Here is a 141,219-nt window from a genome sequence, read left to right on the forward strand (position 1 = left end):
TGGCTGCCTTAAAGCAGCTCCACATTATGCACTCCAATGCAGAGCACTCTGTTGAGGATTCTATCTACATGCAAAGGTGATGTTTCAGCTGGCCTGCCCTGGGATTGCCAGCAGAATGACATCACCACTAATTAATCAGCCTCTGTACAGACATTTCTCAAATCCCCTGGATTCAAAGCACAGCAATTAGTCACACATTCCAGCAAGAATTGCCACCTTCCTTTCCACTTGCACTGCTCTCCCACCCCTCGCTGACATCCGAGCTCTGTGGCTGTGCTGCCGAGCCAACCCAGCATCGACCCACGAGGAAAAGGCTCACATGGCATTGCCTGAAGTCCATAGCATTAGCCCTGATAGAGTGTTGGCCAACATCGCTATTACCAGGAGCAGAAATGCCAGGGACAAAGGAACATCCACTTCCCATCCTGCTGCAGGGAGCTGGACTCCACTCAGCCCTGGAGCAACCCGAGTGCCCTCCAAAAAGCACTCGCTGAACACCCAGAGTGGGAGTAAATCTGGTTTGGGTGGAACACACTCAGGGTCCAGGTAGGTCCTGAGTGCAGAGCTCACTCTTCCTTTAGGATTTATCCTCCAGCACCTTTGTGCCAAGAGGCTGCTGCCATTTGGTGGCAGCTGTAAACTGAGCTCAGCTTCTCCAGCTGTGAGGAGAGCAGGGTCTCCTTGGAGGTGACACAGAAAGCTGAGGAAGGTATTTGGAGGGGTGGGAAGACCTGGAATAATTGAGAAGGACAAGAAGGAGTTCAGTGGCTGACAGCTCTACCTGTGAGGCAGGGATTTTGGGATTGGTGGGGGAGGTAGGAACAGCTCAGACAAGGCCACACTGGTCAAATGCTGGGCTGAAAACACAGAATTTTGGGTTATAAAGAGCAGCCAGGGCACGTGGAGAGGGGACCAGAGCCCATAAACACTGCGATGGCCACAAGTGTCTGCTGCCAACAGCCTGTGAAGCCTCTCCAGAAGCAATATCCACGGGGCCAGGGAGTCAAGCACTGCAATCAGGAGTGCCAGCCTTCAGAGCAGCCCCCGCACCCTCACCCACAGATAGAAGAGCAGCAAATTACCAGAGTGTTTAATTACAGAATCCCGTCACCTCCCCAGCACACCTCCAGCCCTTCCAGCCAGCCAGATGTATGTCCCAGATGGAATTAGCACAGCACAGGAGCAGCAGCTCCTGTTTACAGGGAGCTGCTGTGTGGAGCTGGTCATGAGGGACAAACAGCAGACAGCCATGAAGCTGCAGGAAGACAGGGGATGCTCCTCTTGGGAGGGCACATTGTGGGAGCAGCTGCTGCCTCGGGCTCTTACGGAAGGATTTGATCCCAAGTTTCCAGAGGGAGCCACTTGCTTTGATTCCCAGAGGTACAAGAGACATCCTGGGTCTCACTTACAGCTGTGCCAGGCACCCCTTACTCTTGCTCAGGGGCAGCTGCCCTGCAGAGAACCCTCTGGGGTTAAGCATTCCAAAATCACAACACCAGAGATCTCCAGCCTGACAGCCAAAAGCATCCAGTGCTCTCCTGCTTGAAGCTCTGCATGTCAATTCTCACAAATTTAAAGTGAGGCTAAAAATAACCTGTCTTCCAGTAGTGGTGGTGTGAAATTAAATTCATTACCATGTGTGAAGCACTCTAATACAATGGTGATGAGTACTACCGAGCAAAGGAGCAGATTGTACAATAGGGAAGAGAAAAAACCCTAAAAGCCACATTGAATGCAAGTGCTCGGGGAGGCAGAGGTGCTGGAGAGAGGAGCAGTGGGGGTCACATAATTGGGCTGTATTGATGCATATGCACAGCGAGGGGTGGGGTAAGGTAAGAGAGGCAGATTCAATTTTCATCTCCCTGAACTTCAGGCTTCACTGCTAAAACGTTTCAGTAAGATCAGGATGCATAGCAGAGAAAAGCTTGGCAAACAGCAGAAGGTTAAAAATTAAGGTAGGAAAAAAAAAAAACACCCAACCAAATTAAAAAAAGCACAAACAAGAACACCACATGAAAACAAAAGCAAAAAAAACCTAACAAGAACCCAAGCACCACAAAAGAAAACTTTTAAGCCAAAAATACTAATGAAAATAAGGTAGAGAATACCAGGTTTGCAAAAAAGCTCAGCTGCTGACGAGGAAGTACAACCTCCTGAAAAGGCTGATCAAAGAGCCGGTACTTCATTACTCTAAACCCCTTGGCTGTAACAGAAAAGATATCCAGAGCGTAGGGGTCAGGGGAGAGGAACAGTGAGCAAATAAAAAGGTGGAAAGGCACACGTATGAAAGCAGGGCTGGCATCCTAAAAGTTCTGTGAAAGCAGAACTCCAGACATCCTAAAAACCATTAAAAGCACACCCAGCAAGCTCTGCTAACCTCTCCTACGGCTGCCACGCCAGCGAGGTCTCACCACAGGCTCTGGGGAGGAATTTTCAGCCATCTGATGCCTTTGCCTGGCTTGGATTCCGCAGCTGCGGCTTGAGCCTGGCAGAGCAGCAGCCAGCTGTCCTTGGCCTCCAGCCCACAGCAAACACATCTGGAACAGCTGGGGATGGCCAACTGCTGCTGGCCAGGAGAGGATTCCTCATGTGGATCCAATATTCTGCATTCCACGTGACGTTTTTGATGGGGAGTGTGGAGCAGCCACACGTGTGGTCACCGAGCAGCATTTGGGTGGCCTCTGCTCTGGACATGGCACTCGGTGCCTGGCAGCCCAGGGAGCACAGCAAAGGCTCCCTGGGCCACTTGGTTTCCTCAGGGAATTTGGTCCTTCCCACCTGAGGCTCCTGCAGGCAGATTGCTTTCCAGCCCAATCACCCTCGGGTAGTTTGGTTTGGTTATGTTTGGTTATGTTTGGTTATGCCCCATCTTCAGAGCACTTTGCCCCAGACACTTTTGTTTTCCAGTATTTTGTCTCCTGTTCCACTGGATTTTTACCTTTCCTCTAAAAAAAAACCCAACAATTTTTACTTTAAAAATGTAACATGAAACTTTCGAAAAAACTGCATTTTTTCTGTGAGGCCTTATGTATCCACTTTAAGCTCTCTACAAGCCAGACCAGCAATCTAAAAGATAAATTTTTCAGAGGAAACAGAACAATCTCTTTGAGCTCTTTTCTCCTTTTTATCCTTCTATTTTCACCTGAGTGACAAAGAAGTCAGAATATTTGAGCAAGTAGTTACTGCCTTAGTCCCTTTCTTCACTCCCATTTTACCAGCCTGAAAAGCAATGAGGGGTTTTCATCACTTTGAGGGAGGTGGAAAGGCCTGGTAAGTCTTCGCATCTGAAGGTTAAAAAAAATAAACCAGAACAAAAAAAGCTTTGTCATGTGAAAATGGATGAGAAACCACCCATTTGGACCAGGTTCAACTCTTCTGCTAAGACATTACTCATGGGGAAAAAAAATAAGAAGAAGAAGAAGAGGGTTTAATTTGCTGTTAAAGATACTTTTTTGAACCTGGGCTGATAATAGCAACCAGTTTGCAAAGTGAAGAAACTGCAAAGGCAAACCTCAGAGCTCTGGGAGCTGAGCACTAATTGAACAAGGACCAGCCCCAGCCCTGGCTGCGAGCATGGCTCTAATGAACACCCTAAATCCATGTGTCATGGTTGGACACTGGCGCAATGCCAGCATCCCCATGAAAATGCACCTTTTCTAAATAAATGCTGTGAGATGTTATCAGGAACAGAGCAGAGCAGGCCCAAGCTTAATAACAAAGGAAAAAAAACTTTATTAAACTACTACTAATACAGAAAACACATAAACTAAATCCAGGATGAAGACCTTTTAAACCACCCCTCCTCTTCCTAATTCCAAAAACACCCAGCTATGAAACATCACCCGGGATTCTTGATCAAATCACCACCCTTCAGGTAATCTATACTCAAACTATCAAGGGAGAGAGAAGTCTCTCTTGTACCACAGACCCCCAGGAAACACAGCTGCCCCCCTGTGTTTCCCTGTCACACATGGCAACCGCCCGGAAAGAATCTGCCAGTGTGACACTCTCCATTCCATGTCACAGTGCTCTCACCACCGTGCATGGACAGACTGCTCATAGGGCTCCTTTAAGGATGCTTTGCCACGGACCCAAAGATATAACAGTTCAGTTTCTCATCCTGGGACTACAGTCCCCCCCATTTTCCCCTGGGGCCGAGGGGTCCAAAAACAGGACTCATCTTCTTCCCGAAGACAGAGGGTATCACCATTCCCTCTTCAGCTTTCTTTGTTTCTCGCCATTCTTGTGCTGCTCGAAGCTGAAACAGGTCTCCTTGGGTCACCACTGCATCCCCCTAAAATGCAGTCTCTATTGCAGGAGAGTTTGGTTCAGTCCATGGCTAACAAGAAAAGTCCAGCCAAAGCTACTTCATCATCTCTTCCTACCTAAATATTTCTTCTTCTAACATCTTAGTTCCCGGACTATCTCTCTTCCACTACAAATCAAGGAGGAGTAATACTTTTAAAAAGCCCTCATTTCCTGGAAAGGGTTAAAAGTTCAGACTCCCTGGACGGCTGATATCTCAGTCCAGTGTTCCACTTCCCACGCTGGGCATTCCCCCCCCTTCTCTTTCTCCTCTGCCGGCAGATTTCCAGGTGCCGCCAGGCTCTCTGTCTCTTTCCCTCTTGGTGGGGGGGGGCAAAGGCATCTCCGCTTCTCTCCACCCTTCCGTCCACAGGAGCTGGCTCGGTTCCAGACCCTCAGCCCCCCTCGGCCTACCTGGACAAGGCCGCGTGGCTTCCCCTCCCCCACCCAGCCTAAGGCTGGGCAGGGGGAGAGCCTGCACTCTCTGAGGACCGGAACCCAAAGAGACAGTTCCCCTGGGAGTTCTTGCTTTTAACCCCCTGTGTTCTCAGAGGCGTGTCCATACTTTCAGTGGTCACTCCAGGTGCCAATATCCAAACCTGACCACTGATTGGTTTGACCCGACTTCCTGGAAAAAATTCACTTCCATGTCAAACCACGACACTCCACCCTTCGCCTCTGAGAACACACATTTCTAAAATTATTATCAAAATTACATTCAACACACTTCTACATAAAACAATAACCTACACTAACCTTCCACCTCTATATTGGCACCATAACCTAATACATGCTTTGCTCTTATTCCTTTTGATCCCATCTCACAGCTCTCATCTTATCTTCATCTCATCCTGCCCAGAATTCGATTCCCGGTCAGGGAACCAAAAATGTCATGGTTGGACACTGGCGCAATGCCAGCATCCCCATGAAAATGCACCTTTTCTAAATAAATGCTGTGAGATGTTATCAGGAACAGAGCAGAGCAGGCCCAAGCTTAATAACAAAGGAAAAAAAACTTTATTAAACTACTACTAATACAGAAAACACATAAACTAAATCCAGGATGAAGACCTTTTAAACCACCCCTCCTCTTCCTAATTCCAAAAACACCCAGCTATGAAACATCACCCGGGATTCTTGATCAAATCACCACCCTTCAGGTAATCTATACTCAAACTATCAAGGGAGAGAGAAGTCTCTCTTGTACCACAGACCCCCAGGAAACACAGCTGCCCCCCTGTGTTTCCCTGTCACACATGGCAACCGCCCGGAAAGAATCTGCCAGTGTGACACTCTCCATTCCATGTCACAGTGCTCTCACCACCGTGCATGGACAGACTGCTCATAGGGCTCCTTTAAGGATGCTTTGCCACGGACCCAAAGATATAACAGTTCAGTTTCTCATCCTGGGACTACAGTCCCCCCCATTTTCCCCTGGGGCCGAGGGGTCCAAAAACAGGACTCATCTTCTTCCCGAAGACAGAGGGTATCACCATTCCCTCTTCAGCTTTCTTTGTTTCTCGCCATTCTTGTGCTGCTCGAAGCTGAAACAGGTCTCCTTGGGTCACCACTGCATCCCCCTAAAATGCAGTCTCTATTGCAGGAGAGTTTGGTTCAGTCCATGGCTAACAAGAAAAGTCCAGCCAAAGCTACTTCATCATCTCTTCCTACCTAAATATTTCTTCTTCTAACATCTTAGTTCCCGGACTATCTCTCTTCCACTACAAATCAAGGAGGAGTAATACTTTTAAAAAGCCCTCATTTCCTGGAAAGGGTTAAAAGTTCAGACTCCCTGGACGGCTGATATCTCAGTCCAGTGTTCCACTTCCCACGCTGGGCATTCCCCCCCCTTCTCTTTCTCCTCTGCCGGCAGATTTCCAGGTGCCGCCAGGCTCTCTGTCTCTTTCCCTCTTGGTGGGGGGGGGCAAAGGCATCTCCGCTTCTCTCCACCCTTCCGTCCACAGGAGCTGGCTCGGTTCCAGACCCTCAGCCCCCCTCGGCCTACCTGGACAAGGCCGCGTGGCTTCCCCTCCCCCACCCAGCCTAAGGCTGGGCAGGGGGAGAGCCTGCACTCTCTGAGGACCGGAACCCAAAGAGACAGTTCCCCTGGGAGTTCTTGCTTTTAACCCCCTGTGTTCTCAGAAGCGTGTCCATACTTTCAGTGGTCACTCCAGGTGCCAATATCCAAACCTGACCACTGATTAGTTTGACCCGACTTCCTGGAAAAAATTCACTTCCATGTCAAACCACGACACCATGAGAGGTGCTTTACAGTGGGAGTGCACACCTGGGAAGGTGCTCAGCTGCTGGGAGGTGACAGTCCCTGCTGCTGTAACATCTTTTGGTCAGACCTCACCTGCAGAGCTGCCCTCAGCTCTGCCATCCCAGCACAGGGAGGAGCTGGAGCTGCTGGAACCAGTCCAGAGGAGGCACCAGGCTGATCAGAGGGATGGAGCAGCTCTGCTGGGAGGAAAGGCTGGGAGAGCTGGGATTGTTCAGCTGGGAGAGGAGAAGCTTTGGGGTGACCTCATTGTGACTGAAGGAGCCACAGGAAATATGGAGAGAGACAATTTCCAAGGGGTGGAGTGACAGGACAAGGGGGAATGGATTCAAACTGACAGAGAGCAGGTTTAGATTGGATATTAGGAAAGTATTCTTTATTGTGAGGGTGGCAAGGCACCAGAACAGGTTGTCCAGAGAAGCTGTGGCTGCTCCATCCCTGCAAGTGTTGAAGGTTGCACAAGGCTGGGAGCAACCTGGGATGGTGGGAGGTGCCCCTGCCCATGGCAGGGGGTGGAATGAGATGATCTTTAAAGTCCCTGCCAAACCAAGCCATTCCATGGCTCTGTGATGAGAACAGTTACACATTTTCCTGCATTGCCACGGGAAGTGAAACCACACCTGGGAAGGTGTTGGGCTGTGCAGGGCAGGACCTCTTTGCTCTGGCACTGATTATCAGTAGAACACCCTGTGTCAGGAGACCTAGAAAGGCATCCCTGAGAGGGAGCTTGCAGAGGGATTCCCTCAGCTATTCACACCCTGAGAGCCTTGGCAAGGCTCACTCTGGAAGCTGCAGCAATACAGATGCTGTGCAAGCTCCCTCTGGGCCTTTTAGGCAGTGCCTGACTCAAATGGAAATCAATGTGAGCCTGGAGTCAACAGCTCCGGCGAGAGAAATCCTTGTGCAGTGCCCAGCCCAGGCCAGCCCCGAGCCCGGGGTGCTGTCCCTGGCACAAAGGTGCTGTCCCAGGGGGGGTCCAGTGGAGGAGCCACATCCAGACTGGGCTGGCCCCAACAGGCACTGCCACCACCTGGCTCTGACCAGCCCCGGCACCCCGAGTGTCTCACAGAACATCCTGAGTTGGAAGGGACACACAAGGAGCAAAGTCCAGCTCCGGGCCCTGCCCGGGACAGCCCAAGCGTGCCACCCTGTGCCCCAGAGCTTTGGCCAAAGGCTCCGTGAGCTCTGTCCGGCTGCTGCTGTGACCTCTGCCCTGGGAGCCTGTTCCAGTGCCCGACCACCCTCTGGGGGAAGAACCTGTCCCTAAAATGCAACGAAACCTCCCCTGACACAACTTCAGCCGTTCCCTGGGGTCCTGTGATGGGTCACAGAGAGCAGAGGTTGGTGCTGTCCCTGTGAGGAAGGGGGACAGGAGAAGCCTGTAAGCTTCTGAGGGCTGGCCCTCTCTGGGCTGAACAGACCAGGGCCCTTCAGCAGCTCCAGAGCCTTCACAGCCCTGGGTGCTAACAGCTTTAGATCCCTCTTACACTGTGGCACCCAAAACTGCCCCAGCATGCGAGGTGAGAGCAGAGCGGGACAATCCCATCCGTGTCCCGGCCGGCGCTGCTGTGCCCGGTGCCCCCAGGACAGGACAGGGCTGGGCAGGGCTCGCTGTCCCCTGTGTCCCCCAGGACAGGACAGGGCTGGGCAGGGCTCGCTGTCCCCGGTGTCCCCCAGGGCAGGGCAGTCCGTGCGGGGCTCGCTGTCCCCGGTGTCCCCCAGGGCAGGGCAGTCCGTGCCGGGCTCGCTGTCCCCGGTGTCCCCCAGGGCAGGGCAGGGCAGTCCGTGCCGGGCTCGCTGTCCCCGTGTCCCCGGTGTCCCCCAGGGCAGGGCAGTCCGTGCCGGGCTCGCTGTCCCCCGTGTCCCCGGTGTCCCCCAGGGCGGGGCAGTCCGTGCGGGGCTCGCTGTCCCCGGTGTCCCCCAGGGCAGGGCAGTCCGTGCCGAGCTCGCTGTCCCCCGTGTCCCCGGTGTCCCCCAGGGCAGGGCAGGGCAGTCCGTGCCGGGCTCACTGTCCCCGTGTCCCCGGTGTCCCCCAGGGCAGGGCAGTCCGTGCAGGGCTCGCTGTCCCCCGTGTCCCCGGTGTCCCCCAGGGCAGGGCAGTCCGTGCAGGGCTCGCTGTCCCCCGTGTCCCCGGTGTACCCCAGGGCAGGGCAGTCCGTGCAGGGCTCGCTGTCCCCCGTGTCCCCGGTGTACCCCAGGGCAGGGCAGTCCGTGCGGGGCTCGCTGTCCCCGGTGTCCCCCAGGGCAGGGCAGGGCAGTCCCTGCCGGGCTCGCTGTCCCCGTGTCCCCCAGGGCGGGGCAGTCCGTGCCGGGCTCGCTGTCCCCGGTGTCCCCGGTGTCCCCCAGGGCGGGGCAGTCCGTGCCGGGCTCGCTGTCCCCCGTGTCCCCGGTGTCCCCCAGGGCAGGGCAGTCCGTGCCGGGCTCGCTGTCCCCTGTGTCCCCGGTGTCCCCCGGGCTCCCCGCGCGTTCCGCGGGGTCTGGCGCCCCCTGCCCGCCGCGGGGCGAGCGGCAGCGGCCCCGGTGTTGCCGGCGCGGGTCGCACCGAGTCCGTCACTGGGTCGGAAGAAACCTCTGAGAGCAGCGAGGCCAGCTCGGAGGGATCACCACCCTGTCAACCGCACCGCGGCACCGAGCGCCACGTCCAGCCTTTGCTCAAACACCTCCAGGGGTGGTGACTCCAGCAGCTCATTCCAATCACCCTAATTGGTCTAATCACCCTTTCTGTGAAGAAATTTCTCCTGGTATGCAGCCTGAACCTCCCCTGGCACAGTTTGAGATTCTGTCCTGTGCTCCCGTCCCTGTTCCCGGGAGCAAAGCCTGGCCCCAGCGGCTCCACCCTGCCGTCAGGGAGTTGTGGCGAGGGATAAGGACACCCCTGAGCCTCCTTTTCTGCAGGCTGAGCCCTCACACCTCCCTCAGCCTCATGGGATTTGTGCTCCAGACCCTTCCCCAGCTTTATTGCTTCAGCAGCTCCATGTCCTTCCTGAGCTGAGGGCCCAGAACTGGGCACGGGCGTGGCCTCAGCAGTGCCCGGCACAGGGGGACAGCCACTGCCCTGTCACACTATTTGTGACGCCAGCCAGGTGCCACAGGTCTTCTGGGCGCTGCTGGCTCATGTTCAGCCCCTGGCAACCAGCAAGCCCAGGCCCTTTTCTGCTGGGCCACTTCCCAGGCACTCTGCCCCGAGCCTGTAGCACTGCACCAGGGTTTTGTTTTTGGGACAGGCCCCTCCCAGCCCAGCCCACTGACAACAGGTTGCTGGGCAGCAGCAGTGACCGGGGTGTGCAAAACCACACATTTCCACCCGCAGAGAAATGATGGAACAGCAGGCAGGGAACTCCCTGGTTCCCGAGGAAGGAGACTGCTCTCAGAGCCACCCTCCGGACTCCAGTAGAGACAAAGCTCTCCAAGGAGACGGACACAGAGCAGCTTCCCTCACTCCCTTCCTTTCACACAGGACTTCTGGCAGCCCAGGGCTCCCAGGGTATCTTTGCAAGCGTCACTTGCTCATGTGAAAAGCTGTAAAACAATAGCAGTGTCACCTGCAGACACGTGCCACAGCTGTTGAGGTCACCCAGCGCGTTCCTGGTGAGTGGGAATGCCCACAGGAGACCTCTGCCTTCCCTTCCCGGATGAACTCCCACTTAAACTGAAGCTTATTCAAGCATTTGCATCCCAGTGATGCATGAAAGTGTCCCTCTGCAGGTAAAGTGACTGTAAGATGGCATTTTCGTGTATCTGGGATGTTTTTTCAGGCTGAGCTACAGATAGTTCCTTCTTCAAGCTGTTGTTTTTCAGTAGATTTAGAGTTACAAGCTCTGCTGCTCCAGCCTGTCAAGCTCCCCAGCAAGGTAAGGAGGCTAAACTCCACCTGCAGGTCTGCCCAAGTTCTCTGCCTTCACAACTGCCCCAGCTGGACACCTGAGGAGCCTCTGGCTTGGTTTTGGAGGGATGGAGAAGCTCCATTTCCCTGCACCTGTGCTAATACCCCACAGGAGCTGGCAGCCCCTCCAACCCTGACACTGCTGAAGAAAAGGCTCCCTCACAGAAAAGCTTTATCCTTGCAGCTCCCAGCCAGAACCAGGCAGCAACTCTGCACCGAGCTTGGGCTACCACAGACACACCACAGGCTCGCTGCCAGAGGCTCCCTGCTCTCCTCAGAGCCACCCTGCCCCACAGGCAGCAGGGCTCATGGAATGGGGTCAGTCCCCACACCCTCCCTGCTCCTATCCCTTTGTTTGCATCTATTTTAAGCCACAGAGGCACAGGCCCTGCACCAGCCATACCCTGCTGAAAGCTCTGGGGAGGCCCCATAAAACTGTGGGGTTTGCTTTTCTTCCCTGCTAGAACTGCTTGGCTACTCACAGCTTTTGGGTTGAAAAGCCTTGGTTTCATCTCCAAAAGGAAGATCATTTTTTAAGAACTGTTCAGACAAAGTGTGACATAACAGGGTATCTATTTCTTGAACAGAGCTGTTTCCCTGCATTTGTTTGAAGTCTGACCTGATTATTCTTGCAATTGTATTTTTAATGCTCATCAGGTATCCTTGGAGAAAATGGAGAGTCACTTTTTCTAGATCATGCATATGTAATCAGACAAACAAAATATAGCTCACCTGCCCTGTTCCTCCCCTCTACAGCAAAAAGCACATCCCTCACCATTGCTCCAGAGAAAGCAACAGCTATTCAGATGGGACAGAGCACCAGTTTCTGACCTGCCTTGGGCACTTCTGGTGCCATCTGTCCTCACTGTAGGGACAAATGCTGCCCTCATACAGGAATAAACAAGAGGAAGCTGTTCCCCTACTCACAAGTGCTTCCTCCACTATTGCTCCCACATATTTCTACACGTTTAATCTAGCTTTTTAAGGTGGCAAGTTCAGCTCCATGGGTACTTTCAGTCCTGTTTTACACAGTTTAATAATCGCTGCCTGGAGCAGACAGAGGCAGGGAGCACCACTCGTGGTTGGCACTTTGCAGCTGTGACCTTGGCACGCCCGTGCTGCTGAGAGGAGAGGGGCACTCACTGAGCAGATGTTGCAGCAGCAGGTCAGCACTTTGTGCCGGGGTCAGCCCCTCCCTCAGCCACTCGCTGACAGCAGCTGGGTCAGCCCAGCCCAGTATGACCCTGGGACATTCAGGTTCCAGAACAACCTGTGCTCCCACCTGTGAGCACCCCCCAAACCCCTCTGGTCCGAGGCTCAGCGTGTGTCACAGCTCCAGGGCACACAGCAGGGGACACAGAGAGCCCCTGAGGTCAGGAAATGCCCCCTCCTGCAGCTCAGCCCAGCCCTCCTGAGCACTGGGTGAGGTTCCACTGCCCAGCTTGGCTCTGGAGCTGCTCCACCACAGAGCAACATCCTCACCCCATTCCTGCCATGAAACCTCCCAGGCAGGCAGGGCTGGGGTCAGGCTCAGCAAAAGGGCAGCTCCACACTCCTGTCACCAGATGACGCAAGGAAAAACGACGCACCACAGCTTTGGTCACGATGAAGAGACTCATTTATTTTCTCTGACTCCAATCTTTTATAGTTCTCAAAAGGTGCCAGTGGATTGGAGGGTGAACGTGCCACCTCTCCAACGACACTGGACAAACTACCTGTACATCAAATTTCTCCGCCTCTATGAAAGAATGCAAAACAATAGGTTGTTTACAGAAAGTTGTGTGGGAAAGTTCTCTACAAGAGTGTAAACTCAGAAGGCTTTAGAAAACTCTTGATAATCAGGGCGACACACTCCCATCTCAGCAGCAAGAGCCACAGAAACTCCTCCAGACCCAGGTTAGAGGCAGAAAGTTTGAGCTGCTGCAGAGTGCTGCCACAAGCAGAAACCGTGGACACAGGCAGCCTCCTCAGCTCATCAATCATCAGGAGGGGGCAGAGAACTAGTCACCATTTCATCAGTTAATTACAACTGTTAATCATATTTTCATTAACCTGAAATGAAGCTGCCAGCATTGCCCCTCTTCTCACCCCATGCCCCAAGCGCCATTTCTCAGAGAGCAATTCTCCTGCAGGCAGGACACGCTCTGTCCTTCACAACACACATCTGGCCAGCCAGCTCCAGACCCTGTTACCTTGCCTCCTTTCCACATCTCCACCCCTTCCTAGGCCTCAGCAGCCACCCATTCTGGCTTTGCCCTGCAGGAAAAGGGTTTAGCCCCCTCACAGTCTCCCAAACCTGCTCAGGATGGGTTCCTAAGGTCCTGCAAGGTCTGTGCTCTTGGCTGTCAGATTGCTGCCACACTGAGCACGTTGCTACAATAACATGCCTCATTTCCCCCTGTTTTTGAAGTCCACCTGGTCTATAAGCCTGCTCCTGTAAAGCATTTTTAGTTCTCCATGTATACCTGCAAGCAGAGCTGTTGGTGCCAGATGTTCCATGGGACAGATGGGAGGGGCAGGAAAACCTTGACCTGCAGGGCAGAAGGTCACACAGCTCAGTGCCCCAGGGGCAGCTCTGCACCCTCCAGCTCTGCTCCTGCTCCCCATCAGCTTCCACTCCTGGCTCTCCGTGAGGAGAAAGGGTGTTGATTAGTGTTAATTGAAGACTTTGGATGCTACAACTTCCCCCAGGGTACAGAGAACTAATGAGCAGTGTGACATTTGAGGTCCCCTTTGCCTGCGCTGTCACAGCGCTGCGCCTCAGCCCTGCCTGAGGGGACAGCTCACCTCTGGGGTGAGGCAGGGAATCAGCATTCCCAGGCATCATCTGCTCTCCTCCCTGCTCCAGCCCTCAGCTCCAGGCCTAGAGACTCCCTTTTCCAGGCTGAGGCATCACACCCCTCATGTCTGTGTGCTCTTGGAAAGCAGACAGAGCCGTCCCCAAGGCTGCCAAGCTCTGGGCACCACCAGCTCCATGGAGCAGCTTTTACCAGAGGCTGGGGAGAGGAGGGACAGGAGAGCAATCACAGATCTTGGTCCTTCCTGCCCATCTCGCTCTGCTTCAGCCTTGGCCAGTTACGGTGGCTCCCATTCTGAATGTGGTAGATGAGTACGGTGATGGTTGACTCTCACAATTAAAAGGCAAATATTATGTAAATATTGTGTTAATATACAACAAATGTCATGTTAAGAGAAGTTTTATAGATTTATAGTTATGTTTTACCCCCCCCCCCCCCGCGCTGTTATCAGGGGTGCCCTGGGTTTGGGACATTTGGGGGTGGGGGTTGGTTCATCGCTATGGCAGCACCTGACCCCCAGTCAAGGTGTCAGGAAGTGATCTCCAGCACTGGACAGCGAAGGAGGAGTCCATGGACAGAACTTTGGGAGGGGCTAAAGGGTTAAAAGGCAAAACCTCCTTTGGGTGGGTGAGCACATGGTGGGAAAAATCCTCTGCCCCCGGCGCCGTAATATTTTCTCTCTTCAGTCTTCTGTTGTATTTTTGATAAGGTTTCAATAAACCTTTTAGATGTTTTAAAAGTGAGGAGCATTTCTCACATGAACTAGGTGGCCTGAGAGGGAGTGGTGACCACCCTGGTCCAAGCCAAGCCCTGCAAGGGGCAGGACAGCACCTGATCAGCCTCCAGAGCTGTCACAGCCGAGACAGCCACCCTACACAGAGTGTCAGCACACAACTTCAGAAGGCTTCAACCCATACACAGCAACACCAGAGCACTTCAGAAGGCTGCAAGCACCCACCCTTCTTGTTCTTCAGCCCAGCCTTTTATACCCTCATGGTCAGGCATGGCTCTGTGTGCCCTCTGCTCCCTTTGGTGGTTGCTCAGTGCCCCTGGGCACTCCATGGCTCATTGCTGCCAATGCTGCTCACCTGCTCCTCACAGCTGTGCCCACTGGGGATGAGGCTGGGCCACAGCCCCATCCCAGTGACCCAAACTGTGCCACACACAGCCCCATCCCAGTGACACAAACTGTGCCACACACAGCCCCATCCCAGTGACCCAAACTGTGCCACACACAGCCCCATCCCAGTGACACAAACTGTGTGCCACACACAGCCCCATCCCAGTGACACAAACTGTGCCACACACAGCCCCATCCCAGTGACACAAACTGTGCCACACACAGCCCCAGTGACACAAACTGTGTGCCACACACAGCCCCAGTGCCAGTGACACAAACTGTGCCACACACAGCCCCAGTGACACAAACTGTGTGCCACACACAGCCCCATCCCAGTGACACAAACTGTGCCACACACAGCCCCATCCCAGTGACACAAACTGTGCCACACACAGCCCCATCCCAGTGACACAAACTGTGTGCCACACACAGCCCCATCACAGTGACACAAACTGTGCCACACACAGCCCCAGTGCCAGTGACACAAACTGTGCCACACACAGCCCCATCCCAGTGACACAAACTGTGTGCCACACACAGCCCCATCCCAGTGACACAGACTGTGCCACACACAGCCCCATCCCAGTGACACAAACTGTGCCACACACAGCCCCATCCCAGTGACAAACTGTGTGCCACTCACAGCCCCATCCCAGTGACCCAAACTGTGCCACACACAGCCCCAGTGCCAGTGACACAAACTGTGTGCCACACACAGCCCCAGTGACACAGACTGTGTGCCACACACAGCCCCATCCCAGTGACCCAAACTGTGCCACACACAGCCCCACCCCAGTGACCCAAACTGTGCCACACACAGCCCCATCCCAGTGACACAAACTGTGCCACACACAGCCCCATCCCAGTGACACAAACTGTGTGCCACACACAGCCCCATCCCAGTGACACAAACTGTGCCACACACAGCCCCATCCCAGTGACCCAAACTGTGCCACACACAGCCCCATCCCAGTGACCCAAACTGTGCCACACACAGCCCCATCCCAGTGACACAAACTGTGCCACACACAGCCCCAGTGCCAGTGACACAGACTGTGCCACACACAGCCCCATCCCAGTGACCCAAACTGTGTGCCACACACAGCCCCATCCCAGTGACACAAACTGTGCCACACACAGCCCCATCCCAGTGACACAGACTGTGTGCCACACACAGCCCCATCCCAGTGACAAACTGTGTGCCACACACAGCCCCATCCCAGTGACAAACTGTGTGCCACACACAGCCCCATCCCAGTGACAAACTGTGTGCCACACACAGCCCCATCCCAGTGACACAGACTGTGTGCCACACACAGCCCCATCCCAGTGACACAAACTGTGCCACACACAGCCCCATCCCAGTGACACAGACTGTGTGCCTACACAGAGCTGTCCCAGACTCCTCAGGTGGGGAGCTTGCACCTCTTCCTCCATTTGCTTCACCACTTCATCCACTCCTAACGTTCCAGAGTGAGTTCAGCTCTGCTTGCACCACTCCCTGCAGGTCTGGGAGGACGTCAGGAAGCCAGCCAGGGGAGGGAGGCAAGCCAGGACCAGAGGCTTCAGGCTCTGCAGGTGCTTTTGCCTCCCTCTCCTCTCTCCCCCACCCTCCAGGAGCCTCAGATGTGCTAAGCAGCCTGTAGAGGTGTTAATGGGGAATGGCTCACCCCTGCCACAATTGTGATGCACCATGGCACCCAGGACAGAAATGAGATATAAAGTGTGTACTTACTCTCCCAGTGTGAAAACTGCTGGGTTAAATATAACCCAGGCTGGCTGGCTCCAGGAAGCGTAGCTGATCTCTTCATTTGATGGCAGAGTGCTTGCTTTGCCAAACAGCCCTCAATCCCCACGGAGCCAGCAATTCCCCCTGTGCTAAATGTGGATTTACATTACCACGTATGCTAGAGGTGCATAAATTGCCTTCTTTTTATATATATATATATATATATATATTTCCTTGTAAAGTGTCACAACCCAGCCTGTCACCAGCCAAGCCTGGCTGTTGTTTTTTGTTTTTGATGAGGCAAAAGTCACCCTGGTTTCTGCAGGTGCAGAATTGAATGAAGGAGGTGCAACGAGGGATCAAGAAACCTTCGCCACCTCCCAGGCAGCCTCAGGGCAGCACAAAACAAACAAGACACAAGATTGTTACTGGTTAGGGCCTGTGGCAGCCTTGAGAATCAGCATCTGCCTTCCAGTAAGACTGTTAGCCAGATTTCTCTCCCTTTTGTGACCTGTTGGGCCCCAGACACAGTCGCAGAGTGACAGTGAGCTGCATTTTTAATACACCATCCCCCTGACAGCACGGACTGCTTGGCATTCACCCCAGGCCTTCCACGGGATCATTTGTAATCCCCTGGACTGGAGGGACAACTCTGGACATCCCCACTAGCTCCCAGTGAGGGCTTAAATGCCAAATGAATGCTCCCAGGAGCTACAGACCTGCTCTCCCAGCTAAGCAGCTCCACACCTTGTGCCCACGGTAGGACACTGCAGGTGCTCACACCATCAAAAATGAAGCTGCAGGTGCAAAGCCCTCTAAATTCAGCATAAAGCTGGGTTAGTCTGACCGTGGGGGAGGAGAGGGGAAGAAGGTGAGAAACAAGGCTTGTTTGGAGGATGGAGAAACACTTTTCCGCCAGAAGTGACCGCCAGAGCTTGAAGTTAGCCAGAGGGAAAAAGTCACAAACCACACATTTTAGTGGCAGTACTGCATTGCATGCCACTGCATTCCATGCCACTGCATTCCATGCCTGTTTGCATAGGATCTCCTGTGTACAAGAGATCTACAAATCAAAATACAGCCCTTCTAATAAGCTGACCTCCTCTGCCTTCATCGAGCTGAAGTTATTGGGCTCATCAACTGAGAAGTGTCAACCAGCTGAAACTTCAGGATGGAAAAAAACCTTATTCAAATTATCCCTTCTGGCCTTGAACTCCAAGGGCTCAAACCTTCTTTGAACCCTTATCAAAAGTGAAGCCATTTCTTGTAGCAGCCAAGCTAGCTGCCAGCAACACAGGAGCACACCACTCACCTTAAAAAAGTCAGCATTAATATTTCCTGACTGAATGCAGGCTGCAGAACAGCTCTTATCTGTGCTGCTTAATTGTGCCAGCTTTAAGAGCAGCCCAATAAAGGCATGTCAGCAAGGCTTCTTTCTTTAAAGAGTGTGCCAAGGGATCTTGTTGTAAGTGAAGATCTTGGAGAAAAGCGAGGAGATTCATTGCATTAAGTGCACGGTGTAAAAGTGGGTTAGACAGAACTGCTCTCCCTGAGGGGCTGCCTCTGCCAGTCACCTGGGGAGAAGTAACTTTTAGAGAAAAGCCAAACAATCCTCAGCACTATCCAATGAACTTGGGACGGTGGCCCTTTGCCAGCCCGGTTTTCCTCCTCAGCAGGGAGCACTGGGTGGGTGTGTGGCACCCTCAGCCCCCTCTGTCCATTGGCACAGCTGAGGGAGGACATTCCACAACAAAAGGCAAGCTTTCCCATCTGACCCTTCAGATGCCACTCCTGGGGTCACACCTGCACCACCACTGTCACTGCTGGGACCAAGGTCCCGTCACTGGTTCCCCATTTGCTTCCCTACACCCCACACTCTCAATGCCAGACAAAATTTTCCTACTGGCCCCACTTCAGGTTTCCCAAGGCAGAGTCTTGCCTTTTATTCTTTCATTTGAGTTGTTTTTTTAATTGAATTGTTCTTTTATTTGAATTGTGGCACAGCAACACAACAGCTCAAGGCAGGGAGGGACCCAACAAAGCAACCCCTGCCCTTGCAGTGCACCCATTCCTCACACACCCTTCATGTTTCTCTTGGTCCCATGGGGGTATTTGTTCTGGGGTCTTCTCTGGGTTCTCCAGAGTCTCTGGGTGACTGCCACCCTCCCCACCTCCATGGCACTACAGCTCCAGCATCACCTGCCCTCCAGCTAATCCAGGTCATGGTCTGGAGAGACCCCGAGGAGCAGCTTTCAATCACGCCAGCCCACTGGGAGGCAAGGCCACGCGGGGCATTTCCCACCTTTCTTATGCCCACGGTGTTTTTCTATCCCTTCATTTTATGGCCAGCACTGAGGCACAGAGCAGGGCAGGCTGCACCCCCTGGCCGTGCTGGCAGCAGCAGCCCAGAGCCTGCAGCCTCGCTGCTGGGAGAACTGGGAGCGACAGAGGCTGATGAGCCTTGTTTCTCCAGGCTGGAAGGAGAGCTTTGAAGATGCAGGCAACAAAGGGGAAAGTTTCAACTCACCTGAAGCGCTTTGCTAAAAATAGCTGCTCTTCCCCGTCACAAGCTCGCATTAGGCTGCTGTAGTATTTTAAAGGGAGGTTATAACATACAGCTTCCTCCTCTTACCTCACTGAATCTCTGAGCAGCAGCTGCAGCACATGCACACACACATTACAGCATGCACAGCACCCTGGCAACCGGGCTGCTCTCAAGGCTCGTCGAGTATCAGGTCCAGCTCAAAAAGCAAAACCCAACCCATTTGCTATGGAGCGGTAATTGCTCATGTCCCCTCGACCCTTTGCAGAGGAATCACCAAACTCAGCAGCTCACTGCAGGAGGAAGGAAGCTAAAACAAGAGGCAGAAGCAAGAAACAATCCCTAATTACAGCAAAGAATGAAAAAGCCAGGCTCTGCAGTGCCTTAGACCCATCTCTGAGGGCACCTGGTTGCACTGCTGACACTCAGCCCTTCATCACAGCACAGAGACCTCTGCCCCACAGTTCTGCTGCCAGGATTAACCCAGCCCAACCTGTGAGACCTCCCACAGAAGCACAGCACCCATCAATCAATCAATCAATCAATCAATCAATATGCTGATTGGGATCTGCAGGTGATTAATTGCAGATGATTTTACTGCAGTCTGTGGGGGGGTACAGAGCCTCCCTCCAGTATCACCGGAGGCTGGAGGGGAGATGGATGCTGGCAGCAGTGCCAAGGTTGCTGCTCCCAGGCCCAGATTTTGTTCCTTGTCAGGCCCTAGGTGAACACAGCTCTTCACCAAGATATTCAGTGCTTAGAATGATTCCCCAGCAAACACCCCACCTGGAGAGCAAAGCCTTCTTCTTTCATGCTCTGGTTTTGAAACAAGATGTTTTTGCAGGAGGGTTTTAAAGTCATCCATTCTGCTACAGATCACCAGTGGGAGATGATGTTTGGGCTAATGCTCAACTACATCTCCTAGGGCAAAGGCCAGCGAGAAATACTGCAGGAGAGCAGAGAGGGAGGGAGAGGAATTCCCTGAGCAGAAATTATTTTGAGCACAGAAAGCTGCAGAGCAGTGTGGAACGAGGCAGAAGAAATTCAGGAGAGAGAGGTGGTTGTGCTGGGGGGACACCAAAGAACAGAAAGAACAGAGGGGAGAGGAAGCTCTGAGGATTCCTCTGGTGGGGGGAGGAGGTGGGATGCTGCTCGGAGGGGTTGTGTGTGTGGAGGATCCCTGTCAGGAGCTGGCTGGGCTCAGCAGAGCTGCTCCCTGCAAAGGGATTCCCTGTGCTGCCTGCGATTGGCGCTGGCACAGTGACGAGCTGCTGGAGAGGATTCCTCTTCCCTGCACATCAAGCAGAGCTGCAAAACAGCAGCCCCATCCCCCTCTGTTCCCCTCCAGAGATGGGGGATTCCTGCCTCTGCCAGCAGCAGCACCAGGGCTGAGCACTCACACAAAACCACACAACCTCTCCCCAAGGAAGTCCAGGGGGGTTTGTGCCTCTCTGCAAAGTTCAGGGGGAAGGGGGCTGTACCAGCAGAGCACTGAGGAAGGGATTCAAAAATTCGGTTCCTAATGAGAGGCAAGACATCAGCTGCTGTGACTGAGACCCCCTGAGCCATGGCAGGGTCCTGTCTGTCCCCACAGATGGAGACACCTGGACACCAGCCAGTCCTGCAGAGCAGTCGAGCTCCTTCCTGCAGGTGAGGCAGTCCAGGAGATGAGACTTGGGCTCTGCTGATGCCTTAAGGAGCTGGAGCAGAGGCTCGATGGGGTTAAGGGGAATAAAGAGGAGATTTATTGAAGAGCCTTCAAAGGCCACACCCTGCAGTAGCGGAGCCACAGCCGCGGCTCTGCCCCGATGGCTCCAAGGTGGAAGCAGAGAGGGCTTGGTCACGAGAGCTCTCATTTTTATAAGTTCTGCTTCATTTGCACATTGGAGTTCATTGTCCCATTCCAGCTTTAGCCCATGCAGTCCCATCCTGCTTGTTTTTCTCTCTCCAGCCCACGGTGTTTGTGCTCTTGGGCCTGAGGTTTGGATCATTTGTCCTTGGTCCCCAGCTGGAGAAGGAATTGTTTTGTCTCCCTGCTCTGTGCAGAGAGCTCAGCATCCCCTGAAATGAAGCTCAGACCCACACACTAAAGCAGCTCAGAATCTGAAAAACATAAAAGCTAAAACCTGAGGCATCACTTCCTACTGACCAACCCCTTCTGCCTTTTCACCTTCGGGAGGAAAGGACACAGATGTCTCCTCACCTGTTCAGGTGATGCTCAACCACATCTGAGTGCAAAATATTAGAGCCTAAAGCCTGTGTGGAGTTCAAGGTGTGTTTTAGTAACAAAACACTGCTCTCTGACATAGACCTCCTGGTGACCTTAGAACATTGCCCTTTTCTTGTCCCTCCTGCCAAGGGAAAGGTCACCTTCACTCTTACCTTGAGGAGGGATTAGGAGCAGGAGCTGCCTCGTGCTCTGCCCAGCTGGGAGGTATCACAGTAGAAATTGCACTGTAGGGACTCAAGTGGGACCTTCTTTCCAGAAGTACCTCGGCTGTCTGCCTTCCTCCTTGGATATGAGCTGCAGGAGGATCCCCTCTCTGAGCTGGGGACGACAGAGGTGGGCATCCCATCCCCCAGGCGGGGCTGGGTGGGGCAGGTAGGGCCTGGTGATGCACTCAGGGCTGTTCCACAGCTGTAACCTCCTAGGGGAAAACTCTCTGGGGTGGGTGTCCTGCTGGCTGAGCGTTTCCAGATGTCACAGGTGACTCTTCCCATGATCACCTGTCACTCTAGGCTGGTGGTTTGGGGAGGAGCAGCACACAAAGCCCTGGTGTGAAGCATGAGGCTCCCAGAGCCATTGCAGAGCTGGATGCTGCTGGAGGGGAACCTCAGTGAGCCCCTGCAGGAGACCTGGGCCATTCTGTAGCCCTGGCCAGGGAGAAGGCAGAACCACATTGGAACGTCCCCTTGGCATCATACCCAGACAAAAGCAGCAGGGTGTTTATTTGGTGTTAGCCAGAGCCGTGTGGCACTGTGTGCTTGTCACGCTGTCCCAAATTTTGTGCAGAAGGGTAACGTGTGCCTGCCTGCTGCGCTGGGGGACAAACTCCTTTGGGTTGGGAGGTCAGCCCTGGAGTGGGAACAGGGACTTCTGCAGCTGCCATTGGCGCAGGGAGTCCTGATCTCATCTCCAACATCCCAGAGATCCCCTGTGGAAGCAGTGAAGGTTTTGGCTATGCAGAAAAATCTGCTTTTTTCTCTGCCTCTTCACTCCTCTCAGCTCCCTAAGGAATACTCTGCATGAGTTTTAACGGTGAACAAGAACTACTTAATGCTTGAAATGCCCTGGGTCTTAAACCATTTTAAACATAAAAAAGGTAAGTCAGAGTTGCCCTCTTCATCCTGCAATGGGGAGGATAAAGCAGTCCAGAGTGTTGATGAGAAATGTGGGAAATCACGGCACAAACAGAGCCTGAGCCTCCTGCTGGAACCCCAATCCCTCTGCGCCGCCTGCCTTTGCCTCCACAGGGAGAGATACTGGCAGGAAATGGGGGACTGCCAGGAAAAAAAGTGGTTCAAGCCTCTCTGTCCCTCTCCCTGACAGCCGGGGTACAGATGATGCCGTTTTTCTCCCACCACAATAACGTCGTTATTCAACTTGGCAGCACAAGGTGGAGCGAGAGAGTGCGGGAGGAGGGAGGCAAGGAGAGAACGGCAGTGTGCGAGGTTGGCATTTTAAAAATCTATCAAGCATTTCTCCGTGTTGCCGATTGCAAACTCCCGCCCGCCGTCCCTGCTCCAGCATCCCGCGTTGCCATGCCAACAGAGCCTGCCAGCCCCTGTGTCGTGAGGGACCACTCCGCTTTCCCGGGAGCCACGGGCTCCTGGCGGAGGGATGTGCATGTGCCTGGCCGATTCTGACTCCTAACAAGTGCATTCTTGGGTAATTGCCCCCCAGAACTTCCGATGCTGGGAGATGATTTACCCCTCTTCAGCGCTTTTAAGATGCCATCACCAGTGCTTGACTTAATCAGGACATCCTGGCACGAAAAGCAGCCTCCTCCTGACCCCTACACTTCCACTGTGAATGAGACATAATAAAGCAAAGAGCTTTTCCAGTTCCCTTAAAGCCTCGAGAGTTGTGGCTGTAAATGTGAGTGGCACCACCAGACCCCCTCAGGGTGCTGGCTGACTCCGAGGACAGGGGAACAGTGGATTTGCTGCCTGGTCCTGAGGTCACACCAGTGGGACAAGGTGGGGATGTGGCACAGAGTTTGTGCTGGGAGAGAAAGCAGGAAGACATCAGCCAGCACCTACCTGAGCCTGGGAAATCAGGAATCCCCTTGGATCAGCACTGTCCTGGGCTGTGGGGGTGGCTCACAGCGTGAGGGGAGGTTGGGCTGATCTCCAGAGCTCTCTTGCCACCAGTGTTTCTGTGATGGATGTCTGGGCATCACTGATTTGTTGGTTCAGTTTTCTCTGCAGAGCTGGGCCGTCCTTGCTGGAAGAATTATGTTGGTGGTCTGGGAAACAACTTCACATCCAGGAGCTGGAATGGTGGCCTGGGAAGCAGCTCAGAAGCTCTTCCTTCTGCTGGGTGGGTGCTGGCTGTTACAGATGAGTAATGAGATGGTTGGCTCTCACAGTTAAGGGGTGAACATAATATGTATGTTCAGAGAAGTTTTGTTACTGTAATATGTCCTCCCCCCAGTGTCGTTATCGGGGCTGGCCTTGGTAGTCAGGGCATTTGGGAGGGTTGGCTTGTTACTGTAGTAGTACTTGACCTCCAACCAAGGTGTAAGAAAGTGATCTCCACCCCTGGATGGCAAGGAAAGAGTCACTGACAAGACTTGAAGAGGATCTAGAGGTATAAAAAGCAGAGCATCCATTTTGAAGATGAGCACGTGGCTGATAGTCATGGGGGCTCCCAGTGCTGTAGTTTTTCCTAATTTAGTCCTTTTGTTGTATTTTTTTGGTTAAAGTTTAATAAACCTTTAACATTTTAAAAAGTGAACAGTTGTTTACCACGTGGCTTAGGCACCTTAGGTGCAGGTTCCCCAGGGACACAGGCCTCCAGCTCTGGCTTTGCCCCTGGCCTTGCCTCTGCAGCCTGGACCTCATGGTTTTGGCTACAAAGTCCTTTGTCCTCTCCAACCGTGGAGGAAAAGATTCCCCTGCCCTGGGGAACAGAGACTGGAGCAAGGGAAGAGCAGAAATACAGGTCAGCTCTCTTCATTCAGCATGGTGGTGTGCTGTGTCCTCCTTTACAGAGGACCCAAGACGTGAAGCCCTGAACTGAGCTTGTGCTGTGGGGCTTTTAGGCTTGGCAGTTCACTTCCCTTGGGACCCCGGGGAGGGCAGCGGGGGCATTTGCTTTTATTCAGCTAAAGAAACAAGCAAAAATGCACCACTGGTGTCTGCAAGCCCACTGTGAGCAGCTGCTGGCTGTGGGAAACCATGCCCAGCCAAACGTGTAACTCAGATTGTGCCTGGCCACACCATGCCTGTGTTTAACCTGGCCCCTGCTCATCTCCTACAGCCTTTTGGGCTGCAGGTGAGGGCCAGAAACACCAAAACAAGCAAAGGAAAAGGTGGTGTTTCCATGAACTGGGAGTTCCGTGTTGCTGGGTCCCAGCACAGTCCAGCCCAGAGGTCTCAGCTCCCACGTGCAAGCCCTGCCTGTGCATCCCCAGCCAAGCTGAGCACTGTGGCCATTCCTGTCACTCACAGGGACGCTGCCTTTCCCCCCTGGAGGAGCTGGCACCGAGCAGCTTTGCAGGATGCTTTACTCTTCTCCTTCAGTTGCTTTGTTCTCTCGCTTCCCTGCTGTTTCCTTGGAAAAGTTAATTTCCCCTATGGACTTTCTTTAGATGGAAACATTCCCCCTCAGTGGATTTGGAGAGCACAGAAAACAACGGTTTCCAGCCTGAATGGAAATAATTAGAGACACCTTTTGGAGAGGAAGAAATGGGCATGAACTGAGAAATCTTGTACCCCTATATCCATGCCTGGGGTCACTCTGTGGGTGAGATTTCTTATATTGTTTTCTTTCTCTCTCTGTGTTTCCCTCTCTTTCTCTTTCTGTATCCAAACAGCGAAAGGTGAAGGAAATTAAGATTAGATGTGGCCTGGATTTATGGCAACAGCTTCCCAAAATCTCCTGTTCCAGCTCCAAGTCACTCCCTATCACCTTCTGCAGCAGCTGGCACCAGCAAAAAGCAAATGTAACATGTTACTGAAGTGTTATGTCTCTTTATGCACTCACCTGAGGCTGGTGCTAGCTGCAGCAGGAGGTGTTGGGTGGTGGAAAATCAGATGTTTCAGCTATTGCTTCAGATTGCTCTGCCTGGAAAAAGGCAGTGGGGTGAGAGGGACAGCAGCCTGCTGCGGGGATGGCTGGGGGAGGATTCACGCTGTAAGCCTCCTCTGAACAGACTTTGGAGTATTACTCTTGGAAAAAAAAAGTGATTTTCCTTGGGAAGCTGAGGCAAGGGCAGCCGTGGTCAGCAGTGCAGCTGGCACAGTCAGTGTGACCAGTGCCTGTCCTGGGCTCCAGCTGCTTCCCCCTGCAAGGAGCACCAGCTCCCAGGAATGCTGCCTCCCCTGCTGCTCTCAGGTGCTCTGCTGAGCCTTAATTTTTGAAGACAGAGCAAGAGGATTAATTTTCTCAGAAAACACGGTACAAAGTGGAGATGTTCTGTGGAGAGAGAATGATTTTTTCCCCTCCATGCTCATGATAGAAAATTGTAATAGGCTTTCTTCTGATGAGTGTTGCAGTACTTATCAGGGTAAATTTAGTATTGCCTCCTATTATGAATGACAAGAAAGGTACGGCTAAAAACAAAATTTTATCCTGGCATTTCAGAAGCAGCTGTACTTAGATAAAGTATTTTTGCTCATCTTTTCAAATTGGGATAAATTAACTGCTGGGTTTGGAATTTCCTGCCAGGTCAAAGTCCTGTTACAGCACTGCTTATAGTCAGACTGGGTAAAAACCACCAAAATGGAAAGTACTGAGGTAAAAGTTTTAATTATTAAGAGTCTAGAGCTGAGAAGAGGGAAATCACAACCCATCAACAACCCTACTGCTCCCTCACCATGTGAGTGTGAGCAAAATACCTTGTTTTATGTGTCCCAGAGGAAACATGGATGGATTCCTCCTCCTGAGCACACTGGGATGGTGTGGGTAGGCTAAAACAGCAAAAGGGGAAGCCAGAGGGTGGCCAAAGGGATGGGGGTGTCATTTTTTGCAATGTGCTCTGTGCAGGGGCACTGTTGGTGTCAGGGGAGTGGTGTGGGGGGCTGAGCTCAGCCTCCATCCTGACCCAGTGGTGCAAATGGGCTGAAATGAGCAGGGAGAGCTGGGCAAACCTCACATGTGGGACAGAACACCACTGCAACACATTGCTTGGGAGTGTCTGGCAGGGGGTCCCCTCGGCTCTGGATGCAAATGCAAGGACAGATGTACAGGGAGAACTGTGGTTTTGAGAAGGATTTTGGAGACCAAAAGCATTTGGTATGGATGGAAACCACTTGCTTTCCTCATCATTTTCCTCATCCTTTTCCTTTTCCTTTTCCTCATCCTTTCCCTTTCCCTTTCCCTTTCCCTTTCCCTTTCCCTTTCCCTTTCCCTTTCCCTTTCCCTTTCCCTTTCCCTTTCCCTTTCCCTTTCCCTTTCCCTTTCCCTTTCCCTTTCCCTTTCCCTTTCCCTTTCCCTTTCCCTTTCCCTTTCCCTTTCCCTTTCCCTTTCCCTTTCCCTTTCCCTTTCCCTTTCCCTTTCCCTTTCCCTTTCCTTTCCTTTCCTTTCCTTTCCTTTCCTTTCCTTTCCTTTCCTTTCCTTTCCTTTCCTTTCCTTTCCTCCCCTTCCCCTTCCCCTTCCCCTTCCCCTTCCCCTTCCCCTTCCCCTTCCCCTTCCCCTTCCCCTTCCCCTTCCCCTTCCCCTTCCCCTTCCCCTTCCCCTTCCCCTTCCCCTTCCCCTTCCCCTTCCCCTTCCCCTTTCCTCTCCTTTTGCCATGAGCCCCCTGGGAACAGTTTATCTGGCCGTGGAACCCTCCTGGGGATTTCTCTGAGAGCTGGTGCCATCCCCAGTGTCACCTGGAGTGGATGATCACTGCTCAGAACAGCTCCCTCAGCCCAAACCAGTGTAATCAGCTTCAAAACTTGTCTGAGGCTGTGAGGCCAGCAGCACTCTGGATGTCCCTCAGAGGTGAAGAATCACTACAGGTGCTCAAAGGAAAACTGCATTTTCCTGCAGTTCTTCGTCAAAGCTGGGACACAGCTGAGCAGAGCAGCTGTCCCTGGGAGGTGACAGCCAGGAGCCTTTGCGGCTCCTTGAGTGGCCAGATGTCTTCTCTGGGTTCTCCTCTCCCTTTCCCCTGACTTCTCTCTTTCTCCTTACCCTCAGTTAGACTTTTATCTCCCTCTTGGTTCTTCACAGGTTTTTGTGACTGTGTTTTCACTCCGAGGGCCTCTCTCCCTGCCCTCTGCTCCCTGCACAGGCACGGCAGCCCCGTGGCTGGAGCTGCTGCTCCCCAGCCTGGAGAGGACCTGCCCTGTGCTCCATCACTCTCGGCCTGTTGCCAGGCAACGCAGCATCACATGGCTTTCACTCCCAAACAAACTGCAGACACAGGGCATTCTTCTCCTGCTCTTCCAGAGAGGGACCTCACCTGTCGCCCTGGCAGCCCTGAGGGGTCTCCAGTGGTCACTGCTGGCCGCTGGCTTTGCTGCAGCTCCTCGCTTTGCCTCCCCATCTGCCACCTTGGCACCTGGCAAGGTGCACATTGAGTTTTGTTGGAAGGTTTGTTTGTTGGTTTGTGGGGCTCCCTCTGGGCAAAGCCCCACTTGGAGTGGTGGGAAACCCTGCTGTGATCCTTGTCTCCCTCAGGGACTTGTTTAACAGCTGTCCCACCCTCAGACTGCCCAGGCCTACCCAGGAATTACCCAGGAGTTTTGTTTTCACAAGTCCAAAGGCTGAAATGGCTCCAGAAGTTGAGGCACGGCCCGAGGTTGCTTGCTGTCAGCGGGCTGATGGACTGTCAGATCCATCTCAGGGGCAGGACACATGTCTCACTGTCTCCCAACCCATAATGTACAAATTGTGTTTCCTGACAGCCATATAACACTCCTGAGAGCTAATTTTGGCACAATTATCACCCTTTTCAGGTCATAAAAGTCACTCAGCACTCAGCCACCTGATTAGAGCTGTCAGCCAAAGCCTGCTGCAACCACTGCAGGGGTTGAGCAGCATGGAAAAGCACACATGGCTTATCCCACATGAAATGCTGAGCCAGAGAGGAGCACACATCCTGTTCCCAGGGGGAATGTGTTGCAAATGCCCTGTCACAGGCAGGAGGAGTGCTAGAGGAAGGAAGCACATCTCTCCCAAAGCAGGATGTGCCTTCAGAAAGCACATTTTGCATGTGTCCTCCTGCATTTCCACACTGGCAGCTGGACTTGGCAGTGTCCAGCTTCCATCACAGAAAAAGTTCCAGTCCTTCCATCACAGAAAGAGTTCCAGTCCTTCCATCACAGAAAGAGTTCCAGTCCTTCCATCACAGAAAGAGTTCCAGTCCTTTCATCACAGGAAGAGTGTCCAGTCCTTCCATCACAGAAAGAGTTCCAGTCCTTCCATCACAGGAAGAGTTCCAGTCCTTCCATCACAGAAAGAGTGTCCAGTCCTTCCATCACAGAAAGAGTTCCAGTCCTTCCATCACAGAAAGAGTTCCAGTCCTTCCATCACAGGAAGAGTGTCCAGTCCTTCCATCACAGGAAGAGTTCCAGTCCTTCCATCACAGGAAGAAGCCTGCTAGCTGCTTTAGGTGTCTGGTCAAAACTGAGAGAGACTAAATGTGGGAAGTCAGAAACCTCCCAGCTGGGAATGGAGCACTACAGTGGAGACCAGGACATGGTTAAGGGGGTCCTGATCTGCTCTGAGCAGAGCAGCTCCCTGGCACGGTGTGACACTGGAAAGGTGTAGGCTGACAGCTAAGGGGATCCTCTTGCACCCTTTGTTGGGAACTTTCAGGCTCCATTAGCTCTCTGAAATGCCTGTGCAGCAATGCACACGGCATGGGGCATAAACAAGAAGATTTAGAGATCTCTGTGTGGTCACAGAGCCATAATCTCATCACAGTTACAGGTCATGGGGAACAGGAGAGCTACTTGAGGCCTGGAGAAAAGCCAAGTCACTCCAGAGCTCAAAAAGGGCACGAAGGAGGAGCCAGGGAAGTGCAGGCCAGTCAGCCTCAGCTCCATCCCTGGAAAGGTCATGGAACAGCTCATCCTGAGTGTCATCTCCACACATGGGGAGGAGAAGGTCTCCAGGTGCAGTCAGCATGGGTTCAGCAAGGGGAAATCATGCTCCACCAGTGTGATAGGCTTTGGGGATGCAATGACTGTGTGGGTAGGTGAGGGGAGAGCAGTGGTTCCTGTCAGCCTTGGCTTCAGCAGAGTCCTTGGCACTGTCCCACAACATCCTCGTAGTGCGGGTGGGAGGCTGAGAGATTGGACAGTGGCTGGAGAACTGGCAGAGCTCAGGGCGTTCTGGTGGTGGCCCAGAGTCCAGCTGGAGGCCTGTAACTGGTGCTGCTCCCCAGGAGTCACTGCTGGGCCCAGTCCTGTTCAGCGGAATTCAGCCATGACCTGAGGAAGGGACATTGCCTGTGGAGGACACGCCACGAGCTTTGTCACGGGATAAACGCAGAGGAGGACTCTAGGAGATCTGGGCCTGAGCCCCTGGGGCTGAATGGAGTGCAGGTGTCCCCGGGGACCCTCTCTTGTCACCTTTGCTGTGTCCCCTCAGCGCAGGTGCTGGAGGCTGCACGGTTTTAGGCGGAGGCAGGTGGCACCTGCTCTTGGAACACATTGTCCCTGCAGCCAGCAGGGACCAGCAGCTGGGCTTCCCAGCTCCCCCTTCCTCCTGGGCACCGGTGCTGAGCCCTAGAACAGGAGAGCTGCGGGGCCAGAGGGGGAAAAAGGAGATGGAACCATCCACACCTCCATGTGGTGGTCAGTAGTGGAATTTTCTGCTTAGATCACTGCTGCTTCCAGATGTTTTTGCCGTAGCTCCATGACTCAGACCAGGAGCTTTGACTCAGAAGGGGACTCCTCTGCTGGCACAGGTGGGAAGGAGTATCCCTGGGAGTGAGAAGTGTGACACCCTCTGAAATGGGAAGGCCTAAGGGGGACATGGGCCCAGCCCTCAGAACAGATTCCATCACTAACAATAATGAGCAGGGAGGTATGGATATTCTCAGCTCAGTCAGAGAGAAAAGCAGAGATTTCTGCCAGGCTAAGCCTGGGAAAAAGTCCGGGAGGAATGTAAACAATTTATTATCTCTCTTTCTGTTCATATTGTTTATAGATACATTCTGCCACCGTGTGCTATTCATAGTGCACCACTGGTGTGAGATGTGTTTACTCTAGGACCAATGAAGTTCTCTATAAAAGAGCAATGTACTTGTTAATAAACTTCTTCTTCATTGCCTTCTGAACTTGGAGTCATTTTCATTCCCATCCTGCCTCAACAGCGACAGGGAGGCATTTTGGGACACTTCTTAACTCTCTGCAGGAGCTGAAGGGCCTTTTCCTTGCCTAGTGCCCTTCACACTGCCAGTCCCAACACGATCAGAAATGCCAGTCCCAAGGGGCATCACTTCTCCTCCTGAGCACCATCATGGAAATGCAAAGAGGAAATCAGCCAGGGAACCTACAGACAGACACAGATCCACAGGACTGGGGCTCTGCATCCCTCAACACGTGAGGAGGGATGGATTCACACCTCTCCTGGCAGCACAGCTCTGCTGGGGATGTGTGTCAGCCCTGAGGCTGCACACCTGACTCACCTGCCTTCCCCATCACCCACCTTGGCTGTGGCTGGAGCAGGTTGTCCTTGTGCCACAGGCTCAGGACAATGTCACTGTCACCCTGCAGGCTGTCTGTGCATGGCAGGAGGAGGCTGTGGTGTTGGGAGCAGTGTTCTTTTGTTGTAGACACGAGAGCTAAACCTCAACAAGCACAGCTATCAACAAGCACAGCCAGCACAGCACTTCTGCACTCTCCTAACCAAAGGACCTTTGCTCGGCCAGACCATTTCCTGAGTGAAGGAAAGCCCAAACTAAACGTTGTCTGCAGCCTCCTAAGTTCAAAGACAGGCTGGAATGGGAGGTGGTGCATGAACCCACCTCCAAGGACAATCCTTTCTCCCTTCCCAGCACTTTCCAAGCTCTACTTGGAGACATTTGAGCATACAGGACATAGAGGACTGCAGGCAAGCTCTGCTCATCAATCCCTCCACTCGCAGTGCCTAAGAATGGTCAACATTTCCACGTACTCTGGACCACCTTGCAAAGTGGTGAAGGGTCTTTAACCCAGCAAAGCAGGGGAACCCCGTGGATGCACTCTGAGGCATTTCCTCAGGAGTATATAACATCTAGCACATGGTGTGTCCAAGCAGAGAGGCTGCTGGGCTAACACATGAGGAGGCACTTGTGAATCAGAGGATGCAGGGTCACTAAAACAGGAGTCACAGCTGCCCGAGCAGTTGCTGGTAGCTGTCAGCCCCACCAGTCCAAGGGGGCTGTGACTTGTGGTCTTTCCTTGCCAGCACCTGAGGATGTTTAGATGGCACTGGGGGGGCTGATGGAGCCTTTGTCCTGTAGGATAGCTTGAGGGAAGCCTTTCCTGCAGGAACCTGGAACAGGAATTGCAAAGGCTCTTTGGTTTAGTGAGCTCAGTCCTGGATGCAGCTGCAGCAGGAGACAGAGGCTGTGTTCTACACAGGGTAGGAAAACTCTCCTCTGCCTCTGCTTGTCTCTAGTTCCACCTCATGAGGTGCACTTCATTTACTTTCAGGTTGTTTTCTACCTTCTGCACAGAAATGCCAGCTGTAAGACTGACTGTATTTTCTCCTTTTCTGCAGGACTTCCATGAAATTTCTGGTTTTATAAAAGTTCTTTTGCTTTCTCAGCTCTTGTCCTCGTTCTGCTTTAGGAGAATAACCATCTTCTTCTGGGAATTGTTGGCTGGACAGAAGAGCCAGCTCTCCAGCTGGCTGGGAGAGGGGATGAGGGAGATTTTTCACCTTGATGGCAAGCCCTTGGGAAAAGCAGCACTTGGGGCTTGGAGTTGGCTGTGGCCTCTGGGGAAGAAGAGGGGCCAGGGTGTGGAGATTTCAGCAGGGCAGCAAATAAGAGAAGAGTGGAAATGAGTGATTTAATAGTGGAGGACAGCACAAACACGATGCTCTGTGGCCTCTGCAGGGTGGTTACAGCCACAGCATGGCATCTCCAGCAGCCTCTCACAGACACTGGCAGGATCAGAATGTGAACCTCAGAAACACCCATCACTGGGCCCCCGCTGGAGAGCAGAGAGCCCAGCAGAGGAGGGAGACACAGCATTTGGGGCTCTGGGAGAGGCTCGAGGATGCCCATCTTCTGGAGGGCAAGGAGCAAACTGCTCAGTGAGCGCGGGCTCGTTGTACTCTGCATCCGCCTTCAGGAGAGCCAGCAGAGATGGGCACTAACTCCAGAGCAGTGCTTTATCCCGGAACGTGGCTCCAGGTGGGTTGCTCAGGAGCACACAGCACCTCCTTTGGAGGCATTCCCTGCCAAGCAGGGCTTTCCAAAGTTTCCCGTTGTGGCTGAGTGGTCAGATAATTCATGTGACACGGTTTCTGCTCCCGACTGGGTGAACTTGCAAGCACAAATGTCACCATTTGTGAGCATAATTTTTCCTCTTCATGTATGCCTCTGACATTTGCTTTTCACTTACCTTTCCTGCCAGTAACTTGCAATCATGGCTGATGGGAGGGAGCAGAGCAAAGGGGGCAGAAGAGGAAGGGACCAGGCAGGGCTTAATGGGGCCTCTGGTGCCAGGAGGCAAATGCTTCTCATCTCCCCAGGAGCTCCTCCCTGGTGCCCAGCAGCTTAAATCAGAATAAATGCTTCTGAAAGTCACTGCTGTCAGGAGCTCTGTGTGCTGGCAGCAGCAGAGGAGGTAAATGCTGTACCTGTACAGCAGCCAGCACCTGACGGCACCAGGCAGCTCATCCTGGGCACGTGGGGACATCCTGCAGGACCAGATCTGCTGGGCTGGCTCCTCTTCTTCAACAGAGTTGTGGAGAAACCCTATAGGTTTGGCCATCTCCCGTGGACCCCTCAGCCACAGGAGCAGGGAGCCACGAGCTCCTGGGGGTGGTGACAAAGCATGAAGTGCTTCTGACACCGGGCGTGTGGGAGCCCAGGAGCATCCTGAGGGCACAGTGCTCGGCCAGCACGGGGAGCCCAGGCACACAGCCTTGCCCTGGGCTACCATGCAGTGAAATATCACCAGCTGGGCGTCCTGGTGAGGTCCCTGCAGCCTGTACTCCCTGTGGAGGCCACAGGGAGTGGCCTGCAGTGAAAGCCATGGGCAGCACAGCCCTGACAAGTGACACTTACCTGCCTTGGTCTTTGAGAAGGCAGTGGAGATCACTGATCCCAGCTTAATTTGCCTAAGTCTGGACAAGCAGGGGTGGTCTGGGCACTAAACCAAGCAGAGAACGTTTTCCACCAGCCTCAGCAGTAAGTGAGAAGAGCTTTTCCCCTCCCATTCTCACACAGCCTCACTGTAGATGTTAAACCTCCCCCGAGCCTTCCTTTTCCCCACAAACCCCACACATTCACTGCCCCCAGTGACACCAGGCCAGCACAGCACAGCACTCAGCTGTTCCTTGCTTTGGTGTCTGCATTGCAAGAGCCCAGTCTGGCCTGCCAGGGAAAGCTCTTCAGAAAGGTCACTCCCCACCACGCTTTTTGGGAGAAGGAGATTGGGAGCACAGGATCTGTGGCCTGTCTCTGATGAAGAAGCCATATAGAGCCAAGCCAAGCATGAGGGAAAGGAGCATTAGGAACCCCAGAGGCAAGGATGCTCCCAGATTCACACAGAATCACAGAATGACTGGGTCGGAAGAGACCCTAAAGATCATGGAGTCCAACCCAGCCCCAACACCTGAACTGAACCCTGGCACCCAGTGCCACATCCAGGCTTTGTTAAACACCCCAGGGATGGGGACTGCACCACCTCCCCGAGCAGCCATCCCAGAACTTTATCACTCTTTCCATGAAAAGCTTTTTCCTGATATCCAACCTGTATTTCCCTTGGTGCAGCTTGAGGCTGTGTCCTCTGGTTCTGTCAGTTCCTGGAGAAAGAGCCCAAGCCCAGCTGGCCACAGCCACCTCTCAGGAGCTGTGGAGAGTGCTGAGGTCACCCCTGAGTCTCCTTTCCCCCAGGCTGAGCACCCCCAGCTCCCTCAGTGGTTCCTCACAGGGTTTGTGTTCCCAGCCCCTCTCAGCCTCGTTGCCTCCTCTGGATGCCCTCGAGCATCTCAAAGTCCTTCCCAAGCTGAGGGGCCAGGGCTGGACACAGCACTTGAGCTGTGCCCTCACCAGTGCTGAGCACAGGGCAAGGATGAGCTCCCTGCTCCTGCTGGCCAGATCTTCCTGCAGGGAAGGGCAGGACACTGCCCAGTGGCCACTGGACATTGCCCCGTGCCCCTTCAGAGGCATTTTGGAGCTGGTCCTGCCAGCTGCAGTGACACATCTGCTCTGCCCCTTGTCCCAGAGGGCTTTGGAGACCATCTTCTACACACAGGTGCAAACCAGGACGTACCTGCACAGAAGGGCTGCTCTGAGCTGCCAGGCAGGTGCAGAGGAGATCCCATCCAGGGTGGTGAGAGCTCAGATGTTTCCTCCTCGAGCCATGGCTTCTGCTCTGCATTCAAAGTGCTGCTGGATCTCTTCTTTCTCCTAGGAAAAAAAAAAAAAATCCTTCCTGGTAGTACATTGCTGCATGCCTGATGTAGAGTTCCTTCATTATATTATTTTTTAAGACAAAGATCAGAGGCAGGTGCACAGGAGACCGTGATGATTTCAATGGCTTTACCAGCAGGCAAAGCCCCAGCACCAGGAGCTGATCCCCAGCAGCATTTCTGGAAGTTCAGGCTCCCTTTTCCCACAAACTCCATTGTATGCATAGCAACATTCTTCAGGAGAGCTGAGCATCCCTCCTGAACTGGGCTTCCCCAGCCTGGGGGGGTCTCCAGCCCCACCAGAGCCTCCAGATCTCCCCCAGTGCCCCTGGAGGAGGCCACCAGGCCACTGGGCTCTGTGGCATGGAGACATTCTGAGTAAATCACCTTCTTTTCCATCTCTGTGGCTGCAGGAGGAAGCTCAGCCTGTGCTGATGACAGTATTTCAGGCAACCACAGCACCCATCAGCGCTCGCAGCTGAGCCACTCTTGCCCAGGCACTGCCCCCCTCTTGCCAAAATGCCATCACCTTCCCCATCATCTTCCCTGTGCCCACCTCCCCGGGGAAAAAACCCCAAAATCCACCTCAGCAAAAATGCTCATCCATCCCCTCTGCAAGCCAGCAGGGGTTAATGCTGTCAGCCATGACGTCAGGATCCCAATTTGTCCGGAGAGTCCCCCTCCCCAACCACAAACTCCCTCTCTCCTCCCCTCCTCTTGTGACTTTGCAATGAGCAGCAAAACTCCACAGGAGCTGCGGCAACAGCACTAGGGAGACATCCACCCTCCCCGCGAGAGCAGCCCTTCTGCAGACAGGGATTTATCTATTTCTACACTTGCATATATGTATTTTTTTTATTTACCGGGCTGCATTTGCTTTTCCTTTTTTTTTTTTTTTAGCCTTTTCACAAAAGCCCCAAACCTCCCAAGTGACGAGCCTGAGATTTCCCTAAAATAAAATAACTGCACAGTGGGGCTGGGTGGCTTCCTCTTCCCCCCTCGGAAAATAAAGAGGAAAGGGGGAGCAAATAGGTAAAATCCAGAATAAAATCATATTGCTCAAAAACTCACACGTCCTCCCCTCTCTCTCTCTCTCTCTCTCACACACACACACACACACACACACGCTCTTTCTCCTCCTCCTCCTCTCTGAAGGTGGGTAGCAGGAGCCATGCAACATCTGCAGAACCGGATGGCAAAAGAGCAGGAGGAAAAATAATCCAAGTGGAGTGCTCAGGGGACACTGAGTTGGGTTTTTTTTTTCTTTTTCCCTTTTTAAAATTTTTTTTTCCCCTTCTTCTTCTTCTGCCGCGTACCTGTGAGATTCCATTTCACATTTTGCTGAGCCCATTTTGGGGCATTTTATTTTTCTTTCTCTTGGGATTTTCTCCATTGCCAGAGGATGTCTCTTGTTGAGAGGATGCTGAAAGGAAGAAGAAACGAATTCTTTGACTGGCACTGAAGGAGCGGGGGGGTATTTTTCCCCCTCATTTTTTAGGTTTTTTTCATTATTCTTTTTCTCTCGGAAATCATTAACTGGGGGGGGGGTTGGTTTCTTTTTTCCCTCCCCCCCTTTTTTTGGAGGGGGATTTCAGAAGATCCATCTTTCTTTCCCCTCCCCTCCAAAGATTTTTTTTTTCTCCTTCGTCTTTGTGGAAATGTGGACATTTCAGGCAGACAGATTGAGTGGAATTGTCTCTGCTTTAGCAGCTCTTTGTGTCGCCTGCTGTGCGCAAAGGTAAGGACTGCGATCCCAGGCTGCAGGGACAGGGGGGCTGGCACAGGGCTTGTTTGTCTTGCTTGGGGTTTTCTCCGTCGAGCTGGATGCGGGGAAGAGGAGGGGGTTCTTTCCCCAAATCGCTTCCCCTGCCGTCCGCTATTGTTATTCCCCAGCCCGCGCCGTTCTGGGGGAGGAGGGATGCTCGCACATGAGATGTGGAGCGGACTCTGCGGACGGAGCCCACCGCGCAGAGCGTGTGTGCGTGTCCCCCTCCCCAGCGCGGGGGAAAATGGCCAAACGAAGGGGTTTGCTGGGGAACATGGTGCCCGCAGGAGCCGCCGGAGCCCCGGAGCCTGCGCTACGCAGCCGGCACAGGCTGCCTTGGCCATGCCTGAGCTGCACACGCAGCCACGCTCGCATCCGTGCGAGCTGCGCTGTGCCACAGCCCCGGCTCTGCGGAGCTCCGGGGGCGATGCCCACGGCCGTGCCTCCGCGCGGATTCACGGCATGCAACACCTCCTCTGTGGGTGCCATCCATCCGGATCCGTCCCTGCGTGTGCGCAGCCATCCGTGCCACCCCACACCTCCCGCCCGCAGCTTCACCTGCCCTGCGGGGCACCGGGCAGAGCTGAGCATCCCCTGCCCGCTCAGGCTGCAGCTGTTCCCGGGCTATGCCCGCAGCACTCGCAGCGCTCCGGAGGGGCAGGCGCCCATCCAGCCTGGCCAAGGTGTGCGGAGCGCACCTGTTTGCTCGCTCATCCGCTGCCTTCCCGCACGGGGGTAGCGCTGCCTGCTGCTACTCCCCCTCCCTCCGTCCCTCCCTCGCACACCTGCGGGCAGGTGCGTTTGTCCCTGCGCGCTGCCGGGGGGGAGCTGTGGCATCTCCCTGCTCAGCCAGGCACGGGGAGCAGCGAGCTCCCGGCGCACACACAGGTCCTTGCGGGGCTCTGGGTGCCCAGATTTGTGTTCCTGTCATTATAAACACACACACACAGAGGTCCTTGCGGGGCTCTGGGTGCCCAGATTTGTGTTCCTGTCATTATAAACACACACACACAGAGGTCCTTGCAGGGCTGTGGGTGCCCAGATTTGTATTCCTGTTGTTATAGACATGCACACACAGGTCCTTGCAGGGCTCTGGGTGCCCAGATTTGCCCAGATTTGTGTTCCCATCATTATTAACACGCACACACACAGTCCTTGCGGGGCTGTGGGTGCCCAGATTTGTGTTCCCATCATTATTAACACGCACACACACAGTCCTTGCGGGGCTGTGGGTGCCCAGATTTGTGTTCCCGTCGTTATAAACACGCACAGGCGCAGGCGCGCGCCCACCTTGCCCGCACCATTCATGCGTGGTCCCGCTGTGTGGGGACACACACGCAGGCAGCACTGTCCAAGCAAATGTGTGACATCTAAAGCCCACAGCAAGCCCCTTTGCTCAGACGTGTGTCCTTGCATGTGTGTTTGTATGTCCAGCACCGATTCCCAGCCGTAGTCTGCGTGTGTGTCTGTGCACAGCTCGGAGACAAAACACTCTCCATGTGCACAAGCCTCCAGCTACTCCTACACACCCCAGGCAGCAGCACGGGGTGCTGGTATGGAGATGTTTGGCTGCAGGGGTACGTGGCTATGCAGAGCACATGCCCACTGACACAGAATCAGGGGCACAGCACTCCGGAATTCAGATCACAGGCTGGCTGTGTGAGCTCCCGAGCGGATGCAGACCCACATTCGCCAGGAATAGCACTGGCATGCAGCTGCTCGCCCACAGCTGGGCAAATGCACGACTTGCCTCCTCAGTGGGAGGGATGTGGCTTTTTGGATCAGAGGGAGCACTGGGAGGCAAAAGACCTTGTCCTTAATCATGATGGTTTATTCCCTCACTAGGCCACCTCACTAGGCTGGTGAGGAGGAAAGAGTCCCCATGGCCCTCTTCCCACTCTGCCCCTTTCTGCAGGGCCCCTGGCACATTGTTTACTGTCTCTACCTCGACTTCCCTCCTTATATTAATGAGGTAAACACTGATTCCTGAGTTTATGCACTGTAGGAAGCCAAGCAGAGGTGTCCAAATCCCTTGAGAACTGCACAGTGTGCATATTATGAATATGGGAATCTGTGTACCTAGGGATGGCTGTCTAGAGATGAACAAATGCTGCTGCACGCTCTCAATGCTCAGTGACAGGACAGTTTTGCATGCTGCAAAACCTCACACACCTGCAGAGAAATCCACAGGTGCAAGTGGACCTTGCAAGCCTGGACACGGTGTTGTGAAAGTGCCCACCTGCACACACCTCTCCGGCCTTTTCGCTGCGATTAAAGCGTGCAAGGAAGAGCTGTACCCCTCTCAGGAGCACGCTCAGGAGTGGAGCTCAGACCCCTTCCCCTGAGAGCACAAGGGCTCGTTGGTTGTGCATGCACCAGAGCTGGGTGCTGTCTCACATTTGCACATCCCTGTCCTGCTGAGAAATTCCTGCACATCCGGAGCCCTGTGAGCTGCCCGGGCTCCCAGGTGGTCCTATGTGCCTCCACCCACAGCCCTAGGGAGAGTCTGGATCACCAGACCCACAAATGCCAGCTTCTGTGTTCCTCATAAGTCGTGTCTCTCATCACACGCCAGCAGAGCAAGGTCTGCACCCACTGTCACCTCCAGCCCCTGGCTGGGATGTGGTCACACACATGCACACACCTCTGGGCACCTTCTGTAGCCTCAGCCAGTGCTCCCCTGTGTCTGTGTGTCTGTGTGCACGGGCAGGGAGTCCCTACCCCGTCCGTGCAGCCAGGAGAGCACACCTGTCTGTCTGTCTGTCTGTCTGTGTGTGCAGACACAGGGACATGCCAGCGGCAGCCCCTGGCACGGGGCTGGCAGGCAGAGGCAGTGCCTGGTGCAGCTTTCCAGGTTGACTGGGATGGATGTGGGAGGCGGTGTTGACAGGGAGACATGCTGTTGTGGTGGGTGACTGCAAAGAGCAGCAGTTGTCACCGGCAGGGTCTCTATTCTCATGCAAAGCAGGGGACGCGGGTGGCACAGAGGCTGGGGATTCAGGCACAAAACCCGATACACCCCGCAGCACCCCATAGGTCCGGTATTTTTAGCATCCCCTGCTTTCTGGTTTCCCACCTTCAGTTTTGGTTTGGCCCTTGGGTGGATTTTAGAAGGAACTCCTTTCTTGCTGTAACGGCTGGATGGGTGCTAGGGAGGGCATCTGCCCCTCTGTGTGCAGTTAAAGGGCTGCGAGGGAAAGGATTGCTGCTCTGGCACACAGAGGGGAAGATGGACTCTCCTTCCCTGCCTCTGCCTCTTGATCTGCGTTGCTAAGAAGTCATGGTGATGCTGAGTGACAGACACTGAATTTTTGCATGGCAAAGATCAGCTGTACATTGAGGCCGTAGGAGAAGAAGGAGCCTTGTTTTCTTTGATATCTTCATTGTTTCAACAGCCTGAAGAAACCCCTGGGTGCAGTGGGAGGCAGAGGCTGCTCTGGGCTGTGTGACAGGGCAGGGTGCCTGCTGGGGGCCGCTCGTGTCGTGGGGACCTTGGGACGTGCCAAGTCTGTGCTGGGTGATGTAAGACCTGGAGCAAGAGCCCGGCTGGGCTGAGGAAGGGGAGTGAGACCTGCCAGGGAGGGGCTGCAGCTGCCCCACGCACAGCCTGGGGCACGGACAGGACGATTTCTGCCCCTGTGTCTGTGCACCCCTCTGTGGGCAGGGACAGGGAGGCCCCCCAGGTGTGTGGGCCAGTGGCCGGGGTGCTCATTGAGGGGTGCAGCAGCAGCAGGACCCCTGGGGTGCCTACACCAGAGGGACAGAGCTTGGGGTGCCCTGGAGTCAGGCTGAGCTGCAGAAGAGGAGCCAAAACACTGCTGAGACTTGTGAGCCACCTCCCAGGATGGCTTAGGGGCCCTGTGGGGCTTGTGGGCAGGTGGGGGGCTGGGAGCTGTGGCAAGGACAGAAGAGACGAGTGAGAGAGAACACAGAGAGGCTCTGCTCCTGGCTGAGGTGTTCTGGTGCCCTGGGGTGAGAAGGATGCTGAGGTACCTGGCCAGAACCCCTGGTGCCACACGGGATGACGAGAACTCTCTTGTTTTGTCTTTCAGCCCCTCCACTGGAAATATTTCTGTGGTGAAAGAGATCGTGGACAAACTGCTGAAGGGCTATGACGTCCGCCTCAGGCCCGACTTCGGAGGTACGGTGGGGCAGGGGCAGGGGCAGGGCTGGGGCTGTGCTGGCCCCTTGGCCACTCACACACCGCGGGCAGTGCTCCCCTCTGACACCTCCAACCCCAGCCCTCACGACCCTACAGCCTTCTCCCTCACATTTCTGTCACCCCTCCTGCTTTTGCTTCTCCTCTCGCTCCAGCATCCCCCATCTCTGCAGACAGCTGCGCTGTCCATGGTGAGATGTTTCTGGGGATATTTTGCCCCAACAGAGACACTCAGCTTTTCCTCTGCTCCAAGCTTTCCTCCGTCATGGACAGCAAGTCATCCCTCCTCCATTTCTGCTCCAGTGCCAGATATTTTGGCTCTTTTCCCTGCAGAGGGTTGAGGTGATTGCTGGTGGGGCTGCTGGTTGGCCTGCAAAGCTGCTCCCTCAGCAACAGTGAGGCATAAAATACTCCCTGGGGAGCTGGTGGCCTGGCTGCCACTCAGTAGGAGGGGCAAGGATCTTCAATTCCTCCCTTGGCTCCTGTGAGCAACCAGGAGAACCACAAGGGCCTGGTGGGGATGAAATATGGAAAACCTCTGGGCACTGTTGTGTTCCCGGGTCCAGTTGAGGTCCATTTCTTGGAGAGGAGCAGGCACTGGAAAAGCACAGGGAGGGGGATTTGAGGGCTTCTGGACTCAGCCTGGCAAGCTTGGCTGTTTTAAGTCTTTTCTGGGCAATGCTATTTCCCCCTGGTGAGGAGATGTGAGGGGTGGGGGATGCTCAGCCCATGAGAGGACAGCTACACGTCAAGGTGTCCCTCTCCACAGGGCTGATGGGCAAGGGGCTCATGCCTGTGCTCTCAGGGGGAAGAGAGGCCAGGCACAATTATTTAGTGGCTCAAGGGAGCAGTTTTCTCCCAACAGGGCTGGCCCATAGTGCCTAGAAGCTGGGAGTGAAGGAACACCCGCGCTGATTTCAGCAGGGTTTGAAGGCACCCAGTGTACTGCCGTGCCCCACGACCAAACCCATCTCTCCTGAAGCCTCTGGTTTCCCTGCTCCTCACCCAGACCTGCCCCATGCACTGACCACCCCGTACCCTTCAGCAGAGTCCCTTCCACCCCCACAAACACCATCCCCAGCACCTCATCCCCCCGTGGTGCAGCAGGGCTTTCAGGAGGCAGCACTGGGCGCTGCTGGGCCCTGGCCTCAGGGAGGGCTCTGGCTGGGGAGATGATGCCCATCCCTCCATAGTGCTCAGGGGCACCTGGGAGGTCAGCAGTGCACTGGGGAGACACTCTGGATGCAGCATCCTGCAGGCAAACAGGGGTTCCAAATCTTCCCTCTCTCCTCTGAACATAGGATAGGCTGGCTTTCATTTAAAGGCTCTGCCCAGCAAACTCCAAATGTCCCTATTACCTGGCCAGGCCTGTGTTGTAGATGTCAGCGAACCCAATGGGAAGAATGATGATGTCTAACTCCATTTCAGAAGGCTGAATGATTTCTTTATTATAATTATGTTATAATACATTAATATGCTATATAAAAGAGGATACTAAATACTACATGCTACTTTCTCTAACTATCCTATCTAACTCACCCACAACTCGTGACCCTGTTCTCCAGAGCCCAGACACAGGTGGATCCGACTGGCTGTCAGGCCCAAACAATCCACCATGATCCAACCAAGCACTCACTCTGGGTACACAATTCTCCAAACACATTCCACAAGAGAAAAACAAGGAGCAGAAATAGAAATTGTTTTCTCTTTCATTTCTCTCTGTGCACCTCAATAAAAAATCCTGAGAGAGAGAGAAATGTGCTTGCCACAGGCCTGACCACAGGAATTGGTGCAGTCACATTTTATGGCAGGGAGAGCCGTGGAGATGAGACAAAACTGGAAGAGGAGCAGGGTGTAAAGCCAGGGGGGGACTGTGATCCAGTGCAGCAGGAGGTGAGCTGGCTGTGCACAGTCGGGAGCACAGGGAGACACGGGTGGGCCCAGCAGGGTTTGTTCCCTGATTCCAGCCCCCAGGGCAGCCAGGACAGGGCCCAGCCCTTCCTGAGCGCAGGGCTCTGCTGACCCTGCCCGGTCTGTGCGATGCTGGGGCTGGGCTGGGCAGACACTGCGTCCTCCCGGGCTGCAGGATGGATGGGGCTGGGCAGCCCTGGCATTTCATTCGATTTCACTCTGAATTCCCAAAGTGCAACCTGCATTTCTCCTCGCTCAAGCAAACAAATAGAATTGTGACCATAACCTCCTTCCCTGTAATTGCCTCACTGCTGCCCTTCGCCCTTTCTTGCCCTTCCCTTTGCAAGGTCCTGGTGGGGAGCACCTCGGTGCTCGTGGTGCAGGGATGCCCAAATTATCAGCATGCCTGGCTCCCACCCTGGGACAAGCTCATCCAGGCAAACTTCCTGCAGCATTTCCAGCTGGGCTGACACAAAAGTTGGGAAGCTGGAGATTGCTGGTGTTGCAAAGCCAGGGAAAGGGGTGGAAGTTTCCTCGTACCACTGCTGCACCCAGAGCTCACCAGTTCTCTGGGCTTTTGGATCAAACCCATTTCTAGGTGGAATCCAGTGGGATCATGCCAGGAGGTGTCTGACCCTGTGTGGCTCCCAGTCCATCCACAGTCCTGTTGTGGAGAGGCTGAATTCTCCCCAGTGAGTTGTGTGCAGGTGGCACAGCCACAGGACCCACAGGAGCAGCATGGAGCTGTGCCAGGGGAGGCTCAGGTTGGATATTAGGAGAAGGTTCTCTCCCCAGAGGGTGATTGGAATATGGAATAGGCTCCCCAGGGAATGGTCATGTCCCCAGGGCTGCCTGAGCTCCAGGAGTGTTTGTACCATGCTCTCAGGCCCAGGCAGGGGCTGTTGGGGTGTCTGGACAGGGTCAGGGGTTGGACTGGATGATCCTTGTGGGTGCCCTCCTGCTCTGGGTGTGCTGTGATTCTGTGGAGAAGGCACAGTTTGGGCAAAGCCCTGGGACCTGTGTGTGTGCAGCCCTGCTGTCTCCCAGGGCCGTGTGGGACTGGACTGAGCTGCAGTTCCAGCATCCTGAGCACTGGATTGTTCTCCAGGACTGCCCTGGGCTCCACCTGGGCTGTCCTGCCACCCCCTCCTCTGCCTTCCAGCTGGGCAGGTGGGGTGTAAGCCCCCTCTGTGGGGGGAGGTGATCCCACCACCCCCTGTGCTCCCATCCTGGGAGCACCAGGCAGGGTGAGCTGGGAATGGCCCAGGTGGCACCTCGGAGGGGTGGCAGGTCCTGCTGGGAGCCCTGTGCCCCAAAGGGATGTCATGGAGCTGTCTCAGGGCTGGCCAAGAGTGACCAGGGGTCTGGCAGGACAGGCAGCTGCCTGCCCAAGTGGAGAGGAGCGGAGCAAAGCGGCTGCCACCCAGCTGCCCATGGAGCAGGCGGAGCTGTGCCCCTAAAGCCAGAGCCTTCAGCTCTCTGTGGCTCAAGGATGAGGCACTGGGGGCAGGAAGGTCCCTGCAGCCAGTGCTGGGTGCCCCAAAGGTGTGGGCACAGCCAGGTCCTTCCCAGACAGATTCCCACGTGAGGAATGCAACCCACAAATGCAATGAACCAGTCTGGCTTCCCTTCCTCCCTCCCCTGCTCTTTCCTGCCTACTTTCCCCATGTTTTCCTCCTGCAGCAGAGTTGTTTCCCTCTTGCTGTCCTGCCCCCCCATCAGTGGCAGTCACCCTGCCCTGTCCCCATCCTCTCAGCCCTGGGGACAGTGTCCCACCTCCACGTCCTGGGGTGCCTCCTCCATTCCCTCCTGCCTGTAGAGCAGGAGCAACTGGGATCCTTTGGATGTGAAGGCACATGGAAGGACCTGTTCCCATGTACCACCTGCCACGGTGAGGCAGTTCTTGCCCCTCACGGTCTTTCTAAGAGAGCCCCCAGGCTCATCCCAGCACCCACACCCTGCCCAGGATGTGTGCTTCCACAGCTCCAAACACAACTCGTGGCTCCCCAGTCCTCTTTTTTTTTTCATTATTTTTTTGAAAAAGAGAAAGAGAACTCCGCCTAATGCCAAAAGGAGGACAGGCCTGCTGGGGATTGCAGTTCACTTTTTAATTTTGAGATGCCTCGTTAGCTCTGGGCCGAGCTGAGTGGCTGAGAAGCATCAGCCACTCGCTCTCCTCCCTCTCCCCCACCCCCTTGGAAACCCATTAGGCCGATGAGCGGGTCAGCTCTCAGGGGTGAGCCGTGGCAATGAGTGCCATGTGCTCACCTGGGGAGCTGGGCTGAGCGGGGGACACAAAGGGGACAGCTGGAGCCGTGTGGAGATGATGGAAAAATCTGGGAGCAACTCTGCCAGAGAGCCACCGTGGCTGGGTGGGGGCAGCCTGAGGGACAGTCCCCTCTCGTGTTTTCAGCTGCAGTCCCCGAGCCCTGGAGTGTCACCCCAAGCTGGAGAGATGTGGGACAGGGCCAGGGCTGGTACAGGAGAGGGCCTGGGACTGAGGAGACACGAGGGGGGTGATGGCAAACAAGTCCAAAGGGTCTGGCCAGGGTTGTGGCAGGGATCTGGAGCAGCCTTCAGGAGGGGTGTGCAGGGAGGAGCAAGATGCAGCCAGGCCTCCAAGAGGGAGATCTTTGTCCTGGTACTGCAAGACCAGCTACAATGCAGAGAGAGGGTTTTGGGCATCAAATCACAGGTGGGTGCCATGCAGCTGGCCCTGAGGCATGGACAGCCTGGGGGTGATTTATATAGCACACAAATGGCACCACGAGGCGAGCAGGATGCTCATGATTTAGGACTGGGTGAGCAGGGGGTACTGCAGATAATGTCTGGGAATCATCTCAGAGCAGCACCCTGGCTCTTGTAAGTGCTCTTAGGCACTCACTTTCAGAAGCATTAGCTCCATAGGAGAAAAAAAAGGAAAAAAAAAAAAAGAAAAAAAAAGGAAAAGAAAGCAAACGAAAATCATATTGCCCCAGGGTAGAGAAGGCAGTGAGGGAATGGCAGGAAGATCCCACTTGAGCTCGGTGACTCAGCTGCTCTCTGTTGGTGCAACGTTTCCAGCCCAAAACTTTGCAAGACTTCCAAGCAGATGGCTCTTGATGGTTTTCCAGCATCATTTGCAGGTCTTGGTAGCCAAAAGCAAGGTGAGGGCACTCTCTGCTCCTTGCTGCCAGCCCTCCTGGAGTGCAGGGTTCCTGGTGTTTCTCCTGGGAGGAATGCAGGTGTCTGGAAATGCCTGGTGAAAACAGAATGACCGAGAAGCCCTTGGGATTGTACAATAAATCCTGGGTCTTCATGCCTGTGGATCCAGCAGATTTCCCTGCTCCATTTTAAATTCTAACTTCCCTAAGAAAAATTAGCACTTAAGGGGTCTTGGGTTGAAATGAGCCAGCATCCTGCTCCTCATCTGCTTTGTGTCATGGATGAGGCTTCCCAGCTCTGGTCACCCTCATTTGGGATATCCAAACCCCTCTTTGCTGCAATATCTTGGCCTTCCTCCTTCCTGTGCCCTGCCCCTCCTGCTCTCAGCTCCTCTCTGCTCCATCACACCTCCACCCTGCTGGGCACCCAGCCCTGCTCCCACGTCCCGTTTATTCCCCAGTATTCCTTCTTCCGTGGCCACTCCAGATGCAGTGGAGCTGGGGGTGAAAGCCTCAACCTTTCCCTGTGTAACAGCATCACTTGAAAGGCAGAATTGTAAAAATAAATGATTGCTGATGCATAAAGTGTTGCAGTGAAGCATCGTCGGTGGTTCAGGGCTCCAGAACTGGCAGGGCTGAGCGGCTGCTGGCACGGATGCAGCAGCAGGGATGGGGTGTTTGTGTTATTTCCCTGGCCCACCAGCCCTGTGTGCCTGGGAAACTGCTGCTCTCAGTGGTCCTGCGCTGGAAGGAATGGGAATTTGTTTTTTTCTGTGGTCAAGGCTGGCGGTACTGTTCAAGCCTTCCCAAAAACATCCCTGTTTTCCACTGTGTGTCAGGTGGTGGCTTTTTCCAGGCAGATAGCTTGCTTTGGATTTTTGAAGGGGGGGTGTGTGTGTGTGGAATTTTAGGAAAAATGATTCAGAAATTTCTGAGAACAAGCCAAAGTGTGCACATGCTGGGTTTTTTTCCCTGTCCTAAAACGTTGGGCGATGAAACCGGCGGCACCTGCTGCAGGGCTGGCCCCTGTGCATGGGGAGCAGGCGGGTCCCTGGCTGGCACAAGGGCTGTGTCCCCACTGCCTCTGGTGCCAGGGCAGCACCTCAGAGCAGTGATGCTGCAGCAGGAGGACCAGGGTGTGGGGCTGGAAGAGGGCAATGGGCGCTGGTCCTGGGCTGCCTGTCTGGGGGGCCACGGGAGCTGCTCTCCTGCCTTTCTAGGCTTTAGTTCTCAGCTTTCCCCTCCTCTTCTGTGACCAAAAATGTTTAAATCTCAGAGCAGCCAGATTCAATTTTCCTTTTTCTTCTGAGATGCCTTGAGCTAGCCCTTTTGGAGCAGGGAACTGAGATTTGGCAGGAAGGCTCTCGTCCCACCAGGGACAGCTCCTTCCCTGCTCGCAGGAGGACTTGCCCAGAGCTGGGCACGGGGTGAATGTGAAATGCTGCACCTCACAGAGCCTGACTCCACCAGGAAACGTCACCCTTCTGCCCCCATACCGTGGCTGGGCAGAAGAGCAGCTCTGAGTTTGAAAGCAGAGGGGTGATTATGGATCAGGCTGGGGAAAGGAGTTAATTGAGGAAGGAGAGACAGAAGCTGTCTGGAAAGTCTGTGGACCCCAGTGCCACTCAAGGCCAAAGGAAAGGTGAATACCTACTAGGGCTGTCAGTAGTCCCACTTTCCTTCCTGAATAAAGAGCACTAAGAAAAGGCCATTCTTGGTCAGTAAAACTGGCTGCAGCTGTGCAGCCCTCACTTCCTCCCCAGTTTATGTGACTTCTGGCTCCAGACCGTGGGTCACATCCTCTCTAGGGCTAATCCAGAAGGAAGATGACAACCTCCTGCTGTTGTGTCTTACTTCATTAACTGAAGTGGCAGGAAATGAAAGGATCCCGTCCTTTTTGGGACATATGTGGATGTTAACACATTGCCACATGATGGAATTTCTATTTTTTTCACTTTGCTCTTTTTATACGAAATACATTCTGTATAAAGGACTTGGAGACTGTAAAGTCAGACACAAAAGACTTCAGAAAAAGCCAGGATTGGGGTTTCTCCAGGGATCTGTGTTTGGTCCCCTTGTGAGGGTGCATCAGGAGGCAAGGTCCAAGAGTTGCCTCCTCCTGAGCAGCCCTGCAGAGCTCACCAAGATGCCATTTACACATGGAGCTGATTTTTCTCGTTCCCTTCACCCAGAGGGGGACAGGCTGGGGCCATGGCAGTGGGGACAGCTGAGGTGGCCACAGCAGGTGATTAGGGTGGGTTGAGGTGATTGTCTGGTGCAAAGCCTGGGACTGAGCACCCAAAGTCCATCTGGGACTTGTGCTTTCCTGGCTGCTTTGTGCTCAGACCCGCTCTCCACACAGCATGAGCTGTTTCTATGACTGCTGTCAAGCACAGCAGTACAGCAGGAGCGCGTTCACACCTCTCCCCCGAGAAGCCAAAGGTATCCCCTGCTGAGGGGTGCCCAGTGAGGGTGTGATTTTCCAGGATGCTCAGCAGCACTGGAGGCAGGCACTGCCTGTTTGGAGCACAGTTCCTCTTGATTTCAGCCACAGCTGTGAGCGCTCAGCCCCAGTGCCCCGAGAGAGACACACGGAGTTCACCGAAACCCGGGAGCTCCAGGTGACTGGGGCGGGACAGAGCACACAGGCACCCTGTGACACAGCCACAAAAACACCTTCCCTTTCCTGTGGGCTTCCCCCTCACTCACTGCATGGCAGGCAGGGACCCCACTGTCAGTGCTGCCCTCCTGCAAATCCATCCTCTATCAATCAAGGAAAAGGAATGAGCAAGGATCCTGTGGACAGTTTAATTAAGAACTGGCTCTATAACATCCATTCAGCAGTGGGCATCCTTCCACCTAACCTTCATCCATTTTGTTTTCCTCATGATTTTGTTCTTGAGGGCAATAATATTTTAGGATATTAGACCAGTCCCTTCCTCCAGTGTGACAGAGCTTGTGAACCTCCTGCTGCACATTGAACACCCTTGTGCATTCAAGTGTGGCCACACTTATTATCCTCCTTTCGAGACAGGAATCTCTGGCACAGAGCAGTGGAGGCAGTTTTGGGAGAAGACAGCAATGGAGATGAGCTCCTGAGCCTCAGCCCAAAACTGGCCTTGGGTTTCTGAGCAAGCTGTGTGCCTGCCACAGAGCTGTGCCTGCCTTTCAGGATGTGGTGCCCAGTGAGGAACATAAAGTTTTGCTGTCATCCATTCCAGTGTACTTCCCCCGGAACTGGAGGAGATGTTGATTCTCACGCTTATGCCCAAGCCTGTGGGGGATAAATGCACCTGGTTGCCCTTCTCCTTCCTTTTCCCCCTTGGCTGGTGCAGCCTCCCCCTGCAGCTCTGCTCAGGCCCTGGCACAGCTGCTCTTCCAGCCCATGGCAGGGCACTGGGCTGGCAAGGACCCCTCAGAGATCTCTCTTAAAACCAAGACGTCGTCATCATCATTTTAACTGTGCTTTTATTGCAGGAATTTTGCCTCCACCCTTAGTCATAGATTTTTTACATCAAAATGCAATGCATTCGAGTTACTAATTAGCAGAATAATTCCAATACTTCTTAATTAATTAACTGACTAAAAGCAGAGTGTTGTTTGTAGCCAGATTTGCCACATCACCTGGACCCATGTTCCTCCTTGACAAACATCTACGTAACACTCCCCATTTCTGAGATTATTCCTGCCAGTAAACTTGCCTTCGAGGGACTGCCTCTGAAAGCACAATGTGAAAGGAGTGTAAAATCCATTAGTAGAAGTCCTTTTGATTACTCAAAATATATTCTCACCGCCCCGGAGCTGTTCATCAGAGCAGCTTTACATACCTGCATTGTTCAGCTCCTAAGACTCCCAGTATCCCAGTTAGGCAGAGAAGTATTTTTAATCCATGTAACACTAAATAGAAAAGCCAAGTGCTGCAGTTGTACTGCTGTGTGAAAGACACTCTGTGTGTGCATGTCACTTTTCTCACCTATGTCTGGTTCAAAGAAAAAGACTTGGAGGCTGCTACAGTGTCAGGCTGGCTGGATGTAAGAGGGTTTTTTGGTGGTACTGACAGTGTCTGGTCTGTGAAATCCGTTCTTGCAGAGAGCCCTTGCTGGAGGTTTTTATGTCTTGATATTTCATGTGAAATATCATGCAGTTGTTAAAGCGTGACCAGAAATGTGGACAAGACAAAAGATGTGTTTAAAGAAGGCACGAGGTCTTTCAGAGGGATTCACATCTCATGGGTGAGAAGGGGCACAGTTGGGTGGTGGAGCCCTGTAGGATGAACAGAATGGTCAGTAAAGCAGGTTTTCTGGAGACCCAGGGATTGATCCTGTTCTCATGAAATGGAAGGAAGCAGAGCTCTTGTCCCTTCCCACTGGGATATGGGAGCTCTGCTGTTTGCTTTGAGCAGAGCAGGAATTTCAGGCTGGGTTGGGCAGCACTGATCACACCGTTCCTATAGGCTGTTTTTCTGGTTGTGGCATTTATCCCTGCTTCTGTGTCAAGCTAAAAACTCTTTTTTTTTCCCCTCTGATCTTTCCCCCCTCCCCTTCCTGTTTCTCCTGTTCTTTGCAGTCCTGCAGGAATTGTGCTGTTAAATATTTGTGTTTGTGACAGGGGTGAGCCTCAGCCCAACCCCACCATGTCCAGAATTCCCCTCCCTAGACCTCAGGACCTCTTAGTTCAGCTGTGGGATGACTCCGTGTGCAGTTCTAGTTGGAAGAGAGACTCTGTAAAATTACATCTTGTTGTTCCATATTTATTCTCCCTCAGTGGTTTCCATGTCAAACTTGCTCAGTTTACCAGTCAAAACAAGATATTTCTACCTGCCAGCTCTGCCAGCTCAGCCTGGGCTCTGGAAATCAAGCTGTGCTCTCTCTGCCCTGGACATCATCACTCACCAAAAAGGATTCTCAAGTCAGGGCTGAGCTGGATGTGATGTTGAGTGTGCACAAATAGAATTTGTTCTGAGGTGGTATTAGGGGCTCTGTGTGACAGATATCAGCAAGGCTCCTGTGCTGTGGAAATGTTGACTAACAGATCTTCCCCACCACCTGGGGGAGGATGGGCCACCTCTGGGACCATTTTACACCTTGGGGACACCAAAAGGGGGCAGTTTTTTGGGGATGATGGTGAAAACCCACAGCAGCACCAGGAATTGCACTGGGAAGCTCTGCCTCCTGCTATTCTTGTCATTTGTGAGAACAGACCTAAGCACCTCCTGAGCTCTGGGCCATTGCTTGGTCACCAAACTGTGACCTTTCCTTCCGCTGTGGTGTCCTGTGGAATCCCCACAGGGAACAGGCAGGTGAGCCCACTTCTTGCTGTGGAGAAATGTCATGGTACAGCCATAGGAAAGGCTCTTAATTAATGGGAATTAATCTCATTCACAAATGGTTCCCCTTCTGATAGGTGAAGCAGAAGGACTTTCCTCAACACCTCATCAGAGAAAAACGGAATTTTGTAGATTTCATCGTTGGCAAAATGTTCAAAAAACCACTGCATATGGTAGAAAATATATTTACTGTGTATGATCATGTCGTGGAGTAGGAAAACCGGGAAGGGTGTCCTGCACTGCTTTCAGCTTTCACTCCTGTGCTTCTGCAGCGAGTCCCCAGGGGCTGTCAGCAAGGAGGGGACACAGAGCCTTCCCTGTCCCCATGTGAGGCTCCACTCTGAGCCTGCAGAGCCATTCCAGCACTGAAAGCCATGGCGGGCTTTTATCTGTGACACAGCCCAAGAGCAGGGGAAGAAATAGGGTGAGTGCCTTGGTTCCTGGGACACTTTGTCACCCCACACTCACATTTGGGACAGTCAGCTGAGCTGGGAGAGCACCAAAGTGCCCCTTCCTCTTCCACAGCTCTGTGCTGCAGAGCCAGGATGGGCTTTCTGGCCAGCAGATCTCTCCAAACACATCCCCTCAGCTACCTGGAGTAGTTCTTACTCTTCACTCTGCGAGACAATTCCCTGCTCCCTTTAAGGAGCTTGGTGCTGGTGTCACAGCAGGTGACATCTCCGGGCCAGGGGAGCCTTGCTCCAGGGGAAGAGCCATGTCCAAGGGCTGCACTGGGCTGTTCAGAGGGTGATGCACAAAAAAGGGGATGCTCATGGCAGTGGCAAAGCTCTGGGTGTAAGATCAGAAGATGTCAGGCCAGGAGAGAAGGCTGCCCAGGTCACAGATGTCACCTGGAGAAGGTCTGCAGGAAAGCCCACTCTCCTGGCCTCTGGAGAAGGATCTCAGCTTGGCAGGAAATTTTTGGAAGTGAGGGAGAGGGTAGGCTATGAGCTGAATTCTTCTTCTTATCCTCCTTTCACAGCAAAAATAGAACATTTATCACAAGTTCCCTGCATGTTTTTCTTCCCTATTGCACACTAGCTCCTTGCTAGTATTTGAAGCTCCAGAAAAAAGAAATTGATGAGTACTCAAGTTAATAATGTGTGCTTATTGTGTTGATGAATTGCTGGAGATGAATATATATGTAAAAGCTCTGCAAGATTCACTCATCCATGCATCCTGAGTGAAAGCAATTATTTTGGTGAGCAAATGGGACTTAGTTTTATGTCTTAATAAAGAGATTCTGGGCTAAAAGGCAACTTTTGTTCTGGACATTATTGCAAATCAAGTCTTAGTGAAATAATGGAAACACCAGCACAGGGGGCAACCTTTCAAAAGTGAACATCCTGGAATCCTTTTTTCTACTAAACTCTTTCAATTCTTGGTTGCCACCGAATTTTGTAAGATCTTCCCTGTTTCAGACTGTGGAGAAAGGGCAGGACTGTGGACAAAGCACATCCAAGAGCCTCAGAAACTGAGGGACAAAAACTTGTCATCCCATGGATGACATTTGGAAAGGGGGAGGCTTGGTTTTATGTGTGTGCTTTGTTTCTCGTGATTCCTAACTGAGATAGGAATTTAATGTGAATGTAATGATATTTTCAGACCTGACTCACTCCATTTTTTCAATACTTGCCCTGTAAATTGTCCTGGCTGTCCCTAAGTATAAACCTTGGGCATGGTGCAAGTTTAGCACCAGGAACCAACCTGGCCATCTTGTTCCTTCTGGTTTTTCCCCACATGCTGGGGATGTCCAGCTGGATCCAATCCAGGAGTTACATCCTTTAAAGACAAGAATCTGTAAACAGAGATGAGGAGGTGTGACTAGCTCATAAAAAAAAATGAAAACAGGGAGGAAAAAAGAGAAAACACCTTGTTGTTGTCACTTTGATAAAAATGACAAGTCCAGGTATTTTGTTGTTGTTACAAACACTTCTAAGACAGAGAAAGGGATTTGATGTGAACAGAGGAGCTTGTGTTAACCCATTTAAATTAATTTGGCTCAGCTCATTTGCAGCTAAGGGGATTAGGTGGCTCAGGCTTTGGTAATGTGAGAGAGTGTTTTCCCAGACAGGTCACATCCCATAGTCCAGGCCAGGCCTGCAGGTGCTTTGGGGGAGAATATTTCCAGTGCACACAAGAGAGAGGCTCCTCCACGGAGAAAACATTTCTTGCTCACGTGCCAGGAAAGCCCCAGCACTGAAAAGTTGGGTCAGCACCTTTGTGCCCTGAGTGGGCAGGTGAGAAATGAGACATTGCAATGGGCAACTCGGGAGAAAATTCCACAGCTGCCAGGCAGGGAAAACTGCTAAGTGACCTCACCTGTGAGCCATCCTGGCAAGCCCACCTGAGGGGTGGAGTGGCCTGTGGAGGGAGGGAGTGGCTGGATCCTGTGGGATGGGATGGGATGGGATGGGATGGATAGGATAGGATAGGATAGGATAGGATAGGATAGGATAGGATAGGATAGGATAGGATAGGATAGGATAGGGAGTCCCACACATAGCAGCACCACCCCTGCCATTGGGGGTGGTTTGGCTGTGAGGAGGAGGGTGGTGTTGTGCTTTTCCAGGTATTTTGCTGCACTCCTACCTCCTGGCTCTGCAAGGAGTGTTATGATGCTGGGGGAGGGATCCCAGTGCTTGGGATTCAGCCCTAAACCTGCTTTAAAACCTGTGTGCCTCTGTGGACCTTGTAGCACCAGAACTGGTACAGAAATTGAACATTTGGCATTGTAAAGAGTGTTTTTGAGGCTGTGATGAGCCCTGGGGGCTGGCCTGCTCAAAGACTAACCCAGGGAGCTGGATTTGGGGCAGCTGCCTGTGGTGAGTGTGTTCTGGTACATGGTTAAATACCTGCTGACTTTCACACCCAGGGGTTCAAAATATCTCGTGTCTGTGTGCAATCCTTTCTGAAGAGCTGCCCCCTTCAAAAGCAGGGTAACAGGTGCTGGGCTGGGAAAGGAGGAGCAGGAGGGTGCCAAAGACTTCTGAGCCTGCCCCAGCTGGAGGAGCAGAATCTGGGACAGTGCCCTGGCTGGCTCTAGGAGATGGGGCAGACACAAGCTCTGAGGGCCTGAGTAAAAGCAAAAGGACTGGGCTGTTCCTGAGTCCACCAGAGCTTCCCAGGCAGGCAGAGCTGTGCCCCAGGGCTGCTCTGGCAGGGCCCCTGGAGAGATGCAGTTGCCTGCCAGGATCCTGACAGAGGTAGGAGGGAAGTCTTCTCAGGTGGAGCGGTGTGGGGGTGGCTGATGAGCGTGGGCACAATGCTTCACGCTGCTGCTGGGGAGAAGAAGCCTGGCTTGTGTTGCTTTGCTGTCAGTCTACGACAGGCACTTGCTTGGCAAGCCCCACTGTCCTCCTGCTACTACTCTTGGTGGAGGGGAGCTGGAGGGACCTGGGATGCCCGGTGTCTCTGCTTTCCTGGGATTTGCTCGGTGTAAACACAGGGAAATGTGGTATTTCATAGTGCCAGCTCTGCAGAGAGGGATCCAGCAGGGGAACACCAAGTGTGTGCCCTGCAGGCTGCAGAGCCTCGGAGCTGGTCCGTGTGGGTGCCCTGGGGACACGGGGAGGGCAGGTGACCTCTCCTCCAGGAGGCTGGAGCACGGCCTTCATCTGCCAAGGGTGAGGTGTGGATCCACCTTCTGCCATGTCCTTGCTCCAGCAAAGACTCCAATGGCAGTGACACCCTTGCAAAGCAAGCTGGCCGTTGTCTCAGCTGGGCACTGCCAGCTTTAAGGGATGGATGGGAGCTGGCACTCAGTCCTCTTGGTTAAGTTGCTCTTAAAGAGTTGATTGCTGGAGCCACTGGTCAATGCCAGGTTGATGATGGTGAGTTCTGGTGAGATGATGCAGTTGTGTCTCTCTAAATTAGAGCTTGACAAACCTGAGAACTTATTTTCCTCTCGCTTTGCTGTAACCTTACCAGATGTGCGTCACCTGGGCAAGAGATTCTCAAGCAGAAGCTGTTGGAAGACTGTTTTCATCACTGAGGATGAAACAGCCTTAAAAATCTATCTCCTGAATATTGACCTAGGCCTCTACCAAGAGCAGAGGATGTTCTGAGTAGTCAGTGACTGCTTTTTAATGCTGAGAGCCCTGTGTGTGTGTACAGGTGCTCTGCTGGACTGGGTCCACTGGCAGTCTGGATGCTGTCAGGCTTGGTGTCTACTCTCTTGTTCCATTTTAAAGCCTGTACATTTGAGACCTTGTTTTTATTCAGCTTGGGTAGCTGTCTACCAACATCTTTTAAAATCAGCCTTGATTTAGCTTCCTCTGTAATCCTTCGATCCCTCTGGGACAACCTTTACATTGTTTTTGCAGCCAGCTGATTGTTCTCTCTCACTTCCAAATTTCCATGGGATATTTGCAATATCCCACTCTAATACCCACTAATCCATTAAAAATACCCATGAGATAGATTAGGCAATCCACTGTGCCTCACAGATTGTGCACCTTAACTCTCTGCTTCCCCTGGAACAGTCACAGAATGGGTGCTGCATCTGCACTGTTCCTCCAGAAGGATCCCTCAGCACTGGCTCAGGAGCGGGCACAGTTTGCTTGAGAAAATGTTCTGTGGCTGTTCAGGTCCATGGGGAGGCTTCATGCGACAACAGGCTGGGACTGTGGCTGCTGTTACCCCGGTTAAGCTTGTGTTTGCCAAGAGGGTCTCAGGGAGCAGTGCTGGCAGGAACAGAGGTCAGCTCTGCGAGGGCTGTGGCTCCTGGCTCCTCACTGAGCAGGAGCCTCATTGCTTGCACCATGTTCCTGTTTGGATATTCCAAAAGTCTCAGGAGCTGTGCTGTGCTTCTGTGGTACCCTTCCTTAGATGTTCCATTCTACCTTTGTGCCATCCTTGATATCCTGGTGAGAGCTTCCTCCAACGTGGCATTTTCCTTGGGAAGTCCTAACGATTCCCTTTCTTAAGTAAATATTTCAAATGCAGTTGTCTGACTGGATGAGGTGACAATGCCAGGATGCCAAGAAAGGAGATTGGCACAGGCTGGAAATCCTCATTATCCCCCTTGCACAGGGTGCTGCTGAGCCTGGTGTGCTGTGGATGGATGGAAACCACACCAGGGTTAGGCAAAATCTCACTCTGTGCATGGGCCCAGTGGTGTAAAAAGGGCCAAGCACTCCCTAAAGGAGTATGGGAAAATGTAGGAAACCTAAGAAATACCAAGGAAACCTAAAGAAATACCCAAGAAAATGTTTTCTGCCAGACCTACTTGGAGAGCAGCTGCAATCTCCATGGGAACTAGTGGTGGTAGATATCCTTCCTGCCCCTGCAGAGCCGTGAATCCACGGGGAAAGAGCAGGCATTGACATCCCCACACGTCCTGGAGGCCATGGCCCTGTCTTTTAGCTCCAAAATCCTGCTAAGAGATTTCTCAGCAGTGACAAGTCCCTCATAAAACCTGTCCCCTTCAGCCAAAACGCCAATGCCAGGTTTGCTAACTTGCCTTGAGACCATCTCTCCTCCTGGTAATGTATAACAGTGTAAGGCCATGGAGGGCTTTGCCCTTTTAAATCCAAGGGATTCCATGGGGTGACCTGCTGGCAGTAGAGGGAGAGCTCCAGTATCAGCCTCTGAATGTGTTTGATGTTTCTGGCTGTTGTGCTAAACCTGGCAAAAGAAATGCACAGCACTGGCTGTGGGTGTGGGTCACAGATCATGGAAATAAGAGTGAAAAGAAAAAAAAAAAAAAGTCAGAAAAGGATTGGAAAGTGTTTAAATGGATGTTTAAACCTAGATTTTATTGGAAAAGTTTGAGTAGGTTCTTAAGGGACCCTGCTGAACTCGGTGCTTCTAGATGTCACTGCAAATCAGAGGTGCTGGATGAAAGTGGTTCCCAGAACATTTCTGCTTTCATGATACATGGTCAGCTTTTCTTGTTCCTCAAGCAATGTTAACACTAAACTGAGTTTGTGCTTGATGCTGTACATAAGCTAAAATAAAAGGAAAGGAACAGGAAAACCAGTGTTGGGAAACTTCTTTGTGATTTGGCTTGTGTAGCCTGCTGGGCTGGCATCTTTCAGATGTTCTCTCACTGCTGTAGCAGAGCCTTGGTCCTGAGATCTGTAAGCTCAGCTGTTATGCAGACAGCAATTTGTGAACTCCTCTTGCAATCTTCCTGTGTGCTGAAAACCCAGGAGCATCTCTATTCCTCCTGCACTGGAGTGTAGTAAATTTGAGTGTCCTGACAACAGGCTGGCCTCTGAGTTATCTTTTGGGTGGTTTCAAAAAACTACAGCCCAGGACTAATTAGTCCATCAGCCGAAGATGATTCAAGGCTATCTGCTCTGGGAGGGCCAGAGGGAGATTTATGAAGAGGATGAATGTTTTCATCCTGGCAGCAGCTCCTCAGCCAGCGACAAGCCCGGTGCTGGATGTGCTGCCTTCTGCACCTCCAATTACCTGGAAGCTCTTGGCTCCCAACTAACCACGTCTGTCAGGCCTTGTGTAACCAAGCCATGGCTGCACGTAGCCGTGACGTGGGCCCGGGCTCTGAGCTGTAAACACAAAGCCAGGCTGCCCCAAGGTTCAGTGCTGGGAACAAAGCAGAGGCAGTGGCCTGGGCGAGCCATTTTCTGCAGAAAGAACGAGCGGATGCTGAACACCCCTGCCTCGTTGAGGAGCGTGGAGTGAAGAGTGGAGGGAAAAGTCCTGGCAGTGGAGTGACAGGCTGTGGGGTTGTCGTGCCTGTGGTGAGACTGACATTGCCCCAAGTGCTGGTCCTGTTGGGTGGGGGGGTCACTGAAAATGCACAAGAGGCCATGTGGTGCTGTGGTCCTTCATCAGCAAACCTGGCCCTCCTCCTCCTGCCTGCACCAGCCTGTCTGTGCAGAAACACTTCCACCAGACAGTGCAGGGCTACCTTGTCTGGGACTGGCTGTTTTGGGGCTGCCCTTCAGCTTCTGGAGGGCTTGGAGTGAGGAGCAGGGTTTTGCCTGGATGGAATCTCGTGCCTATGGATGCTTACCATTGAAGGGTAAGGCACAGACCTGTTCTATTTGTAGGTTTAGTAACTGAAGCCTCTAATTTTCTCTGGCTGGCTTTGTTTACTCAGCAGAAGACCTAAAAGCAGCTTTTCTGCTGCTGCAGGGATCTCAGAGACTGGTGATGCCACAGGCAGGGTGCAAGCAGGGAATGCTGAGGCTCATGCACAAAGCTGTCTTGAATAATTCCTCCTCTTGTCCAGAAGAGACAGGGCTGTGCTCCCTCCTGCTGCACGCGTGATGCACTCCAATGGCAGGAGCTCAGCTGCCCCTTTGCCACCTCTAACCTCCTACACAGAGCCAGCAGCTCCCAGGATGGCTGCAGCGGCCTTGGAGATGTTTCTGTGGTTTTAGGAGGATTCTGTACAGGGGAGGTTGCTTTTTCTTTTGTCTGTACGAGTGTGTTGTTGCTTCAGTGGCTGGTTTGTGGATACCAGGCTTTAAAATAGAGATGTAGACAAACTGGCAAAAGGCCAGAGGAGAGCAGCACTAATTGTCAGAGCTTTAGAAAACATGACCTCTGAGGAGAGGTTGAAGAAATCAGGTGCATTTAATCTAGACAAGGCAGTATGAGTGGGGGAGGGAGGGGGATGTCATGGTTTCTCAGAGCATAAAAGCTGTTGTTAAGGAAGGATGATTGATTTATTCTTTCACTGTTGTGGGGGGGGGGGGGGGGGAAATGATGAGACCAAACTACATTTAAACTGCAGAGAAGATTTAGTTTGGATACCTAGGAAAAGCCTTCAGTGCAGTGAAATGCAGGAAGGTATTGTTCAGGGAAGCTGTGAAATTTCTGACACCCTTTGTTCCTGTAGTTGAGACTAAAGGGTAATTTTCAGGTTGATCCCTGTCCCTCAGCAGCTGCAAACCTCGGCTCTGCCAGCAGTGCCAAGTCCACGTGGCCAGGAATGCAGGAACCAGGAACCTTGAAGCACTGGCTGCAGTTCATAAAAATGATGTGGCTTCAGTGGACCATAAATGGAGCTGTGTTCACCTGCCCACTGGTCTGGAGTCTCCTTGGCTGTGTCTGTGTTGCAGCTGGAGATTTGAAGGCAGAGGAACCCAAGTGTTGACTTCCCTGGGTAGGAGTGAAGAGGGACAGCTTGGGCCTCAGCTCTGGGCAGCTGCCTGAGTAATCACCCCCCTCTTCACTGAATGTTGTGCTTTTATCTTCAGTGAGCTCTGTGGGCTCAAAACCAGGCTGAGTTCTGGGAGAGATGTCCCAGTCCAGGCTGCCATCACCTCTGCTGGAGCGCAGGACACAGCCTTGGAAACACAACCTTTCCTCTACACTTGTGTCGAGTTATTTCTGTTAGCAACGTGACTCCAGGTGCTGGGGTTTGATGCATTATAAAATAAAATATGAAAGTAATAACTGGTTGCTGGGAAAATATTGCAGATTAGCACAACTTGTTCTCTACCTTCACTGTGTTTATATTTGACAAGTATCACTTGCAGAAAAAGGACCGGTTTTATTATAAGTCTTTTGTGTGCTTCCCTTCCAACTTCCTGAGTGCATTATTCTCAGGCATCGAACTACTTTCAGGACAAAATGTTGGTGAACTCTCCAGTGGTGGTGAGAAACAGGGATGTGTGAGGGTGCCATTCACTGGCAAAAGTGGCAGAATTTCTCACACTCCCTCCCTCGTGATCTTGCCTTCCCAGGCAGAAGCTTTTTCTTTAAGGAGAGGAAGTTTAGTTCTTTGTACCTACTGGCAAGGCACAGATAAAAGCATGGGCCTTTAATATCAGGTTTACTTCTTTTGCCCTGTCTTGGATCCATAAATGCGGAGCTCGTTCTCTTCTGGACAAATCTACAGATGACGTTATCCCATATTTGAAATACCCTACTTTTGTATCCCTCTTGCCTGAAGCTATTAACATTGGCAGAATTGATGTCCTTTGTTTATTTTTCTGTACTACTTAAAGTCTGAGTGTTGGGCACCAGCTGGCCTGGTTTTCCATTGGGCTGCACTGAGAGTCAGGACATATTTTTGTGTTGGCCGTGTCCACGCTCCTGCATGCCTGTCCTGAGCAGACTGGCAGCCAGCAGGGCTGGAGAAGGTGAAATGGCTTCCCTGGCATCTAGCTGTGCAGTAAAGGCAGGACTTCATTGCGTTGTTTGTAGGACAGTCGCACACAGGAGCCCGTGGGCTGCACGCCCCAGGGCTCGCAGGTGGGCAGCGGAGCCTCCCAAATTCGCCGGTAGATGGGATGTGGAGGAGTCAGCAGTGCCAAGAGGGGCCCTGCTGACTCTGCAGGGAGCTGATCCCTCCACCCCAGAGCTGCTCCTGGAGCTGGGAGAGGGGAGCTCTGGAGCTCGTCCCTGGCTCTGAGTCACTGCGTGACCCCGGGCGCTGGGATGCCGCACACACACTCGGTGATGAACACAGCACAACTGTCTGGATGGATGGAACGGGCTGCACAGGCTCTGGGCTGACAGAGATTTGTGGATCCCCACTGCCAGTGCTAACTGCTCTCACCACCAGCCTGCTGCCTTCGGTGGGGGGAAGGGCCCTGGCTGGTGCTGGGGAGGGAGGGGATGCACAGCCACGGTGACACGAGCGCTGCTGGGGACAGGCTGGAAGCCAAGCAGGTGGTGGGCCACTCTTGGAGGGAGCAGCACTGCATGGCAGAAAGGCTCTGCAATGGGAATGTGGCTTCTCCCAGGCCCTGCTGCAGCTCTGTGCGTGGCCCTGACTCTCCTCCTGCAACCAATTAGCCTGCAAGATCCTCAGGGCAGCGCTGACTTCCTCCTCCTGCTATGGCTTCTATCACAAGGCCCTGATTTCAGGGAAAAAAAAAAGACAAACTATCAAAGTGAGACTTCCTTAAAAGCTTTGCTGTGCCTGTGTCAGCCTCTGGCACAAAGAGGCTGCGGAGAATCGTGTCTCCCTGGCGTGACTGTTGGTTATTTTCCCACCTGGCTCCCTTGTGAAGGATGAAGGCACAAGCACAGCTAAGATGTGTCTGGGAGTGTGTCTGTGATGGGATCTTCAGAGGCTCCACGAGGTCTCCTGAGCACCCCTGCCTCGGGCACCCTGTCAGCCAGCCCGGGGTGCAGGAGCCTGCACTGCCTCTTTAAGGAGATTTGCATAGCAGGGCCTAATTACAGTGGTTGATTCTGATGTTTTCAGTGTTGTTCATATTCCATTAAAGGATAATGCTGCTTAATTTGCAGCAGAGGGTCTCGGTGAACAGCACACCCAATCACAAGGCACCCCTAATGACACTGCTTCCCTACTTCTGGTAACACATAATTAAAAAATCACTCCATTTCCAGTTGTGTGGTTCTCCCCTCTCCCCCAATCTCCTAATTACTTTCTAAGCCATTTCATGATTATCTGTAAATATTTCAGCACTTAGATCTACTAATGAGTGCATGGAAGAGTTAATACCTTGAGTGGCACAACTGCTTGCCTTTCCCTTTCTAGTGCTGCATTGCACGGGATCATTTTCCACCTTTCCACCTTGGGAAAGGGGCTTTTCTTGGGGTGGGATTGGGTTTGTGCTCTGCCTTTGGGGTTGTGGGCCTGAGCAGGGGAGGGGTAACATGCAAAACCCCATTTCCAGATACAGGAAGGCTTTTGCTGGGTTTGGTAGTGAGTGCTTACCTCATTTTAAATTGTTTTACCTGGCTTAAACCCCACAGTAAGGACTGTCCTGTTCTCTAATCCCAGCTCTGCTCTGAAAAGCCACCTTACAAATGCTGCCTTTTCACTTCATAGATCTGTTTCCTGTACTTGTCTGGTGCCTTGGGTATTATAACTCACTTGGGATTTTCAGACTGAGTACTCAGAGTGATGGAGGAGTGAGCTGGAGCATGTTTCCTGCCCGAGGCTTGCATGGGCTTGGGTGCTGAGTTCTTTGTATGGTCAATCAGGACCACCTTGTGCGAGCCCACTAGGAGCCTGCTGATGGTCTCTGAAGGAATTATTAGGAATAACCAGAGATAATTGTGTTACTAGGGGGTAATTAACTTCCAGGAATTAAAAAAAAATCAGGCTTAGGCTGCACTACTCCTTGGGGTGAGTCTAAGTCTGGGAGTGAGAGAAATCTAATCACTTGAGCACATTCAATTCCATGATACTCAGGGAATATGGGGCTGCTTAAAATCAAATCCATGCATTTCCTAGGCAATTCTTATCTTGCAGATAAGAGAGGAGGACTTGAATGTGGTCCTAACCCAGCCTATTTGTGTTTCAGGTAACCCTGTCACAGTGGGAATGAGCATCCACATCTCCAGCATTGACCAGATCTCTGAAGTCAACATGGTAAGTTTGGAAAGAGAGAGAAAAAGAAAAAAAGAGAGAAGGAGAAAAAAAAAAAAAAACAAAAACCCAGCTATAAACTGTTCTTCTATTTTCTGGCTGAGATTTACTTCCAAGGCAGTGGTTTCTTGGAGGCATCTGGATCTCTGCTGGCACCTCTGGAGCTTGTGGCATCTCATCTTATCTCATCCAGAGTAGATTTTTATCCCTTCTATGCTGGTTGCACAGACACCTCCCCAAGTCAGAAAAGCTTATGCCTTAAAAAAGTAGATTTGAGTTTTATTTTTTTTTTTTGGTTGATGCAAATGTGGCTTTATGGTTAGTCTGTCCCTGCCAAGTTCAAAACAGTGAGTTTTCATTTGCTGATGGCAATTCAACATTTCCTTGCAGATCTGTGCTGGAAAGAGAGGCATCTAATGGAAATCTGGTTTTGGGTGGCATTGATAGATTGGAGCTTTTCATACCTCTGTGAACAACAACAACAACAACAACAATAATCTGCTCAGGTGGCAATGGTTTGGGGTGAAATCTGTGAGATTTGTTGGTTACTTTGGTCATGGTCTAGGTTCACAGCCAGGACTGTCCTTCAGAAGCCCTCAGCACCCAGCAGAGGACATGGATTGTGTTGTAATTGCCTAATCTTGCCTTTCCCCCTCCTGTCCAGAGGCTTTTCCTCCACACTCTGCTCCTTTCCCAGGGGCTGAGTGGAGGGGGAGGCTGGTGGGAGCCTCCTGACAGCTCCTGTCCAGTTCCTCCCTTCCTGGCCCGTGCAGGACAATCCTGGGCCAGTTCAGAGCTCTCGCAGTTCAGGTCCATTATAATCTTGGTCTCCCCCTGCTCCTGGCCCATTTCTCTGTCTCTGGCCTCTCCTGCCCTGTTTCCCTGCCCCACCTGCTCTTCCGAGGAGGGGGGTGGCACAACCTGACCAGTTGGTTTTGTTTCCAAACTGCCTGAAAAGCCTGAATATGTGTTGGAATGAGCCAGGGGGGAGAGCCAGCCATGAACCTTTACGTTCCTGTGTGAAAGTTCCTCTGCTACCATCCCACCATCACCTGAACTCTCTGCATGACCTGTGACACCTCAGTCCAGTGACACCGGGCAGTGGGTGTGGCCCTAGATTTGGGTACAGAGGCACTGGGTAGCTGTGCTTGAGTTTAGGGCCAGATGGCTTAACCTAGCTCCACCTATCTTGCCTGTCAGGCCACAACTCAGCTTTGAGTTGTCTCCCCTCCTAGGCTCAACTTGGACCTGGCTGTTCTGGGGTGCTGGAGCAAATCTCACCCTGCTGCTAGAGCCACGATGGACAGTTTGGGCTCTGGCCTTGTGCCTTGAGACCAAGATTTGCTCAAACATAACTGGGAGGGGGTGAGGCGTTGGTTCTCAGCTGTAGCAACTGCCCCTGTGAGCCTGAGCAGCTCTGAGCCCAGCACAGAAGGACAGGGGCCTGCTGCAGTGAGTCCAGAGGAGGCACCAGGGTGATCAGAGGGATGGAGCAGCTCTGCTGCGAGGAAAGGCTGGGAGAGCTGGGATTGCTCAGCCTGGAAAAAAGCCAGCTTAGGGGTGGCCTTCCAGCACCTGAAGGGAGCCCACAAGAAAGGTGGAGTGAAACTTTTCACAAGGGCTGGAGTGACAGGACAAGGAGGAATGGATTCAGACTAGGAGAGTAGATTCACATTGGATCTTAGAAAAAAATTCTTCCCTGTGAGGGTGGGCAGGCCCTGGCACAGGGTGCCCAGAGAAGCTGTGGCTGCCCCATCCCTGGAAGTGTCTGAAGCCAGGCTGGGTGCAGCTCTGAGCAGCCTGGGATAGTGAAAGGTGTCCCTGCCCGTGGCAGAGGGCTGGAACAAGATGATCTTTAAGGTCCTTTGCAATCCAACCATTCAGTGAAGGCAGCTGAGCCCTGCAGAGGCTGATGAACCTCCTGCTGGAGAGGTGGACTCAGGACTGGACTACAGGTGAGAGCAGCTTGGCCAGGCACGCAGGAGCCATTGTCCCAGCAGCACTTTCCAACCCTTGCCATGTAAATGTGGTGCTCTCCCCTCTGCAGCGAGCCCCTGCTCCCCTCTGGCACACAACTGGGGGAGGAACAGCAACAATGATCCCTCTGTGATGCCCAGATTTCCTGGCATAGACCTTCATCCACGTGCTGCTCTGGATGCTGCAGAATTTGGGCACACAGTGATGGACACTGAGTGCTTTGATGGTGGTGGCGTGGCTGTGGTCAGGCTGGGCACCACTGTCCATGCCACACTCCCGTGGATGTGAAGGAATGTCACTTCTAGGCTTTTGATTATCCCCCCTGGCTCTCTGACAAGAAAAAATGTCCTGCTCATCTTCCCTACCCAGACCGGGGCAGGGGGAGAGGGTGTGGAAGGGTTTGGGGATGGAAGATGAAATGGCTGTAGGTGAGAATTTATTCAAGATCAAGATCTCTGAGCACCGTGGTGAGGCAGCTTCAAAAAGGGGATAAGAATCAGAATCATCTTAAAGAACAAACGTTTAGGGAGCAGAAGAGTTCTCTTGTGATGTAAGTTTCCAGGCTGAAGGGATTTTATGTGCATCATTCTTCTGTGTGACAGATGCCCCGGGGAAAGGGCTGTGTTTTACCCCTGCTCTGGACATGGATACTGGCAAGAAAAACAAGGCATTTTTTTGGCATCATGTGTGCTTGGGAAAGGAACTGTGCAATGAATAAATTAAAGGCATACAAGTGAAGCTGGGTTGTCATGGTGACCAAATAGCTTCTATTGTTCCACAAGGAGTGTTATTACTTACTACCCCTTGTAGGATAATTAATTAATCCTCAGACATCCTTTTGGGAACAATGGCCCTGGTGCTGGGACTGGGCAGGCTGAGGAGAGCCCCCGGCTCTCTCCGCCTTTCCCTGGGACTCCTGGCGCCTGCTGGCTGCCTGGTGGTGGGGAACAAGTGCTCTCAGTGACCAGACATTGCATGCTTCCAAAAGCTGCTTTCCACAGGAGTCCAGCTGGTTGTGGTGCTGTGGAGCAATCCAGCTCCATCCCCGAGCACTCCCTGCCCTCACTCCCAGGGGAACCGTGTTCCCAAAATGAAGACGTGGTGACGTTCCCGTCCTGGAGGACACAGGGCTCTCTGAGAAGGCAGCACAGTGATGTCCTTCTGCTGGATGTTCCCAGACACTCTGGCACACAGAACGCTCTGCAGCTGTCTGTAGATGCCATGTGTGCTCTGACAGCCAAAGCTGATGCACCTCCAGCTCCCCAAGGGCCATTCCCAGACCCTGTGCCATGCCAGACTGCAAGGTGTTCACAGGTACGGTGGCAACCATCTCCCAGTCACGAGAGACCAAAGCCACAGCCCTTATTTTAAAAAGTGTCCCCTCCTGGTTCACGGCAGCTGCTGCCTGTGTGTGGTCAGCCGTATTTTCAAGCTCACTTTCTGGAGTGATGCTTTCTCGCTGTGTACCCCCCTCAGCATGGCTAAGCAACGCTGAGCTGCAGCCTCTGTTCTTGTCAGTGATTAGAAGGATTATTTGCTGAGCCAAGATCAGTGACATCAATTGAAATGTCTGGGGAAGGATGCCAGGGGCCAGGCCAAATAGGTATTGGGGGGGGCACATTTGAGTGGCAGACCCTCTTGGAAGTGCTGATCCATGAAGATGAAAGCCTCACTGGAGTCTTTTCATCTCCTGTGCACATCTGCAAGTTGGGGATTTGAAGGCAGGCTGAGAGGAGGAATGTCTTCCTGCTGCTGCTGTTGAGTAGCTCAGGTGACCCGTGAAGGACAGAAGGATGGTATCTCCTGGAGAGCTCACCCAGCCCATCTCCTTTGGGGTGACCTGGGATTGAGTTGCAGTGAGCAGGGTGATGCCTGGAGTGGCTACCCAGAGCAGAGGCCAGACAGAGGTAAAAAAATAAAGTGGGTATTTATTAAAGGCCTTTAACAGGTTCACCTTGGGCAGTGCAGGAGCCTGGCAGAGGCTACACCCAAGATGCACGGTGGTCAGGAGATTTTTGGGCAGATATAAGTTTGGTCTATTTGCACATCAGAGGTTCATTTTCCAATTACAGCTTCAGGTAATGAAGTCACATTGCCTCAGTTTGCTTTCCCCCAATTTACTTTTGTTGCTGCTTCTCAGGCCTGAGGCTGTGACGGTGGCCTTGGCTCTCAGGATTATTTTGTCTGACCAAACTGTGAAGAGAGCTTCCCAACACTCTGTATGGAGTTCAGAACTTCACACTAATGCAGTACAGGACCTGAAAAACATAAAAGCTAAAGCTTAAGGCATCAAGGGAACAGCCTGCCGGTGTTTATACTCTTGCTGGTGTGCAGTGGCACTGGGGCAGTGACACTTTCAGGTCTCCTGGTGTGGTGCCAGGTTACTGAGGAGTCCAGCAGCATCTCTGAGCTGGGGAATGAAGAGCTCTGGCAGTGTGGAGCTCATGTCACACTCAGCTGGAGCAGGCTGTGGGTGTCTGTCCTTGTGCTTTGTGGTCGGAATGCTGCCCAGAGTCACTCACCTGAAGGGTGTGGTTCAGCCAACTTGTCCTGGGGGAGCAGTTCTGATGGTGTCCAGCACCAGTGGCTTCAGAAAGAGCTGCAGGTCTTCCCCCACTGCTGGATGTCCTTCCATCCAGCTGAGGACTGGCCTGTTCAGGGTGTGCTGTATGTTCCTGCACGGTGGGACTAGACAAGGACTAATCCTTCCAACGCAGCCTTTTCCCTCTCTAGGCCATCTCTGGGGACATATTTTTCTAGCACCAGACAGTTCAGACTCCCTTGAAGTATTAATGAACTATTTCAATAAGGAAAACTACCAGAAGTTTTGTATGCATTTGAAATAAGAGGAGGTTACCCTTCATAACGCTTCAATTTTCCTGCCCTATGATCTGTGCAGTCCTAAACCTGCTCCCTCCTGTGTCTGCACACCGTAGACAGCTCGGAGCATCCAGCCATTATAGTCATGATTTCTTTGTGGCTCCTATAATTTATTCATCCCAAGATGCTCTCCTACATCTGCAATAACATCATTTCAGTTTGTTATAGCACCAGCTTTAAAGTTTTATAAACCTGGTGACAAGTTGAAAAGTTACAAGAGGATTGTTGCAGAGGGCTAGTGTAGGAAACAAGGCTTCCAGACAAAAACATTTGCAGGAATAGGGGTGTGAAAGGAAGGATGCCTGTGGGATTGCCAATTCCTTTTGCTGGGGGACAGCCTGCAGTGGGGAGGGGTTAGGGGTCAGGGCATGGTGCTTGGCAAAGCTGACCTTGATGTGCTGCTTCAGAGAATCCCAGAATGGTCTGGGTGGGAAGGGATTTAAAGCTCATCTCGTTCCAAACCAGGACACTTTCCACTACCCCAGCTTGTTCCAAGCCCCATCCAACCTGGCCTTGGACACACCCAGGGGCTGCCACAGCTTCTCTGGGCAACCTCTTCCAATGGCTCACTGCTTCCCAGCCCTGTGCCCCTGCTGCCAGGCTGTGCCTCGTTGGAGTGACTGCTCTGGTGCTGCCACTGGATCTCTTGGAGGTTATGGCAGGAAGCATCGTGGCTGTTATTTCCCAACTTCTCGAAGCTTGCTTCAAAAACAAGCTGTCTGGTTTGGCAGATTTCCCTGCTCAAGAGATGTAAAGCATGTCTCAAGGCAACCATGAGCTGCAAGGGTTTTCAACTGGCTTTTAACTCAAAATGAAGTGGACCCAGGTTTTGTGTAAGAATGTTCTTGACCCGGACAGTTCATCCTACAACCTGTTACACCATCATCAGTGGGGCGTCACTCTCCTCATTACATCAAATTTTCCATCTTTTGGGCGTGCTTGAAATAGACTCTGTGGTGGGATCTGTCCTGAGCAGGCTTTGCAGTTCTGTTTTCATTGGAATATATGTACACCTGCAATACTGGACAAACCCAACTTTGCTGCAATGTGCCCTTGAAAAGGATTTTCCATTGGTGTAGATGCCTTGAGCTTTAAAAACCAAGATTTTAAACAAGAAAGTTCTACTATTATGCAGTGCTTTTTAGTACCATCTACTCTCTTCAATTTGTCAATGTTTTCATTGCTCTTAATTGAAAACGTTCTGTTTTGTTGCTGTCTCTTTTCAATGGAGAAATGACATACAGATACTTCTCAGTCTCTATGTCCTTGGGTATCCAAATGTTTTTTTTAAAAGCAAAGGTTAAAGCATTTAAATCCTACAGTCAGAGTTTTCTGGAGTCATATGCTGTGAGATACAAGTATGACATGACACTCCAGTGCTGCAAATGTTTCTCTGTAGCCTTGGGTATCCCCAGCCCTGTGACACTGTGGTGTCTAAACTCTGTGTGTGTGTATACATTGCATCTTGGTAGTCAAGGCTGCTGAATATTTAGGACTGCCAAAATATGAGAAAACTAGGAGGTTGGTGCTGAGCTGCAGAGGGTGCCCTGTCATGGTGCTGCAGGGAATATAGTCCTGTTGGATTGCTGGAGGCTCCTGGGATGGAAGTGTTGGAGGTAGCACAGGGTGCTGTGGGGCCTTGGTAGTGGAGAAATATTCTGGGGGGATTCGTGTTGGATATCAGGAAAAATTTCTTCACTGAATGAGTGGTTAAGAACTTGAACAGGCTCCCCAGGGAAGTGGTAAAGTCACCATCCCTGGCAGTGCTCAAAAACCGAGCAGACCTGGCAGTTTGTGGTATGGTTTAGTGGCCATGGGGGTGTTTGGTCAAAGGTTGGACCTGATGACCTTGGAGGTCTTTTCCAACCTGGTTGATTCAACGAGCCTTGATCTGCTCACGGTGAGGATGGCAGAGCTCTGACTTGGGGTGGGCTATCCCTGCAGGCATGGGCAGGAGGGGGTTATGTGCTTTTCTTATACACAAGGGGCTTCTGTGGGATCTAAACCAGGGTATTGCAGCAGGCAGCTGGGATGGGAGGTTTCTTCAGGGCTGGAAGGGCCTGTGCCTTCCTCTGCTGGGGTCACACCGCTCTTGTCCCTTCAGCTCCTGCTGTGTGGGGCTGCAGTGCATGGGACAGCTGGGAAATCAAACAGTGCTGCTCCTGTGCAGGTGAAACAGCATTTCCTGAAGGGAACAGTTACCAGGGGAGGCAAAGGTCCATGTGCACACTGCCATCAGTCACACAGGCACCCTGGGGACCTGCTCACTTTGCTTCTCCAGCAGTAGGAAGTGGGAGACACACGACACTTGGCTGGCTGAGGGAAAGCAGCAGCATGTTGATGCTTTTTCCTGCTGCTGGAGGGATGTTTGGAGCAATAAAAGATGGCTGTGGCAGGGTGGAGAGTAACCTCCAAAGCTCTCTGGACTTGGCAGCTTTGAGATGCTCTTGTTTGCATGCAGGAGGCACAACTGCCTGCTCTGTGGCTCGTCTGGAGAGAGAGCAGGAGTAGAAATCCACTGATCTCCAGAAACACCTTTGCAAAGCTGATGTCAGGGACCCACCTCACTTGCCATCATTAGATTTGCGATTAGGATGTTCTTATCCTTGCAGCAGCAATATCCTGTGAGTGCTGAGACTTGGGGTGACTTTCACCAGCACTGACACTGCCTAAAAAGCCAAAGATCAGATGTGGACACCTGCTCACATCACACAATGCCTTCTTAAACAGAATTCCCACTGGTTGTGCTGAAACATCCCTTGGACTGAGGTAGTGTGTGAGGACAAGGAAAGCACCTGGCCTCAGGGGTGCTCTGCAGGGTGGTGGGGAGGGGATTGGGTGCTCAAGTTTAAACAAGGAGTGGTCCCCTGTCTGCCTGAAAGATGGGGATGGTTCTTCCAAAGGGGTTGAATAAAATAGTCAAGAATAAAGTGAACTCATGAAGGAGCCTGAAGTGCTCCCTATTCACTGCTTCTGAAATCAGTTGCAAAGAGATTGTCCCGGCTTAAAAGCTAGAAAATAGGTCAGTGTGACTCATATGTCAATATTTACTGCATTTATGGCAACTTGTAGAAGGGAAAAATCTCGCCTGCCTTCCATAATACTTCACAAGTTATCCCATTCCCATGACAGAGCTCTCCCCGTGCCCTTGCTCTGGTATTGCTGCGGCTGCAGTGACAGCCCACTAAATTCACTACTACTTCGAGTTCAGTTGCTAAGTAACAAGCCAAAGATCACCATGCAGTCTCTCCAAATGCCGTGGCCAGCTGGAAGATGGATCTGCACAAAGCCCCAGGAATTCCTTTGGAGACAGAGGTCTCAAGGACTCGGTGCCTGTGGAGCAGGGAGCAGCCTGGTGGAGCAGCCACCAGACAGCCTGAGGCTCTCCTCCTGTGAGGGGACAGCTCCACTGCTTCCCCAAAAAGGGTTCCCCTGTGCTTGTGCTGATGGGCTGTGAATTTTTCAGCATTAATGATGACCTTGAATTAATATTTTTGTTGGCCAAATGGCATGATTTGGCCATAAGTAGGAGGTGAAGTGTGGGGACCTTGCTGGAGCAAGCTCTCGGTTGAGGAAAGACTGAACTGCTGGACAAGGGAATGATTCTCCCTTTCGCTCCTAAACCCTTCTATTCTACTCTGCTTCTTTCTGCCTGGGGATCTTTCAGCATTCACTTGATATCTCAATGGGAGAATTTGCAGAACGCTCTTTGTCTGCATAACGGGAAATTCTGGGTTATGGCAAAGCTGAACTGGCCGATTCCCAGCCCAGACCTTGGGGTTTGCAGCATGGTGGCAACGCTCGTAAGAGTGATCCCGCGGTGTGAGTCTTTCCAGGGTGCTGCCCTCGCTGAGGAGCAGCTCTGCGAGTCCTCCAGTCCAAGTCTGAGCCTCGGGAGGGCTGAGTGGAGCCTGCTGCAGTGCTCAGAACAGAGCTCCCATGTTCTGCTCGCCAGGCAGTTTCCCACACGGGGCCGTTTCGGTGCACTCGGAAAAGGCCGAGTTCGCTGAGCACTTGGGAGGTGACTGCGCCCCGCGCCAGGAGAGGAGCCGTGCTGGGGAGGAGGAGAGGCTGTGGCTGGATGCTTTGCAGCGTGCCTTCAGCTCAACAGGGCTATGCATTGCAGTGCTCCATCTGTTCCTCCATCAGCCGAGTTATCTTTAGCTCTGAACATGTCAGTGTTGTACGGTGCTGGTATGAACCACTTCAGCTTGCACCCCAGCATTCCTGTAGTAGTTAGAATTCCTACTGCAGAAAAACTGCCTGGGATAATTTCCTCCCGCCCCCCGCCTTGCTTAAATTTTTATTCATGTTTTCACATGGGCAAAACTTCCCCAGCCTATATATATTTTTTATAGATATACATGTATTAAAAAGCTGGCTCTATTTGAGAGCAATGTTCCAAACTGCCACCTGTTTCAATAGCAATGTTGCAGCATTGGAGAGGATTACTGCAGAATGCTAAAGTAGCTCTCCCCCCAAGAGAAAGCTTCATCTGATTTGATTGAAAACCAAATTAGACCTTGGGAATCTGACCTTCTGACATCCTGTCATATATACATTTAAAGCACCCAGCAACAGAGAATGTATTTTGTGCAAGAGTGCCAGTACCTCAATATAGAACCTGAATCCAAATACAAGTGCTTGCGTGTCGTGCTGCTATTTGAATATGTAAATAAATGGGGCTATAAATAGCTCTATATGTTATGTACATGTTAAGTGAAGGTGGCAGATCCGACAGCTGAATGGCTCTGCTGTTTCTGAATGCAGGGAGAGGCTCCCTGCACGCTCCCCACATCTCTCATGTTTGCTCCTACCCCTCTCAGCCTCTCTGCTATCACATTTTTCAGGCCTCTGGAGAAGATCGTGTGTGGGGACAGGAGCTGTTAATATTCTGAGTCTGTGCTGAGTTGCTAGGCTACAGAGAAAAAGGAACATTCAAGGAAAAGGGATGGTAGAAGGAAGAGGGTCTGCTGAGCTGCTTGGAGATCCAGAGAGGTCCTCTAGTCAGATGAAAGGATCGTTTCGGGGAAGGAGGGCATGCATGCATGTGGGACGAACTGTGGGTAGTGGCACAAACAGAATCTCAGGCCAACCCCAGCCAGAAAAAAATGGCAGAGGAGGGAGTGAAAGGCAAGATGCACTGGCCCCTCCCACGCCACTGCTTGCCAGGTGTGCACAGCTGCTCTCCTGCTGCCTGCTCCGGGGTGTGCTGGGTCCCCAGGCTGAGCATGCCATCTCATACACCCCTGCCTGCATTTTCCAGGGTGTGCTGACCTCCCAGCTGAGGCTCTGATGAGGAGGGGAGCAAACCCAAAACATGCTCACTGCTTACAGGCTGGATCTCACCTCCTTTTCCTCTGCTACCCCAGCATCTCCTGTATCCCCAGTGTGACTGCAGGGGAAGGCAGTCTGTGCCTTCTGTGTCCCTGACCACCTCCTTTGATGCTTTCCCAGGTCACTGATACGCAAAGCATTGACCCTTTTATCCATCAAGAGTTTGTAGCTAGGCTTGCAGAGGGTGTGAGGTTTTACAATACAGGAGCTCCTGTCTGAGCCTCGTTATCCCAAGTCCCAGCTGCTTGCCCCAAAAAGGAGTGCCAGGTATTCAGCTGTACCAGCTGTGAGCCATCAGACCTTCCAGGTTCTGTGTGCTCCACTCTTCTGGAGGGATGGGTTTGCCCTACGCTTCTCTCTGTAGCAGATCCCTCAGGAAAAAAAAAAAAATTAAACCATTCTTTTGGGTATTTTTATTATCTGGATACTTTATTTACTGAGCTCACATGGGCTCCCTGCCAGCTCTGCAAATAAAGCTCCTTGGCTCCAGGACTGTTGGTCCTGGTGCTGCAGCAAGCACTCACTCAGCGTGGACAGGGACTGCAGCTTGTTCTCCCCATCCAGTTGGCTGTGAAGTCAAAGTCTGCTCTGCTTGTGGACCTCCAGAGCCTGCTGAAACCTCTTTTTTCTTTTTTTTTTTTTTTTTTCCCATTCATGCATCCTGCAATAAGCTTGACTTGTTCAGCAGAATCAGGAGTGTTCCCTACAGCTGCAGAGTGAATGCTGTTTTCAGTGCTACCAGCACCCACCCATCAGGTCTGTGATCCCACAGTCAGGATTGGGGTGGATGAAGTGGGAGAGGGCCAGCGTGGTCTGTATGGTGGGCACTGCTGCTGGCCCCAGCCTGGGCTGGTTCCCTTGGCTTGAGCCTGGAATAACCACAGGCAGACTAAGCCATGCTGGAGGAGGAGGGATCCATCATCCATCCATCATGCTTGCTACTTCCAATAGCCCTGCCAGTAGAAATGCTTTCCTAGAACAGATCCATGGATGCCCCTGCCCCTTCCAGCTGTCCCAGCATGGCTGGGCAGTGCTCTGTCCACAGCACAGCTGGTAAAGCTGATTGCTGGCCCTTTTCTCTAGCACCATTGAGCTTGTCACAGATGCAGCTCTGCAGAATATTCATGTGCAGAAAGTGACCCCAGACAGAGAGCCGGGGCTCTGGGAGCAGGAGTCTGAGGGTTTGCAGGGGAAATGGTTTGCAGCCAGTTTGCTTGTTCCTGTTGAAAAGGATGCCATCCTCATGGTGCTGAGACCATGCCTGACCTAACTGAACCCCCCTGCCAGAAGTGCGTTCTGCTCTTCACCATCTACTTCATCTTCATCATCTTCTGCTCTTCACCATCTGCTTCATCCTTCCCACGTGATCAAACTTTGCTTTCTACAGGAAACAAACACCAGTCTAAGTTTTTGGTCAAGCCAATCTGTGCCAGCCTAGCTGAGGTGATGCTTTCACCCAGGAGGTGCTAGTTGTCTGAAATGATTTAAAGGATTTGTTTGCCTCTGGCTAACTCCTGGGAAATGACATCTTTCTGGCAATTTTCAGAACCTGAAACAGGAAACCTTCCTTCCTTAAGTTAAAACAATGTCTTCAAAGCCCTGTGTGCCTTGATATTGTTGCAGAGTCTCGTGGTTTCAATGCTCAGAGCTGGATACGCTGCATTTTATTTTGCCATGTAAAGTAATAATATTGTTTTATTTATAATGTGAATTCCTACCTCTGCAGCCCCAAACTGCACTGGAGGTCTTGACAGCACAGGGAATTACAAGCTCTGTCTAATTTTTTTCCTCAGGGAGGAAAAAATAATTTCTGTGTTTACACATTTAGCACTTGCCCAGAGATGTGGGGGAAAGGTTTAGGAAGCATCACTCATCTTCCAGCATCAACTTTCCCTTGACATAATCCAGTTTTCTTCCTCCATCCTTCTGAGAGCTTTAGAAACTGATATCTTCACTGTTCAAACGTCTCATTCATTTAATTTACTCTAATAGGCTGGTTGTTGCATGTTTAATTAAATACCAAGTAATTATTAAAAGCATTTTTGAGCTTTCATGGCTGTATATTAGATATGCCAATATGTGTGTACAGGAGGACGCTGGCAGCACAGGCTGTAAGGCAGGAAGGAGAGGAAAGGGGAGCTGGGAGAGGAGAGGAGAGGAGAGGAGAGGAGAGGAGAGGAGAGGAGAGGAGAGGAGAGGAGAGGAGAGGAGAGGAGAGGAGAGGAGAGGAGAGGAGAGGAGAGGAGAGGAGAGGAGAGGAGAGGAGAGGAGAGGAGAGGAGAGGAGAGGAGAGGAGAGGAGAGGAGAGGAGAGGAGAGGAGAGGAGAGGAGAGGAGAGGAGAGGAGAGGAGAGGAGAGGAGAGGAGAGGAGAGGAGAGGAGAGGAGAGGAGAGGAGAGAGGTGGGATTCAGGCACCAGCACTGTGGAAGGCAGTGGGGTAGAGGGCTGGATTAGTGCAGGTCAGCAGTGGAAGGTGAAGGTGGCCTTAGAAAGCACCAGGGTTTTCATCATCTGTTTTAAATCACCAAGCACTTCGCACCAAAAAGCACCTTGCAATAAAAGCAAGTTCTTGGATTCCCTTTCCCAGCTCTGCAATGCCTGGTCACAATTCTTCTCTGGGACTCCAGAGAAACAGGGCATTAACGCTTGTGTGTCCCACCCTGTGGGCGTGGGTGGCCTTGTGCATGCCTGGGGAGAGGTTAAGGGAGTTAACAAAAGGGACTGAGTTAAGATTTTGCATAAAGTAAATATGCTAAGGGAGAGAAGGGACTTGGGAAGGCTTGGAGCAGCCTTTTGGAGACATCTGATGCTCTAGCAAAACATAAATGTGAGTTCCCTATCAGTTCCCAGCCAATCTGGGATTCGAAGATTGTGCAACAGCATCCCCCAAAATGGCCAAATTCATGTAGTGCCTTGCCCAAAATGTGTGTCTATTGCCTTGCTTCTCTGCCCTTAGGTGGGTGTCTGGCCAAAGCGTGCCCTTCTGTGCTGGTTTGCCATGGCAAGCTGCAGGAAACAAAAATGTGTCCCCATTAAGTGGCCACTCTCTGGAAAAGGCAGTTTCTCAAGTTGTGGTGAGTTTTGGGAGCACTCCAGCTGGTGGGGCAGAAACAGGACACCTGAGGGCAGAAAGGGCTCTGGCTTTGGCCTGGCTGCTGGCACCTGGGGGCCAGAGTGAGGAGAGCAGCCCAGCAGGAACGGGGTGTGCATCAGCTCCCACATTTCATGGCTCAGGGGTACAAAGTGCCTGGCGTTGCTTCCAAAGCTCTTGCCTGAGCAAGATGTGCTGCAGGTGGTGATTTTGGGATTGCTGCCTGTAACTCTGAGCAAGGTTGCTGTTCTGCCTGGGCTCCCAGAGCAGGTGATGCTCGTCCCTGTGCCCCTCAGTTCTGCCTCTTTCCTCTTGATCTCTGCTCCCAGCAGGACTGGGGCAGTCCAGCAGGTGCCACGTGGTGCTGCCTCCTGCTCAGACAGGGCACTGAGGTGCAGGCTCAGGACTCTGAAGGTCTTGCCACAGCAGATCCCGTTGGCTCAGGACCCAGCTATGTCCTCTAGCTGACACCTGCAGGGCCAGCACCATTGCAGGTGCTGCAGGGATAGGGCCAGGCAGGAGAGAAATAGGGCAACAAAGCCACACTTTCCCCACACACCCTGAGATGTTGAGGATATTACACCTGTCCCAGTTTCTGGTCATGCATTCGGCAATTAAACACATGCAAATTACTACAAAAGTAGATCAGATTAGTGAGGGGAACATATCCATGCAAAGTACTTCTCAGGTCTTGAAGGAAATGAGTTCAAGAGCACACAGACCTGCAGCACAGAAGGGCATAGAGTATATCCTAGAAGCCAACCCCTCCTTGCACTGCTGGAAGAGTGCTCTTCCTGATTCCCAAGTCACTGCTGACATCTGGCTATTCAGAAAGGAAGGTGGGAAAAGATCGTGTCTTTCCTGCCTGCTAGGGTGAAGTGCAGGGAGAAGGGCAGTGCCCGAAATATTTGTCACTTTATGTACAACAACTGTCATGCACAACTTCAGACTTGTAAGCTGGGCACTGGCACTTGCACCAAAACAGAAATTAAAAGCAGCATTTTGGCAGGATGCTCCCCCCGTGAAAAGTACAGTAAGTACAAAAGCTGCTGCCTCCTGCCTCAAGCAAAGGTGAGAGTCTGAAGTGACTCTGTGCTGTCTCAGGGCTGGAAAGGCTGCTGCCAGGTATTTCCTGATGGCAGGTGAACTGGTGCACGTTGAGGTCTGGGATGCCTTGATTTATCTGTTTGGAGATGGACAATCCCCTCTCTGATGAGCTTGCTGAGGGAGGGCTGTGGCCATTGTGCTCAGTCCTTCCTGTACATTCCTGTATATTCCTGTACATTCCTGTATATTCCTGTACATTCCTGTACATTTTACACCGTTCCAATTCCCTGCAGCTGACTGCAGGCAGATCCTGTCTTCTCCCCTTCAAAACAATTCCTCTTATTTCCCCTTTCCCCTCCTTCAAATGAAACATACTTGAGGACTACTTTGTCCTTTAATTTCTTTCCCAGGAATGACGGGAACAGGAGCTGGTGTTTAATCATCAAAGAAGTTGAAGCCAGCAAACTGTTCATTAGTCTCTGGCAGTGGCAGCTTGGTTTTTACTAAGTCAGATGTTCCATTTTTCTCCCTCTTTCTGGAGCATCTTGGCTTTCCTAATGTTCTTTTGTGATCTTGGACAAGGAGACCATATGTCATTTGCTTATATAGGGAAGGACTTTTATTTGGTTGCTTCTCCAAAAGGAGGTTCTTTATCAAAGTCGGGGGGGGGGGAAAGTCAAGTGGTACAGCCAGAGCTAGAGGTGAGTTGCAAAACCTCCTTTATCACTCATGCCCAGAGCCCTGCAGCAGCAAGGAGCAGTGCACTCTCTCCCCTGCAGAAAAGTTCTTGTTCCCAGTGCCTTACAAGTGCTTCGTGAAGCATCCTGGAACAGTCACCTTCACTTCCAAAGCCCCACTGAAAGGTACCCCCCTCATCTGCCATCCACAAAAATGGACCAGGCACAGGCAATATCTGTGCTGCCAGAATTGCTGTATTCTGAGCAAATATTTGACCTCTCCACACACATTATTTCAATTTCTGGTCCTGGTGCCTGAGTCTAGTGGAGCCCCTAACGAGCCTGCACACTTCTGCCCCTGGACTAGTTCAGTGCTGAGGCTTCTCTAGGTCACAGCACGAAGGAAAATGATCTGACCCAGCCTGCCCACGAGGTGTGTCTCTTAGGAGCTGTGCTGGGGATTTAGGGAGCAGCTGCTGGGAGTTCTGTTCAAACATGGAAGCAGTTGGAAGATGGAGCCTTGCAGCAGCAGGCTCAGCATCCTTGAGCTATTCTTTCCCGTGAGTTCCTTTCCATAACAACTTGATTTTCCATATTAATGCTTAGACCTTCCAAAATACTCTTATGCTCCTGACTTCATGCTTTTGTAACATCTAATTGCACAGGCTCTGTGGAAAGTTATTTCCATTACCTTGTCTTCAGTCTATTCTTGTGCAACAACCCATTGCTGAACGTCAGACTCTGCCAGAGCTCTGCTCTGTGCTTAACCCCTGCAACAGTTCTCCCTGCCTTGCTGCCTCCTGCCTCTGTCAGAGCCTCTCAAGTAGTTCTGAGAGTGTTTGGAATTATTTGTGCTCTGATGAGTAACCCTGAAGTGTCTAAAAGGAGGTGGGACACTGAGCCTGAGAGCACAAGGCTGTGGTTGTTTACCAGCTTAATACAAGCACTACAGGGAGCTGGAAAAGAGAAAACCTGACTTGTACCTGTTTAAAGTGATGTGCACTCAGTGAAGAAGTCAGCTGTGGAACTCATGGCCACAAGATTGCAGATGCCAAAGGTTGAATATTTTGAGAAATAAGACAAAATCTCATAAGAGAAAATGAGCATTTTCACTTAAGGAGGTACCAGGTCTGACTGAGGAGATCCTTAAGTCCAAATAGCTGCAGAATTAAGTATCACAACGAAGACCCTTTTAAACTTCTATTCCTCCCTGCCATTCTCTTTCCTGTTACTGAGGACAGGCTATGACTGTATAAAGGCTTTTGGTCTGACACAGTACACCTGTGTCTCCAAAACCAGCACAAACACATTTGTAAGAACTCCACTTGGGCTCAGAGCATGCTTGTGTCCTGCAAACTGACACAGGACTGCAGGAGGAGAGAGGCTCCTTCATTTTGTACCCATCCTGTCACTGCAGTGACAGAAATGGGCACGATGCCCTGTGGTCCCTTAACTTGCTGTTCCTTGTTCTGTGGACAAGGCAGTTCAGTTCCTGGTCTGAGCTGACTCCCTGAAGGGCCGTGTCCCTTGGTGGTCTGGGCACATCCCTGCACGCCATTTAACAGCCATGGCTGGCCCACCAGCAGCTGTTCTGTGTCCCCACTGAGTTATGGTGGCTTCAGATAACATCTGCTACCTCCAGCTTCAGCTTCCTCCTGCCTTCCAGGGTGTTACTGCTTCAGCAGCACCCAGCCTGTGCTCCCCATGGCAGCAGTGGCTCCTCTCCTGCATTAGTCCCCTTCCCTGGTTCACAGATCCTCTCACTGCCTCGGTCCCCCCAGACTTTGCCTTCCTCTGCACAAGCATGTTTGTTCCTCCACTCAGATCTGGCATCTTAACCCGGGACACTTCCCAGGAGGCAGCTTCGGTGTCGTGTGACAGTGCTGCTCCCGGGCTGCACAGAGCCACCGCCGGTGGGGAGGGGTCCAGGGCCAGTCCAGGTTTGCTTCCCAAGGAGCATTTCACTCCCAAAAGGGGCTCTGTGAGGCGGAGGGGGAGAAGCAGCTTATAGGATAGATGTTAATAAAGGTGTTTGGAAAATGAGCCAGTGGAAATTCATTCTTGAATTCATACCAATAGTGCCAGCTTATTTCCCTTCTTGCTGTGACTCAGCTGCTGTTCCCTCAGACTTCTCTGCCCTGTCCTCTGAGAGTCTGGGGAATCCCTGTGCATGCTTGGCTGAGTTTGTTGCCTCTGGGGTTCTGCAGGAAACACCTTCCTCCATTCATGCCCCTGCCGTGTCAACACTCCAGCCGCTCACGGCGTACACCATCTTTGGTTTTGGGGGCTCAGCTGAGCTTCAGGAAAGGCTGGAATTATCAGTATCCTTTCATCTGGAGATGGATTTTAGCACTCCTGTCCTCAGCAGCTGGTAGGACACCCCATCATCCCAGCACGTGGGGCCCCCAGGTAACCTCCCCTTCCTTTTGCAGTATTTTTTGTGTCCCTCTAGGTGAACTCTGCTCACAGGGGAGCACCTCTGCACCATGAGTGTCCGCCAGCTCTCACCTCTGCCTTGTGTGCCTCACAGAGCAGGAAGGAGGAGAGAGAAAAAAAACCTTTGGAAAACTTGGGAGCGGGGGAATGGGGGGCTGGCAGCTGGCACGGAGCTGCTCAGCAGAGCCAGGCATGTGCAGGGATCCCTCAGGGAGGCCAGGCTCAGCAGATCCCCAGCTTTCCAGCAGGCTCAGGTGCCATCGAGCTGCGGGGGGGAGCTGTGGTGCCCAGAGCCGTCCCACACACGGCTGGGCCAGGAGGGCAGCTCAGGGATGCTGCTGCTGCTGCTGCTGCTGCAGGCAGTTGAAGTTTTTCACAGAAGGAGTGTTAAAGCTCTGGAATGGCTGCCCAGGGAGGTGGTGGAGTCCCCATCCCTGGAGGTGTTTAACAAAGCCTGGATGTGGCACAGGGTGCCAGGGTTCAGTTGAGGTGTTGGAGCTGGGGTGGACTCGATGATCTTGGAGGTCTCTTCTAACCCGGTGACTCTGTGATTCTGTGTGAATCTGGGAGTGGTGCTGGAGCTGGGATCGCTGGGTACCAGACTCTGGGGACAAACCAAGGGATCTGGCCCCTGCTGGGCTGGCACAGAAGGAAGAGAGGCTGCTTGTTTTGAGCCATTTTAGCAAAGAGGCATGTGCTTTTTAGGTCAGTGAGCCTCAGCAGGGCTGAAACAGCTTCCCCCTGGCCAGAGCTGTTGATTCTGCCATCTCAGCTCCCACAGTGGGATGCGGGGCAGGACAGCCTGACATGGCCAGTTCAGCTCTGGTAGCAAAGCCCAGCTGGACAGAGTTTGCAGGTGTCTTTGCAAAGCTTGCTTTTCCTTGGGATGGAAAAAGGGAGAACAAGGGGAGGCATGCAATGTCTGCTCATATCCACTCTTCAAAAGCCCCCTTTGTCCTGTCCCAGCATTTGTTTTTTAAACAATGAATTCCAGGTTCACTGAACACTTTCCAAAGTGCCGTGCAACCTGCAGGGAGTTTCTGGTGAGGAGTGGTATCTCCCTGCTTCCAGCCTCACCTCTTCTCCCCCAGCAGGCACCAGATGAAGCAGGAGGTTGCACAGGGTGGCCTGGCACATGTGTGCCCCTTCCAGTGTGGGTCCTGCCTTCTGTCCCAGTGCTGAGTAGCTTGGCAGGGCGAGCTGGGAGCTCCCCACAAAGCTCTCCCATCCTTGCCCCAGCAGTGATGGCCATGGCCAGACTCTGGCCCTGCCTGAGCATTTTATGGTCCCCCACAAAGACCCAGGGAGATCCATCATTTGGAAGCATTTTTGTTGCTGCTGGAGCTGCACTGGTGCAGGGTGGAGAGGGTCTAGGCTGCCAGTTTAGAGACAAGGGGAAAGTCAGATTTTCCTGCGCCTCTCGTTTGCTCCTCCCGCAGCACCAGTGGAGAACTCTGCTCCCTGGGTGTGTGTGCAGAGGGAAAACCCCTCACTTAGCCCTTGCACAGGCAGCAGGGAGCTCCAGCTGTGTTGTCCCACCAAAGTGCCTCAGTGGTGAGGTGGAAGGAGGAGCTGGAGGGGTGTGTGGGCTCCAGGTGTGTTTGGATTCAAAGTTCCTCACTGAACCTGGTAAATTGGCCAACTGCTGTCAGCTGGTGATTCTGGGAACCCCAGCGTGTACTATCTGTGGCATCAGCAGGCTCGTGAGTGTCATGGATTAGTGGGAGGTTTGGGAAAGCCTCATATTAGCCCAGTGACAGATAAAACCCCACAACAAAGGCATCGTCATCCAAGGCTTGGAGGAAAATCGGGCTCATTACTTCTGATTCCTGAACCTATGAACCCCTGCATGCCTTGGCTCCATCTGGCCATTCTGCTTCCGCAGAACAATTCACCCTTGGCCATCACTGTGTGTGCTCTGGAAGGAAGGCTGTGATTAAGGTCCCAGCAGCGCTGGAGCCTGGCCAGGATGTGATGTTAGGGTGGCACATGGGTACTTCATAACTGCCTGGCCAGGAAATGGGGGATGAAGGGGAAGGCAAGCTCGCTGCTTCCTCTCCTGGATTCTGCCCTCTCACTTGCTGGAGGGGCCCTGCCAGGGCTGCCTCCAGCCCCCAGCTGTGCCTGCCCTGTCCCTCTTCCCCATAGCTTGGTTCTGTCCATCCCATTTCAGTGGCCCTTGTCCCTCCGGGGAGGGCTGACCACTGTGGGGTGGACACCTGCTCTTCCCTCTGCCCAGAAATCCTGCCTGCTGAAATCCTGTTCAGCAATGTGATGAGAGCAGTGGAACAAGAAGTGGAGCACAGGAATCAGCAGAGAGAGAGGCTGAAGGAAACCTGAGGCACTGCATGAAGCGTGGTTATCATGACACGGCTATCAAGTGCTGCCCAGAGAAATCTGTTGTGCCAAGGAGCCCAGGAAGGTTGGAGATCAGAGCTCAGCCCTGGGCTGGCTGTTCTTCCCCAGGAAGCTCTCTGCACCTGAAGAACATCATCTAGCTGATGGCTAGGGCGTAGGCTTTGCTGCCAGCACCCCTCTGAGCTTGTTCCCATCAGCCCTGGGAACACAGAGGATGTGTTTTAGAAGGTGCATTGTTCACTCTCTAAGCAGCTTGCCCTTTTTGTCTTCTGGAGATCAGTGCCACCTCTTGCCTGCTGCTTCTTGAAGGCTGGCAGGAGCCTGCAGTGACAGCAGGGTGGCCTGGTTAGGGGTGAGGTGTTGCAGGGCTCTGTCAAGGATTAGAAAAATGCAGGTCAGTGAAGGAGCTTGCCAAGATGTGCGGGTGGGGTTCTCAGAGGGGGGAATGGGAAGGATGCCTCTCTAGCCAAGTGTCCCACAGGCACGGGATGAGTCTGTTACCAACAGGAGTAAGAGGCTTCAGGAATTTGGGTGCTCTGCTCCTCTGTGCTCTCACTGCAGTGCAGCCCCGAGCACCCTGGGAGGGATTCTGGGGACAGCACCTTCCTTTGCAGGGTCCTGACCAGAATGAGAATGTTTGTGCCTCAGAGAGATGGACTGTGAGGCCTCTGAGGCAGGAGTTTACAGGCCTTTAGAAAGCAGAGCAAAACAGTTCCTTGGCCAGAAAGCTGTCACTGCGTCTTTGCTCCTCTCAAGGCAGCACAGAAAGTGACAGATATAGCTCTGTCTCTGGCGTACTCCGCACATTTACACCGTGACCTTTCCGATGTGCATGTGGGTCCGGATTTCTGAATCATAGTTAGATACCCAAAAGCTGGCATTATCCGTGATGTGGGATTATTTGAGCTTGTTTTCAGAGGTGTTAATCAAACCTGGCTTTGAATGAAGTCTGTGGGAGAAGACAGGCAGGCAGATGCCTCAGTGCTCAGCCCAGATGTTGGTGCATGAGCAAGCTCCTCACCAGCTCCTCGCACAGAACGGGGATTTGCAGAGCAGAAGGGCTCATCCTGCAAATTCATGTGGTCAAGGGGATTCCTGTGGCACTCTAGGGACTGCTTGAGAAGAGACAATATGTCTGTGATCCCAGTGGTTCTAGATAATAATAAAAAGCAAAAATGCTTTTTATTTAAGGGCTTGGGGGAAAATCTCTGATTTCTGTAAGGTCACTGTCAACAGCACTTGTGCCCACTTCCTAACTAACAGCCTATTATTCTAATGCTATCTGGTTTACCCCAAAAATCTTGTCCCCCAGCCTATTTAAGACCTGTTGTGAGAATGTTTCCTGAGAGTGTTTCCTGTCATTGGTGTGTACAAGACTCCTTGCTGTACTGCTTGTTTACCTGAGGAGAAGAAACTGTTCTATTTTGTGGCGCCATACTGTGCCTCTGAACAGGCTGATCCCAGGCCTCTGGACGTGCCCAGCAACGGGTTTGGTTTCTGCAGAGCTACAGCCACCAACAGCTCCTGCTCCCTTCCATAAAATTTGTGTGTTAGCAACAGTTTTAAGTGTCAGCTTTTCTCTGTTGGACAGGAGGGGAGCAGGAGGTTTGTATGGCATTGTGCTAGCTGGGGATGGTTTGGGAATCACAGAATTATTTAGGCTGGAAGAGACCTCTACGATTGAGTTCCCCCTGTGACTGGCCCCTGCTTTGTCAGCCAGACCATGGCCTTGAGTGCCACGTCCAGTTGTTCCTTGGATACCTCCAGGGATGGGGACTCCACCACCTCCCTAGACACGCCATTCCAATGTTTAACAGCCCTTTCTATGAAGAACTTCCTCCTGATTTCCAAATTTATGGGGAATGTTTCAGGGAAGTGCCCCTTTACCAGTGGATCATGCTCCACTGCCGACAGATTTCCTCCCCATATGTCCCTTCCTGAGAACCACCATGAACTCCTGACTCAGCTCCTGTGGCGAGGCAAGTGCTCAGAGCTTGTCACGGCTGGCCTGGCCCGACCTTGAAACCTTGGCCTCGAGGTGAGGCTCTCCCTGTGCCCTTTGGAACGGCCTCAGCTTCTGCTGAAAACAAAATTGGCTTTTACCAACTAACGAGCAGTGCCTGGACATGGGTGGATTTCCTTTATGTGACCTTTGTGTGAGGGGAGTGGGGAGCATCCCTGGAAGTCTTTGCTGGGTAGCCGCTGTTGGCTGACACCCTTTGGTGCTCCCGTAGCCTGAACTGCTGCTGGTGGTGGAGACAAGCTCTCAGCAGGCTGGCACAGCAGGACTGGCAGGCAGTTTTGCTTGATTGGAAACATAAGTGGCAAGGACAGGGGAAACAGGGGACAGAACGTAATGGCGTTTTGATCCCATTTTCACAGAACAAATCACAGCACACACCCCTCCAAAATAACAAAAAAAAAGAAAAAAACCACAACAAACAAACAAACAAAATAAAAGAGTGCTGGAGGTGTGGACCCACACACTGGGCGCCAAGGAATTCGGGGAGGTGTCGGCAGTGGCGGTGGTGAAGGGCTGGAGCTGCAGTGGCCCCAGGCTGACGTGTGCCCCTTTCTCTGCCAGGATTACACCATCACCATGTACTTCCAGCAGAGCTGGCGGGACAAACGCCTGGCCTACAACGACCTTCCTCTCAACCTGACCCTGGACAACCGGGTGGCTGACCAGCTGTGGCTGCCTGACACCTACTTCCTGAACGACAAGAAGTCCTTTCTGCACGGGGTGACGGTGAAGAACCGCATGATTCGGCTCCATCCTGACGGGACTGTCCTGTACGGCCTCAGGTGAGTCCAAGGGTTTGCTTTAATGGTTGCTGTCAAAAACAACGCCTCATTTAAACTCCTCCCGTCTCCAGAAATATTCTGGTAAGGCAAGGACCCAAAAGATACTCAAGTGCTACACGGCTTTGTGTCTCTGTTCTTTCTCCAAGTTGGAAATGGCTGCTTCTTTCAGGCCTCCAACATTTCATGTGCTGCTATAGATGGATGCTGGAGAGGGGAATAGTCTGCTCTGGGCGTTTCAGGTCACTGTCATTCATGTTGCATAACACTTCCATTTGAAACACTCATTTTCAGTTGCTCATAATTTTCTGCAAGTTTGGGCTATGGAGATGAGCCTTTGTTACTGTGATATTGAAGACTAAATTTCTGTAGGCTTTTAGTCAAACCACTTCAGTCATTTTTTGTGTTCAAGATAGGTTTGTGTAAGGTTAAGGAAAACATCTGTTTACTAGAACAATTGAGGCTTGAAAATTGATATCTGGTAGGAGAATGGTCCTCAGTGAGGACATTTTTGTGGTACCTGGAACAAATTGACATAGGCAAGTCTAAGGCCTTTGAAATTGCTGTGCTTGTGTGAAGTGGAGGGAGAAAAGGTTGGTCTTACTCTGTTATCCAGGTATGTGAAGGGGCAAGGGTAGGTAATAAAGCTAAATGGAGAAGTAGAGGGCAAAAAGGTAAATTTGCAGCTGCAGGATGCTGTAGCTGAAATCCAGGAAATTATTTTTCCAATCCTGTATTTGTTTGCTTTATTCTCAGGTTTGTTTGTTTGGTTTTTTTGTATTGTTGTTAGGTTTGTTTGGTGAGAGTTTTTTATTTTTGTCTTTTTTTTTTCCTTTTCAATTACCAAAATTCATAGCTGGCTCTTTTGACCTGCCTCCACAAATATTTGTGATAGCATCTCTGGGCTTTTGTCCCAGAGATGGAGGGAAGGGGGGAGCAAAGGGGGAGGAAAGACCTTTCCTCTTCAGAGAGGATACACCCATCCTTCCCATTTACAGTATCAGCTCTTGTGCTCTGTTGTGTTCTGTGGCAAAGTGTGACTTGCAGGGTTATTTTACACCTCTCTGAGTGGCAGGGCTGTTTTGGGGAGGGTAGGGAGGGTGCAGGCATGGCAAAGCAGGAGGCTGCCCAGAACATCATCCTGCCCAAGGTGGTTGTGCCCTGTGCTCTCCCTGCAGCAGAGCCCAGGGAAGCCAAAGGAGAAGCAGCCACTGCTGGTGCTGAGGGGCAGCCTGGGGTCCCTGGGGTCGTATCTGGGCTGGTTTTGCCTTTCAATTAATGAATGCCTTCTGCTCCAGGCCCAGAGACAGCAAAAGGTGCAACAAACCCAGCTTTGTGACCCAGCTTTGTCCCTGCTGTGCCTCTCCCTTGCCAGGACAGGTACATCCATCTCTCTCCCTCGGGCCACTGATGTTGTTTGGCTGAAACTGTCAGAGAGCCCCGAGCTGGCTTTACTGACCCACCAGAGAGACTGCAGCAGTCCCACAGCTGACTCCCCCGGATCTTCTCATTGTATTAAAACAGGAGTGGAGGCCAGGCAAGAGGGTGTTTTGACTTGGAGGCAGGTAGGAGTATAAATTCAGGAAGGAGGGGGCAAAGAGTGCTGCTGAGCTCAGGCTGCTCTTTGTTGCTGATCAGCCCACCTGAGCACAGAGCTGCCTCCTCCAGGCTGGTGGGCAATCTCTGCACACACCTGCACAGCAGAAGCACAAGTGTATTTTTATCAGCTGCCATTTAGTCAGCTCGAAGAACGAGCAGGGTGAACCTAGCAGCACAGCTGCCAGGCAGTGCCAGTCCTTGGAGGCTTTTGGGGGCTGGGACACTGTGCCAGCTCCTCATGCACTGTCCCTCCCATTCCAGCTCCCTGGAATGACCTGTGCAAATGGGAGAGAAGAGGAAAATTGCACCCAGGCCAAAAGAAAAAAATGACAGCTGTTTGCCCACTATTTCCAGGGCCTCAGTAAGAGCCGCCTGTGTTGGTTTAACTTTTGGCTGGTTTTCCTGGAAGCTGTTCCCTTGCCCCTGGAGAAAATGGCAATTGCAAAAGTGATGCTCTGAGCAATGGCAGCTCCTGCTCCCCAGCTGTACCTCAGGTCAGGATGGCTTGCTGAAAGCACTGGGGTGCCCTGAATGCTTCAAGTCCCTCTGGCTTTGCTCACAGTGGTAGGAAAGGGATTTCTTTGGGGCTGATTTCTATACTGACTCCTGGGCCTGAAATCTTGCTGAAAACAGGGAAAAAAAACTAGGTCCAGTTTTTTTTCAGGTGATCCTCCTGAAAAACACACAGCAGGTGTAAGCAAGCAAGAAAACAGTCCCTGAATATCCACCTGAGCTCCCCTCCTCTCTGTAAATGTGCAGCCAGGCTTGCCCTGCCAACAGGAAGAGAGGTGCAGGTCCAACCTGTGCTCTGAAGCCTGTTCCTGCCTTGCATTTTGTGGAGGAATTTATGAAATGGAGTTGCCCTGATGACAGAGGGCCAAAGGAGGCAATACCTGATTCTTTTCCTTTGTTTTCCTGTTTTCCCCCGAGCAAGATCCCACATCTCCTGCTCCTCTCCCTTCTCGCCAGTCGCTTCCCCCTCCTCTGAGCTGGTCCTGTAGCAAAGTGACTCAATCATGCTATTTGTGGCACAACAGTCATTTTTTTCCAGCAGGCTCTGATGTCAGAGAGCAGGGAAGGATGACATCCTGGCAGGCCTCTGCCTTCAGCAAGTGTTCCAGGGACCAGCAGGACCAGGCTCAATCCCTGGACCAGACCCCAGGGTCCCAGTTAAGGCACACCCAAGTCATGAGGAGTTGCTGACTGCTGTGAGAACAAGAGCAGGCTCCAGATAACTTGTTTGCACGAGTAAATGAAGCCCTGTAATCCACTGTGAAAGCTGGGTGTCAGAAAAGCATGTTCCTCTCGGTTTTGGTGGAATTAGCAAATTAATGGTTGAAGGAAGTGCAATCCAGCTCCATCTCAGGGAAGCGTTCCATACAAAAGCTTACTCCAAAATTAATTCCCACCGGGCTCACATTAATAGCTGGCTGCCAGGTCTCCAACAAAAGGAATGAATAAACAGCAGCAGTGATGCTGGGATGCGGGACTGGTGTTTCCTACCCCCTTCCCCAAGCAGTTGCCAGATGGCACAAACCCCAAACAGAGCCCCGAGCCAGCCCAGAGGGCAGTCCCAGCCCTGCAAGCACGGACGGGATGGGAGGATGCAGGAGGTGTAGCCTAGCACGGTGGTGCCTGCACTCACCTGGCCCCTGAACACCTTGCTGGAGTGAGAAGTGCCTGTGGAGCACAGGAGGGGTGTTCACCCATGGTGTGAAACAGGGGAGTGCAAAAATGGTGTGGAAATCCTGCAACACAAAGGGAGGCTTGAAGGTGCTACCCACAAAGACACAGCTGCTGGGTGGTGGAGGGAGGTGGATAAAACAGTGAGGAAAATCTGGATAGCACTGACTGAATTTAATATATTTTGCCACCTAATGGCTTTTTTTTTTTTTTTTTTTTTTTTTTTTTTTTTTGTCAGAAATTGCATCGGTTCCTTCAAATTTTGAACAAAAAATTAGGGAGAATTTTTTTCATTTAAGAAAAACCATGCCAGCGAACATTGATGTTTCACTTAGGTCAATATTTCCCTCACTCTTACAAGCTGCTTTACAACCACCATTGATGTTTGAGTAGCAGAATTGCCAAGGCTTTCTCTGGACCTCCAGACACTGTCTGGAGCCCTGCCCCAATATTCAATAAGCTTTACATTATCACACATTCAAGCTATCCATTGGTCTGGGATTTTTATTTCCTTGCCCAGACCATTCAGCATCCATTTGGTAGTGAAACAAGTCGACACTTGTCAAGTGCTGATGTCACCAGCATTTTGCTGTCTGTTTTCAGAGACCTAAAAATAGCAACCACTGTAACAATGCTGAAATTCTCGTGTGGTAATTGGGGAATCGTATTTGAAACCAGCTTTAAAACATCCTTCAGGGAAATCTTGAAGCCATTTGGTTTTGTTCTAATTAGAGGCAGAACTGGATTTTTGGCAAAACAGGTGATTGGAGGAGGCCAGGCTGCATCCCTGGGCTGGTGGGGAATCTGGGATGTTGGGAAGCAGGCAGGGAGCAGCGTGGACGATGCCTGGCTGGCGAGGGGCCAGGCAGTGTAAACTGAGCAACTGGAAAACTGCAGAGGAATTTGGTGGTGGAGGCTAAATCCTGTGTGGAAGGAAGGAGGGATCTCCTCCTGCGAAGTGGGGGTGTGCTGGGGAACGTGTGCATGTGTGAGGTGGGGGTTTTTATTCCTGGCCCTGGTGATGTAACGAGGTGTGCTTGAGGGATGAGTCAGTTCGGGAGCACGCAGAGGTGCCAAGGCACCGTGGGGCTCCAAGCCCAAGGAATGCTCTCCTGGGGAGGCAGAACCCTCTCATCAGTGTAAAAAAATCCCTTAAAGCAAGAGGGAGAGAATTGCCATGCTTCAATCACCTCAATTTTTTTTAAGCTGAGAGATGCTGGGTGTATCTGCTTTGGCAGCACCTCGTTTCTGCTCTCCGTGGTGACTTCTCACCAGTCAGCTGCTCCTGGGGGCCACCAGACTCTCACTGCTGACCCACGTGGGGACCAGACCTCGCTGCTGGGCAAGGCAGCAGCCAGGGCATCCCTCTGGCTCACCTGGCACTGTGGAGCAGGGCAGGGTGGTGTCAAACATCCCACCTGATGTCCCCATCCAGCCTTGGGGACACTGCCACAGCCCCGCGTGCCACCCCAGAGCCTGCCCTGCTTGCTGCCCACGGCTGGGGCTCCTCCTGGGGGCTTCTCCATAGCCCCCATCCCCAACCTGCCCCTTGATCAGGATCTAGCCCTGGCAGTGTTGCATTCCCCAGGTCTCACTTGGAGCTGCTGTCTGTAGCCATGCCCTTCTTTTCTCCATGGGTATTCATTGATTTTCTGCAAGAATCTGGCCTGATGGGTTAAGACAGGAGTTTTTAATACTGAGGAGTTTTTTTTCTGCACTGAGACCACTGAGCAATTTTCTTCTCCCATCTCACAGGCCAGCAGGGAAGAAATCCACTATTTTTGCTTCCCTTTCCCTCCCTGTGAGAGGTTTCTCTGGAAATGTGTGAGATGATTCAGGCTCTACCCTTCTCTGGGAGCTCTGCCTGCTCCGTCTGCAGGTTAGACAAAGGCAACAGAAATCACACCCATGGCAGCTGGGGTGCAAAAAGTTGGACTCATATCCATCCATCCATCCATCCATCCATCCATCCATCCATCATCCATCCATCATCCATCCATCCATCCATCATCCATCCATCCATCCATCCATCCATCCATCCATCCATCATCCATCCATCATCCATCCATCCATCATCCATCCATCATCCGTCATCCATCATCCATCCATCCATCCATCATCCATCCATGCATCATCCATCCATCCATCCATCATCCATCCATCCATCCATCCATCCATCCATCCATCATCCATCCATCCATCCATCCATCATCCATCCATCATCCATCCATCCATCCATCATCCATCCATCCATCATCCATCCATCCATCATCCATCCATCATCCGTCATCCATCCATCCATCCATCATCCATCCATCCATCCATCCATCATCCATCCATCATCCATCCATCCATCCATCCATCCATCCATCCATCCATCATCCATCCATCCATCATCCATCCATCCATCATCCATCCATCATCCGTCATCCATCCATCCATCCATCATCCGTCATCCATCCATCCATCCATCATCCATCCATCCATCCATCCATCATCCATCCATCATCCATCCATCCATCCATCCATCCATCCATCCATCATCCATCCATCCATCATCCATCCATCCATCATCCATCCATCATCCGTCATCCATCCATCCATCCATCCATCCATCATCCATCCATCATCCATCCATCCATCCATCCATCCATCCATCCATCCATCCATCATCCATCCATCCATCATCCATCCATCATCCATCCATCCATCATCCATCCATGCATCCATCCATCATCCATCCATCATCCATCCATCATCCATCCATCCATCCATCCATCCATCCATCCATCCATCCATCATCTATCCATCATCCATCCATCCATCCATCATCCATCCATCATCCATCCATCCATCCATCCATCCATCCATCCATCCATCATCCATCCATCCATCCATCCATCCATCATCCATCCATCCATCCATCCATCCATCCATCATCCATCCATCCATCCATCCATCCATCCATCCATCATCTATCCATCATCCATCCATCCATCCATCATCCATCCATCCATCATCCATCCATCATCCGTCATCCATCCATCCATCCATCCATCCATCCATCCATCCATCATCCATCCATCCATCATCCATCCATCTATCCATCATCCATCCATCCATCCATCCATCCATCCATCATCCATCCATCCATCATCCATCCATTCATCCATCATCCATCCATCATCCATCCATCATCCATCCATCCATCCATCCATCCATCCATCCATCCATCATCCATCCATCCCTTGGAGCTGGTCCTGGGGCCTTGTCCTGCTCCCACCCCCAAGCCCTGCCTTGGGCCAGCTCCTTAGCACAAAGATGTGGAGGTTGGAGAAGAGTTCATTAGGTGGGTGAGGGGGAATCAGGGTTTAATTAAGAGCTCAGCTCCCCAGTTGAGGTTAAGGATAGATCCTCTCCTGCATTTTTGCCTCTTAGGGTTGGGATGATGGATTTAACAGGAAACACCTGAAGAAAGTTTAATAATATGACATTTCTCAATAACCTTAGAGGATGTGGAAGAAATTGGAGCTTACTAAAACAGGACAAAGCAGCAAAGCCAAAGCTGCTCCTCCATCCTCAACATCCTTGCATCTTTGCAAGAACAAAGGCAAGCACTCTCCTGGCTGGAATTGCTGCCTGTGCTACATCTCCCATGAGTCTGAGTTGTTTATTAGCAGGAACAGAGGTCAGGGAGCATCCACTGTCTCCTGAGGCAGCTGGTGTGCCCTGAGCCCCCAGCTCACCCTGGCAGCACCTCTTCCTCTTTCTTCCTGCATATCCTGTCCCAGCCACCACTCTTGAGCCCGTCCCTGGGCTTTTCCTGTTCTTTGCCACCTCCCATAGGTTTAAGTTTTGCTGTTTTAGTAATGCAACTTGTGCCAGCCTGATGATCTTGAAGGGAGATACTCTGTTAAGTGCAAGTCGCTGATATCTGAAACAACTGTAGGAGAAGAAGCTTTTTAAAGGTGTTCCACCACTCTCTTGTCTCCCAGTTCAGCTGGCAGCTGGCCAAATGCATGGTGCATTTGGGACGGAATAAAGGAGCACAAAAACCTTGCAGTCAAGGCAGCTCAGCTTTGCACTTTCCCAGGGTGGAAAAATGGTTGGTTAAGAGGAGTGGTACCCTGAGTACTAGATTAGAAAAGCTTCCTTTTCCTCCCATCTGAGTGCAGTGCACATTGTTATTTATCAAAGGATGCCTGTGCAAGCACAGATGCTTTTGGAAACAGAGTGACCTTAGCAGGATTGTGCCAAGGCTTGTGGAGTCAGTTTTAGGCAAACGACACAAGGGGAAAATATTCCATATCCTTGCCTTGCTCTTGGTTCAATCATGACCTCCAAGAGTTTGCAAAGATCAGACTGTGTTAAAAGAATGGCAAAATTCACCACGGGTTTATAAATCCCTCCAGGCCCTTGGAAGTTTGTGCTTACTGCCAGGCAGAAGGTGACATTTGCCAGCATGTTTTTTATGACTGACTTTGAGAATGTACAGAATAAGAACTCGGTTTTGGTTTTATTCCCATGTTTAGCAAAACAGTAATTTTGCCTCTCTTTCTACTCTTAGTCACCAGAATTCCTGTAGGAGTCTAACGTGCCCCATGGGGCGAGCCTGAATAAGTCCTGCACAACCTGAGCTTCCATCCCTTCTCCTTATTGCTGCAAACTGCTGAGAGCTTTGGGAGTCTGCATCCCGAGGGGACGGCAGCATCCTTAGCTTCTCGGGAGATCTGGAATCCAGAAAGTTGCAACCAGCAACTTAAATGTTTGTCTTTGGCTGTGTGAGAGTGTTTGTGTTAGCCCCTGCATCGTGGCACTTCATCCAGAACTGGGAAATGGGGTGAGGTGTTTGCTGGCTGCGTCTCCCCTGGAATTAGAAAGGCAGTGGTGGGGGGATTTGTGCTGCTCCCCTCCTGTTCTCAGCCATAATGAGTTTTAGTCAGCATCCTTTCCAAGCCAAAGGTGTTGGGGAATGTTCCTGGACACTGAACATCAGTGTCCTCCACAGGCAGTTTGTTTCCTGGCTTTGCTCCGTGTCCAAAACAGTCCCTTGGGCATCCCCAGTTAGAGCCCAGCAGAGGCTGGTGAGCATTCCCAGCAGGCTTTCTGCATGCAGCCAGACCCTTTCTGTGGGGTAGAAATTGCACTGTAGACCAAGACTGTTCCAAGCTAGTTGACACTGGCCACAGAAGCCAGTGCCAGGCATTTTTAATTTGCTGGGAATAGACACAGTCACAATGCAGACGTTTATTTTGTGAGGATGAGCTTTAAGGGGAAAGCCCCCCACTCACTTTAGCAATGCCTCAAAGGAAATGGTCTTCTCCCCTTTCCCACTCAATCCTCCTTAGAAAGCCTGGACTTCCTCCTTTTGCAATCAGGTCACATTTTTGGGAAGTAATCTTTTACCCCTCACACTTGTGGCTGTGAGCTCGGTTCTCCCAGCACGCTGGAGATGATGCAGAGGGTGAATGGGTGGCTCAGGGCTTTCAGGGCCTGCAGCAGAGGGAGAGCTGGCTGGGGCAGGAGCTGAATGGGCAGCTCCCCTGAGGGTGGCCAGCACCAGGGCAAGGAGGAGGGGGAAAGCAGAGCCTGGACTGCAGCAGGGTTTAATGGCAGCTTGGAGCTCTATGCTGCTCTATGCCTGTGCCCTTATATAATCATTCTAAATAAGACAGAAGAAGCCATTAATAAGTAAACAGTGATGAGGAGGATCAGAGGGGGAATGAAATGGCTGGTGGTGTTCATGTCAGAGAACTGAAATATTGGTGGAGAACTGATGGTTTGCAGCATCCTGAGTGCTCCCTTTTGAGATGCAGCTGTGGTGGGGCCATGCTCTGCTGCTGCCAGGCTCGGTGCAGAGCAGCAGTCGAGGTTGCACCACCCTCCCCGTGCCAGCATCTGCTCTGGCCATACAAGCTTCAAGAGGGCAGAGCTTTCCTCTTTGGAGTTCTGGGTGTCCTCATCAGACACCCAGAACTAGCCCTGTGTGACTTAGAGCTCCATGGATGTTTTTCTAGAGGTGGTCTCTACCTCTCCTGGAGATGAGGGCACTCTCCAGGGTGAGGTACCCATGTTGCTTTGCCTTCTGCTTGATCCATTTGATGCTGGCAGAGAGAGGGATCTCCATCATCCTGCCTGAGCTGCTCAACATCTCATCCATGTCCCTTTTTTCCTTTTTTCTTCTCTTTATTTTTTGGTGAGATGCACGGTGCTGTCTCCACAGCAGTCTCCCCCCAGATGAACCGTGTTTGCCTGCCAGCTGTGCACTGGAGTAGCAGGGCAGTGAGGCCTTGGCTGCTTGGATGGCACAACTGCCTACAGACCTCAGGAGAAGCAATTAGGACCAAGGGCATGAATGTCTTTTTTTTCTTTTTTGTGGGGAAGGAGCTGTAAAAGTTGTGAATGTGAGGGACTGACCCCGAGGCCTGTGGGGTGGGCAGGGAGTGGGGGAGGGAAGGGGAGCTGGAGGGTGCTGTGGTGGTGGCCAGGCTCGGTGTGGAAGGCACTGGACGCTTCACTGAGCGCGCGGCGCGGGAGAGCCGCTCCCTCCACGGGCAGTGTCTCTGTGAATCGCCGTCAAAGCAGATGAAATTTCACACCACACAAATTTCTGAATTTAAAAGGGGAGGGAGGTGGGTAGAGAAGCGGGAGAGGAGGAGGGGGAGGGAGAAGATGCGGGCTGGCCGGGCGCCAGCGCCTCATGCTAGCGCCACGGGGAAGGTGGCATCCTTCCCTGGCGTTCCCTCTGGTCCCCGTGCTCCCTGCTCCCTTTCACTGTGCTCACGTCTTCTGGAGGCAGTGTGCTCTGTCTAGAGCTGTTTACAGGATGATGGTTTGTTCCCTGTCTCCTCATCTCCCTGCTCACCGAGTGAGTATCTGCTGCTCTGCTTTCCCTCTTTTAACCTCTCATTCTCCTCCGGCTCTTCCTCTCCAGGCTGCTTTACCCCGTGCATGCCCTGGTCATCCTCCTCTCTTCCCTCACCCTGCTGGTCTGTCCTGTACTCTCTGCTCTCCTCTCTGTCATCTCCACTCCTGCCTTCCCTATCCGTGCTCATGCCATCATCTCTCCTCATTTTTCCACCTCTTACTTTCCTTCCACCTTGATTTTCTCTTAATCCTGTTGAGACAGGAGCTCCTGAGTGTCAGCCCCCATCCATCCCCCTATCCCGTCCTCCCCATGCAGTCTCCCACGTGCCAAGCAAACCCATCTCTTCACACAACAGCTCAGAGCGTATCAAGGTAATACATTTATACACACGAAAGAATGAGGTGAAGGTTGGTGCTGTGGCCTTCTGGACCAGAGGTGGCACGTGCTGTGACCCCAAAATGTCACTGGGGTGACTGAGATTTGCTCATGCTCCCCTTTGACTGCGAGAGGTGCGTGAAGCCTCTCACCCCTCCATGAGTCCCACCTGCCCTGGGTACACAGCCACCAAAGGAGCTGCAGAAAGCTCTCCTTGGCCCCTCTGGGAGCAGGTGAATGTTGACTCTTCAAGCAGGGTCTATCAAAGGACAGTTGGTGTTCAGGATACTTCGTAAGATCTGAAGTGTAAAGAATTAAACACCTCCATCCTCTTTGGGATACGCCACTTGCTTTTCCCCAGGCTGGGTTGGTTTATCAGGGTTTAGGAAGCCCAGAGGCAGGACCTGACCTGGAGCTGGTGCCCCAGAGCAGCTGCCTCTTGAATCTTGTTCCACCCAGGTCCCCACGCCTGGTGGTCCCGCGGTGCTGGCGTCCCCGGGCTGGCCAGGCACTGCAGGTGAAACACTCTGGATGAGCAGGTGGCTGCAGCCTGGCACAGCTGTGGATGGCTGTGCCACCTCTGCTCAAAAACCACAACAAAGCCCGACACGGTTCCAATTTTACCTGCCCAAGCAGGTAAAATTGGAATCTTTATATGGGCAGATCCTCTGGAGTTTGGGATCTGCATCTAACTGGAGTATCTCTGGAGGATGCTGAGCTACACAGTGTGGAGATACCTGTCCTTTAATTGCAAAGAAAGACATTATCTGGCTTTTTGAGGACAAATGTCATCTTAATCTTGTTTTTCTCCTTTCTGTCCTACCTGTCCCTTCCTCGTGAATCAACGGGGCTAAATTCTGCCCTGATGTAAATCTCTGCTGATACAAATTGGTGTGATCTTGCAAAAATCATTGGCGTGGCTGTGGATTTATGCCAGCTGCCAGCGTGAGCAGGGTTTGGTGCATGGAGTGTGGTGGCCATATCTCACTGTGTCACGCTCTGCATTTCCAACCAGCACTGCAGGTGATAAGCAAATCCTGGCGAGAGGGTCCCTCTGTGAGCAGAGCAGCCTGCATGTCCTTTCTGCAGCCAACCCTGCAGCCAGGCTGCGTTTTTGGGATGGACACTGTGCAGAGGTTTTAGCCCGCGGGGCTCCACAAATGGGCTGGAAAATTTTCATTTAATACATTTTTTGCATCTCCCACTCTAGGGAAAGCAGGGGAGCGCGTTTGTGGCCGCGGTGTCCCAGGGGCGCAGTGCAATCCGGAGAGTGGATGCTGTGTGCAGCACAGGGGGATGACTCATCCCACTCCTCGGTCCCGGCCACCGCCGACTCTGCGCCTCCCACCTTGGGCTTTCCTGCCAAGGTTGCAGCTCCCCTTTTTGTTTACCCCCACCACCACAATGCCCAGTTACCCCAGCAGAGAGCAGGATTAGGGTGGGACAGGCATTGTGTTCCCAGCTGCCCTCCTAGAGCTGCCAAGCTGCAAGGCTCTGAAAGCAATCCACGCAAGGGCAAGGCAGCGGTGGTAATTTTTTTAAGTGGTTCCTGTCCTGTTGTCCTTCTGCCCCTCAGAGCTTTCTCCTCCACCCCAAATGCATTACAGATGAAAGGGTTAAGAGCTCGCCTGGGCCCCCTGCTCAGAGAGAGGGCAGTTGCAGTGTTGTATCTAGACCCAGTGAGGATATATATAAATTCCCTTCGTCTCTTTGGATCTATTTATAGCACGGCAGGCAGTGGCAAAGGCTCTCCTCAAGGCTTCATCTCCTACAAACAGACTTCACAGACAGCAGAGAAGATAAATTTAGCACACGAGATTTCTTAAAGAGCCAGCAGCTCTGCGGGGCTGCCAGCCTGCCCTGCCACAGCCCCTGCCCCCATACCCCCTCTGGGGCAGCCCTCTTCCACCTTCTTATATCCTCCCACCTTCTGCCCCCTTCCTCCCCATCTCCAATTTTATGTCCCGCTTCACCCATATTCTCCCCCTTTCTGGTCTCTTTTTCTACCATTGATGTTTTTTGCTCTTTTTTTTTTTTTTTTTTTTTTCCTTCTCTTTCACTGGTTCGCCATCTCATCCTCCCTGCTTTCTTGTTTTTCTTTTTTTCCCTCTCTTTTCTCTCTCCCAGGCCACAGGGCTCAGAAGATAAAGCTTTCTAGTTAACAGTTCACTGGTTATGCCTACATAGTAAAAAATGTGTAGCTTGATTAATGCCTTCCAGATGGTTAATTGAAAAAATAGGGGGAGAATGCAGCAATCTCTCCCCCTCTCCAGCACTCTGCACACATCCATCGCACGGGGAGAAGACTGCATCAAAGGGTGAGGGAGCAATAGATCTGAGAAACAGGGGCAGCCTGTTAACTCCAGGGTGGTGTTGCCATGCTGGGGAGTTAACTCTGTCCCTGCCTCTCATGCCCTCCTCTATCCCACCCCAAAATCCCCCATCTCAGAGATGCACAATATTCCTTCCAACACACACAACCCTCCTGGCATCCTCAGCTGAACCTCAGCACGGGCCCTGCGCTGCTCTGTGTCCTCCCCATGCCTCAACACCCCAAAGCAGCACCCACCCTCATCCTCTCCCCATATTTATTTTTTGGGGGATGCACACACCCGCACACACATCCCCCAAGTGTCTTGGATGACCACACAATCATTTGCACACGGGTGCCTCCGTTAGCGGGGCCGTGGAGCGGGAGGGCTCTGCCAGAGCCCTCTGGGGTTTTGGGGTTTGGGTTTGGCAGTGCCAAAGCGGGCACGATGGAGGGGCACGGGGATGGGGGGCTGTAATTAGGGGCTTTGGGGCAGGTCGTGAGGCAAGGGGGTGACAGTGTGGTCAGCAATATGTCACTGCTGGGTGATGGAATCAATCCACCCTCGGCCTCACGGACACGTGTCTGCTGTCTCCCTGTTCCGCGCTGGCAGCCTCTCCTCTTCCCCCCCAAGCCGGAGCTGTGCCCACTCCCGGGTTCTTTGTCTCTCTCCCGGAGAGGCAGAGCAGGAACACAGCAGGTCCCTCCCCACCCCGTTACCAGAGATGCTGCCTTGCTGACGTGAGTCACGGAGGGTTTGTGCCGTGCCACTGGGGGTGAGCCGCATCAGCCCCCCGCCCTGCACACCTCCCACCCCGGATCTCCCTGGTTTCCAGGGAAACAGCGGCCCCAAATGCTGCCTTTCACTTCTGCCTTTCATTTCTCCTTTTTTTCTTTTTTTTTTTTTTTTTTCTTTTTTTTTTTTTTTTTTTTTGTAAGACAAAAAGCAGACACAGGAGGGGTTTTTATTATTATTATTATTTTATTTTTGTTCCCCTTTCAGGATCACCACCACGGCCGCCTGCATGATGGACCTGCGGAGGTACCCGCTGGACCAGCAGAACTGCACGCTGGAGATCGAGAGCTGTGCGTATGCCTCGGGCACATCCCCTGCCACGCGGCGCCACCTGATGCCACCCGCCCTTGCCACAGCTCCCTGCTCCTGGGGATGCCTCCCAGGGCTGCTACAGCACCAGGCTCCCTCACCCATGGGGGAAATTCCCAGGAAATCGGAGCTCTAGCAGCAGGCTGGGCATTCAAATCAGTGCCAGGAGGGTGGTGGAAGCCTCCTTTAGCGTTAAGGAAGCTGTCCTTGCTCATGGCTGGCTCCACTCCGTGTGGGAGGTGGCACCCAAGCCCTCATCTCTGCCTGGATTTTCCCTGGATGCCCATGGAAATCCTCTTCCAGCTGTGCTGGTAGAGGAGGTCCGGCTCCCTCACAGAAATGCACGGCAGGTTCCCTCCAGGGCTGTCCGTGGCAGCCTCGGCCAGGATTAGCTGGGAATTGCTCCTTCCATCATGGACAGAGCTGGGAATTGCTCCTTCCATCAGGGACGGAGCTGGGAATTGCTCCTTCCATCAGGGATAGAGCTGGGAATTGCTCCTTCCACCAGGGACGGAGCTGGGAATTGCTCCTTCCATCATGGACAGAGCTGGGAATTGCTCCTTCCACCAGGGACGGAGCTGGGAATTGCTCCTTCCATCATGGACAGAGCTGGGAATTGCTCCTTCCACCAGGGACGGAGCTGGGAATTGCTCCTTCCATCATGGACGGAGCTGGGAATTGCCCCTTCCATCAGGGACAGAGCTGGGAATTGCTCCTTCCACCAGGGACGGAGCTGGGAATTGCTCCTTCCACCAGGGATAGAGCTGGGAATTGCTCCTTCCATCAGGGATAGAGCTGGGAATTGCTCCTTCCATCATGGACAGAGCTGGGAATTGCTCCTTCCATCATGGACGGAGCTGGGAACTGCCCCTTCCATCAGGGACAGAGCTGGGAATTGCTCCTTCCATCAGGGATGGAGCTGGGAATTGCTCCTTCCATCATGGACAGAGCTGGGAATTGCTCCTTCCACCAGGGACGGAGCTGGGAATTGCTCCTACCACCAGGGATAGAGCTGGGAATTGCTCCTTCCATCATGGACGGAGCTGGGAACTGCCCCTTCCATCATGGACAGAGCTGGGAATTGCTCCTTCCATCATGGACGGAGATGGGAATTGCTCCTTCCACCAGGGACGGAGCTGGGAATTGCTCCTTCCATCATGGACAGAGCTGGGAACTGCCCCTTCCATCAGGGACAGAGCTGGGAACTGCCCCTTCCATCAGGGACAGAGCTGGGAATTGCTCCTTCCATCAGGGATGGAGCTGGGAATTGCTCCTTCTACCAGGGAGCTCCCACAGCAGCCGTGGCTGGGAGCTGCCCTCCCCATCCTGCCCGTGCAGGGTCCCGGGATGGAAATGAGGTCCTGCTGCAGGCACGAGTGCCAGAATGTCATTCCTGCCACTCCTCAGCAGTTTGGGAACAGTTTACAATAGAACCAAGAAAACAGAAGGCAGGGAATTACCCACAGTTCCCCATGTTGTGATTTTGTTCTTAACCGGTTATGTCCAGCCAATTTGTTCATCAAAGCTGCATTTCCTCACAATATTCCTGAGACCAAGGCCGACATGAAGAGATCCAATTGTTTCCTCCCTCAGAGCTTTTGTCTTTTGCACACTTGCACTTTCGCAATCTGCAGGGCTCCATTTTCTTTGCTTCCACTTGACTCTGGAACATCAATCCTTTTAGGGCTGGATTATAAAACCAATGTACTTTAAAAAACAAAACCGGCCCAAACCTCAGAGAAAAAGCCCTTTTCTGATGCAGGGGTGCTGGGTTTGGGAAGCAGCAGAAGGCAGATGGGGTGCCCTGCCCCACAGCAGCTCAGGGCCCTTACCTGTAGGAGATAAGCACTGCCTGTTGATCCCATCCCTTCACCCCAAAAATAACTCTCACCACGTATACTCCTGCCTGTCTGCGTGCCAGGATCCAACAGAAACCTGATGAGGCAGGCTGCAAACAGGCTGCTAATCTGACATTTTAAGACGTCATATCAATACTTTTCGATATTTCAGATGGAAATGACTCGTCTTTGTGAAAGTTCGTTTACTTTTTAGAAGTAAAATGGAAATTTGGTTTTCTCTTTAAAGCTAGAAATCAAAGTGAAGCATTTATTTTTAGACCAAGCAACCTTTCCCTTTAGAAACACTTTTTAAAAATGGCTTCATGAAAAACATGCTCGATTTCATATTGCATAATGCCATAACAAAAAAAAAAAAAAAAAAAAATACAAAAATTGGTACCCAACACCATCAGGTCATAAAATAAATGGAATAGAGCTAGTTAACTGTGAGATCTCCTAAAATTAGTTACCGTAATTTGACATTTTCATTGCTGATCAGGAAGTAAATTTGAAGTCACTGCTGTTAAATTTGTGGATGATGAAGATAGCAGCGTGCGGGGCTTCGCTGGCTGCGCATTTGAATCCTTCCCAATCGGAATCCATCCGGAAGGGCTTTGAACACAGCGAGTGCAGAGCTCTGTGCCCGTGTGCGGGGCTGCAGGGCCATGCCCAGGGGCCTGGAGCCACACGGGGAGCTGAGGGAGGGACCACGGCCGGAGGTTCTGTGGCTCTGGCAGCAAGGGCTGGAGCGAGCCCTGTTACATAAACCAGGGGAGCGTGAGTCAGAGCTCAGAATTGATTGGCCTCTGAACGTGTCACGGAGATGGGGAAACAGGCTCTGTCTGTGTTTGGGTTCCAAAATTTAGGGAGGAAGCTGAGAAATCGGAAGAGGTTGAGGGAAGATGCTAAAAAGTGGTTCAAGGGCTGGAGCAGATGTTGTGCACTGAGTGAGAAACCTCAGTAGCTCAGCCTGGTTTGTTTACTGCAAAGGAGTTGGAGAGGTGAATTGCTTGCAGGCTGGGTTCACCTCTGCAGAAGGGGAACACTGTGGGGAAAGGGCTCGGGATCCTCCTGGAGAAATTCGGAACCATCACGGGAGCCTGAGAGTCTGAGGCAGACGAATCCCGATGTGAAATTGTACACAATGTTTCTGAGCTGGGAGGGTGCTGGAGCTGCTGGGATCAGGAGTGGGGGGACCTGGGTGTTTCCTGCTGGTTCCAGCCCTGGGGCTGAGTGATGCAAACACCAGGTCCTGTGCACAGAGCTGGTGTGTGAGGAGGATAACCCAAGGGTCCTGAAGCCCTGTGGGCTCCAAGGTGTGAGGGTTTACCACCCTGGGAGCAGGAACATGCCAGCTGGGGGAGGAGGTGGAGCCCTGGCTGATTTCCATCACAAGCAGATGTGGCATGGCATTTGGAAGATTGGGTTTATATTTTGGCACCCATGAATAAGTGCAGTAATGACTGAGAGCTCAGGATGTGGGCTTGGAGACTGCACAGTCATCAAATAATTCCGTTTGGGAAGACACCTCGGGGTGTCTTCTAGTCCAGCCTGCAGCTCAAAGCAGGGTCAGCTGTGACATCAGAGCAGAGTGCTGAGCCCTTTGCCCACTCAGCAGCTTCAGGATGACACTGTCCTCAAAGGTTCACCTCTGATCTGGGGTAACCCCCACAGAAGGATTTCTCCTCGGTGCTACATCCAGCAGCTCCTCACTGCCCTGATCGCAGGTGCTGGGTGTGGTGGCACTGTCCCCAGTGGCTGTGAGCCTGGCATGGCTGTGCTGCCAGGGTGGGTGGCTCGGGCAGGCTGCTGTGCTGCAGTGCAGGTGCTGAACATGAGCTGTCTGTGGGCACAGGTGAGGCTCACGCTCTGAGGGCAGCCTTACCCCGAGCTGCACCAAAGCCTGGCCATGTCCCAGGAAGCTTTACTGACAATCTGAGGCCACCCTTGTGCAGCTACAGCCAAAGGGCTTCAAAACACACAAGCACTGTTGATTTTCAAGTTGTGATGAGTCCTTGCCCCAAGGACGGGGCAGGGCTGTGAACGCCGCACTGGTGGGTGAGGGATTTCATGGTTTCGTCCCCTGGCCCTCATTCCCCACGAGTCCAGAGCACTTGGGGGTCACATTTGCAGCCCATGCAGCCCTGTCTGCCACGTATATTTTGGGGTTAAAGCAAGAAGCTTGGCTGAGTTAGCAAACCCATGGCCCTGAAACGTAAGGGATGAGAATTTGAGTCTGGCTCCCCTTCCTCTCTTCTCTCATTACCGCTCTTCTCCGCCAGCACTTGGTAAAACAGCCCCCAGCCTCAGAGACTCTGTTCACTTCTTGGATCTGAGTTTTGACTGAGAGGACTTAGGAAAGGGAGGTGCTCTGATCTTCAAACTTCTTTTCAACTGCTGCTGTAGATCTCCTTCTCTCTGGGAACGTTTCATACTGAGCTGCCCTGTTTACCCAGTCCCACCAGTCTGTACTGTGTGGTCTCCCCCTCCTGGTAAAAGGAGGCAGTTTTTGAACAGCAAAATGCTGTGTTTGGTGCATTTGACAGAGGCTGTGGTGCACAGCTCGCTGTCATGTCAGCCATGGAGATTGCATGGTGCAAGTCAAGGCTGGATGGGCCACAGCTCACCTCTTGCTCTGAATTCTAGCCAGAAGTGGGAGTTCTGGCCAGTTTTTCCTCTTCTCCTGGGGACTGTATTGCCAAGCTCAGCTGAAGAAGGAAAGTACATCAGCAGGGAGAGGCTAGGCTTGGTGTGGGCTTTCTCTTGGATCCTTTTCCAGATCACCTTAGTGCAAATGGAGGCGTGGTCTGGTCCAGCCTGTCAGCTTAGCTCTCCCTGTGTGCTCCTTCCTCCCTGCAGATGGTTACACGGTGGATGACATTGTCTTCTTCTGGCAAGGGAATGACTCTGCTGTCACGGGGATGGAGGTGCTGGAGCTGCCCCAGTTCACCATCATCGAGCAGAGGCTGGTCAGCAGGGAAGTGGTCTTCACCACTGGTGAGTCTGGTGAAGGGATGCGTGGGATGGGCAAACCTGCTGCTGGTCAACTGGTCTGAATCCCTCTGATTCAGATGCTGCAAATCCAGGCTTCACCTTGGGGTTCCTCAAAAAAAAAGTGACTTCTGTACCCACCAGCTTTGCTCTTTTCCTTTTCCTTTTCCTTTTCCTTTTCCTTTTCCTTTTCCTTTCCCTTTCCCTTTCCCTTTTCCTTTCCCTTTCCCTTTCCCTTTCCTTTTCCCTTTCCCTTCCCTCTTTTCCTTTCCTTTCTCCTTTTTTTTTTTTCTTTCTCTTTTTTTTCTTTTACTTTTTTTTAAATGTCTGCTTCTCTTCAAAGACTTTCAGGATCATTTTCCCCACTGCAATTATTCCCATTTCCTAGTCAAAATAATGAGTGAGCTCAGAATCTCTTCAGAAGGTTCTCAGCCTTCATCTGATTTTTATGTGGTTTACATCTGGGTCTCAAGGCTAATGTGGGTGCAATAGCAAGGAGAAAATATATCCATTGAGAAGCAAGTGGGCTATGAAATGATGCAAACCCATCTGTACATGGCAATAAAAAGGTTTGGAGAGAATACCTGGGACGGTTCAGATGCTGCCAGCTGGAAAGTTGGAGGGGGTTGGATTTTGGTTGCTGGTCTGAGGTGGAGTTCACTGCCAAAAGAGCACAGCACACGCCTGTCAAAAAAAGACTGGTGAAATATTGTGTTCAAGCCATCCAAGAGGCACATGGTGGTGAGAGAATAATACCTCCTTTTTCCCAATCTACATCCTTGATGGTTTAAAACTGCTGCTTTCTTGTTACTTTAGCTGCCAGCCAGGATTACACCCATATTTCAGGCTCCTGTGTTGCCTGAGGGACAGAGGTGGGCAGGAGGAATGACTTGGACTTTGTCTCACAGCAATGGAAGAGGCACTGCTTTGTCCTTGTCAAAATTAGCCTGCTCCAGTGGAAGGATTGTAAAAAGTACTTATTGTCCTCACTATCCTCATTAGGTTTGCTAAAAGATTAGGAGGAAGTTGCAACAACTTGAAAATAATAAAAAAGAGACCTTCAGATTAACTATCAGTACTCTATTTGCATATGAATTTGCCCAGTCTGACCATAATCCATTTTTAGAACAGCATGGGAAAAATATGATTCAGATCTTCATTGCTGTTTGGAGGCAGAGCTGGCACATGAAACATTGGAAAATCATCTCGTGGCACCCAAATATAGGGTTAAAGTCTCCTGTGTAAGCCTCCATCATATTGGCTGGCACCATAATAGCAATTCCAGCACTGAACAGCCATTCTCCCATGATGGCTGATATAATAATGTGACTTATGTAGAGTTTCCTTTCTTCTCAATACTCTGGGACAACTGAGCAGATTCTGAAGGGACCCCTTGCAAAAACTGACCAGTCTGCAAAACCAGCTGCAGAAAACAGGAGATTTCTCATTTTTCCTGCCTCTTGAGAACTCTTTCCAAATAAAATTTCAGTTCCTAACCTAAGCTCTTAGCACAAATCCAGCCTTGCCCTCCTCTCCCACCACATCCTCCTTTGATGTCTCATTGGCAGGTTCGTATCTGCGCTTATCCCTGAGTTTCCGGATTAAGAGGAACATTGGTTACTTCATCCTGCAGACCTACATGCCATCCATCCTCATCACCATCCTGTCCTGGGTCTCCTTCTGGATCAACTATGATGCTTCTGCTGCGCGAGTGGCACTGGGTATGGACCTTTTCGTTGTATTTTGGAGGTGTTTTCTTGAGGGAGATCAGCTGTAACAAAGAAAATCCCTTTTCTTTATGAGGTAGCAAATAAGCAAATCTGTCAAAGTTGTCATCCCAAATGGACATTTTTTTTTTTCTGAGAAAAACTTTAAATTTTCAGTCAGAAGATTTACCCTTTTTTTTTTTTCCCGTTTAATTTATTTTTTTTAATTCGTACTTCCCAAACTGGAGTCTGTTCTATTTGAACCAGTAAAAGTCCTACCAAAAATTTCCTGGGTGTGAGTTTAAACTCTAAACAAAAATGTAGATGGTCACTGGTTCTCAGGTATGTGGGACATGCCCTGAGTTCCTTTGCACTGATTTTCTTAAGAAGAGAAATCTGGGCACCTCTTTGTCAACAGATGTGCTAGGCGTGGTCAGTTGCTTGATGATTGCTGAGCTGGACGGCCAAAAAGTTGTATGGGAATGGTTAAAAGATGAAAGAAATAAAAGAAGGGGCACGACATGTTTTTCTGATAGCTCAGGCCCCATACAGACACTCTGCAGAAGACCTTCAAGGCCAAGGCAAATGTGGGACAGTAGTTAAAGTCCAAGTTCTTCTTTGGCACACGCTCCCCTAAATAGGAATGTTTTCCTATAAGAGGGGGGAAAAATGAGGTCTTTTTAGCAACAGAAGGGAAGTGGGGGTGGATGGCAGATGAGGGTTTGGAAGGAGGAACAGGAGAAAGGGGGGGATGGCTGGCGTATGAGAATGGGGCTGTGTGACATGAGGGAATGTTCTGAGGCAATAGGAGAGGTAAGGAGGGAGCAGGGTTGGATCTCTGAGTGGGACAAGGCTCGGAGAGGCAGTGCAGCTCAGGTAGAGGCTGGGTCTTACAGCAAAGCTTGGGGGCTTCAAGTAGCTCTAGGAGAAAGAGTTTGAGAAGACTCAGAGGAGGGGTGAGTTGTACAAAGGTATAAAAAAGGTGGTTTGGCTTTGCCTGCTTGGAGAGGCTGGAGCAGGGAGACAGGGAGGGAAGAAGAAGAACTTGGTAAATTAAAAGGGTAAGTTGCATTGACAGGAATGTAATCAGAGAGAGAAAAGAAGACCATGGCAGACATTGTGAAAGCACAAGCAAGAGGGTGGAGGTGAGATGCACAGCTGTTGGATTTCTGCTGATATCTGGACTCAAAGGAGAAGACAGAAGAAAAACATTGTAGATCAGAACTGCAACAGCTCTCCCTAAACTGTTCCTGACAGTTCTCGACCTAACTTATCCATAAAAGCTCCAAAAAAAAGAAACTCCACAGCCTCCTCTGGTCATTTTACCTCCAGATTTACCTGCTTACACAGTCAAAGAGCTCCTCTTCGCCTCTGCCCTAAGTCTCCATTGCAATTTGTCCACTTCTCAATGGAGACATGGAGAACATTCTATTCTCCCCTTCCTTGCCTCAGATTTCTGTATGTTTAGACTACTGCCTAAATATAGACCATATTGTGTGCATACAAATATATCTCCCTTCTGTTTACCCAACTGAAGGCTAATAGTTCTCTCAGTCTGTTATCAGGAATGACACCAAAGACACAGCGAGGGTGAGGGGAAGCAGGCCAAGCAGAGGTCCAGGGTGCACAGACAGCCAGCACTCTACAGGTGGGGCTGAAACCACCGGAGCAAATTAAGGTCATGGGGATTATTAGAGTTCCCAACAGGGAGATGAGGAGGAAAAGGGAGAAAAGAACATCAGCAAGGTAGTAAGAACAGCTAGAGAAGCAGAGGAAGACTGGGTTGAAGAGGAAGAGTTACCACCCCCAAAAGAAGTATGAAGGCTCATTGCCATGTCTTTGGAGCTGGCAGAAGGCTGTCAAAGAGGCAGGTCTGAGGCCATGCTGACATTCCAGAGAAGGGAAAAGTCCAAGAAGAAGCTAGAAGCTGAAGAAGAAGACAGAAGCTGTGAGAGTAATCATAGTGAATCAGGCTTTTGGAACTGAGTAGATGGGGACAAAAGTGTTCACAAAACGCTTATTTAAGATGCAAGAAATGTGAGGAGGCCTAAAAAGGAGAGTGTGAGAACCATGGGAGGAATGTGTACGAGTGATAATTGATGTAATGAATGGTAAAGCTGGTGAGAGGAAGGTGGGAACTGATGGGGTCAAGGACAGAAGCCTACAAGGCAGGCAAAAAAAAGAGAGTACCATGGAGAGGAAATCTCTTCACTCTTTCTCCAGTTCATGGCATTGGAAAGACACAGCAGCTTATAAAGTCATTATGCCAAGGATGCTGAGGCATTCAGTAGCCCACAATGAAGCCTCATGAGTTCACGAAGGAGAAAAAACGGAGGAGAAGAGGGTAAAAAAAAGGCAAACCGGAATGTTTCCTACCACACTGAGAGAAAGAGGGAAGATCAGGGGGACTTAAAGAAACAGGGATGCTGATCCCCATCATGCTGATGATGCTCAGCTCGGAGACTTTCTCCAACTGTTTGCTGCTGGATCATTTTCTGCAGCAATTTGTAGTGAGCATGTGGGCTTAGAATAATGACAGCTTCCTTCCCAGTTGCACTGCTCCCACCCCTCCTGAGGCTGTCCGGCTGGAAGGAGGGATGTGGGAGCTGAGAACGGCATTCCAGGAAGCCGTCGCACGTGGCTAACAGAGCACCTGCCCTCTCCTCACAGGGGTCACCACGGTGCTTACCATGACAACCATCAACACCCACCTGCGGGAGACTCTGCCCAAGATCCCCTACGTCAAGGCTATTGATGTTTATCTCATGGGCTGCTTCGTCTTCGTGTTCCTGGCACTCCTGGAATATGCTTTTGTCAACTACATATTCTTCGGCCGAGGGCCCCGGCAGCAGAAGAAGCAGAGCGAGCGCGTCAGCAAGGCCAACAACGAGCGCCACCGTTACGAGGAGAAGAGGGTGAGAGAGCAGGTTTGTCCTCTCCTTTCATTGTGGCAGGAGAATTCAGGCTCTCCACTGGGTGAGCTGTGGAACAGCCTTTGTGCTCATGGCCACAGATGAACCCCAGTTTCCCTTGTCTGGTGATTACTGGGAATTTTTCCGCCTTGATCATCCTCATCCAGTCCCACCAGAACCCTCCTCCTTGCGTGGGGCAGCCAAAAGTCCCTCTGTGGCTTTTGGTCCTCCTGTGTTGGCAGAATCACACCTCCCCCACTAAAAGAATTGCTGCAAGCACAGGTGGCTGCTCCTTCTACCCCAGCAGCAGAGGACAACCCTCAAATGCAGCATGTTCAGAGCTCACAAATGACCCCATCAGGGGTATAGTCACCAAACTCTGGGGAAGAAAAGGAACTCCCCAACACCATCTTTTAAGTATTAACGAGTCAGGCATTACTTTACTCTGGCCAGGATGTGCAGTGGAAATTACTCCAACCACATGTGATTATTTACTACCAGAATTTTCACATGTATATAAATTTTCAATTTATATGTTAAAAAAAAACCCCAAAGAAATTCTCATTCTTTGGTTCTGCGTTACACAATTCTTCGTATTTGATCTCCTATTGGCTATTGATCCCTTCACCTTCAATGCTATTTTTGGTCCTCATTCTTTGGCTCTCTTATCAATCTCTTTGGCTCTCTTATCAATCTTTTCCCAGACTGGGAACCTGCCAGGGGCTTAATGTCTGTTAATGTGTCTCTATCTCCTGGCTGTCTTCTGGCTACTTCCAACCTGTAGATATTAAGCCGTCAGAATCTAGGAATCTTCTTTTTGTTGATTGAAGCCTCACCCAGTGAGACTCAAACCCTCGATTAACAGAATCTTTTGAAGAGAAACCTCAATTTCTACCTGCCTTTGGCAAAGGCAAACCAACCCACGACTTAAAGTTACTTTAAAAGTTTATAAGTTACATCATTTCCAACAGTATTACTCCCCAGAAATCTGTTCAGAATCACCCCTAGTGGTGCACAGGACACCCCAGTACCTCTGTGTCTGTGTTCCCTGTTCCAGGTTGACCCTTACGGTAACATCCTCCTCAGCACGCTGGAGATGAACAACGAGCTGCTGGCCACGGACATGATGAGCAGCGTGGGCGACTCTCGAAACTCTGTCATGTCCTTCGAAGGCTCAGGAATCCAGTTCCGCAAGCCGCTGGCCTCTCGGGATGGCTTTGGCCACCACCCGACCCTGGACCGCCACGTCCCGCTGACCCACCACGCCGCCGCCCGCAACCGCGCCAACTGCCGCCTGCGCCGGCGGTCGTCCAAGCTGAAGCTCAAAATCCCAGACCTGACAGACGTCAGCACCATTGACAAGTGGTCACGGATCATTTTTCCAATCACTTTTGGATTCTTCAACCTTGTTTACTGGTTGTACTATGTAAATTGATGCCTGCGGCCTCCGAGAGAGATAATAGGGACAGACACTCAGACAATGACAACACAGGAGTGTTGCGGTCTTTTGGGTTTGGGTTTTACTCTTTACTATCATTGTCATTTATTCCTATGGTTCATTAGATTTATTCTAAGCTTACTCTTCTCTTTTCAGCACATGTAGAACCACGGAGTGTGGGGTGGGGTAAAGGGAGAGAAAGGTAAGGGAGGGGGCTTGGTTTCAGGGAGGGATGTGTTTGTCTTGATTTTGGTTTCCTGCTGAAGGACTTACACCATTGTAAAAAAAAAAAAAAACCAAACCAACAAAAACAACAAAAACCAAAAAAAAAAGGAAAGAAAGAAAAAAAGAAAAAAAGACAGAAAAAAAAAAAAGAAAAAACACACAAAAAAAACCCCAAAACCAAGAAAAGTTAAAAAAAAAAAAAAAAAAGAGGGGGGAGATTTAAAGAAATTGAGTCAAAAACTGGTTGGGGCGATAGGTTATCTTTGGCTGTGCTCACTAATGCTCTATCCTCACTTCCATTTCACTACTGAATTTCATCTTTCACTTTTCAGTCTTATTATATATATTTTAAATCTTTCTTCTGTCACTGCTCTTAACCCCTTCATGTTTATTCTTTCATGGATTCATGAGATGATGGGGTTTCATTCTCACGCTATGAGATTTTTCTTTTCTTTTTCTCTCTCTCCCTCTCTCTTGCTTACAAGCCTAAAAGAGTCTTTTAAACCAACAAATAAAAAGAATATTTATTTTGGAAGAGCTGGGAAGGAAAGGGAAGGGGGGGGAAGAGGAGGCAATTATTTGGGAGGGAAGGGGAAATGTGGGGTTTATGGGAGGGAGGGAGGAGGGAACTTATCAAAACCAAGGCACATTTGCAAGATGCCTTTTTCCACCTTCAGGAGTTTGCAAGCTGTTTTTCCTGTGTGAATGTGCGTGTGTGGAGCATCTGTGTGTGTGTGTGTGTGTGGGCACGTGTGTCCATGGATGTGTGTGTGCAAGCATGTTTTCTGGGGAGGGGGGCTGGGGAGGGGGGTTTTGTAATATCTTTTGTAGGAAGAGAACACAGATGACATTTAACTGGCAGTGTGTTTGGGGGGAGGGAATAGCAGGGGTTTGTTTGCTCATTGCAGCTTCGCCAGGTTGGAGGTCGGGGGTCCCAGCTCCAGAGGCAGAGCTGGGGAGGCAGAGTGTGCAAATTGGCACTTGCTGAGGGAAGAGAGGGATCTGGGGATCAGCAACAGGGCAGTGCTGCTGTTCACTGCTGGCATCTGATCTCGAGGAGACTAAGCTGATTCAGTCCTCAGAGGAGGGGCTGTTCCTAGTTATTCCCACCCTGCAACTTCCTTACTGAGTCTGGAGAGAAAAGGACTTGCAGGACTCTAAAAATTCAACCCTTTCCCCCCCCTCCCTGTTCCTTATGCCAGACAATGGATCCACACTCCAGCCCTCTGAGTGACCATAGCCTGCATCAAGGCACAGGAAAGGCTGGATATAATTTAAACTTTGTTATGTTTCAGGATGAAAAAAGTAGGGAAACGATAATGATCCCCTTTCCTAAGAAATTCAGGAGCGAATGGTGGGCTGGCAGCCTCTGATCTGTGCTGCTTCTACCAGGCCTCACTTCATGTCTGTTAAGATGTACAGAGTGTAGGAAAAAGCACCCTGTGCCCCTCCTTGCAGATGATGAAGCTGAGGGTGAGGTAGAGTTCCTGCTGGAAGATGATGGTCTCCAAAGGCTGGGCAGGGTGAAGGTTGCAGTGAAAATGCTGAGCTTGGTGCTGGTGGAAGTCTCTGGAAGCTGCCGAGTCTCCAGCAGCTTCCATCCACAGGCATTCCTGAGGAAGGTACAGGAGGGGAACTTGGCCTTGGACTGCAAGGTCAGATTTTTCCAAAGGAGCCAGTTACTTTCAGGAAAATCACTGAATTATTGGCCGCTTTGGCAATCGCTGATGATTGATAATCTCCCTTATAATATTAATAAAAGCCATGAAAATGTTAAATTCACAAGTGCAAAACTTTAACACTAGGGTCATTCTGCCATTCCTGGAGTAATGATGAGAACCTTCTTCTTACCTGATAGAGTTTTTTTTCCTGTCAGACCCATGGACACCCACATTGCCCTTTAGCCAACCATCCTTTTATTTTCCTGCTAGCATTCTTTTCCTTGATTCCCATTGCTTGGGAGAGCAGTGATCCTCTGAGACCAGGGAAACTCCTGTTTTTCAGATGACCCTGATGCACATCTTTCATTCACTAATTTATGTCTGTACAGTACTATGAAAATGTGAATCACTTCAGGCCTGGCCTAGTAACACTGAAGTCAGGGAAAGTTTTGCCTGGACTTGGCTGAAGCAGGATCAGGCCTCATCAGAGTAATTCTTGTTATTTTTATATCAGTAATGTGTCTTATGCAGAATCTGAAGCATAAGAGTAGAGCATCCCCCCTTCCCCACGTGTCTGTCCCCTCTCTCATGTTCATGCATGCACACGTCTGGTCCAGGCCTCCCTGGACTCACCAATGTTTTAGCACAATTGTTAAATCAGACTTAGGTTCTCCCCTGCCCTGCAGAACAGTCTCCTGCTGGTTTCCCCATCCATGAGCAGTGCTGTTGGGGGTGGATTTTCCCCACATTGCTGCAGTTCATGGCCTGTATGGGTCTGTATAGGAATAAGAGTCTGGAGGATCAGGTAGTTCTGTCTAGCTGATATGCAGGAATTTAAAGCTTGGCCAATGGAGAAAGTTACGCTTTCTAGTGTGATTCTATTCAGAAATATCTTTTAAATGCTTTAATGGAAGTCATGAAGTTGTGCTTTATGACAGCAGCAGTATAATGCCAGTGGATAGCAGCATGGCATGGCTGCAGTTCCCACATGGAGACTGCTGATCAGCAGGTCCAGTTTGCAAGGGGGAGTCTAACCAGGTGATGGATGATTAAATAAAATATCTAAAAATGTACCCTTTATATATGTGATTGCAATGTAGAGGGTGGTCAGAACGATAAAACTGGGGAGAAAAAGAGGCAGTTAAAAAAAGCCTATTAAGATTAGAGGGAAAACAAATGGCTGTGGGGTAAGAAATTCTGGAGCTGAGGAAGATGACTCAGGAACTCCACTAATCTGACAGTTGTAGTAAAAGCCTGACAAATGTGTGGCATGAGTTAGGCACCTGAGGGCTGTCTGAGCTGGCCCCAAAGGCTGGCAGAGCCAGCAGCACAGATGATGCAAACCCCACTGATGCTCTGTGCTTCTCGGGTGCTGAGCCCCACACGGGGTGGGGTCCTGAGTGACCAGTGCCCTGCAGCTACAGCCTCCAGAAACTGGAGATCAGGCACGGCGAGGCTGTGTTTAATATTTGAGGCTTCAATCCAGGATTGAGCCCGGTGACAATCCAAAAGCTTTCCAGGGAAAAAAAGCACTGCTTAGCAGATTTCTTCACCTGCTGGGACTGGGAGCCAGGCTCCTGTACTGTGGCCTCAGTTCTCTGTTGGCTGGGTTCTCTTTCTTATCAGGAGTCATCCTAGCTTCTCTCTTTGAATGTTTCTAACTTGGTGTTACCAGGTCAGTGTTACTCACAGAGTCAGTACACCCAGACTCCTGGACGTCTGGGTCCGACACAATAATCTTTGCCAAAGAGTGTGTGGTCAGGACTGGTCACAGTTCAGGAGCTGCCTTACACTTGCTGGTGATGGGGCAGAGTGCTGGAGAACAACAGAGAGTCCTGGGAGTGGGATGAGGAATACGAAATGTGAGGGAAGGATGCCGAAGGCCTTTAGGAATGCTCTGCTCACAAAGTGAGGTGGCACCTCCGTGTCCCCCCTCCACAGCTGCCTGCCTCCACCCCTAAGGAAGGCAACAAACCCCTGTCTTGTGTCGAGGGCCAGTGACCCAGAAAGGACCTAGTGAAGGAAAACCAAGGCATTTTACTGATGCTCAAGGCTCAGAGGTCTCAAGCCATCACAAGCATGTGTTACCAGAAAGGTGGAGGGGTTTTCCATGCTGCATCTGGCGTGCCCACTGCTGCCCTCCTCTTCCTCACAGAGGGGAAAGGGGGACAAGAGGGTTTGTGAGTGCTTTTCCAAAGTGGAGCTGCTTCTGACTTTTGCTGCAGTGGTGCAGAAGGCAATGCTCAGGGCTTGGTTTGTTGGCAGCTTGGGGCAGGACTGCTGCTTGCTGGGTTGTGTTTTTTAGCATTTGAACATCAGGGGTGTTCTGGGCTGCCTGAGGGAGCCGGGCTGGGGAAGAATGTTTTGCACCTTTTCCATGTGTAACAGCCTAGAGAAGGCATGAGGAAGAGGAGAAGGAGGAGCAGAAATAGAAATGAAATCTCTCTCAGGACATACATGGCCAACACAACTCTATTGCTTCATTTTCTGACACTGTATAGTGCTGTCACTCAGGGACCTTTAGTGACTGGGACCTTGGGACTGTAATTCTGCCTGTCCCCTTCCTATCCCCCCTTTGCCTTGAGTGTTGAGAAATGAAAAGACAACGGGAGGAAGTGCAGAAGAGGGAAACGAGCCCTGCTAGCAAACCCCTGCTATTCCATGGGTGGCAGAAAAGCTTTGCTTACTGAGGTAAAAGGAAGATGTAAACCTTTCTATTCACGGCTTCGAGCATAAACCAGCCAGTAGTGTATATAGGATAAGTTGACAGTGCATGAAACAAACAGGACTGTAGGTTTTTAATGGCATCCAACTTTCTTGCATGCACATCTGACACCACGCCAGCAGCCTTTGTCTTGCAAATAAGTAGGGAACCTGCCAAGGCTTGGCACTTCCTCTGTCCAATGGACAGCACATCCACTTCCCAGAAAGAGAGCCAGGAAGGGAACTGATCTGGCCAGTCTGTTTGACCAGATCTGCTCCAGAGGGTCTGGCAGGAGGAGATATGGGGTGGGGAAGGGAGCTGGTTCTGTTCTCTTTGTTGTGGGGAGGAGGAAGGGGTTTAAATCTCTGAGCTGTTTTCAGGCAGAAGAGAAGCCTCTGGAGCTGCAGACCAAAGGACAGTGGCTTTAGGGAAGGTGGTTACTGGAATCCTGATGGAGAGGATGGGTCGAGGAAAAGGTGGTTGGTAGGAGAGCGCTGTAACTTCAGAAGCAGAGCAAATAGGAGAGAGCTTTTGAAAATATACGTGCAATACAACAGGTTTGCAGGGACTGGAGCACTGGGGACATCCCTGAGTCGGACAGGCTGGGTACAGCTGCAGGCAGCACTCCAGGAAGCCCAGCCACGGCAGCAGTCCCTGGTGGGCAGAGCCTGTCCTCTCTGGGGGACAGGGAGGTCAGGAGCAGGGAAAAGAGGGAGACTCAGGGTGCGTGGCCATCAGCAGAGCTCAGTCCCTGGGGGCAGGGACAATCAGTTGCATCCAGACAAAGTTGCAGGAGCTGGGCTGAGATGTGCAGGGGAGTGCCCGCTGTGCCAGGCTGGGGCACGGCCGAGCCCTGCCCTGGTGTCACACCAGAGACAACGAGGCAAGAAACGTCCTGCTGGTTACCAAATGCTTTCTGGGAGAGGAGACTGGGCTTACCAAGCAGGGCAGGATGTCTTTACAGTAGATGTGAAAGTTGGGATGGGGGCACGGTTTGGGTGAGAGATGTGAAACCAATGTGTTGGCAGCAGGACCTAACGCAGATGCTGGGAGGGAGGGAGGGAGGGTGAAAAGGTGGGAGGGAGGGGAGCAGAGACTGGGGAAAAGAAGATGTATATAGTGCTGGGTTTTATTTTTCATTTCCTTTTGTTCCTTTTCTTTTTTTTTTAAGAGAAAAAAAGTTGTTTGATTTCTAATGTCTTGATGTAAACCAAATAAAAATGGTTCTGTACATTCAGAAGTGAAGAACAGCTGAAAGGTGACAAGTATAATAAAGAAGCACTGACCTTCAGGCTACTATAACCATTTCCCCAGACTTTTCCCACAGGACTGGAGGGCAGACCTGTGCCTGTGCCTGCACAGAGGTGCTGGGATGGTGACCTTGGGGCTGGCTCCCTGATCCACCTGTGAGTGCAGCACAGAAGAGGTGGGCAGTAGAGGTGGAAGTGATGGTATGTAAGTAACTTTTCAGTGTTTGATCCCACACCCCTGAGGCCAGCTGTGTGCTAAACCCCAGTCTCTTGTGCACAGGGTCTCTTCCCAGAGCCAGCCTGCATCATGCCTTACTGTACCTGGAGGTGTAGTGAGGAGGGGAGGATGGTGTCAGCTGTCCCTTGGATAAATGCGGCAATGCAGATGGAGTGAAGGCAGTGGGAGCCTGAACTGGAACTGCCTGTCTTGTGTTTAGTGCTTTGGAAAAGCAGAGGACAGTCTTGCCTCCATGGGGCGGAAAGTGTGGCTTCTCTGCAGTGGGGTCAATAAATGTCCTGCTGTGTTATTGCAGCAAGACCAAAAGGGAAAAAAACAAAGCAAACCAACACTATATGTGGAAGGCAGACCTAAGGGGAGTCTCAGTCCTCTTAGGAAAGGCCATTCTTCAGCAGAAAGGCTGGAGTGCATCAGTGTGGGGCAGCCCCAGAGCCCCCATCAGCCCTTTCTGCTGCTGGCCAGGCCACCAGGACTGGTGGGGAGCCAAGGGCAGGCGCTTTGCTGAGACAAAACAATGGGGACTTGCGTGAGCACGAGCTCCTGCACTGCACTGTGCTCTGCCACAAAGTGCAGCCCCTTGCTCCCAGAATCTGGGAGTGTCACCACAGAGACAATGGAGCCTCAGCATCCCAAAGCTCCTGTCCCCAGCCCCATGCCATGGGCTGTCTGCTCCCATCTAAGACAGCCACAACTTGCCAGTGCCGGGGCACAAAGCACTCACTGAATAATACTGAATGTGTGTGTGGCAAAGTGAGGAGAGGAGACATGATAGACCCATTTATGATCCAGGCATACACATTTTATCATTTGCACAGGCTGAGCTTGGCTTTTATGCAGGCAGACTTTTTCCCCAGAAAGGATGAAACAGTATAGCGGTGAGTAACGTTGGTTTTTTTTTTGAAGGGGATGATAATTTCTCTTCTAGTATGTGTTTTAAACAGTGGTGGTTCACCTTCTGTGAAGCCTAATGCCTCCCAGCTCTCAGTGCTCTGATGTGGGGAAGCACCAGAGTTAATTGTTTCACTTCATTAGATGCTGGGTCCATGTGTTTTTGGGAACCTTGCTGGGTGTCTGATGCACAGTGTCCAGGCACGAAGACCAAAGATCTTTTCCTTGGCTTTCCCAGCCCTCTGGACATGCCTTGCCCACTGTGTGCTTTGCTGGATGTGCCATCACGTGGCTCATGGTGCCCAGCCCTGGTGCTGATGAGCCTGCAGGGAGGGTTTGGGGATCCATGGGCTGCGAGAAGCCTGGCCAGCAGGGAAGGAAACTGTGCTCACCTTTGCTGTGATGCTGATGGCCCTTGGGGCCTCAGGCAAGGGCAGTGGCCGGGTTTGCAGCAGCAGGAACAGCCTGTCTCAGGTTAGCAGAGGCTCTTCTCTCTGTGGCTGGTCTCCTGCCTGCAGAGAAGGGAGCTGGCACTGCCCCTGCACTGACAGATGCTCTGCTCCACGCTGGGATGAACCTGCTTGTCTTGGCTCTGGCCTTAAGGGAGTCCTCTCATTCCACCTGCAGGGGATGGTGCCTTTGGCCGGGCTTTTCTCCCTCACCACCATCCTCTGGCTGTGCTGGAGCCCTGCCACGGCAATGGCCACTCCCAGCGAGACCAGAGGGTCTTGGTGTGGGGGCAAGCAGGTAACTCCTGGTGCACAACATCGTGGCATGTCAGCTGGGAGCCCAAGGTGCACCTTGTGAGAGAGCTGGTGCTGCCACAAGTGGTGATGCTTTAACCTCTTTTCTCCACAAACAGTGTCCTACAGGACCTGAAGGTCTGGGGACTACTGTGCTACCTGCCTCAGGGACAGCTGGGGACCCACGGTGGCTGTTTTGGACAAGAATATCTCTTCTGCTAGTGCAGGTTCAGGCTTTTGTTAGAGATCTTGTCACCCTTGTGGCACTTGACTTTTGAGGCAGACAGAAGGAAGATGTGTCCCAGAGCCTCTCACAAGCAGACTGGGCACAAATCCCTGAGTTTCAGCCCCTGCCAAGGCTAGCAAGGTTAGCAAGGGGATTGGCAACCTTCCCCTCTCCCCCTTCCCTTGCACTGAAGCAAGAAAGGGATGGGCAAAGCAGAGATTAAACCCACACAGTCCCAGCCCAGCAAAGCCCCATGTCTTGCTCAAGTCTGAGCACAGGAGCAGACCTGAGAGCTGCACATCTCCTTGAAATCCTGCCTGGCTCTGACAGCTTCGCTGGGCTGGGGCCAGTGTGCTTGGCAGGCCAAAAGGGAAGATTCTGAGGGAGCAAACCCCTCGAAAGATTCAGCAGTTGTCACAGAGAAGGGTTTCTAATATCTGGGAGGGTGAGCAGCTAGGTGCTGGAGGAGAAAATGGAAAACCAGGATAAAGGAAAGCTTGAGGAGTTACCCAGAAATATCCCAGCCTCTGGCAAATACACATGACCCTGGTGGCAGGGCTGTGGTTGGTCTGTGGGGTGGGTTGTTTTACTTTTATTTTATTTTTCTACTGCCTGGCATGTCATAATATCGTGTGTTTGTGTGAAATCACATCCCCTGCCAAAAGAGGACCCAGTTCCTGGAGGGCAAACATCCCTTCACGGTGTGCTCACTACAGGGATGTTGCACCAAAAACGACATGAAAACAAGGCTGGGGCATCCTTCCCAGGAAAATCTGTTCCATTTCTGGCCCATCCTCTCCAGCTGCACCCATCCATCTCCCTCCCAAAGACAAAGAAGCCGCGGGGTCTTCTCTGAGTGGGGACAGTTGCTGTGGCCTGAAATCCAAACAGCTGAACAACAAGAGGGCAGGAGGATCAATGTCAGTGTCAATGTGTGCTATCAAAGGGACTGCTGTGAACCACCTTAACATGCTCGGAGTGGCTGCGTTGCATCCTGTACAGCGTTATAAAAAACAAAACAAAAAAAAAAAAAAAAAAGAAAGAAAAAAAAAAAAAAGAAAAAAAAACAACCCAGAACAAACCACCCATTTTTATGATCTTTAATTTGCATTTTCTGCATGAAATAAGACCTTGATCCTTGTCTTTTTTCACAAAAGCAGATTCTGCTTTAACTAATGTAAAAAAAAAAAGGAAAAAAAAGGAAAGAAAATAATGTTTCTAGCAAAGTGATTTAGATGTAGAAATTTTTGTAAAAAAATAACAAAAAAAAAACCAAAAAAAAAAAAGGAAAAAAAAAACAACAAAGAAATAAAATAAAATGACCTAAAGAGCCATCTTTGTCTACTCTAGAGGTGGGAAGGTGTGACTGGTGGGTGGCACTTTCTGCTGTGTCCGTGGGAGCCCAGGGCAGCCAGGAGGGCTCTGGGAACAACGTGGTCACCAACTGCTGCCAGGTGCTTTCAAAAACTGTCTCCTTCAGCTTCTTGTAGGGGCAGTGGGCAGGAGGGCAGGGGGAAGGGTGGGGAGGGGCAAGGACAGCTGCCTAGATTTTCTTTTGGGGTTTTGTTTGGGCTGTTTCTGGTCCTGTAGTGACAGGTTTTGAAAGGTGACGATGAACAAAAGTGAAAAAAAAAAAAAACAACAAACTTGAAAATAGTTTACAATTTTGTACAAACATGATAAATGCTAACAGCAAATGTTTTTAAAAATGGTCCATACCAGCACCAAAACAATGTAACGTGTACATTAATTTATTACATTAATTTATGCTCTCTCTCTTTTTTCTTTTTTCTTTTTTTTTTTTTTTTTTTGAAAAAAGGTGTTAAAACACAAAAAATATTTCTTTTTTAACAAATGCTGTATGTGGACATAAATGTACTTGAACACTGTTGGTTATGAACTGGTTAGGAATCTTTCTTGGGCTTTTGGGTTTGTGCTTTTTTTTTCCTACCCAGAACAAAAGTAAAACACTTATAAAATACAGCCTTTGAAGGTGAAACAATCAACTCCTTCTCTGCTGGTCTGAGTGTTCTCCGTGTTTCCATTTCCATGGATATTAGGAAAAAAAAAAATCACTGAAAGAATAATAAAGTACTGGAATTGTCTTCCCAGGGAGGTGGCAGAATCACCATCTCTGGATGTGTTTAAAAAAAGACTGGACGTGGCACTTGGTGCTATAGTCTAGTTGAGGTGTTAGGGCATGGGTTGGACTGGATGATTTTAGAGGTCTCTTCCAACCTCATCATTCTGTGATTCTGTGATTCTGTGATTTTCAAGGCACCGTCTTTAGGCCGTGCCATAGAGAGGACTCAGACTTGTCCTGAGCTTTAAGCACAGCTGTGTTAATGGCATTGAAAGGTGTGTCCCAAGGACTTTGCTAAGACCCAAGCAAAGTTTTCTGCGTTTCCAAGCGTTCTGCTGGCTTGGACCGAGAGCTGGAATGTGCTCAAGCTCCATGAGACTGCCTAGAGCAGAGGGGAAAATCAGAATAAATTCCCAGTCTTGTTTTTCCACCACAGGGTGAGTGACCTACCCTAACTCTGAGGAACAAAGTCAGGAATTCTTCATTTCTGAGGGTTCTTCAGTTCTATTTCCAAAAGCAAGTGAAATATTCCAGCCCTTGTAGGCTTTGCCATGCTGAACCAAAGGGAACCAGTCAGGACCATTTTCAGAAATGACTGATGCACTTCCAGCAAGCTATGGAGGTACTTAATGACCAGACTTAAGCTCCCAAATTTATTTTTGAACGTTCAAAAGGCCATCTAGAGGTCTTTTGATGTTCAAGTCAGGCTGCCTGTCCAGCCAGGGGGTGGTGGACTCTGTTGTCACCCATGGGGGGACTGTGGGGACATGGGGGAGGCTGGCAGGGGTGGGACCGTGGTCAGCAACAATGGCAGGAACAGGAGGGAGCTGGCCTTGAATCCCCACTTCCCAGGGGTGCAAAGTGATGTTACCAGCCCAAAATCCATTCCCCACCCAGGCTGTGTTCTCCAGCTTGGAGTGCTCCACACCTCTGTGGTGTGAGCAGAAATGAAAGGGTTAGAAATACAGAACAAACAGTGACAGGGATGCTGCTGGCAGTGTGCTTGCCCCTGACAGGGCCATCCTTGCAACAGAGAGGTGCTGCTCCCTCTGCTCAGGCAGGAAAACAGGAATATTTACAGTGCCTGAAATGCTCTAGCTGGGCATCCCAGCGTCCAGAGCTCTTCCCCGTTTGGACCTACTGCAAGTGGGACCAGTGTGGCTGCTGGATGGAAAGTCAGGGATAAAAATCAGGCTAGGAACTGCATTCAGCACGCAGCACATGAAATCCAGTCCTGGTTCCCCTCCCCAACACTGGCTGAAGTCACCACCCACTGAGCAAAAAAACTCTGATATTTGCAGGTACTGGGGATGAAGGGTTTTGTGGGGGGGTTTTTTGGGTTTTTTTTTGCCTTTGGACATAATTTTCTTTCACTGAAGTCTATATATAAAACAAAACCATTTTCTTCTTTTCTTCAAATCTGCCAATTCAACTTTTCTCTCTCCTCACCAGCCATTAGGACATTCTTGCCTCTAAAAGCCCCGAAGCCCTGCTGAGCTCAGAGGCTGCAGCTGCAGCCCCAGCAGTGGGGAAGCCCTGGGAGCATCACTGCCCTCTCTTGTTGCCTCTTTCTTCCCTGTAAAACTTCAGCTTTAAGCAAATATGGGATCAGCAGGAAGCACTGACTCCATGCTCGCTTAAAGGTGAAGTTATTTGAAACCTGACATGGGAGTTGGACATCTGGTCCTCAGTCCTGTGTGTCCAAACTCCTGAGGGTCTCATCCTCCCCAAAAGCATAGATGGAAGCTAAAGAGACTGTGCTCCCCAACAAAAGGCAATTATTAATGATCATTAATGGTGCTAGGAAACTTATTGAATATTCAAACAATGATAGAGCTCCACGTTTTCACAAGTCCTTAAGTGATTAAAGCAGCCGGGTTCCTCTGGCTTTTCAATGGTTTGGGCATTTACGTTGCACAATAATAATATCCAAAGTGACATGCAGAGTTTGTAAAAACATTAAAGTGTTGTAGATGTCGGCGAACCCAATGGGAAGAATGATGATGTCTAACTCCATTTCAGAAGGCTGAATGATTTCTTTATGATAATTATGTTATAAGACATTAATATGCTATATAAAAGAGGATACTAAATACTACATGCTACTTTCTCTAACTCTCATATCTCACTAACCCACAACTCGTGACCCTGTTCTCCAGAGTCCAGACACAGGTGGATCCGACTGGCTGTCAGGCCCAAACAATCCACCATGATCCAACCAAGCACTCACTCTGGGTAAACAATTCTCCAAACACATTCCACAAGAGAAAAACAAGGAGCAGAAATAGAAATTGTTTTCTCTTTCATTTCTCTCTGTGCACCTCAATAAAAAATCCTGAGAGAGAGAGAAATGTGCTTGCCACATTAAAGCACATTCAGACTGGTTTATCCTGGGAATTCTCTTGAGGCTGGAAAGAAGAAATCCTCAAGATCACTTTGTATAACAGCATGGAAGAATGTCAGTCCAAACTCTCCTAACTCCATTTGCAGGAAATGCCTCTGCAGATCAACCTCCAAGAGTTTGGAAGGGAGCAACAAGGCAGAGTTTAGTGCATTGCCCTGCCAGATACCATGCATTAAAGCAAATACAAGGCCTCTTTAATATGGGAGAGATTAGAGATTCTAAAAAGAAAGGAGAAGTTATCTGGAAATTTAAAAGTGATATCTTTAATGCATGTGAAATCTTTGATGTCAAAAAGATTTCTTTTTTTTTTTTTGTTGGTATGTCTTTGGAGCATTTTGTCTTCAAGAATAAATTATGTTTTTATCTGTATCAGCACCATTTTCATTGTCTAATTTCAGGCAGGCAAAGGCAGAAGAATGGAAATTCAGAAAGAGACAAATTGAGAGCAGAGTTGATACTGAAACTTAAATGAAATAAAGTCTGTTATTTCAATGCAGCTGAAGAGCATTTCATTTGAATCACCAGAACTTGACGTTTTTTTACAGTTTTTTGACAAAATGCAGATTTTTGAAGGGAGAAATAAAGAACAGCAAACATTATCCAGGCAGTTGTCTTGTGAAATGTCATCTGACAGACTCTGTGCTGCAAACTCCTTGCAAGCCACTCTCAGCCTGGAGAACAGAAATCACCAACTCAACCCAGCTGCAGCCCAAGTGCCTGCTTTGGGGGAGCCTGGGCATTCCCATGCTGGCAGTTTGCTTTGGATCCTGCAGCTTTCCCCCAGACAACAGATTTCTCCAAAGGAGGGTGGTGCTGAAGCTGCTGCCTCCACCAGGCGCTGTGTCAACAGTTGAAATATTAGCAGTTCCACGTGTTCCTGCCACTCGGGGGAAATGCAGGACCAGCCAGGGGATTTCACCTCCAATCCCAGCCGTGGATTTTTCCCCCCAAACAGAGCTGTGCAGTCAGAAGCAGCCTGGAGAGAGCCCACAAAGCCAGCTCTGATATTCCAGTTCTCACACCAAAAGGCTGTGTGGGAAGACAGGGCTTTTCCACGGCTCCAGGGTCTGCTTGGGCAGGCGGCTCCAAACACACCCAGCGTCCCAGGGTGTGTTTGCTGAAGGGAGGAAGGCTCCTTCTCCATCAAACTGAAGAACTAATACCTCCAAAATGTGGCCAAAATCCCCCAAAACCCTGCTTCAAACAAAGTTAATGTGCTCAGGGACAAACAACCCTGCAACAGACATTGCTGACAAGCATCCTGTCAGGCTCTGCACCAGCCTTGGAAAATGGGCTTGCTTAAGTCTTGACAGCACACTGGGCACAGCGAAGGAGTCTGGCCTTGCAACAGTGAAGGCACAAATTATAAAAGCAAAGTCTCTAGCTGGAAAAAAGAGTCTCCAGAGAAGTTCCTGGTTAAAAATGTGATTTATGGCAGCGGTTTTGTATGGTCATCTCAGCTCTAGGATCAAAACTTCACCTCTGTGGCCGATATGTGAAATATTATTCTCATTTGTGTGTTGTGTATTTACAGGGCAGGTCCTAGACCAGGATTTAGAAGAGCTCCTTGAAGTTCATTATACCTTGTCAAGGAAGGGTCTGACTTCAGCCAGGATCCTATACTCTGTGGAAAAAAGGTCCACCCACCCCTTTCCCCTGTCCTTGCACGTGTGGGACAACAGAAGAGCTCATCTGCAGCAGTCTCTGCGGTGCGAGGTGTCAGGTAAACATGCAAGAACAACTAGAAAGTGCAAGGCACTGAAATAAATACCAGCAGTCAAGGCAGACACGAGACTGTTCTTCACCCACCACGTCCAAAACCTGTGCAGCACAAGCCCTGAGGGAAGAGCTGTGTGCGTGCAGAAAATCCAGCCTCTCGGTGCTGCGATCCAGAGCTGGGAGCTTGGAAAGGGCCCAGGCACCAATGCCTGGTGCCAGGGGGCAGATCCGTCCTCACCCGCCCACGGGCTCCGGCTGTGCACGCTCCCGCTGCGCGCTTTGCCGGGGAAGGATGAGCGCATTTTCAGCTGGAATCCTCTCCCCGTTGCCATGGGGAGACAGAGGAACCCTCCCCGGGGCTGCTGCTGCTGGCCTCGGCCAGGGGCTGGGGTAAAGGCTGGCTGCAGTTCGTGCAGGGCAGGCAGGAGGTCGGCACGGTGCTGAGCAGCGCCGGCCTCGCTCCTGCTGGGGCAGGAACTGCTGTGGCATCTCGAATCTGCACCTGGACACCTCCGTGGGCTGGCAGAGACATCCCTCACCTGCTGTGCACCTGCTGGCAAGGTGCTTCTGCTTAACACTGGAGGATACACACTATTATTAGTTCGTATTTTTACTCCTTTTCCCAAGGCAATTTTTTTTTTTAATTTGAAACTTTGAGCAAAATCCATTCTGCCATTTTGAAGTCAGATGGGTGAAAATGAGCCAGCTTTAAATCAGAGTTGCCAACTGGTTTAATTTAATTTGGTGAATTAATCATGAGCCTAGTTCTAAGTCCTTTTTCAAAAAAAAAAACACAACAAGATGTTCTTAGATTCATGGGAATATATCCAGGGCTGTGTTTGCACTTATAAACAAAAAGTAAGTTTCTGTCATGGAGACAAACTCTCATAAAAGTGACTGCTGGAGCCTGCTACCAGAAGATAAATTAAAAGAATCTGTCATTAAATGATTATTACTGAGGTAATAGGTTTCAAGTCAAAAACAAGATTTTGGAGAAGCAGAAAGGCAAATAACTCATGACTACTGAATATTTGTGTCTAACAGATTTCTGTACCCAGTCCAAAACCTCCTGAGGTCCCTTTCCCTGCAACATAAATATAAGTGTCCACCCCCAAATCCTCACAGGAGAATATAACTGTCTCCTCTTGGACTCTCTCAGCAGAGCATTTCTGACCAGCTTTGCTGGACAAAGGAAAAAAGTGTCACTAATGCAGTACAAGCCAGGGTGGCGCAGAAGCTCAGGGCTGCTCATGTTTACATTTTTGTTGGGTAAATTTTCCACCTGGCTTCACGCTCCGAAACAGCGAAGATGATTCACATTCCTGGAGCACGTGGATGCCTCAGGACAGAGCAAGAGTGACCAGCCAAGGATGGCATAAACAGAAAAAGAGAAATGTAGAGCTCAGGTCTGCAGAACCCCTGTGCAGATCCTGTTCCACTGGAGCATGGCAGAATCAGAGCGTTTGTGGTCTTGGTGGGGAAGGTAGCCAGATTCCTGCTGGAAGGAAGAGTTTGCTCCTGCTCTGGTAAGGGTTCAAAAAGAGGAGATAGGATTGTCATCCCTATGAGACAACATTATTTACTGTCCACATGGAGCTCCTTGGACTCCTTGGAGGCAGGAGAAGGTACCTGCTGGGCATGTCAGGGAGAAACTCCCACAGCCCATAATTTAGGCAGTGTGAGTGCTGCACTGGCAGAAGCTGTTGTGCACCTTAGGTCACCCTAATTGTATGGAAAGGATGTCCACAGGAGGGTGTCAGGAAGGATAATGGATTTAAAGTTTAAACTTTAGGAAATTCTTCTCTGTGAGGGTGGTGAGGCCCTGGCACAGCGTGCCCAGAGAAGCTGGGGCTGCCCCTGGGTCCCTGGAAGTGTCCAAGGCCAGGCTGGATGGGGCTTGGAGCAACCTGGGGTGGTGGAAGGTGTCCCTGCCATGGCAGGGGGTGGAACAAGATGGTCCCTTCCAACATAAACCATCCTGGGATTCTGTGATCAAACAGTAGAGGATGTTTCACCATCACCTCACCTCCCTACACATTTGCACACACATTGTCCTACTTGCCACTACACAAAGTTCCCAGTTCATGCTGAGGTGCTGGGATAGTGAAAAGCATCTTGGCAGACCTCAGAGGTGAGTGGACTGTGTCTTACAGAAGAGGATTGGGAAAATTAGATGAGCACTTCATTGTCGTGCCTCATGGCAGGGAGGGGATTGATGTGTAGGCAGGTAAAAGGAAGATGAAATTCTCACCACCGAGAGAGTCTTTTGCAATTTCCCCTCAAACCTGTGCCTGGTACCTTTTCTTAAAGAAGGTCATTCACAAGAAAATCCCCTTCCATATGCAGCTCTCTCCAGAGCTTAGATGTTCTTGTGTGCTTATAAATCATAGAGGCAGCTGTTCCCATCAGCATTTTTCTTCTCTCTTGAAGTACTAACAGCCCCAGCAGCTGCTGAGTCTGAAGGTAATTTCACAAATTAACCTGAGAGCAGCCCACAGTCCCAGGACAGCCACCCCACCTGCTCCATGCATCTTCTTGAGAGGCACAGAGCTTGCAGCCTCAGCACTTCTGTAAGCTTTCCAGGAGGATGGGAAAGTCTTAGGAGGGGGAAACCTCAGCTGGATAAGTGTTTCAGCCAGAAGGCAAACAGAGAAGACAGGATGGATGCATAGTACAAAGGCAAAGTACAGAGCAGAAATAAAAGTGAGAGGGGAAAATGCTCCTGAGAGCCTGGATGGAATAAAGGACATGCAGAGTTATCAGCTATGGATAGAAAATAAATAAATAGGAGTAAGACTGGAGCCGGAAGAACTTGGTACCAATGGCAGCCAACCAGGTCACAGGAGCCAGGGTCCTCGGTGGGTTGAACACCTTTGTTTTGTTTAATGTTCTGTCATTTTTTTCAATACTGTGCTGTACTCACACCCCAAACTTGCCCATGGAGATTTGTCTTTGCTCTTCCGTGTCCCTGGGGTGTGGAAGTTCTTGTGAACTCAGCGCCAGCTCTCCCCATTTCAGCTGCAGGGGCTGAGCCATGAGCTCGTTCCAGAGCTGCTCAGGTGAGGTAAACGTGCTCCGTGGTACCCAGGACTTCAGGGCTCAGCTTTGCACAGGGTAATGGCGAGATGGGTGAGCTCTGTTGCCTTCCTCCTCAGGAGCTGGTGGAAAATAGGACTTTGTTAAATGCCCCACACAACTCCTGCAGGCACTGCAGCTGCGGGGCCAGGGCCTGGAATGGCAGGCAAAGGCATTTGCTAATGGAGATGAATGAATGGGGACCTCCAGGAATGGGTTTGGGTTTCTGTCCCTAGAAATCCATTGCCTACACTGGGGTTTCTATTTCCCCTTTCAGGCTGATTAATGAAATGATTTATTGCTGTAAATACACAGCAGGAGACTAGGAAGGGGACTGAAACAAGCAGAGTGGGTTCCCTTCAGTGGCCAGAGGATGCCTGATTTCCTCACCCCAGCTGTGCCCAGGGGACTCCTGTCCTCCTGCTTGATCAGCAGCTGAGGGATCAATATTGCCAAGGGTCAGCTCTTTGTAGATAACAGCTCTTTCTGGGGACCTTGGCAGAGAGGCTTGAGCTGTCCCCGGGTGTGGTGGCTTTGTAGTGAAAGTGTGCATGATGCATGAGCTGTGCTGCTCTGGGGAGGGAGAAGTCTGAGCAGGAGATGGAGCCTTTTCCTGAGCACCCTGGTCCCTCACTGCACGTACAGGGAGAAGGGAGAGCTGTGCAGGTGCTCTCCTTTCCTCCTCGATCAGCAAGTTCCCTTGGCCAGCACTTTTCCACAAGGTGCACGGCACTGTCTCATGATGTTCCCACAGGTGAGGAATTTCCCTGAACGAGGCCAAAATGGCCCTAAAGGCAGCCAGTGGGACAGCAGAGGGGGTGTGGAGCCTGTCTGCCTCCTACCATTTCCCAGTCTTTTCCTAGGCACAGGGTCAAACCCACTCCCCGCCTGCTGCTGGAGAACTTGCTCTGGGCATGCAGCCCTGCCTCTTGTGACCATTCTGGCACTCATGGAAACTGGAGAGCCATGGCAATGGAGGGGTGGAGCAGTCTGCTGTGCCCTGCCCACCCCAGAGCTGTGGGACCTGCTGCTCCCAGCCCCTTGGGGCAGAGGAGGGAGCTGAGTGTGACTAACTGCAGAGCCTGTGTTGGGATCAAGATTTTTCCTTCCGCCCCAGTTCTCTGAGACTACTTCATTTCTTCATTTCTTTTCTTCCTATGGGGCTAAAAAAAGAATTAAGCCTTCTATATGAAATATCTGATTCAGTGTAAATCCATACACTCCTCATCTCCCACCCTTCTGTGAGAATTGCTTCTTCACTTTGACTAACAAAAAATAGAGTGTTTGCGTGAGCACAGCCCTACTTTCAGGAGGAAATGAAAGTTCAGCACTGCCCACAGTTTGGGGCTTTGATATCCTTGAACACATTGTCCTAAACCAGAAGAGTTCCAGATAGCCCACATCCAGAAATGGGACGTGTTTGAAGTGCGTGTTTGACTGTGCCAGGCCTATTCCTGAGGGTGTTGAGCACCTGCAGGATGGGAAGTGGCAGCCCCGAGGTGACATTGGGCATCCCTTGTCCTCCTGAGGAGCACAGAGCAGGAATCTGCCTCTCCCTCAGCTGCAGCAGCAGACAGGGATGTGTGCTAGGGGAGAGCACAGCCCTCACACCCACTTGTACTTTTGCTTCCAAGAACTGATCTTTGGTAAGGAGCACTTTGATTAGAGGAACTAATTTACAAAGCAACAATAAGCAAAGAAAATCCTTGTGTGAGTTCTCTGCAGCAGCCACAGCACCTTGTTGCTTCTAAGCTCTAAAGACCAACTTGACATTTCGTTCCAGCTCCTGTCGGAAGCAGCAGGGACAATGGGCACCAGAGAGGTCATCAAACCCTCACTCCTCTGCCTCCTTCAGCAGCCAGCTCCTCCTCTGCAGGCTCATGATTACCCCAAAGCAACATTTTGGGGTCCCAGGCATTCTGCCCCTCAGATTCCACTTCAGGAGGAGTTTTCTGTGTAATGTCACGTCAGACTTACACCTCCTGCCTGCTTCTCTGCTGTTTCATTTAATAAATATGTTCCAGGGCTCTGTGCTGGCCTCACACAGTGTTCACAGCTCTTTTTCCTCCCAGTGCCCGTCCCAGCTTTCTCAGTCAGGACCTTCAAAAAGAACTGCCAGCCTCACAATTAGAGGTTCACACCTTGATCCTGCTCTTAGATGTGATGTCCCCTGACAGCTTGTTGGCCAGGGAAGTTGTGGATGCCTGGAAGTGCTCACAGCCAGGTGGGATGGGGCTCTGAGCAATCTGATCTGGTGGAAGAGTCACTGTTTTGACAGGGGTTTAAAGGTGGCATTATATTGTGCAGGGTGTGGGAAGAGTGGACTGAGCTTCTCAGAAAATCTAACACTGAAGTGTCCACACTGAATACTGGAAAGAGAAGCTTTCCCCTCTTTTGGGGACAGCTGCTTCTTGAGAATCTTCTCTCTTGCTGAACTCTCTCCACACATCTGGACCTGGAGCTCAGCTCCCAGGAAGTTTGGTTTTGTGGCTGTCCCAGATGGCAAGGCAAGATGTTTCCATTTGCCATCTGAATGGCAGCTGTCTTCTGGTAAGTGGGCAGTTTTCCTTATCTCTTCCACAGCCCATCCTCTCTCAGGGGAGACATCTGCTGATAATGGGCTATTGAATGTCACTGCAGGACTGATAAGAACTGGAACATCCCACTGGGAGATGCTCTGCCCAGAGGGAGGAGCCAAGCATTCCTACCTGGATATAATCTTGAGTTTCTGGAACACCAGCACGGCTTTTCCTGCACTGGATTTCCCAGAGGAACAGCTGCCTCTTCCACTGGGTCTTCAAAGGAAGATTACACCCTTTCCTACAGGATCACTGCTCCAACAGAAGCACACCTGACACTCCAGGAGGACTGCAGCCACAATTCCCATTGGACTGTGGCCAACACCCTGACTAACAGGGTGTCAGGCTGTATTCTGACTCTGTCAGTGTTGTTTTGGTTCACTGCATTGTTTATTTTATCTTTTTCTTTTCTTCCCTAATAAAGAACTGTTATTCCTGCTCTCATTTTTTTACCTGAGAGCCCCCCTTAATTTCAAATTTATAACAATTCGGAGAGAGGGGGATTTATGTTTTTCCATTTCAGAGGAGGCTCCTGCCTTCCTTAGCAGACAGCTGTCCTTCCAAACCAAGACAGTGGCTTGGTTTGGATCTGTTGTGCTCCAAGCTGAGGCTCTGCAGCGTGTCCTGCTTTTCACAAAGGATTGAGAGCTCTTCTTGGGTCCATGTAGTTTCTTTCTCATTTAATTTGTTCCTAATTAATTGTCACAGTAAGGAGATGGGAGGCAGAATTGCAACAGAAGAAGTTCTATTAGAGAAAAGGAGAAAATTTCCATAGCAAAGGCAGTCAGCCAGCAAATCACAGGCCCAGGTCAGCAGTGGGATCTCTCTAATTGGAGCTACTCATTATTTGACAAAACGGACCTGAAGACCTAAGTTAACGTCAAAGATGGTCACAGCTTCAGTGCTGGGGATGCCCCTGGCACCCAAGGACGTGGTCCAGACCAGGGCAAAGAGCTCAGACGTGCAGACATGGCTCTGGAATAGGATTCAGTGAAGCAAACTGATTTGGGTGGAGGGGAGTAAAAATAAAGTGCCGCCTTTATCAGTGGGGCTGTGTCCAGAGGCCAGGAATTAAACCAGAAACACACACAAGCGTTGGGATGGGGAGTTATTTAATCAGCTGGAATTAGCTGTGGGCTTTGTCACTTCAGCTTTTTGTGTTTGGACTGATTACAATTAAAATGCAAAGTTCTGACTGTTTAAGCACTCCGTGCTAATTGGGGGATCAGTGGGCTGTCTTTTCCCTTTCTCTTCCAATTTCTTTTATGGCTTTGTTTCCAGCGCAGAAGGTGTGGCAACCCCAGGGATTTGAAATGAGGGAGAGAGGTGGAAAACACCAAATAAAACCTGTGTGGGCAATTCCTCCAAAGCTGGAGAGGGAGGGGAGCAGGAGCCTTTCCTGATGGGGACCAAACCTTTGCAAAGGGATATGATCATCCTGCTTTCCTCTCCCCTGGTGGGGATTAATTGAATGAAATGGTTGCTCAGGAGTTTGCTTGGTTTTGCAGCTTGTTTTTGTGTGGTGAAAGAATTGTGACTCAGAGCAGCCCTTTCCTTCACCAGTGGGTGCTTTTTCCAGGGAGAGGCCTGTTTTTTGGAGAGGGCAGTGGAAGGAATATCACAGCAGCCTTCTCCACACCCCCATCCCAGCAACTGCAGGGTTTGCAGTCCTGAGGCAGATGTGGGCAGCAATTATCACACCCACGAGGCTGCCCCCATCAGCACGATGCTTCTTGTGCCTGTAAGGGAAAATCCCACTTGGATTTCTTGAGTTAACACTGAAAGGGAACAATCTAAGGCCTCCAACATGCAAAACATCAGAATGGAGATTTCTTCACACACAAATAGTGTTTGGAGAAGAGTCTTGAACATGGTGGTGGGGCCAGGCTGCAATTCCAGCCAGAGTATTCCTGCTCCTGGTGCCAGCTCTGCTTTGTCAGCACCCAGCAGGGAGCAGCTCAGTGGTGGGATCAGGATTCAGGGGCACCGAGGCAATAGCACCACAAAAAGAAAAGCATCGACTGCCACGATGAGCAAATGTTGCTGTTCCCACCCAAAATTTACACTGTCAGCTCTGCTTCACAGAGAGCTGTGGTCAGCAGTGATGGGCAGCTGGGCAGAATCACTTCCATCTGCTGAAATCATCTTTTAAGCAGCTGAGTGTTCCCTGTGCTTGTGCCTAGCCCAGGCTGTTGACAAGGTGATGTGTTGCCCCTTCCTTTTTGATGGAGAGCTCAGGCCCAGAGCTGAAATCCATCCAGCTGACGCCAGCAGGGAGCAGAGCTGGCAAAAGCCTGGATAATGGTGTCAGAGGGGTTTGCAGAGCACAAGGGAGGAGCAGATGAGCTGGGGGCAGGGGTGCAGAGAGTCACAGGAGGGCGGAAGGACCTGGAAAACCCCTGAGAGGGAAGTGGGACAGCAATTCCCTGCAAACTCCACGGCAGGAGCTGGAGGAGGGCAGGCATTGCACAGCTCCTCACCTCAATTAAACAGAAACTCAGGCTGTCCATCCTGAATGCCCCTTCCCAGGACAGACTGCCAGGGTGCTGCAGGGCTGCCGTGGGTGACAGGGAAGTGTCACCTCCATCTGGAGCCCAGGGATGGCTCTGGCAGGGTTGAGAGGAGGTGAAGCCCTCCCCAGACACACAGAGGGGAGCGAGTGAAGGGTGAGCTGCCTCCACCATGGCCAGGGCCTGCAGGAGGCCTCTAATGAACCTTCTCATGCCCAGCCAAGCACGTCAGCAGAGCAGCCCCATCCCCGGGGAAGGGGAGGAGGGGTCCCAGGGGCTCTGCCACAGAGCACCCCGTGATGCAGCTCCTGCTCTCGCTCCAGTGCTCTCCAGAGATGGGCAGCTACGTGTGAAATGCGCTCAACTTTTATGGGTTTTTTCATAAATTCAGCAAGAAGGAGGGGAAGGAGACAGGAAAATAGTTTCTGATCCTAGTGGAGAGTGCAGGGATGTGGCGTTGAGGAGGCAGAGGAGAGAGGGGGCAGTGAGGAAGCCTGCAGGTGTTGGAGCAGAGGTGCTGGGAACGCACTGCCTGTTGTTGGGATGGTTTATCCTCCCACTGCCCGAGCTTCTCCCCGTTCCCCCACAGGCAGAGCTTCCCTCACAGTGGGACATGGGAGCTCATCCCCCAAACCCTGAGCCCAGAGGGAGCTGGGGCAGGAGGTGGCTCCGTGGGTGAGGCTCCCTGGGAGAGCACAGGGACCATTTCCAGAGCCAGGTCCAGGTGTGTCTCTCCCTATTCCCCTCCTTGGCTGGGCTCTGTCTGTCAGCACAGCCCATGTGAGCTGGGGACAGTAGTGGCTGTCCATGATGCCTTAGGATTTGAGCTTTTATATTTTCATCTATTTGTAACCCTGCAATTCTTTAGTGTGTAACTCCAAACTCCATGTACAGTGTGAGCTGCTGCTTTCCCATTTGGGGCAGACACAGCAATTCCTCTCCAGACCTGGCAATCGAGGACACCTCACTGCCTCAGGCCCTGAGAAATGCAAACAAAAGTGAGTTGGGGGCAGCAAACTGGGGCTAAATGACTTCATTACCTGAAGCTGTAATTGGAAGATAAACCCCAATTGCAAACGGACCAAACTTATAAAAGTGTAAGTTTCAAAAGTATGAAACCCCATGAGTCCATTTTAGGGTGTAGCCCTTGGGGGGGCTTTGTCTGCCTGAAATGTACCTGAAGGCCCTTCAATAAATACAACTGCTTTTTATTCTCCTCATTTTCTCTGGCCTCTGTTTTTAGGTAGCCCCTAAGGGCATCATCCCTGTACCTCATAGTGAACCCAGTCCCAGCTCTCCCCTCACTGCTGCCACCCAGCAGACCCCAATTCAGGCTTGGGGGCAGGCTGGGCGAGGCCTGAGCTTTCTGTTGCTACACAAGCTTCCCAAAGAGCTGGGGATCTGGCTTGAAGCAAGAGCCAGAGTTTGATATGCGAGTCCTTGCAGCACGTTTCCCTCACTGGGAAGCCCAAAAGCCACCTCCTGTGCTGCTGCAGGTGTGACCTGAGCTGCAGGCTTGTCCCCAGGGGCTGCTGAGGACAGCTGCCCAGTCACACAGGCGTGTGAGCAGCAGTTGTGAGCAGCAGTTTCCACTGGGGTGGGTGTCTCAGCTGGAGCTTCCCCGGCCTGGCTCCCTTTGGGGGTGCAGATGCGTTCAGGGTGGTGCCAAAAAAGCTGTGGGAAGAGCTGGAGCAAGAAAGCACATTCAGTGTGGTGTGGGGGAGAGACTATGGTACAAACAGCTCTCACTTTCCTACAGTCCCCAGAGCAGGAGGCAGATATTTAATGGAAATGTGCTTGGACTGGCAGAGAAGGAATTTTTTGGTAACAGCTCAATTCAAAGTGCTGTAAAACGAGGTGGTGCTGAGGCAAACTCTAAACTAAAGGGCGAGAGGGTTTCCAACCTGTCTTCCTGAAGGAAAACTCAGAGGCAGAGAGAAGCAAACCATGCTTGCCTAAAAGCCCTGGATTTTTTTTTTTTTTTCACTTCAAGCACCCAAATGGAAGCACAGAAGGAAAGCTTGGCAGCATTATCAGGTCACCTGCTTGAAAACAGCTGTGGGTGGCAAAGGGACTTTCCAGAAATCACAGGGAGAGTAGGGACCAAACCCAGTGTAGGATCACCCCAGGTTCTGTGGGAATTCTGTGTGTATAATGTGGGAAGGCAGGAGGATAGAGCTGGGATGAGGAGGAGACACTGGGGGCACTCTCAAGGTCTAGAGCAATGTGAAGCTGGGCTGTTCACCTGAATGTGCCCAAGCTCTGGAGCACCACGCTCCTAAATGTGCTTCTAAGGGAAAACTGATATGGCAGCTCCTAAAGGCCAGCCTGATAAGATCCCAGCTTGCAGAAAAGCAGAGAAAATTGCATTCAGAGATGACACTTTTTGTGAAGTAGGAAGGACCATTTATGGCTGTTTGTCTAAGTGAGGGAAGGAGAAAAGAGAGGGAGCCACTGGCCCCAAAAAGAAGGTGAGACTGGAACTCAGAGACTCAGAGACTGAGATGCAGAGACTGTCTTCTGAACACAGCAGGCTGATGAGACTTCTCCTTGTCTAGGCTGGTCCTTACCCCAAAATAACTGGGGCAGAAGGATGGGGTTGGCCTCTCTGATCTTACTGCTGTCTAGTGAAACCTTCAAACTGAGCCACCAGCACTGGGCTGTGCTTGGAAAGAATTCGGGAGCACCCCCAGGAGCCAAACAGTGCCTCTGTTGTGAGGCCTTGGGCTCTGTTATTGCTGGCACCGAGAAGTTTCTGCAGCCAGGAGGCAAAAGAGCTGCTCAGAGCAAAGGTTTGTGCTCTTGTTCTCCTGACAAAGGTTTAAATGGAAGCAGAACTCGGAGCAGAGCTGGTAATAGCTGTGCTATTTTCATCCCTGCGTGTCTCCCTCGCCTCGGCACCAGCGCCGACGTCAGAGGCAGCCCAGGCAGGAAAGACCCTGGGAAGGGCTCTGGGAGCTGGCAGTGCCATGGGAGGATGGCAGTGCCACAGGAGCATGGCAGTGCCATGGGAAGATGGCAGTGCCACAGGAGGATGGCAGTGCCACAGGAGGATGGCAGTGCCACAGGAGGATGGCAGTGCCACGGGAGGATGGCAGTGCCACAGAAGGATGGCAGTGCCGCGGGAGGATGGCAGTGCCACAGAAGGATGGCAGTGCCACGGGAGGATGGCAGTGCCACAGGAGGATGGCAGTGCCACGGGAGGATGGCAGTGCCACGGGAGGATGGCAGTGCCACAGGAGGATGGCAGTGCCACGGGAGGATGGCAGTGCCACAGGAGGATGGCAGTGCCACAGAAGGATGGCAGTGCCACGGGAGGATGGCAGTGCCACGGGAAGATGGCAGTGCCACAGGAGGATGGCAGTGCCACAGAAGGATGGCAGTGCCACGGGAGGATGGCAGTGCCACAGAAGGATGGCAGTGCCACAGGAGGATGGCAGTGCCACAGGAGGATGGCAGTGCCACAGGAGGATGGGCAGTGCCACAGGAGGATGGCAGTGCCACAGGAAGATGGCAGTGCCACGGGAGGATGGCAGTGCCACGGGAGGATGGCAGTGCCACGGGAAGATGGCAGTGCCACGGGAAGATGGCAGTGCCACAGGACAGGACAGCCCTGTCACTGCTCGATGGCTCTGTCCCCCTGGATGGGCATCGAGGCCTCCCCAGCCCAGCATAAACCACGGGCAGGAAGGTTCCTCCTTGCAGGAACAAATCCCAAACCCACAGAAGCCTTGATAAATAAATCAATAGGGTTCCATGCTCCACTCCCAGATGCCGCTGCAGAAATCCAAAATAAGTTCCGTGGATGAATTCCAAATGGACCCGTGTCAGGGAGAGACGGATTTAGCCTGAATGGCAGAGCAGGGAAACGAGATGCTTTTTGCTCACTGCATTGGAGCATAAACATAATTTCCCTTGTGAAGTCTTCCAGCAATGCTCTGGAATGTAGCAAAGGGAGCTGTGGCTGCTCAGCATCATTCCTGTGTTTAGCTGCCCTTTGCTTGTTGTGCCAGCAGCAGCAGCACCACCTGTGTGCTGAGGGGCAGAGGAGCACACCTTTGGGATTGCTGGAGCCCAGCGTGTCCCACGTGGGCTCTCTGACAGCAGGGATGCCTCTCATGGAGCAGGGAACAGCAAGCTGAGACACCTACCCTGACCCACTCTGCCCAAATTTGAACCCCATCTCTGGATTTACTGGAGCAAATCTCTTCTTTGCCATGAATTAGGGCAAAGATCTCCAAAGAGCTTTGCATGAAGCCCATGAAAATTGTAAGAAAGAGGAGGTAATGTGGTTTTTCTTCTTCAGCTTTTTTTTCCCTTGTAATGTACCTCATTCTGCTTCCAAGTTGATTTTTTTTTTGAGCTGAATTGTATTTTCCCTTGTCCACCCCAAAATTTAGCAGAAGTTTGTATAAAAGAATAAACAAATAGCCCTAAATGAAAGCCCGCAAGCAACACAAAACAAAACAAAAGCAAAAAAGCAAAAGAGTGCCTTTGTAACCAAATTGATGTCAGCATCTGTGGAAATGAAATATTTAGCCCGGGATTCAGTGCTTATCCTCCTGGTGTCAGCTCTAATCCGAGCTGCCACTTCAGAAAATGAGCAAAGAAACAAAAAATAGCCCAACCTTTTCCCTTACGATGCGGGTTTCGAGGCTGTAAATCTGGGGCTGGGAATTCATCCCAGGGAGTTTCTGTGCACAGATTGTTCGGGGGAACTCGCCGTGTCCCACCACGGCTCCTGCTGCAGCGTTTCCTCCCCTCCCTCCCTGCCCAGCTCCCTCTCCCTGTGCTCATCCTGATCCCAAATGCCAGCGCTGACAGCACCCCAGAGGGACACCAGCAGCTCTGGGGGCACTGAGGTTTTTAAATTATTTTGTTATTTTCTCTTGCTGCTGCTCTCTGCTCTGCTGGGCACTTGTGCCTCTCCAAACCCATGTCAAGCTCCAGACCAGGTGTCCTTAACACAATAATCCACCTTGTAAAAACTCTTTAAACTGACCTTTAAACAACCCCTAAGGAGATTCCGTTTGGGGATTTGGGTTTGGTTTATTTCTGGAAGCAGGAACAACAAAAACTCAAATAATATTTTTAGCCTTGGACACCGCAGGAGCACCGACAAATCCAAAAATATTCCTGAAAAGCAAGACAGCAGGGGTCTGCTTTAACCATAAATGTCACAAAAATAGTAACCCCAGGAGAAGCTTTTTTTTTTTTTTTCAGTGCTGAAAGCAAATACTTTTCCAGCCAAAATAAAAGTTGATGTAACAGATTTGACCTTTCTTGCTGTCAGCTGTCAACCCAGCACCACCACCATATTCACCATGTCCTCAAGTGCCACATCCATCAAGGGTGGTGACTCCACCACTGCCCTGGGCAGCCTGTTCCAGTGCTTTACAACCCTTTCAGTTAAAGAGTTTTCCCTAATATCTAAAATCTAGACCTGTCCTGGCACAACTTGAGGCTGTTTTCTCTTGTCCTGTCGTTTGCTTACCTGGGAGAAGAGACTGACACCCCCCTCACTGCTGAAATACCCCCGCAGCCCCCTGGAGTTACAAGGCTGATCTGAGAGAGCTTGGGGGGAAATATTACAGGGTTAAGGCAAAAGATTCCAAAAAAGGCTCTAACCCCCGATGTGGTCCAAGATGTTTATTCCATGGGAGGAAGAGGGAAAGAGGGAAAGAGAGCCAACAATGGAAGAGCACGGCCTTTTCTACCCTCCTGTCCAGGAAAGGACAATTGGCTCCCAGCCAACTGGGTCCAGAAAGGAAGGAAGGGTTAAACTAACATGGTTACAGCTACAGGGGTCTCTGGGGCTGGAAAAACCATTCCCCAGAGCGATGCAACACACTGAAACCTCCTTCCAGGGAGTTCTAGAGAGCTCATGTGCTTTTCCTCCAGCTGAGGGTCTTGCACTGATTATTTCTGTTTCAAGGACTGCTCTTTCCCTTGTCTCCAGACTATGCTGCACTCCTTACCCAGAGTCTGGTCTGGAGTCTTCACCTCGATCCAAACAGGCCAATTGTCCCCACTTGAGGAGGGCCTGGGACTCCCTGGAGGGCTGCCAGCTGTCCCCTTGTCCCTCTGCACAATACCAAAGCTGGGAGCCAGCTTTTAATGACCACAGCAGAGCAGCCTGCATGTGTCTAAAACAGCAGAATTAAGCTCCCCCCAGCCCCCATCCCCAGCCAAAAATGAAAAGTACAGCAAGGCTGGAGGGGGCATGGCCCAGCTGGGTGTCCTGCCTGCCTGCCTTCAGCAGAACCATGAGCTGGCTGCCTCTCAGGGAGTTTCCTCCCCAGTCTGCCCAGTCCTGTCCCTCAGGGATGGGGAAGGAGGAGAGCAGGGCACGAGAGCGACACTGGCAGCAGTCAGTCAATCTTGATCAATCTTTTTTCCATAAATTTATGTCCACTTTTAGCTCAAAATACATGGCATTTAAGTGATCAGCAGCGAAACAAAACACAAAATTTAGCAGGGCAAGGTTTCAGCAGCTCAAATGTTCTTCTTTGGTCCGTTTCAGGACTTATTTTTCCGGCTGAAATTTTCTTCCTCTTCTGGGCTGAAAAAAAATGCATATGGAACATGGAAACCACACCTGTACTAGAAAATATTTCCCTCTGCTTTTGAATGGCTCCTTTCCCAGGCTGCCAGCCACCCACCCAGCTCTTTGCTAAGTCCCTTTGGGCACGAGCAGTCTGCCAGCAGCTCACTTCTGCATTCCCAGCCCTGCAAAATGCAGCTGCTGTTCCACCAAGGCCTGATCGCACAGTGGGATGCCCCAAGAAGCTCCTTGCTGATAAAGCACTGTTGGCTGCAGGGCAGGAAGGCTCTGCAGAGGGATCTGCACAGGCTGGGTCCATGGGCTGAGGCCAGTTGTGTGAAGGTCAGCCAGGTCCTGCCTTGGGTCACAACAACCCCCTGCAGCTCCAGGCTGGGGCAGAGGGGCTGGAAAGTGCCCGGTGGGAAAGGCCCTGGGGGTGCTGCTCAACAGCAGCTCAACAGGAGCCAGGTGTGCCCAGGTGGGCAAGAGGCCAACGGCACCTGGCCTGTCCCAGCCATGGCGTGGCCAGCAGGACCAGGACAGTGACTGTCCCCTGGCTGGGCACTGGTGAGGCCACTCCTCCAGTGCTGGGGTCAGTCTGGGGCAAGAAAGAGATTGAGGCACTTTGGCCACCCGGCAGAGCACACCAGGGAAAGCTCCTGGAGCGCTTCTCCCAAGGCTGAAAGGAAAAAGATTCACTCAGGACTTGTGTCTGTGACCTGCTGACCAAGGAGTGTGAAGCAGAGACACAGAGCAGCCATTCCCTGTCCTGGGGCTGGCTGTGAAGCCTTGGCAATGCCAGTGCTGTCCCTCAGGAGCAGGAGGAGGTGCTTTAGATGCTGAAAGTTGGCACAAGGGGTGCACCAGAAGAGGCTTTGTGCAGGTGTCTGTCTTGGCTGTAACTCTGTGTTCCATAAAATGATGCAGTTTTCTGTGCAGAAAAAGCCTTTCCTGGCTAGAAAGGGCAGATGAGAGATGCAGGTTTGGGAGAGCACCAGGGACAGGAAGGGGAGGGTTGGCATCTCTGATTCAGTCCTCGTCACTCTGGGAATTTGAGCAGCTGCAGAAAGCTCCTGAATCTTGTGGAGCAGTGACTTAAAACTCCCCACAGCCACTAGGACAATTCCCAGCTGTAGCTGCAGCAAATGTGCTGTTCTGAGCCCTGGACATCCCTCTCTCCCTTGGGATGTGTTTCTCTTAATCCCAACCTCAGCTGCTCCTTGCCATCCTCCCTGAGGAAAGCAAACCATTTCCTCGCCCCCTGCTTTCCTTACAGAGCAGAAGGTGAAGCCCAGCTTAGATTGAGCACTGTCCAACTGGACACCAGGAGGGCAGTCCTGGATAAGCTTTTCCCTGTAGACAGCTGATAATCAGGATTGTGGAAGATTTTGGGCCAGATGAAACAGCTGAATGGGTCACTGTGGAGAGCAAAGCATCTCCACGTGGCTGCACGGAACTTGCAGCTTATTCACGTGATCAATGGCAGCACTGGTGCTCTGGGTGAGCAATGGTGCCCTCAGTTTGGGTCAGGGTCTTGGTTTGAAAACACAGGTGTCTGCTATGGAGGGCAGGAGCCTCTCTTGAAATGGAAAATGTAAACCCCCTCCTGTCAGGGTCTGCTGGCAAGAACCCAACAGTGTGAAAGTCCTTTTTTCCCTAGCCCGGTAGCCGAAGAAAAGTCTGGAATGCGTGAAGCCGAGTTTTCAAGGCTGTTTATTTTTTCTTATCTATAACAGTTTCTCTGTGACCTGCCGAGGTTCACCTAGTACAGAAGCCATGGCAGTCTGCTGCGAGCCCCGGGCGTCTCCCACATTATATACTCAAAATTACGTGTACCATGTTTACAGTTCCCGTACCAATACCTAAAATCTGTGTTGGACAGTGTGTCCCTATCCTAGACCAATAGAAAAGTGTCACCATCACACCGAGACATGGAGGACAAGAAGAAGGAGGAAAAGGCTAGGGCACACCCAGATTCCTCCATCTTGCACCCCTGAAATACATTCTAAAAACCCCAAAATTCTACTTTTTCACCCTGTGTCAATTCACCTACTACACTACTCAAACCCTTTTGGCTTGTAATTCCTCATATAAAGTTGGCAGCCTCTCCCATGGGCTAAAATCAAAGCCACAGGTGTTTTTGACTTCTTGCCAAGGTCCCTGAGCTCCCTGCCAGGGAGGCATCTGGGGCAGCCAAAGGGATGCTCTGGACTCCGACACCCTCCCTCTGAATTATTATAATTTTGAAATTAAGGGGCTCCCAGGCAAAGATATAGGAGTAGGAATAACAGTTCTTTATTAGGAAAAATAAAAATACAAATGCAGTAATACAAACCAACACTGCCAGAGTCAGAGCAGGCCCTGGCAGCCTGTGGGTCAGGGTGGTGGCAGCAGTGCCATTCCATGGGGGCTCAGCCCTCCTGCAGTGCCAGCTGTGCTTCTGCTGGAGCAGGATCCTGGACAAGGCTGGAGTTTTCCTCTGGAGCTCCAGGGCTGCTGGAGATGGGCCTGGGCTCCCTCTGGGAATGCAGTGGGGCAGAAAGCTGCTCCTCTGGGAATGCAGTGGGGCAGAAAGCTGCTCCTCTGGGGATGCAGAGGGGAAGAAAGCTGCTCCTCTGGGAGTGCAGTGGGGCAGAAAGCTGCTCCTCTGGGAATGCAGTGGGGCAGAAAGCTGCTCCTCTGGGAATGCAGTGGGGAAGAAAGCTGCTCCTCTGGGAATGCAGTGGGGAAGAAAGCTGCTCCTCTGGGAATGCAGTGGGGCAGAAAGCTGCTCCTCTGGGAATGCAGTGGGGCAGAAAGCTGCTCCTCTGGGAATGCAGTGGGCAAAGGCTGCTGTGGTGTTCCCCAGGTCAGATTGTATCCAGGTAGGAATGCTTGGCTCCTCCCCTGGGCAGAGCCTCTCCCCATGGGATGTTGGAATTTTCTCAGCCATGCAGGGACACTCACTGGCCATGAACAGGAGATAATTA

General features: G+C 51.4%; 1 protein-coding gene and 1 long non-coding RNA gene across 4 annotated transcripts; both read left to right on the plus strand.

Annotated features, from left to right (window-relative positions):
* The first annotated feature begins 27,121 nt into the window (after positions 1 to 27,121).
* Positions 27,122 to 30,099, plus strand: LOC128814435 (uncharacterized). 2 transcript variants are annotated; one of them, XR_008439373.1, is made up of 3 exons: positions 27,122 to 28,425; positions 29,728 to 29,846; positions 29,970 to 30,099. It is a non-coding gene; the product is annotated as an uncharacterized LOC128814435 (long non-coding RNA). The 2 variants fall into 2 exon arrangements; XR_008439372.1 differs by having other exon boundaries at positions 29,728 to 30,099.
* A 5,651-nt stretch (positions 30,100 to 35,750) lies between these two features.
* Positions 35,751 to 109,593, plus strand: LOC128814355 (gamma-aminobutyric acid receptor subunit beta-4). Of its 2 annotated transcripts, none has more exons than XM_053990121.1 (9): positions 35,751 to 36,132; positions 40,212 to 40,300; positions 61,906 to 61,973; positions 84,358 to 84,578; positions 98,415 to 98,497; positions 103,214 to 103,351; positions 104,914 to 105,066; positions 107,722 to 107,978; positions 109,021 to 109,593. In XM_053990121.1, exons 1-9 carry the CDS (start codon positions 36,053 to 36,055, stop codon positions 109,396 to 109,398), a joined length of 1,467 nt encoding a protein of 488 aa, XP_053846096.1. In that variant the 5' UTR covers positions 35,751 to 36,052; the 3' UTR covers positions 109,399 to 109,593. The 2 variants fall into 2 exon arrangements, with proteins under 2 accessions (XP_053846096.1, XP_053846098.1); XM_053990123.1 differs by having other exon boundaries at positions 107,722 to 107,966.
* The last annotated feature ends 31,626 nt before the right edge of the window (positions 109,594 to 141,219 follow it).

The sequence above is a fragment of the Vidua macroura genome, chromosome 14, assembly GCF_024509145.1.
Source record: "Vidua macroura isolate BioBank_ID:100142 chromosome 14, ASM2450914v1, whole genome shotgun sequence".
Lineage (NCBI taxonomy): Eukaryota > Metazoa > Chordata > Aves > Passeriformes > Viduidae > Vidua > Vidua macroura.

Excerpts from the sequence above, each read along its gene's own strand:
- LOC128814355 (XM_053990121.1), top strand. The coding sequence starts at position 36,053 with ATGTGGACATTTCAGGCAGACAGATTGAGTGGAATTGTCTCTGCTTTA. Across the intron at positions 40,301-61,905 it reads CCTCAGGCCCGACTTCGGAG|GTAACCCTGTCACAGTGGGA; the intron begins GTACGGTGGGGC and ends TTTGTGTTTCAG. Across the intron at positions 107,979-109,020 it reads AGAAGAGGGTGAGAGAGCAG|GTTGACCCTTACGGTAACAT; the intron begins GTTTGTCCTCTC and ends TCCCTGTTCCAG.